We start from the raw sequence: 142,888 nt of genomic DNA, 5'->3' as shown, positions 1-142,888 counted from the left end.
CAAGTGCCCTGTTTTCTTTTTCTTTCTCTCTGAAGTTCTTTCCCACATAATGTTATTAAAAGTTTCCCATCTCCTAAAATATTCTTTTATGAAGAGGTGTATTTAACACATTACCTCATTCGATTCTTAATTTATTTACCTTTCCTTACTATTCAAATAATACTTGTGGCTTGTAAAATAACCGCGTTATCACTGAGAGATGGCAATCTTGTTTTAAATTTAATCTGATTTGAACCCTTTGTAATTACCGCAGACTTCTGGACGACAACAACCTGACGCAGTTGAACGAGAGTGTGTTTCACAACTTGAAGAAATTAAAGTACTTGTAAGTACATTATTAAAAAAGATCAGTGCCGAGAACAAGAAAATTCCGGTTCGGTTTCATCTGTTGTTTGCTGCCTGTTATGGATAAACCTAAATTTGTTACAAGAACAATTATTTTACGCACAGGCCAATGAAGATGCCAAAGACACAAAATCTCACAAAATCACACGTAAAAGGTCACAAAAATTAACACTGCTGTTTCTATGTGCAATGATACTTAAGTTCTTAGAACTGCGGAAAATAGCTCTCTTCCAGTTATTTTTTGTTTAGTTTGTGATTATCAAGTTCAATCTTGAGACTTAATTTTATTATTAACTTTAATTTATTTATTACAACTTATGATTACTAATCCAAACTAATGATTTTATTGAGTAAATTAAAGACATTCTAGGCCATTAAGAAATGTCTGGTACTGTTTAATTCCAAGGCACACATGAAATTATACAGTACCAAAGACTTTGATTGGTATTAGGAAGGTATAGTGTCCTGACTCTGTATACCCATCAGTGCACGTGATTGCATTTCTTCCATCCATGTCGCTAACCGCATTCACATTTTTAGGTATCTACAATACAACCAGTTACAAGACCTGCCCAAAAATGTCTTCACCAAGAACACACAACTAATACGGCTGTAAGTAGAAATCTTCTCGTCTTTAAATTCTCACAACTGACAATGGTAGAGGATGGCTGATATACAAGTAAACCTTTAGCAATGAACAACGCTAGATTGTATCTAAAAACTAATTTTTAAAAGTGGAGGAAACTTTGTTTACCTTTGTGACACCATTATGCACTTTACAGTTCTTAATGTAAAAGTGGCGCTGTGAAGCATAAGGAATCTTCTTTGGAACAAACAGCTGTTTCCACAAAGGTGGTCCAAAAAAAGCGTAAAAGCGTTCGCGATAATGCCGAAAGGTAGCCTGGGAAATACCCAATAGATTGCAACGAAAACTCAGAATCCATACTGCCCACCATCTTAAGGCTTTGCTGTACGGTCGAGGCATTATGGATTCTGAGCTTTCGTTGCAATCTATTGGGTACTTCCCAGACTACCTTTCGGCTTTATCGCGTACGCTTTTACGCTTTTTTAGACAACCTTTGTCGAAACAGCTATTGTCATAGTGTGTTGCCAATTAGTCAATAAATAACAATTACGTCCCATAGCGTTTCTTTTGCTATATTTTTGTCGTCGGTACAGGCGCTTGAACAACAACAATTTAACGGTGTTGAATGACAGTCTGTTTCGTGGATTACAGGATTTAGATGAACTGTGAGTGGATGGCCTGTACTTTATTATAGTATAACCGCTGCCCACATAGCATACTAGGCAATGGACACGTATTTCTAAACTCAACATCTGATACTCATTAATATTGATTGCAGTTACTAGCTATGTGACTAAATAGTGTCTGTTTATCAGTAGTCGAAGACTCATTTCAGGGAAATGGGACGAGCTGGTCGTTATTTTAAAATAGTTTGATTTAAGATCAGCGCAGTAACGGACGCCTCAACGTCTATCGAAAAACAAAAGGAGAAGTAACTGAAGACAAAGCTGCATACATGTGTCTCTTGGGAGTAAACAATGTGCAAGCCACGCCGAAGTTGGTGTGATCGCTGATATAGGGTTACTCTAGGTTTTTTGAACTTATTTGGCGACATTTTATTTTTGTCTGTTTGTTTAACTTAGGTGGTTATATGAAAACAATATCATGGCATTAGACGAAAAACTGTTCAAAGATCTGAGAAAACTGGATGAACTGTAAGTAGCATAATATGTTTTTTTTTTTGTATAGGAGAAACATTTAATTTTAAAAACATCAGTTCAGAACCATATGGTGTTACGTTTTGAAGAAATGTGTCACTCAAAACTTGGAATTAAGAAAATTGTCCAGCCTGTTTGTAAGAAAGAATCAATATGGAACAGAGATATTGCTTCATTAGGACCACAATTTTTCCTTAGTGCAAAAAAAATAAATAAATAATAAAAAATAAATAGATAAATAAAACATTCTCCCTGAAGGTTAACTATTTCTGTACATGTGTTATATAGAAGTTTTACGGTTTTACTTTAAGGGCGACTGAGTATATATGGTCTCGAACGTTTGGCGTTGTGAAAATGTTTGTGAAGCGATGAAAAATGTTAGATTTTATTTGTGGGCAAATTTGATAGATAGCATATAACCTCCGTTGTTGGACAATACAGGAGTATTGTTCGCGAATTCATATCAGTTAGGATGACATCTCAGCTTGTGTTTGCAAGGGGAAAGTATTTTATTTTTTAGCTCTTGTACACTGTTCATTGACAAATTAGTAGTAGTCACACGTGGTGATAAGACAACAACATAAGCAGTTGGTAACTTAAATTAAAGAACATTTCCTGTTTCTCTGGCAAACACCGCTTACGCTGGTCATCTGTTTATCAATGTTGTAGTCTCATAAGTTTGATTTTACACCGTTTGGGTCAACAGAGATTTGTCTTCCAACAACGTGAAGACTCTGCCACCAGGTGTTTTTGACAGCTTCAGTAACCTAACCTATCTGTAAGTGACAATTGGTGTTGCGATTATTGAAGACCCATAACTACTTTAAGTAATGTAACGTGGTTACTTTAAATCGCTTTGTTATCTTATATCATTTCATTCTGTGATTGCATAAGAAAAAAAAAAATAACATCAATAAAGCGTGGATCATTTCAGTTACTGATATATATGACCTTTTTGAAACAGTTAAAGCTGTTTCAAAAGACTTTATCCGTTAGGTGTGCAGGTTGTAAAACTGGTCACAGCTGAAAAGAAAGGCCATGAAGAATTATCTTCGACAGTTAATCCTGAATGTAGTTATCATGGAAAATCATTAAGTTAATTAAATTTCATTTGAGGATCTTTCATTCATAAATTTTTCATTAGTTGTTCATATATGTCTACTTATATTATCATTGTATACATTCACTGTGCAGAATGTTCATACTGTTGGATGTTTAATACACAGTACTTAAAGGTTGGAAAATTCCAGTAGGGATGCAAGGATGTGTTTGTACTGCACTAGTTAATCACAACATAAGCGTGGCCACAATCCGTCAATCACAATTACAACCCATGCTAATGCTAATTTGAATATGCTTAAGCTTATGTAACAAGTTAAGGCAGCCAGTTATATATCTTTTCTTTCTTATATCACATTGCATTCATTCGCCTTTTTGCAGGTTTCTGGCACGTAACAAACTAGATGACATCCCTCCTGACGTCTTTCGTAACTTGACCAAGCTGAAAATACTGTAAGTAAATTTTGAGTTTAGCTTACTTCTTACAATTTGAATTGGAATCGCCAAACACTGCACCAATTTAACAAACGCACATAGAAAATTTTCAATCATAGGCGCAAAATTAAAGTATTAGGTACGAACTATCACAAGTCATAATTCCTCTCAATTTGCATTGCAACTCTCTATAAGGCCTGGCTTTACACTGATCGGTATACTTAGTTGTAATTAACTGAACTTGGTTTAAATAAGACGCTCGTTATACAATGTTTTCAATTTTTACCAACTCCAAAATGAGGCAAGCGCAAGAGAAGAGGAGGACTCACGCAAAAATGTGCGTGGACATATGTGAGGGAGAAGAAAACTGTTTTTCCTAAAGCGCATACATTATTCAGGAAAAAATGCACATTAATGTAATAAAATATCTGTAGAACTATTTTACACAGGAAGCGGCGTAGGGCGCTCAGTCCTTTATCGAGAGATATAATGATGCCCTTGTCAGTTACAAAACCAAAATGTAACCACTCACGTAAGTGAGAGTGAGAATGAAGATAGATATTCTTAGTGCCGTGTCAAAGTGGAGTAATCATCTATTTTTTCATCCTTTATTTACTAATACTAAGGTAAATAATTATTTTAGTGATGTGCCAAAGCGCCGTATAGCCATCCCGAGAATTTCGCCATGTTACTGACAAATCGGCGAAAAAACGTTTGCGTAATACTACGATCAACGAGACTAGGAGGTGCATAGCAAATATTATCTTGAGTTTAAGTAGTTATCCAAAGTGAGCGAAAAAGAGAAGCCACTAGTTTTATGTGCTGTACTTAGCAGGGAAAATATATACAAAAAAAAAACTATTTGGTCAGTGTGAAGTTTGGCTCAATTTAGTATAAGGTAACTAGTTTGATACTGGACAAATAAGATTAGTGAAGGGTTTATTTGCGCCTCAACCCTTTGGGCGAGTTTTAATTTGAAATGTTGATCTACATGGCCTTCTTCAAATATGTTTACTTTTTTTATGATCTGCCAGGAAATTGGAGAAGAACAAGATAACGAATCTCCATCGCGATCAATTTAAAGGCTTAACGGATTTATACGATCTGTAAGTAGATCTAAGAAAGCTTAAATTTGGATTAAGCCTTTGGAGAGTTAACTGACATTCTAGACTAGGCTATCGGGCTACTTTAACTCCTATGGGTTGAATTTTGTGCTAGTGGGGAGTGGGTGGGGCTGGGAGCTAGGGGCCATTCTTCTTATCCCGGCATAATCTCTGGAAAAAGAAAGACATTACAATGAAACTTGTCTCTAAGGTGCAAAAAGAGAACTGTTGACTTCATCTAACGTGATAGTTTGGTTTTGATTTTCAATCAAATCTTCAATTTTCAAATGTCTTATTTTCCACTACTAAAAGTATCCAAAAAGGAATTAAAATCCATAGAACTGCATTAAGAGTGTATGGAAATATTACCGTTACCATAGGAAGCGAAAATTAAAGTTAATAGCCGACGTTTTGGCGTCATCGTGACACCATTCTCAAGGCAAAGAGGATAATTTAATGCGAAGATTTGATTTCTATACTCTACAGTCTCTACAAATTAGCATAATAACAATGGATCACAAGTTCTTCAAGTGAATACCTTTGCGCACATCGAGTCTGTTTGCACGTTTAGGGATGGTTTAAGTTTCCTTATGAAAAGTATCTCCTTAATCAGGCAATCAAATTTGCTCGAACATTTAGGTAGCACGTGAAATTGTTCTGAAAGACAAGGAGGCACTTTCGAGTTATGTTCGCTCAAGTAGTGTTTACAAATAGGAGGTGAACGCGGGTGTAACCAACATGGTGGCACGATGACGCCGAAACGTCGGCTATTAACTTTAATTGACCATAGGACATGTAGGAAGGGTAATATTTTTTAGGATATCAAGGAGAATTACACAATTACTGCGAAGCCCGACTATCAAATCACTCAAGGCACATTATCCTTCACCCCCCTCCCACACCTTCACCTGGGAAGGATTGATTTATAGATTAATAGATTAATAAATTAATTGATGTGAAAAGGTGTCAACAACATGCATATTTAAAACTTTCAAAATCCAGGCCATATCGGTTTGAAAAGCGTTAATATTTAGTTGTGAGATTAGTTTTGTCTGCAAACAAATATTATTCGAAATCATTAATCTATACCCAGTTTTCCATAAGCAGCCGGGAAAAATGGGAGGAGTAAGGTTGAAGGGAATCGTGTTCGCAACAAAAAAAATATTGCTTTTGCTGACTACTTATCATAAGAGATTAGAAAAGAAAGGGGGTTTCTTGGTTGTATTACGATCTCTAAAACATACATAAAAAATATAATCATTTCACCCTCCCGTAATATCACGAGTAGGTTATTATATGTTTGTTATATAGGCTGCCCTACTAAGCGATTGTTTGACCTGAAGGAAAATTCAAGGCGATGACAAGTTGTTAGTTATCTAGGCTAAACTTAAACCAAAACGTTGAAAGACATATAAAATAAAATGGTCGCCTTTAGTGATGTTGGTCGATTCATTAAAACTTTTTTGTGTATGATTGTGGAAGGTATCTGTTGGAAAATGAAATTGACGAACTACCCGAAGGAATTTTTGATGGCCTAACAAACCTGCTTTCTTTGTAAGTACAAAAAACTGTTAAAATATCAATAAACATCGTAACTGCGTTAATAACGAAAACAGAACCCGAAAGTTGTACGCAGTAAAGATTATCTTTTATCCATTAGTTCTCTCAACCACACTTCAATTACACTGATTTTCACTCATTTTACTGCCCCAATAACCTTCAAAAACAAATAAATTTAATTAATTGATTAATTAAGTTTTGAGGTTTTCTTATTTCTCTTCTTTACTATAGCCTAAGAAGTCCAACAGGTTTCTGGCGTACTAACTTATACTCTTGTAAATTTTCACTTCAAAAATATTGTATGTGGCGGTGGCAGTAAACACTGAGCATACTGAAAAGTATCGTCCATAAGATGTGTCACCTTCCAGCTGTACTTGAACAATAGACAATCAGACTACAATGTTTTTTTTTCTTTACAGTGACGTATCAGGCAATAATATACGAAACGTCACCAAGGCAACCTTCAAAGATACAACCAGACTGCGATTTTTGTAAGTTCATGATCCACACCCAGAAATATTAATCATTTATAAAATGATCGTGTCTCAAAAGGACTAGAAACGATCAAATTCAAGAACTTGATTGGCTAAAATCGATATTGACGGCGGTCTAGATTTTCCCGTCTAGACCGGCATCTAGACCGACCTTATTGTAACATTTGTCCTCAAAAAGTAACAAACAAAATAAGAAAAAAATGGCTCTTTCCTGTTAATAATACTAAATGGAAGAACCAGTAACCATGAACGCGGAGGCAGGTAAAGCAAATGAGGAAACGTTGAGTGCCAACCGAGGAAGCTAGGAGCAAAGATAAAGTCGAAATTGAGAAGATTTTGAAAGCGCAGAAATCCGAAATCATTCAATAAAAGACTAAGAGCGACTAAACGCATGTGAGTCACTAAAAGAGTCCGGAGCAATTGAAAACATACCTACCAATGAGCTCGACCTTCTTTTGTCCAAATTTTTATCTCCGTTCGTAAACAAGATGGCACCGAGTACGAAACGTTTACATTAAGCGGCTTCCAGCGAAGTTTTCAACGCCACTTGCATGAAAAAGGAAGTCTGATCAACATTCTTAAGGATAACGAGTCTTCCAAGTCCAGAGAGGTTCTTGCTGCCAAACGAATAGACTGCAAGCAGTCCCTTTCTGGATAGTCGAGAGGTCGCGCGAAATAGCCGAGCGCAAAAAAAAGTCTCGCTGCGCTATGAGCACACCATCACGACTGACCAGAAATTAAGGGACTGCTTGCAGTCTACCAAACGAAAGAACCTGGTTCGCCAAAGAAAAGAAAGCCGTCCAAATGCTACAAGAGAGCTAACTGAAGCTGAAGAAGATGCAATCTTTGAAAATGGCCGGTAGTTCGGTGTTTAGGATCCTAAATCATTAAGTTTCATGGCGTTTCCGCAAATTTGAGAAATTAAGGTATCCAGGTTCAAAGTTTCCGTGGGAATGATCCCCCCCCCCCCCCCACCCCTTCCTTCAAGGGTGTAGACATGGTTAAAAGATGCGTTTGTTGAATCCCTATAGTTCTGTCTTACGCATTGCGACACTGATCGACACTGAGCTGGGTTCCTCACGTACGCATCAAACTCGAAATATTCTGTCAAAATACTAGCCTGTGACTGGTCAAACTGACTATGACTGGCGTCGCTATATTCAAATGGCTCTCCAAACTCTCAGAAAAAAATTGATTTAATAGGCCTTATCACGGTTTTCGACGCCATTTTGACGAGTAGGCAAACACGCTTGAAATAACAGTGTTTGTTTGGAAATCCGATGTCAAATAATTTTCATAAAACATTGCTTCTAAAAAATTCATGAATTGGAAACTTTTGGCATTAAGAAAAGGATTTTGAGAAAAAAAAATTGGAGGGATGTAGCTGTGCCAGAACGGGTCCAGTTGTGTTTTGAACTTTCCATGCATTTCCCTGTCTTTTTTCCCGCAAACTATTTTTAGTAGCAGTTCACGGCTGGTTCGCTATACAGACAAATGTATGAAAAGTTCAAAACACGACTGAACGCTTTCTGGCACAGCTACATCCCTCCAATTTTTTGCCCTAAAATCCTTTTCCCATTAACAGAGGCAATGCCACTTTAACTTTGTCATGAAATGGAAAGTCACTTACCATTTGGTTAAATAATGTTAATCTGGCAACAGTTCAAAGTAAAACAGTTGAAAAGATTGGAGAACAGCTACCGGCGCTCGGCGCTAGTCGTGTTTTCAGTTGTGGCCGTACTGTTGTAGACAGCTGTAGAGCACCTTCCCGGTTCAAACATTTCCTTTTGTGTTTTTCTAGAAAGAAGTACTTCAGTAGGTCGGAAGCGTTTGTTTTGTTGATGCTTGTGAACTCCTGTCTCTCGCCATATCGATCGTTGTACTACGCTTGAAGGCGAAGAACAGCACTCTCAGTTCCTTTGACAGTGTTCTTCGCGACCTACTTTATCTGGAGCTCTTCAATCTCCCCGTCGTCTAAGATTACAATACTACTTGCTTTTTTCCTAGGTTCAGTTTGGGCTCAGTTGCGTTAGTTTTCGGCTCGCTATCTTTATTCAGCGACTCTCCTGTTTCGGTTTCAGCATCGATGTTCTAACAACTCCTTGAAAAATAGTACCGCAGATATGAAAATATGCTATTTCGCCCAATTCACCACCACAGAAAACGATATGTGACCATATGGAAAATCCACGTTTTTTTCTGTTTCAATTTATTGATTTTTGACACGAAAAATTACGAAATTGCCGCCAAATCTCAAATATCGCGGAACAAAATTGTTGAGCATGAAAAATGTTACCATGGATACGTTCGCAGGTGGCAAGAATATACATTTTGACCTACCGCGAAATGATTTCTTTTCAGTTTTATTTGTCCCTAATAGTGGATGAATCGCGATACAAAACTAATTGCAATTTTGAGACGGCGTGCAATACCGCATTACATTGACGGCCCTGGGAGAAAACATATTCCGTATTGGGCGGAGTCGCATATTTTCTCCTAACCAGCCTTCAATGTATACATCCTATTCGATGGTTTTACATATAATACACGCGGATATTTTGCTAGTTGTGGAAAATTTTACCGAGCCCCGAATTAAGGGACGAGGAAGAATACGAGCAATGAGCAAAATATCTGCGCGTACGAAAAGATTTTGTTATATCTGGTTTCTCTTTTCTGATCTGGTAAGAGTGTTGAAATGCACCCAGAATTATCTGTCCATCTATCTGTCTATTAGTATATGGTGTATGCGAATATATAAACAACACAGAGAGCCAGTGAAATGTCGTTGCCCGTTTTTGCTCTGTTGTAACCCGGTCAAACCAGGTCACTACAGTCTACTGTGTATTACGGTCTTGTATTTTGCGCGTTCTCTTTACCTTATGGTGAAATGACATAAAAAAAATGCGGTATTGCCGTTTCAAAATCGAAATTAGTTTACATTAAAGAAAACATGGAACATAATGTTTTCAGTTTGAGTATTTCAACACATCGCTTTTTCCCACTCCAATTGCAGGTACATGCATTTCAACTTGATGTACGTTCTCCCTGAGGGTTTTTTCGCTGAGATGAAAAACATAACAAGGATGTAAGAAAATGTTTTTACTCTTGAGTATTATAGTAAGATATCTGAGGGGAAGGGACAAGGAGTTGTGATACCACGTATATGCGAGAAGTAAAAGTAAGCGTTATTTAAAACAATTCCCTGGAAGTATTTTGGAAAGAACGATAACCGATAGTTTATGAAGCGGTTATAAAAATGGCAAACATATTGTAAAACCCAAATTCGTTGATAAATGTCCTCGTTTGTCAACGTTTGAATCAAACATTTTTCAAAGACATCGAAAATACTTGGCTTAACGTCACGTGTTTGTAAAAAAAACTCATGGGGGTACCCCCACGTCTTACATCATTACGGGGTCAGCAAAATGTTTTATTAATATTATTAATCTTGTGTCAATTGTGCGAGTTTGTAATAATCAACACGTTCCAGATGATGGATCCAAAATAATGTAATCCCTATATCTTCAGAAAATGCTGTTGCATCGAAAGAAACAGCTCAAAGCATTGCTGTGTACTAATTTTAAATTATACACGGCTTCGACAATGTGGGAGTCATAGACGGATGGAATCCGCCTTTCCCAGACGGAGGTTTAAAAAAAGCGCTTGGTCTGACCACGCTTACCGTTGGGGACGAAGCTCAAAAATTGGTATGCGACGCCCCAAGTCTCTTCTTCTTGTTTTCGCAGAAAACAGTATCCTTCTTACACCCTCTGAATGCCATTATTTACAACATCGAGTATACATTGAAAGCTTTATGTTTTGATTTACACTTTAATTTGTGTTTTTGTCTTTCCGGCTACCAAACAATATCGAGATGAAAACTTATACACGAAGTACATAGTTACCTTTCTCAGCTGAATTCTGTACAGGAAGGACCAACGTTACAATACTCCTGAGCCTGATTGTCTCGGACGAGCCAACCTATCCTGATGAATTTCATATGCTCACCAGTATTGTGAACCACAAAGAGAGTTGAAAGCACAAAAATTGCCCGTATTGTGGTTCTAGGAAAGCAATAAATAGAGGCCGTCTTCCATTTCAATAGTAAAACGTGCTTCTTGTGTACCGTGTATATAATTAAAATGTGGATTTTATAGAAGCTGTATGATATTTTTATCACGCTGGAGTGATCAGGTCAACAGTGTTAGCTTTAAGGCTTGACTTACAGACATAAATAAAAAATAACTCAATTTATTTTATCATCATCATATGCATCATTATTATATTATTATTTTTCTCACTTCTATTATTATCACTGTTATTATCTGCTCTTTAGAACTATGGATTCCAACATCATGTGCTGCCATGTAGAATTCAAGGAAGACGCTGCTTGCGACTATGTACACAACGACAACTTCGCCAACTGTGACAGCATGTTTCGAAACCCTGGTCCCAAAAAGTGCATTTGGATTCTTGGAATTGTATCCACAATTGGTGCTTTCCTCGTCATCGTTTGGCGAACACGCGTTAAGGATAAGAACGTCGTTCAATCAATCATGCTGATGCACGTGGCGGCGGCTGATGGTCTGATGGGCATTTACCTTTTAACCATTGGGATAATGGATGCGGTTTGGTCCGGTGACTACTATTTGCATGATTTCGAGTGGCGAACTGGTTTGCCTTGCCAAATAGTAGGAGGAATTTCGGTGTTGTCTAGTGAGGTTTCCATCATGATTCTGTCACTCCTTTCACTGGACAGGGTAAAACACATTGTATATCCACGCAGATTTAAGGTGCTGACTCGAAAGAAGACCCATGGATTTTGCTTTCTGATCTGGGCTGTTGGTGCTGTGATTGCTTTCCTTCCTGCATGCGGCATCCGATATTTCTATGATCCAGAGTCCGGCATTTATTTTTACGGTAAATCGGTAGTTTGTTTGCCAATTCAGCTCACCCCTGAATTCATATCGGGTTGGGAATATTCAGCTGGCATATTTGTAGGTCTAAACCTGGTTTTTGTGGTCTTTATTATCATTGCATACGCCATGATATTTTTTAAGACCTGGTCCTCCAAATGGCGCCTCACCCATCAAGGGACAAGAAGAGAGAGAGCACATAGAGCACAGACCGCCGATACTCAGAGGGAGACATCACTGGCCAAACGGATTGTGTTTATTGTCATGACAGACGTTGCCTGCTGGGCGCCCATTATAGCACTTGGAATGAGATCAGCGATAGATGACTCGTTCAGTCCAATAGGGGATATCGCTGTTTGGATTGCTGTTTTCGCGCTCCCTATCAACTCGGCAATAAATCCATACCTCTACACCTTCTCAACTCCAAAGGTATATAATAATAATAATAATAATAATAATAATAATAATAATAATAATAATAAAAATAATAATAATAATAATAATAATAATAACAATAATAATAATAATAATAACAATAACAATAACAATAACAATATCAATAACAATAACAATAACAATAATAATAATAATAATAATAATAATAATAATAATAATAGTAGTAGTAGTAGTAGTACTAGTTCTTGATCTTTTAGTATATTAGATAGTTTAGAAATATTGCACCTTACTCAGATTTCGTCGTATATTACAATATCTATGTAAAATTTCTCTTGTGGGCAATAAGGTTTCCACGATATAGCAACACAAATTTTAATAACAAATTCAAATCATATTTGCGCTCATGATGTAGTGGGTTTTGGCCGAGTCGTATATCCCCGTTGTTCTCCTTGATTGTCTCCTGCACAGGTCTTCTTGTTTCGATGATGTAGACTTTTCTGCATTCGAGAGGGATATACGACTCGATCGTTAATTTCATCATGCGGTTATTCCCGGAAATAATATACATGCAAAAAAATCAGTACACTTATTGACTGAGAACACCTCAATTAATCCCAATCAGTACAGAAAGTTTAAATTAAATTGATTGACAGGAAAGTCACCAAAGCGCAACAAAACAAAATGGCGGACAGGTTAAGAGAAAGTGGCAACGTTTTAATTCAGAGCTTAAACGAGAATGCTAAGAACAAAAACACACAACAAAGCACAGATAACCAGCTCAAAGTTTGGAAGTATTGGGCTTCTCAAAATGGCTATCATGAAAGTATTGAAAAGTACGAACCAGAGGCCCTGAACAAAATTCTGGAGGAGTTTTACGCAACAGTTGGTGAGAAATACGGACAAAATAACGAGCGTGATAACCTTCGTGTAATGGTTACTGCTACTGACCAATATGTAACAGAGAAATTAAAGAGTACAAATACTCTCTTCGCGCGAGAGAGTTTAAAAGCTCTAGGCAAGTTCTTGAGGGAAAAGCCTGCTTACTGCGCCAACAAGACAAAGGCAAGCGGCTGAACAAGGCGAGAAGTCTGACAACAAGCGAGGAAAAAGAGCTGTGGGAAAAAAAGAAGCTAGGAAAGGGAACTCTCTAAGTCCTTGTCCACACAGTTTGATAGCTTCTGACCCAATATCTCGGTCTCCGAGGTCGACAGGAACACCGCAGTATGACGGTTAAAGGTTTATCCTTATGAAAACAATACAGAGAACGTCAAATTCATCAAGAACCCGAAAAAAACACACCAGTCCGGACTTTTCTCAAAGGCCAGAAGCTTCCTTTCAAAAATGTTTGCAACTGGAGATGACGGATGCCTCGTTGCAACTTTCAGAGTCTCTGTGGCGTCGTCTTCCCGAAATAAGGACAACCAGTCCAGTTTTCTGTCTTGTGTGCTAAATCCGTCCTCGGAAGCCGAACGGAGTGAACACGATCGACGACATGATGAGGTCCGTCATAGAAGGAATGACCCTGGAAGGTTCTTGGAGGACCTTTTCCACCCACAGAGCCAGGAAACAGCAGGCCTGGAGCGAGGTAGCGGTAACGGACCACAGAAACTAGAAGTCACTGGATGACTATGAAGAAGGAGTTGAAAGAGAACAGCGACAGCTCTCGCTCACCATCAGCTTAAAACATCAACAGCCAGTTAGCTCGAAGAAACAACTTCACTTCGGTTAATAGTAGCACCAGCAGCTCCGGCAATATTTTTAATCTGACCAGGCCAGACCCTCCATGTGGAAGCAGCTTTATCGCGTTTAAATGTCTGGCCAGAATGATTAGCGTCAGTGTTTCATAAAAAAAAATCATTTCCACCAATGTCAAGTCACACATGGGAAACACAGCAGCTCCTGAAAGCCACGACCAGCCTCACCGCTTCTCGAGGACAGTATTTCTAGCAGATTCGTATTTCGAAAATCTTCACTTTTTGAAAATATTGATCGATTTCGCCCCAATTAGAATCGACAACAAACATTTAACGAGTTGACTTATTTAATTAAACTTGTTTTGACGGCTTGTCACACCACTTTCCTCTTCTTTTTGGTCTGTGTGTCTCCACAAGTGCTAGCATGTCAATCAAGGTTGTCATTTTTCAACCAATAACGTTGATGTAGGCTGGACCAGTAAGCCATGATATGATATAAACTCGATAAGAGGAAAACAGAGTCAAATTTTTGCATGTATATTATTAACAATTAATCACACGATTTGTCTCGTGTAATTTGGGATAAATCATCACTCGTAAAAGACTACAAATTGCACTCGGCCTACGGGCACGCGCAATTTGGTAAGCCTTTGAAAAATTTACTCGTGCTGGTTTATCCCAAGTTGCACTTGAATTCATGTGATTACCTATACGAAGTGACTTACCTTTAATGGAGCGGAAAAATTCAAAGGCAATTTATTCTATTAGCCATTAAGTGGCAATTGAAACAAATATGAAAGAATAAATAGTTATAAAACGTTCATCGTCGATTGTTGTTGTTGTTGATCATCTGTGTTTTGATGTACATCCATCCATTCAGTTTTTGTTAATATTCAAAATATCGATGTACCGATTTTATGTAAAACAAATTTTAATAGTTTGTCTATTTTAATTTGATAGAATGCAGTATGAAAATAAAAGATTATGTCTATCTATCTATCCACCCATCCATCCCTCCATCCATATGCATCCATCCATCCATCCATCCATCCATCCATCTATCCATCCATCTGTCTCTAGGATGGTGAACATTTTACCTACCTTAAGACAGTAGCATTATTATGGTCTTTATCTGATGCAAAACAAATGAAGTTTACAAAGAAAGACATTTGAAACAAATTGATTTCTACCCCAGGCACAAAGAACCATTGAAAACAAATTGCGAAAGCTTTGGAACTATGTCCGAGGAATATCCACCTGCTGTGATGAGGAAGGTATAAAGTTTTCGTTTAACTTGTATTGAGAGTTAGTGGAAATAGAGCAAATAATGACAAACTGTTTTGATTGTAAGTTCCACACACTATAGTGTTGTCCTTTAAAAAGTGCGATAAAGATTGTCAATTCTTGGCTTAACTGAAATTGAACTATAATTTGCATCTTTGTCGTGCTTAGTTTTCTATTCGCTCTCTAAGCCACAAACTTCTCCCCCGTATAAGGTGTGCCTTAAGTTAAAATTACGTTTGTTTGTTGCTTGCAATAGAAGAAGAAGACGACGAAGAAGAAGAAGAGGGTAGTGAGGAAGACGACGGTGATGAAGGTGACATTTTTTTTTTTTTGGCATTACTTTGCAAAAGTATACTACTTTTGATGATACTTACAATTGATGCCTGGCTAAAAATTGATCAGTTATACCTCCCTTGGTCAATTTTGGCTAGGTTAACATTCCTATTTGTAGGTTTTTTTTTATTTATTTTTATCGTTTTTAGTCAACCAGTTTCACTCCTATTACTGCTTGTACATATTTCAATAGATGAAGAAGATCAGGAAATGATAGAGATGCATGTTTTGGCTCATCCACCTGCCGAGCAAGGTACATTACATTTAATTTGTTTTGTTTCTTTCCTTTTTGTAACACTTCCTGTATTCCAATTAAACCCAAATCATAGAAAAGCAAGCGAACTTTGATCAAAAGATTTTTTGTGGTCAGAAAGTTGTTTACATTGAGCAATAATGATGATGAAGGCGCTGATGTGATGCATGTTACCTTTGCGTTACCAAGCATTACAGTCAAACATATATCGTCTCTTCAAGGCTATTTTTTGTACACTGCTTTTGTGCACTGTTTACGATCGCCAAGCAATTACCACGTAGATCGAACACTGGGAAGAAACCAAATTGTCCCTTAAAACGTAACAGAATATTTTCCAGTGATGTCCATTTTAAAAAAAATTAAAAACTGTAAACATTTAAACGTTTTGCTAAAAAACTGTACTATTTTGTTGATTGCAGATCAAGAGATAGCTGATGCATCATCAGATTCAGGTAAATATAAAATGATCTCCCTTCTCTCTTATGAGGATTATTTAACATCCTCCTGATTCAAAAACAATGAAAGTGTGACGTACGGTACATGAATGTACAATAACATGTAGGTATGAAGCCAAATCGACTGATCAGTAATAAGCAGAATAAATTATAAAAATCAACGTCTGTGAATTGGTAGCTGAACTGATATTATTGGAAGAACCAATCATTTAACAATCAGCAGTCACTATGCTCCTGTACTTGTTTAGTCGGTGAAATTAAGATCAACAGTCACCTTGTATTTGATAACAGTAGTAAATGATCATTGATAATCTTTTCCTTATGCAGATTATGAGATGGAGGAGCCAGTGGTGTCAATCGTACAGGGTACGCAAATAACTTTATCTCACATATTACGTTAACATTACCGTTATTCTAAAGAGACGGTCCATTGAGAGAGTAGATCTAAAACCTTACAAATTACACGACAATTGTGGTTTCTCTAGTGTAAACTAACTTGATGTAGCATTGTTTTATTTTTTTTTTCTAACAAAACGATTTTCCAAGAAAAAGTGGTGTGGAGACTGATGGGGAGCAATTATTGAAAATGCAAAATTTAAAAATTATTACTCAGCCAAAAATCACTGAATAAAAGGCCACTCTGCTGTGGATATGCCACTGAAATTCTCATTTATTTCTTTTTGTTCATTTTTGTCATTCCTGTTTAAGGCAAGTACTATACTCTTAGTTTACGTGCACAACGCAAGAACAACATTCCGGAGTTAACGACTGCCTACTTTACCATAATGATGTGCATGGATAAAATAATTTAACTTTCTTCTTATCAAGCTACCGCCCATCCGTATCTCAAACGACTTGCCAAGGGCGAGAGTGGGGCTCAGCTAGGAAAGCATGGCACAAAAAAACGTACTTTTACTGTAGATAGCTAGAGCACCTTCCTACTGCACGTGTTGACATCTGGGAATGTTTTAATTGATGGAGGTCCACTATATCAATTATAAGCTCAATTATACCTTTAGGACACTTTGGCAATTTCTTCTGTATCATGGAATGCTGAATGTGCCCCACAAGACGTTTTATAAATTGGGATACGATGTAAAGTATATGAAATAATTCATATATGAACTGCGGATATAGATGAAAGTGAGAAGTGATCATCGCAGTGAATTTTCCAATTTATGCAATTGGAAATTGGAAGCCTGAAAAAAAATTCACTGCGATGATCACTTCTCACTTTCAAATTGGGATACGTCGTTTTTATCTTGCTCGGAGAATGGGCCCTGAGGACGTAACAAACATATGCTAAAGATTGGCATTGACCTTTGTTTAGTATGCATTACTTTATTACTGTGGCAGTTGTTTAAAAAAAACTTTAACTTATTACAGTGTATAAAGTTGCTTGTGATGAGGAGACAGCAGAACCTAAACTTGCACCACTAGCAGAAGAAGAAGAAGTGGAATTGGAGGAAATCACAATTGTAACGACGCATGGTAAGGTAGCAGAGGGAGCAGCTGCAGTAAATAAAGTTGCCTGGGATGAGGAAACACCAGAACCTAAACTTGCACCACTGGCAGAAGAAGAAAAAGTGGATTTGGAGGAAACCACAATGGTCACGACTCATGATAAGGTGACAGAGGCAGCAGTTGCAGTGAATAAAGTTGCTTGTGATGAGGAGACACCAGAAGCTAAATTTGCACCACTAGCAGAAGAAGAAGAAGTGGATTTGGAGGAAACCACAATGGTCACGACTCATGATAAGGTGACAGAGGCAGCAGTTGCAGTGAATAAAGTTGCTTGTGATGAGGAGACACCAGAAACTAAACTTGCACCACTGGCAGAAGAAGAAGAAGTGGATTTGGAGGAAACCACAATGGTCACGACTCGTGATAAGGTGACAGAGGCAGCAGTTGCAGTGAATAAAGTTGCTTGTGATGAGGAAACACCAGAACCTAAACTTGCACCACTGGCAGAAGAAGAAGAAGAAGAAGAAGTGGATTTGGAGGAAACCACAATGGTCACGACTCATGATAAGGTGACAGAGGCAGCAGTTGCAGTGAATAAAGTTGCTTGTGATGAGGAGACACCAGAAACTAAACTTGCACCACTGGCAGAAGAAGAAGAAGTGGATTTGGGGGAAACCACAATGGTCACGACTCATGATAAGGTGACAGAGGCAGCAGTTGCAGTGAATAAAGTTGCTTGTGATGAGGAAACACCAGAAACTAAACTTGAACCACTGGCAGAAGAAGAAGAAGTGGATTTGGAGGAAACCACAATGGTCACGACTCATGATAAGGTGACAGAGGCAGCAGTTGCAGTGAATAAAGTTGCTTGTGATGAGGAAACACCAGAAACTAAACTTGCACCACTGGCAGAAGAAGAAGAAGTGGATTTGGGGGAAACCACAATGGTCACGACTCATGATAAGGTGACAGAGGCAGCAGTTGCGGTGAATAAAGTTGCTTGTGATGAGGAGACACCAGAAGCTAAACTTGCACCACTGGCAGAAGAAGAAGAAGTGGATTTGGAGGAAACCACAATGGTCACGACTCGTGATAAGGTGACAGAGACAGCAGCTGCAGTGAATAAAGTTGCTTGTGATGAGGAGACACCAGAAGCTAGACTTGCACCACTGGCAGAAGAAGAAGAAGGAGAAGAAGAAGAAGAAGAAGAAGAAGAAGAAGAAGAAGAAGAAGAAGAAGAAGAAGAAGAAGAAGAAGAAGAAGAAGAAGAAGAAGAAGTGGATTTGGAGGAAACCACAACGGTCACGACGCATGATAAGGTGACAGAGGCAGCGGCTGCAGTGAATAAAGTTGCTTGTGATGAGGAGACACCAGAAGCTAGACTTGCACCACTGGCAGAAGAGGAACAAGAAGAAGAAGAAGTGGATTTGGAGGAAATCACAACGGTCACGACGTTTGAGAAGGTGACAGAGGCCGCAGCTACAGTGTATAAAGTTGCTTGTGATGAAGACACACCAGAAGTAAAACTTGCATCACTGGCAGAAGAAGAAGTAGTTTTGGAGGAAATCACAACGGTCACGACGTATGAGAAGGTGACAGAGGCAGCAGCTTCAATAAATAAAGTTTCTTGTGATCAGGAGACAACAGAAGCCAAATCTGCACCACTTGCAGAAGAAGAAGAAGAAGAAGAAGTTGATTTGGAGGAAACCACAATGGCCACGACGCATGATAAGGTGACAGAGGCAGCAGCTACAGTGAATAAAGTTTCTTGTGACGAGGAGACAACCGAAGCTAAATTTGCACCACTAGCAGAAGAAGAAGAGGTGGATTTGGAAGAAACCACAGTGGTCACGACGCATGTTAAACTGACAGAGGCAGCAGATACTAACTTGGTGATGGGGGCAGATGCGGAATTGGCAGGTGAAGCGGGTGCCGGAGTGCCAAAAGGAGTGGATGCTCAGGTGATGGGGACACAAGATGCTGATGTATTAGAAGAAGTTGGGGCACGAACGGCGGAGACACCAGAATCTGAAGTGTTTTCATCGGCAGACGAAAAGGTGGCATCCGCTGCACATGCTGAGCTACCAGAAACAACAGGTGCTTTAATGGGGAAAATGGATGAAGCAGTGGGAAGAGAAAAGGCGAAACTTGATGTGGCGAATGCGGTAAAAGGTGAAGTGGTGAAAGAAAAGGAGGCTGAGTTCTCAGAAGCTGTAAAAGTTGAAGTGGAAAGGGCATTGTTTGGTCAACCGGAAGAAAGAGGATACGCTGAAGTGGAGGAAGAAGCAAAATCTGAAATGATGATTGCAGCACATGTGAAATTGGCGAAACCAGCAGATGATAAAGTTGTTGAGGCAGCAGATGCCGTAGTGGTGGAAAAATTACATTCCGACCTCACGAAAGGACTGAAAGAGGTAACAGAAAAAGAATTGGCAGTAGCAGGACACGATCAATTGGCTGAAACAGCAGATGCTGATCTGGGTAAAACAGGGGACGCTAAAGTGACGAGAGCAGAAGACGTTGGAGATGTTGAAAATGTAGATGTTAAGAAAGCTAGAGCAACTGAAACTGATGTGGGACAAGAAGAAGAACCTGGAGGTGCAGAAGCAGCATTTAAAGGTGTTATGGAGGCAGGAGATCACGAATTGTCAAAAGCATCAGGAACGGAAGAACCAGGTACTACGAAGTCTGAGGCAACAGATGATGAATTGGTGGAGGACCTTGAAGATGAGCTGTTAGTGCCTGCAGAATACGAGGTGACAGAGGCATCGCAAGCAGAATTTGGAAAGGTAAGAGATGCTGAAGGTGGAGCGGAAGCTAGAGCTGATTTGGTGCAGGAAGCAGAAGCTGAGAAGGCTGACGTCGTAGGGACAAAGGAAGCAGATAAAGAAGTAACGGAGAGAGTTGGCGATGAAGCTACAGGACCAGTAACTGCTGACGAGCTGATAACAACAGATTTTAAAAATACAGAAGCAGTGGATGCTGAAATTATAAAAGTAGCCAAAGCTAAGGAGTTTGTAGCCTTCGAAGCAGAAACCAAGAAAGGAGCGGCAACTGAAATGTTTGAAGCAGCAGATGCTGAAACAACAGAGGCAATGAAAACTAATATGGTGGAAGCATCTTATAAAAAAGTGTCTGAGGCGGAAACTATTGAGTTAGTGGCGAGAGAAGATGGTGCTAATACGACGGAAGCGCTGGAAGCTGAGATGGTGAAAGCAGCAAGAACTGACCAGACGGAGGAAAAAGATGAAGAAACACCGAAATATCAAATGCTGGAGTCAGTGGACCAAGCAGAAGATACTGACGTTGTAGAAGCGTCAGACGCTGAAGTGGTTGAGAGAGCAGTTTTTGAAGTGGGGAACGAAACCGATGTTGAAATAGCGAAAGCACCTAATGCTGTAAGAGCCGAAGCGCTGGAAGATGAACTGGCGAAAGTAGCAGAGGCAAAAGCAGAAGGTGAAGAAGCAGCAGATGCTGAGGAAACGGAAGAGGTGGAATCATCAGATTCTGGAGTAGCTGAGGCAGCAGGTATTGAGACCGAAAACGAAACAGATGCTGAAGTAGAGAACGCAACACGTACTGAAGCGTCGAAAGCACTACAAGCTGAAGGATTAAAACCAGGCAATGCCGAAGTGAAAGATGCAGATAACGAAGCGCCAGAAGCTGCCCAACCTGAGGTGGGGAAAACAGGAGATGCTAAAGGTGGAATCAGCATCAATTAACTACTAAGCTAATCAAAAAATCTCTCTCTAAGATTTAACTACTATAATAACATATCTTAGGCTTTTGCTTTTTTTCTAAAAAGGGTTATATAATCACGACCGATTGTTATAATAAATATTTTGTAAAAGACAAAGATATATTGAATGCAATCAGTAGTATGTGATATAGCACGTGGTTTCATATAAGGCAACGCTGTTAATCTTCAAATTAATTATAGGCAATAACATAAACGGAAAAAAATTGGGCTATTTCATTAGTGACGTAATGGATTCTGATCGCTTACCAAACACTGTCTCTCTCTTCTTATAATTAACTAGTAAAATAGATTTCGCATTTGCTTTTTCGTAAAAGAGATTAATATATAATCACTAACTTTGACAGTGTTTATTTGACAGTCGTAAGGTGGCAGGTATAATAACTCTTATATCGACTGTAACACACTGATTGTGATTATAAGCTTTTGTAGGGGACCAATATGTATTACGTGCAATTACTACAAGATAAGATAGTCAATGGTTTCATATAAGGCAACGCAGTTATTTAATCCACATATTAATGATAGGTAATAACATAAAATGAGAGACAAACGCAGTTTTTGGAATAGAAGACGTGTTGATCCTAATAGCACAGCACGAAACTCTCTCTCTCTCTCTCTCTCTCTCTTAGAATTAACTAGTTACATATATTTTGCATTTGCTTTTTTCGTAAAAGGATTTTTTAATTTCTCACTTTGACGGTGCTTATATGAGAGTCATAAGATGGCAGGTATAGACTCTTATATGGACTGTGATACACCGCGATTGAGCTCAAAGAATCTTTTGTAGAAGACCAAGATGTATTCCATGCAATCCCTAAGACTAAACATAGCACTTGGTTTCATAAAAGGCAACGCTGTTAATAGTCATATTAATTATAGGTAATAAAATAAACGAGAGAGAAAAGAAGTATCTTATAGGTGACATAATGAATTCTGATTCCTTACCGCCAAAAACTGTCTCTCTCTTTCTAGAACTAACTAAAAACAATATTCGCATTTGCTTTTTTCGTAAAAGGGATTATATTATCACTAACTTTGACAGTGTTTATTTGACAGTCGCAAGGTGGCAGGTATAATAACTCTTATATCGACTGTAACACAGTGATGGTGATTATAATCTTTTGTAGGTGACCGATATGTATTACGTGCAATTACTACGAGATAAGATAGTTAATGGTATCATATAAGGCAACGCTGTTAATCTACAAATTAATGATAAGTAATAAAATAAATGAGACACAAACGCAGTTTTTAGAATAGAAGACGTGTTGATCCTTAAGATAAATGAGAGACAAACGCAGTTTTTGGAAGAGAAGACGTGTTGATTCTTATAGCTCAGCAACTCTCTCTCTCTCTCTGTCTAAGAATTAACTAGATACATATATTTTGCATTTGCTCTTTTCGTAAAAGGATTTTATAATCTCTTACCTTTACGGTTGGTTATATGAGAGTCGTAAGATGGCAGGTAAAGACTCTTATATGGACTATGATACACTGATTGAGATTATAAATCTTTTGTAGAAGACCAAGATGTATTGCATGCAATCAAATGAGATATAATATAGCACTTAGTTTCATAAAACGCAACGCTGTTAATCATCAAATTAATTATAGGTAATAAAGTAAACGAGAGAGAAACGGAGTATTTAATCAATGACGTAATGAATTCTGATTGCTTACCAATAACTGTCTCTCTCTGCTAAGAATTAACTAGAAAAATTTAATTTGCATTGGCTTTTTTCGTAAAAGAGATTATATAATCACTAACTTTGGCAGTGTTTATTTGACAGTAATAACTCTTATGTGGACTGTAATACTACACTGATTGTGATTATAATCTTTTGTAGGGGACCAATATGTCAGTACATGTAATCACTACAAAATAAAATAGTTTATGGTTTCATATAAGGCAACGCTGTTTATTCACAAATTAATTATAGGTAATAAAATTAATGAGAGGGAAACACAGTTTTTGGAATAGATGACGTGTTGAATCCTGATAGTTCGGCAGAAAATCTCTTTCTTAGAATTAATTAGTTACATATATTTTGCATTTGCTTTTTTCGTAAAAGGATCTTATAATCTCTTACCTTTACGGTTGGTTATATGAGAGTCATAAGATGGCAGGTATAGACTCTTATATGGACTGTTATATACCGATTGAGATTATTAATCTTTTGTAGAAGACCAAGATGTATTGCATGCATTCACTAAGATATAATATAGCACTTGGTTTCATATAAGGCAACGCTGTTAATCATCAAATTAATATATAGACAATAAGTTAAATGAGAGAGAAAAGACTATTGCATCGGCGACGTGTTTAATTTTAATTTATTATCAAAAACTGTTCCAATCTTAGAATTAACTAGGAAAGTATATTTCGCATTTGCTTTTTTCGTAAACGAGATTATTTTATCACTAACTTTGACAGTGTCTATTTGACAGTCGCAAGGTGGCAGGTGTAATAACTATTATATGGACTGTAATACACTGATTGTGATTATAATCTTTTGTAGGAGACCAAGGTTCCTTGCATTCAGTAAACTATAAAATAATGAATGATTTCATGTAACGCTACGCTGTTTAAAATAAAATAAACGAGAGAGAACCAGAATTTGTCTGCTTGGTATCATATTATATTTAAGAAATAGTAGGGACAAAAACGGTCCGTTTGTGTATTTTCTTTTCATTTCCGGGAAATTCAAAGCCGCACGAAACAGAAAAAGTAAAAACAAATGCGTTTTGAAAAGTTACTTTTCCTGTATAAGATTGAGTTTCACTGATCATGACAACATTGAAAACGACGAAGAATTCGAACACTCGCCAAGTGAGTTTTATTTTCCTGGAAAAGACTTCGATGAGACGAGCAAGACAAGCCGTATAAGCGAGAGCAGGGAAGAAATTGAAGTTTTTATTAAACAACCAGAAAAGTGCCAACACTACAAAGAAGACTCCGAGTGACATGAACACTAGTTTCTCCGCTACATGAAAACAATTGGCATGAGTGAAAATACCGAAAGCTTACCTGCGTCCGAACTTGACCACCTCTTGGGCAAGTTTTTCATGAATATCTGCAAGAAAAACGGAGAAGAATACGAACCAGATACCATGTATGGTTTTCAACGCAGGTCGCTTTTTCATGAACGCGGTAAAGGTAACAAACCGCAAGCTGCCACGGCACTCGTAGACGATGAAGAAGATGCTCTCTTTAAAACAGGAGAATTTGGTGATTCAAATCCAGTTTCGCTAAAGCGAACATTTTGGTGGCTCTTGTCTCTTCACTTCGGTGACCACGTATGGAAAATCTCTTAAAAACCATACCTATTGTTGTCGAATTTGATCCCCTGCCGTTGATATGTAAAAGTATTCGGAATCCGTCCATTTCGACACCAGAGTCTGAGTGGAATGTTGTATGACGTCATGAAGTTCCTTTGAAACAATTCCTATAGTTTTCGAATTTGATCTTTTACGCTTGATGTGGAAAAGTATCCGAAATCCTTTCATTTCTTCAGAATAGTCTGACTGGAATGTCATATGACTGCAGGGTCTCCAGATCTGTAAATTTGATTTAAAACAATACCTATAACTGTCGAATTTGGTCCGCTGTCCTTGATATGGAACAGTTTCTTTATAAGAGTCTGAGTGGAATGTCATGAGTGTAAAGTCTTCAGTCACTTCAACCTTCTTCGCAGTCTTCTTACAGCAGTTCTTTCCAAACGACAGCTTTGTATCGTTAAAGTAATCTTCAAGTGGTCATACCTGCAAGGAGACATATCTGTGCTTTGTTTGAGGAATCACATCCTCACAGGTTTGTTTGTTGATTTTTATGGCTTCCTAGAAATGTTGCAGTGTTTTTAGCTTGAAACTCAGTTAATCGTTTAGTCGTATTTTTTCCACTTAATTAAGTCCCCACTGCTTTGAAACAAAAGTTCGGGAAAGGAAAGTACTAAGGAGAATAATCAGCTCAAGTAGGGTTAGATCTAACTGAGGAATCAGGTAAAAAAAGAAAATGATTTGCAAGACAAAGCAAATGCAGAGAAAAAAATCAGATTTTAAGCTTTGGAAAAACGTGGAGAAACCAAGAAGCGCAAAGAAGCTACTGGGGAGACAGCTTTAGGGCAGAAGAAGAAGAAAGCAAGACCTAGTGGGTCAGACACCCTTGACTTTATGGTATATCTTTGCTAATTTGAAATTAACAAAAGAAGAATTATCATTAGCCAATATTTATGCACCAACGGATTACCGCCTGCAAATTCCATTTCTGCAAAAAATTACCCACCTTTTGGTAACTAAAACCTGTGTTTCTAGAGTCATTATGGTAGGAGATTGGAATACAACGCTTAGCCACCTAGACAAAAGTGGTGGCCTTCCATGGAAAGAAACAGTTTATAGGAATGGTTTAGTGAGTTTGATGGCGGAACTTAACTTGGTTGATGTTTACAGAACACTTCACCCAAACACAAAAACATATACTTATGAAACCAAGAGTCAAAAATTAAAGTCTAGAATAGATTACTTCATAATTGCAAAACAATTAATCAACCAGGTAAAGAAAACAGAAACACGATCCTCAATTGCTCCCGATCATAAAGCTGTCTTTCTTAGCCTTGAAATCGATCAAACATTTAAACGTGGACCGGGTACATGGAAATTTAACACTACACTACTGAAAGACGACGAATATATAAATTTAATTAAAAACAATTACTCTTCTATTCAAGAGAAATACAAAGAAATTGAAAGCCGTCAACTGTATTGGAAATTAGTAGAAATGGAAATAAGTAGTATGACAATTGTCTTCTCCAAGAAGAAAAGGTTCAATTTGAGAAACCGTGAAACAGCTGTCCAGCGTAAGTTAGAAGAGCTAGATAAGGAAATTTGTAATAATCAAAATCTAGACGATATTCTAACGGAGTACGAGATCCTTAAAAAGGACCTGTCCGAAATTTATCATACAAAGGGAAAGGAGGCGATGTTTAGATCAAAAATAAGATGGATTGAGAATGGTGAAAAACCAACGAAATACTTTTTTAACTTGGAAAAACGGAATTATGAGAAAAAGATTATAACCCAGTTTAAAACAATAGACGGAGAAATAATCACAAATTTAAGCATGATAAATGAAGAAATAGAAAACTCTTACAAAAACTTCCTGACTGCTAGAATCCCACAAGACGAGAACAATAATTTCGACGACAACTTTGCCCGCTTCTCCTCGGATTTACAAAATCCAAAACTAGCTCAAGACGAAGTAAGCGAACTTGAGCAAGAACTGACAAAAGATGAACTACTGAATGCCTTAAAAGGTTTCCAACCTGACAAAACTCCAGGTGATGACGGTTTCACGAAAGAATTTTATGAAACCTTCTTCGAATTGCTATGGAGGAACCTCCTCGACTCTTTCAGCGAAGCCTTTCAAACAGGCAAACTGACTATATCTCAGAGAAGAGGAATTATTTCGCTAATACCAAAAGATGAATACAATCTTATGGTTCTAAGCAACTGACGTCCAATAACATTGCTTAATGTCGACTATAAAATATTGGCTAGAGCTATTGCAAAAAGAATAGAGTTGAAGATGCCCAAATTGATTCATTCGGACGAAACAGGGCTCGTAAAAGGACGATACATCGGTCAAAATGTGAGGCTTTTAAATGACCTTATGGAATTTACCGAATTAAACAAAGTCCCAGGAATACTACTCTTTATAGACTTCGAAAAAGCTTTTGATACATTAGAATGGCCTTTTATCCATCACACCTTAAGATTCTTCAATTTTGGCCCGAACATTCAAAAATGGATTTCAGTACTCTATAACGATGTTGGAAGCGGAGCTATAAACGGCGGATACATGACTAATTGTTTTCGAGTATCAAGGGGCGTAAGGCAAGGATGCCCACTGAGCCCTCTATTATTCGTCCTATGTGTAGAACTTCTTGCACAAAAAATACGACAAAATCCGGAAATAACAGGTATTGAACTACCTAATTCCATTGAAGCTAAGCTAAGCCAGTTCGCTGACGACACTACATTAATATGTAAGGACACGATTTCATTATGTGAAAGTATGTCAGTTTTGGGGAGCTTTGGTGAAATTTTAGGTGAAAAGCTAAACAGCCAAAAGACAAAGGCTATGTGGATAGGCTCTTTGAAAAACAACAAAACGAAACCCTTAGAGATAGATGTTCCAACGGACCCAATTAAGACTTTAGGAACCTATCTTTCAAACGATAGAGACAAAAATAACAATTTGAATTTTTTTCTAAAAATTCCAAAGCTGGAAACTAAATTAAATATCTGGTTGTCTCGCGACCTTACACTTATGGGAAGAACCCTGCTTGCTAAAACTCTAGGAGTCTCTAAATTGGTGTATGCAGCCTCAATGTTAACTGTTCCTCAAGAAGTTATTAAAAGAGTCCAAACCAAGCTCTTTAACTTTTTATGGAAAAACAAAAAAGATAAAATAAAAAGGGAAGTTCTTTTTCAAGAAACAAGTAAAGGTGGCCTGAACTTCCCAAATTTTGCAACGCCAGTTAAAGCACTCCGCTTGAGTTGGATTGGTAGACTGCTTAACAGTCCAACTACCGATGTATGGGCAGCTATTCCAAATGCCTTTTTTGAAAAATATGGAGGTCTTAACTTCTTGCTCAAGTGACATTATCAGATAAAGAAACTAGACAAAAATGTACCGTCTTTCTACTTAGAAATGCTAGAGTACTTTAAGGAATTACGTCTAAATCCGGCGCCAAGATAAATACAAAAGTGACCTTGTTTTATGGAACAATCAAGACATAACTATTGAAGGTAAATCGCTGTTCTGGAAAAGTTGGACCGAAAATGGAATTTACTGCATTGAAGACATTCTGAATGAAAATGGAAAATTCTTAACTTATGAAGAATTTAATCGCAAGTACAAAATAGAAATTAATTTTCTAAACTATTTTCAAATCCTTGCATCAATTCCAGCAAACCTCAAATCAAAGGCAGCTTCTTCACCCAGACCTATGAACTTTATTCTTGATGATTGTGATATATTTGACTTATCTAAGGACAAATCGATTCAACTTTCAAAAATGAAATGTAAAGACTATTATCATCTCTTTCAAGAAAAAGCAGAAGTTACACCAACAGCCATTAAATCTTGGGCCAGACAATACCCCGACATAGAATGTAAATGGCAAAAATTATTTAAAAATATACCTTGCCTCTCTACTAACAACAAAATGAGACAATTCTCCTTTAAAATGATACACCGTGTTTTAGTGACCAAAAAAGAGCTCAAACGATTTAAAATAGCAGATAATGAGGAGCGGTTTTTTCTGTAATTCAGCCGATTCCTTGGAACATGCATTTCTGGAGTGCCAGGCAGGCCAAAAACTCTTTCAAGAAGCCTTAACATGGTTTAATAATAGGCACAAAGTAAATTTTACTCCATCTAAACTACAGTACCTATTTAAAGACTATGATCCACCCCCGAATACTAACTCAAAATTAATGCGAAAATTCCTGATGCTTACTGTACAAACTCAGAAATATTACTACTCATGTAAAATGTTAGAAAAACCTCCAAATATTCTAGAATTGAAGTCAGCGCTAATCTTACAATGGAAAGTTGAAAAATGGGAAATTTAAAATTAATTTAAATTAGCGAAAACGCACATTTTTTTTAATTATTTTTTTTTTTCAGTGACAAAATTCATCTTTTCTTACTGCTTTCCTGTTTTTAGTAGCGCGTAACCCGTAGTTTGTAAGTAATCTAGTTACTGTTATGTTTAAGGCAGTATGTATTGAATTGTAAGAAGAGTCCTGTTTTGTTCAGTATAGCGTAAGTAACCAGTAAGCATTGTATTGTAGGTAGAATACTGTATTGTCTAGTAATATATTTAGCCCGTACTGTAAGTAATGTAAGTAATGTAATGTGATTTTGCAAACAATAAATAAAAGAAAAATAAAAAATAGGGTGCAATTTCAGTCACCTCCTGCAAAAAGCGTGGAAATTTCTGATTTATCAATAGGCCATTTAACAGTTGTGTGCGAAGTGACCTGGTCTTGGATTCTCAGCGAGGCTGGGGGTGACCTTGTTATGATACAAACCACACTGCTTTTCATACGTAGATCATACTGTTCTTATGCTAACTATTTTCATTTACATATGAAAAGCAGTGAGGTCTGTATCGAAACAAGGGCAACCCTAGCCTCGCTTCCAATTCAAGACCATGTCACTAAACACACAACTGTAAAATGACCTATTAGGCAGTTGTTTAAGTTTTGTAAGAATTCTAATTGATCATTTTGGAGATTCATATTCTGGCTATATTCATCAGTGATATGTTTAGGGAATTCAGAACACAAGTAATTAGCACAATTCTTCCAGCTTTGTCACTGAATGAGTAATTGATCCTATTTTGTACCGTAGGGTGTAAACTATTGCTAACACCTTTACTATGCCTGGTTCCGTGAGATAATAATATTTCACCTCCCAACTCCTTTTTCCAAATAATTTAATCAGTTCTGGTTGAGAGTAAGTATCTTGTAAGAAATAAATTTTTGATTTTTCATCTTTGAGATATAGAAAAATGCTCCTCCGTTCCCCTTACGTTTAGAGAGTAAATCGTATTTTTATGCAAATTAAAAAATAAAACAAAAGCAAACAAAAGTAAAATTATGCAAAAAAGTAAATTAAAGCAATTTATGAGTGTTTCCCTTCTTCTTCTTCTTCTTCTTCTTCTTCTTCTTCTTCTTCTTCTTCTTCTTCTTCTTCTTCTTCTTCTTCTTCTTCTTCTTCTTCGAGCTTTGCATTTTTTGTTCCTGTCCCAAATGTAAGTTTTAGTTTTTGTCCTCCTTGCCCAGACAATTGGACTTTTAAAGCTCATTAATTCTGACCGGCTTACCCAAGTCTTGAAATATATTGATCCATCCATTGACCAGACACTCAATAATTCGTCATCTCTCCGAATCTTGTTTGCCAGATTCACGAAGTTTTCCTATACGAGTGAAGGTTCTCGTTTAAGAAGATCTTGTCGGCTTGTACGAGAGTTGACGACGAGCAATGAGCAATGTTTACAAACATTCAATTTTTAAAGGAAGAAATTCAGATACACTGTATATGGTGGAAAAATATTCTCAGAACTAAAATAGCTGATGATGTGAGACATTTGTTTTGGAACAAGGTGCACAGGCTTCTAAAACATGATAAAAGATCGATTCATTTATTTTTCGCTTTAATACGTTCCCTGCGATTTTTCAAGTCATTCTCTTTCTATTTTCTTTAAGTCTGGAAACATTGATAAACATCCAATTATTGAAGGGGGAAATTCAATTTCACTGTATTTGGTGAAAAAATGTTCTCAGTACGAAAATGGCTGATGATGTGAAGCATTTGTTTTGGAGCATGGTGCACAGGCTTCTAAAAGACGATGAAAGATCAATTCATTGATTTCATTTATTTACAAATGATGAGACGAAAGCCACATACATTTTTGTAACAGTTGAATAAATGTTTTAACTTTGGTGTAAGTCTTAAAAATAATAGACTGAAGAAATGATGTCTTACATTTGGCACTTTTCACAGCAGCTTCCGAGTTCAAAATTGGCGTTTGTGGTGCCGACAAACATCTGATGTTACCATGACAACAATGAAGTAGGGACGTTGGGGTCAAAAATTTTCACTTCCCACTTTGTTTGATTTTTACAAAGAAGTCTTCTTAAATAGCTGATGATGTAAGACACGTGTTTTGGAGCAAGGTGCACAGGCTTCTTAAACATCTGAAAGATCAATTCATTCATCCTTCGCTTTAATATTTTTCCTGCCATTGTTCAAGCCATTAATAATAATAATAATAATAATAATAATAATAATAATAATAATAATAATAATAATAATAATTTATTACTTATAGAGCGCTATTTACAAACACAGATCAATAGCGCTTTACAATCAAAAATACTGATAACAACATCTCTAATTCTAATTACGGATATTAAAATGTCAACCAATACAAATATAATGATTTACAATACAATTCTGATTGGTTATATAAAATTGAGCCACTACTGAATTGATTTCTTAAAAAGAAAAGTCTTATAGGAATCCTTAAAAGTTTCTTTAGATCTAATAGTTCGTAATTGTAATGGGAACTCTCGTTCCACAGATGCGGCTGCACGCTCACCCAAGGTTGCCAGCATCTTACCCCTACTAGGTGGCTCTAATAAAATGCCTGGGTTGGATCTAAGATTATACGAGGACTTGCATTTGATAACTAGAAGATTGCTAATGTGTGCAGGTGCGAGGCCATGAATGGCTTTGAAAGCTAATAATAGAATCTTAAAATGTATGCGCGCTAGTACTGGTAGCCAGTGTAATTCGTAGAGTGATGTGCGAATACTTCTCGATATCCATAATTAATCTGGCAGCAGCATTTTGCACGCGTTGTAACTTAGCTATTTGCTCTTTGGGAAGGCAATACAGCCATACTCTCGCATTTAAAAATGTTTATCTAAATAACAATTTTCATATGTAGTAAAATTTAATTTAATCCACCAAGGCTTCAGGACAACAGTTCTGCCGAAAACACAAACTTCTATATTAGAAATATAACCAAATTGCGGAGTATCATGACCTAATTTCAAAATGAGAATTTTTTTAATGAATTACCAACAGGGCAAACGAGGTTTTATTATCTTAATAATTATTATTTTTTAACAAGCCACCTACTGCACACGTTCCCATTCAGTGCCGGTAGCCTTTGATCAAAGTGGCCTCCTGCCATTGTTCAAGCCATTCTCTCGCCTTTAAAGGTGCTTATTAAAATAACAATTTTCATACGTAGTATAGTTAAATTTAATCCACCAATGCTTCAGAACAACAGTTCTGCCGAAAACACAAACTTCTCTATGAGAAATATAACCAATTATTTGCGCAGTATCAGGACCTAATTTCAAGGTGAGAAGTTTTGTTATTGAATTATTAAAAGCGCAAACGAGGTTTTATTATCTAAATTATTATCTTATCAAGAACCACCTACTGCACACGTACTCATTCAGACCGGTAGCCTTTGATCAAAGTGGCCTTCTCACGAATTCATACACCATTTCACTTGTGTGCCGAAACGAGTTGATTAATAAGGTTTGTAGCGGAGAGGAATCAGTTTGCTTGGTCAGTTTTTGCTTGTTATGTCACCCAGGTTTTCAAACAGAGGAAATTCATACATGTTATTTTCTTTAATAGCTGCCTATCTTTCAGGACAGGCAACAGCTTTACCGAAAACACAAACTTCTAAAATGAAAAAAAATATAATCAATTATTTGCGGAGCAACAGGACCTAATTTCAAGGTGAGAAATTCTTCTTAATGAATTATCAAGAGGCAAACGAGGTTTCATTATTTTATCGAGTACAATGTATTGCACACATTCTCATTCGCCTTTGATCAAAGTGGCCTCCTCATTCATACGCATTTCATTTATTTGCCGAAGCGAGTTTATTATTAAAGTTTGTAACGGAGATGAGCGTGAATCAGTTTGTTTGGTCACTTTTCGTTTGTTACGCAAAGCATGTTTAAGCTCCACAGTGTCTGTAGTAATTATAATTTGTGACATCTGAGTGATGGAAGGGGCCCCATCTTGACTCCGTTTCACTTATTTACCAAAGGAAAAGTGAAGCGCTACTCACTCTACCCACTATTTACAACAGAAATGTAAAGCGCTATATCAGTTGATCTGTGTTTGTAAACAGCGCTCTATAAGTGATAAATTGTTATTATTATTATTATTATTATTATTATTATTATTATTATTATTATTGTTATTATTATTATTATTATTATTAATATTATTATTATCATTATTATTATTATTATTATTATTATTATTATTATTATTATTATTATGTGAGGGAAAACGTTAGACGCCAATTAGGCGTGTCACGGTATTGCCTGAGCTTTCATAGCATTAGCCATCCTTTTTCAACTGAAAATGCTGTCCACGTCGGTATTGAAATTCGCCCAGAAAGTTATTCACAACTGCTGGATTCCAGAATGCAGTACTGTATATTAAAAAAATAAGGTCTTTTAATTTCCATTATTCATGGGCTGACTGAACCACAGGCGAATCATTGTGGTTGAATCATAGTCATGTAATCTCATGGGAATCCGCGATCTGCACACTAGTACTCTAAACGACTCTCGTTTTGCAAAAGATTTCATCCGCCCAAATCCACCCATATTTAAGAAAAGTAAAAGTCTTCGGCATGCCAAGGAGAGTAATAAGCCCAAAAACTACCGCCAAAAAAAATGAAATCAGCATAGCGGTATTATTTGTTATCAAAAGATGAGCTATGGTTTGGTACGACTTTGGCGATTGTTATAAAAACCACTTCTTGTTCTACATTTTAAAAGCACCAGTGCGCGTTTTACCAAAAAAATGTAATTTAAAATAATGTATAATTTACATGGCCCCAGTATCCTCAAGCTTTACAATTGTTCGTCAATAGCCAATCATTGATAAATGAGGTAATCAGCAGCCAATGGCAGATCGACATGTTAACCTGTCATTTCAAAAAGACCCCACCCTATATAATCATCACCAACCAATAGCAAAGCGACATGTCAGCATTTTCCACACCCTGATCTTTTAAACCCTTGTGTTTCTTTCCTTCAAGGACATTGTCTTTGGGGAGATCGGAGGATCAACATAATTTAACGTAAGTTGTGAAGTAGGTTCTAAATTTAAACTGCGCCGAAGCTCAGAATGATGATATCTTACCTTTCGCAAAATTTGTAGCTGTCAATTGATACCCAAGTGGTCAACAGTGCCACAATTATTCTGTGTGCTGGGTTGTTGTATTCAGAAGTGGCTAATGATTAGTTAGGAAGGCTAAAATTATGTTGTCTTTGATTCAGCATTTCAGTTGTGTTAGAGAGCTGCAGTATCGTATAAAGTTGCAGTTGCAATATGTTATATGTTTTATCTTTTTCATCCAAAAAAATCTCCAACTCTTCTTAATTCGTGGTCGTGCGCGTACCTTGTTCTCTCCGTGATCGAAGCCGGTCCATCTCTGGGATTGCGCGTGCGTTGCTCGTTTACTCGCCTGCGGACTCTTGCGTGTAAGTCACTGAGGCTCGTGTGAGCTTCGTTTTCTCACTCAATAGTTGGAGTGATCCCAAACCAGAGAAAATTTTGAGCTAGCAAAACTTAAAACAATTACTTATTTGGCGTTTTTTTCCACCTTTTAGATTAGATTAGATTAGCTTGTTCTATTTTTTCCCCTTAATCTTGTTTGGTTGATCTCCGTATTCTGCCTCGTCTGAGTAAAAACTATTAAGATAACTCGTGTACTTCCATTGTCCAGTGTTCCCAAATTAAATAGCGAATTTAAGGTCTTCTAAATGCTGGAGCTCTATTGTTCCTTTTTTTTCTTTTTCAGCTCTTTTTGTTCCTGCATCACATAAATTATCCAATTCGTAATGAATGTTCTTTCGGAGCAGAAAATATAATTTTAATGGATTTTCCTCTTGTTCTTGGTAGTTGCTTTTTCGCTTTAAGGCATCAAAGAATCTTAAGTTGTTGACATAAACTAGCTCTATATAAGGGACTGGTCATAAAGTACAGGGGGGGGTGGGCTGGAAAAAAAGGGGGGGTGGGTCACTGTTTTCATGCATGTAAAAAGGGGTGGGCTAGCAAAAACCATGCATCATTAAAGGGGTGGGGCACATAATATTTTTGCACATGTTTTGCATCAAATGGTGCCTTTTGCCAGTAAAACTGTGAAATGTATTAACAGTAAAAGCACAAATTATAATTGTGTAGTTTCAGAAAATATCCATCCCCCATCACAGAGGGAATTTATAAAAGGACGCCCTACCGCCAGGAACTTCCAAGTTTCTTTCATACAATCTCTGTAATTTTGTTCTTTCTCTTACCACCATCCCCTCCAGAATCTTGAATTCCCTCCATGGGTGGGGTAAGGATATTTTCTGGAACTACACATTCTATCAAGAAAAGGGCAAGTTCACTCGCATCCATTAAAATGAACAACTATGATTCCATGTGGTTATTAATGATACATATTAGATGCACATTATCTTCTCAAAATCATTTCAGGTATTTCAACAAAAATAGATCTCATGCAATGATAAACTTCAAAAACAAGACTTTGTACAATGGAGACTCCGACTGACTGTTACTCAAACTGAGGTGCGTTGTACATTATATCATTGCCAATGCCTTATGTTATCACCTTATAAAATACCATAGTGACTAATAAGTGCATGTGTGCTCCTTCCTCTATCATACTTGTCCTCTAATTTGTCTAGTTTTATGTATAGTCTTACCTTTATTTACTAGGGGTGGGTCATTTCATTTTTTACCTGAAAAATATGGGTGGGCCATGCATTATTCTGCAAAAATATGAGGGTGGGTCACACAAAACTAGCCTTCGTAAAAATGAATTTTTCCAGCCCACCCCCCCCCCCCCCCGGTACTTTATGACCAGTCCCTAAAAGAAAAAAACTCAAAATCAAGGTCAGCAATGAGAAATAATCGAGCGAGAAAAAAAAAAGAAAACTAAAATGAAGCAGTCTTAAGTGTTAATGTATCCAAGAAGAAAATACTTACAGAGTGCCATGTAAAGGGCGGAACGTCATAACTATTTAGAACAAAAATATATATTTTCTAATAATTTTTATCTTGAGAAAGTTGTGTTCATGCATCTGATTACAACTGCACAATTTTACAAATGAGAAATATTGTATTATGAAAACAACAATTTGTAACTACATTGAATATTCATAATTTTTTTTAAATAGAAAACCAAACACCATCAAATTTTGTGACTTTTCTTTATTAATTATTCATTAAATTTATGACCAATCAATAGGTAGTATTTGAGTCACATGTACACCTCTGTAAACTCCAATACAAATCAACTGTCTGAAAGCACGGGGAGGGATTGAATAGGTAGCAGGGAAAGGCTGGGTTTGATGAATTATTAAACAGTTGAATGCACTTTTGATACAAACTCCTGCTCAACTAATTAGTATTCAATAACTTTTGATACAGATCTCTACTGATTAAAACGCAAAACGAAAAAATATATTACTTTAAACGATGTCGTTTTACCTCCTATCACTTTTGTCCAGTATATTGAAAGCCATTTTCCCCTGTACATTTTCCAAATGGAGGTAAATGCCGCAAACAAGTAGTTAGAGCGTCTTAGGAGGGTACCGTTCCACAGCCAGAAGTTTAAACCCTTTGCGGACATGTGCTCGAGTGGGGCTGACAAGTCCTCGACATCAGTTCTCTCAAGTCTTTTCCCTTCAACTATTTCCAACTGCGCCTTTTTATTCATTCTTGTGTTCTGCCTGGCAGTAAAAACATTTGCCGCCCATATTGTATTTCGTATTTTTAGGTACTACAGTATTTCAGACGGTAAGGCAATTTCTTCAGCTTAAGTTTTTGGAGAACGAAACGACCTACTGCCATACTCACGGTTTACCAGTAACTGAAATTTATAAATTATAAATTGTTCTACTATTGTCCTGTGCTGTCTCTCATGTGAAACCAATGATATTTTGACATGCATGTCCAATTGAATACTTTGCATTCAATTTGTTGTTTCTTTTCACAAGCACGATAAAATATTCGCGTACGATCTGTTTGGGCTTTACAATGGCTCGCCTTCGGCTCGCTATTGTAAACGCCCATACAGATCTCCCCCCCATATTCTATCTGGTACTTAAAGTTATTTGTTTTTTTATAGTAACAATTTGGTACAGTATAATAATTGATGGCGCATGTGAATTGACGTTCCTATGACAACAAGATTTTGAAGCATTTCGATTGGAACAAATGACAAAGTTTAAGTTTGTTACTCTTGTCTATTGGTTTTGAGAAATTTGGAACAACTTGGGTCGACTTCCGTGATTAAGGACTTATAAAGAAATCAACGATGGCGGCTGTGAACAACAAATGACGTGATTTTCACTGCACCCCGTTCGCCATTTCCCGCTCCACGTTTAGGGATGTAAGAAAAGCCTAGGTTGAACTGAATAGGGTTAAATCCCCCGAAACATGAATTTTTGGAGATTACAAAATATTAAAGCTTTTAAAAACTTTTGTTACAACAGTTATTCCAAAACCTTTTCACTGACCTTAAATTGTTTCCTCCCTTGGCACATGGCAAAATATTGAAAAGAGGAGAATATTTAGCTTATGTAGGGAAGCTTTTCTCTGTCGCCAATTAAATATTTGAAATATAGACTTTCTGAAGTGCTATTTTGGCAATTATATGTGGCTTTTGATCAGCACTTTAATTTAAACCCTCTTGAGATGTGAATAAAAAAGTAACCGGGTTTTAAAATAAAATTGATTTGCTTAACATTTGTCATCCAGCTCAGATTTACTCCTTGAGTGTCTAATAAATTACCTAACAGCTAGGGTTGAACAAACTCGTGTTGAAAATAGTTTGCTTTCTTGGTTCATGTTGCTCGATGATTTGGCAAATTTGGCTTCAATTTTTGTCGCGACATCTTACCAAATTGAGAAGGTCGATATATCTGATCAATCTTTGCCCTATTTTAGAAATAGAAAACAGCCCAAATGAAATAATGAATTGTAAATACCTTATCGATGCCACGAACAGAGTCGCCGGAGAAATTGCGTCTTGGCTTTGACCAGTTATTCTGGCAAAAGTAAACTCTTATTTGAAAGATGGCAATTTGACTATTATTGCCTACTCAGCTGAATTTCGAATTTCGTTGACAGTGACTTCGTGAACTGTGGATTATAGCGGATTATAGATGAATAAGCAAAGTTCAGCGTAAAAGACAGCGACTGCGACGAATCGAATACCAACCGTAAAGACAGGGTATTAAGAAGTTTCAATCGTCTCGGTGCACCTTGCGGAAGAGGAGATAGTGGTTTTTTTTTCTTGAGCAAGCGGTTTCTTGAAAATCCTACAATTAACCTGACTAGGTCCGGCAACGCGCAGAATTTTCCTACCTCTTACCACGGTCACAGTAACAACACGGTAACCAGAATGCGCGGGAAATCTTGAAGTGAAATCATTTTATTCCGATCCGGCGCGACTTATTGTTGGATTTTTCCTCTCGAAGTGAAATTTTTTGCTCACTAAACGCTGTAAAACGAACGAAAAACTCAGCAATGGAATAAAAGGAATTTTTTTTCTCCAAAAAGGCGGGTATTTGTATAATATCGTTGACAAATCGTTGCCGGTTTGCTGTTTATTAGTTCTTATGGCAGTACTGACACGTCATTTAACTTAAGATTAATAATATTGCTAGCTGGAAAACAGTTTTTAAGCTCTGTTTTACGGTCCATGTTCATTATTTCCCTTGGAGTTTTATTTTCTAATCAACTCCCATTTTACTTCATTTAAAAAAAATGATTTTTAGCTAAAATAGTCAAACAAACGCCGCGCAACTCTGACAAGTTCTTCTTGCACACATTTATCTAAGTTGAGCATTGGTTTGTGACAATCTTGACAGAGTACAAACACAAATACTTAAAATAATAAGATATAAAGGTAGAGGGTGTGACTATTTTTCACTGAAATTCTTTTTCAACAACTTTCGTTGAAAGCGAGTGTAAAATTTGTGAAGTGTGCTTTCATTTTCATCAAAACAAGCCTTACGCAGAACACTTATTCGCTTGATTTTGCGAGTTTTTCAAAGATAGTTGTTTAGTTTATTTCTTTACTTCTTGCTAGAAATATCACAGTTTTTTTTCCCATTTATTACTCCGGGGTATGTTTGAAATGAACAGGTAAAATTCTCTTCTCCGAAGTTATATATCAAGGTTACTTTTAGTGAAGAAAACCTGCCAAGAAATCTTACGTCACGAATGCTATTATTCCAGTCATTTCAAACTGCTCCACCAATCTTAGATGGTTTTTGTATCAAAGTTATCAGACAACTTCAGATTTTTAAATCTTTTACAATTGTAAAACTTCCAGCGAGAAAAACTCTCTTCTAATTGTAGTTTGATCTGCTTTCCTTTACTGATTACTCGAATTTAAATTGGTAAAAAAAGAAGCAAATCACCCGTTTTGTTTTTCTTTTGTGCTGATAAATGATTCATAGGCTCTCAGCAGGACATCATCATGAGACTTGTGATTGGTGTTATCTTGATGCTAGTGGCGTTAAGTCTGGCACAAGGTGAGTTTGTATGGTTGCTCGATATGTCTTGAGCGCCCTTTGTCCTAAAGGCCGACCCAACACAATTCATTTAATTGTAAATGTTGCTTCATTGAGATGGCTGAACGAGTTAAACTCTTCATTTCCTGTGGAATAGCCACACTTTAAAAGATCATGCTTATAGACTCAAAAGCTAGAAGCACCAGTAGAACATCATAAAAGGCATCAATAAAAGATAATGTGGGAGAGTTTTGAATCATGTAGACTGTTGATTTAATCAATTGCTTAATAACCAGCACCCTTAAGAGCTATCAATAGAACTATCATTCGTCAGTGTGGACTTATTTTAACATATTCAAGGCATGCTGTTGAGAGAACATAATGACGCAATAATATTATAATTTATTATTGCTTTTAGAATGTGTTGATAAAAACAGGAAATGCCGCAAATGGGCCAAAAAGGGAAAATGCGATTCAAAGAAGGTGGCAAAACTTTGCCCCAAAAGTTGTGGAAAGTGCGATGAGTTGGGTGAGTATGGCCTTTAGAAGACTATGCCATTTTAAGGCTTTATGAGTGATAATAAATAAAAATAACATCAGGGAATTCACTGAGTTTACTGGGAAAAATACTTTACCTTAAAGGTAGTTAGGAATTACATTAATAAGCGTGACATTAATAAGATAGGCTATCCACATTTTTGAAGTTATTGATACACATCCTAGCTTAGGGCCATTTTGGACCATACGGTTTTCTTGATCACAATGCTAGATTACTTTATGTAAATAAATGTAAAACCTGCTTTTTTTATTTGTTGCTGACGTGTCGTCAATCTTGTTGCTTCTGACATAAAGTGACATGCTTATGACATTACTTGGGTCTGTTGAAAAGAAAGGTACAATCTGCGTACGATTTTCACGCACGCATTTTTGTCTCGCATCTTTTTCTGACACAAATTATTGAAGAGAATGTGAACAATTGAGCATTACCTCAACAACAACAAAAGTCAACTGAAAACAAGGAAGACAAACATTGAAAACGAAAATATTATCATGTTGAGGAAGCTCCCACGGTTACAATATCAATGAGACCTACAGTTAAGAAATTAATCGCAACGAACAGGAAATAATTTTACAACTAGTTGTGTTCATAATTTTGCTCGACAGAATTGGAAGGAAATGTTCAAACAGCTTCAACATGGTCAAACAATTCTGGAACAAAGGAAATGTTGAAAGGAGTGTTGAATGAAAAGTCTCAAGTGATCACATTTGTTTTAACAATTTTCAAAAAGTCTTTTTAAAGGTTTTTCCATATTTACAAACAGTGGAAACGTTTCATTCAAAATTATTGTTTAAGTGTTGAACCAAAAGTTTAATGCGTTCAGACATGCAATGGTCTGGAAACTCAAGTTAAAAATGGCAGGAGTGCGAACTGTGTTGAGGATGACGAACACAGGGCACCCTTCAAAACTTCCAGGTATAAATGGGTTTACTAACGGCTAAGCAGTTTTGTTTTTCGCAACGAATATTAAACCGTTACGATACTATCGCTGGCTTATTTTTACTTTTCTACTCTAATATTTTCAAGCATGCAAAGACAAAATGCCAAAATGCCCAAAACTGGTTAAAAGAGGAATATGTGACACGGAGCCTAAAAAGTGCCCCAAGAGCTGTGGAAAGTGTGGAGGTAAGAGGACAAGGGATAAGGGTTTGAAAATTTTCTCTAGTTGCTTTAAAGTTCTGATGGGGATGCAGGTTTCGAATATGTTGGTGTAGTATAAGGTCATGTTAATATTTAAAACTAAAAGCATAGGCCATGTCTATTCAGTAGGTGACATTTTATGAATGAAAACAAAAGGGATTACAATTTCTTTTCATCAAATAATTGCTCAAAAGGGTGTCTTGGCCCTTTAAGAGTGAAAGCAAATGGTAGATTACACTAGGGAGGGGTCGAGGGATAGAAAGATTCGGCCCTGACTTCAACTTTTCGTAACGTTTCCCCAAAAATTACCAATAATTTTGGTGTGACCAGTTAAAGTTCGTGGCACTTAATGCTTTAATTCTTCACAATCACCTCTTAATGTGATATTCTTGAGAGTGTTGATATTTTGTCTCTTTTTCCCATTTTTTAAACATAGTCTCATTGCTTAAAGGTTTTCAGAATTCTAGGGTTAATTCTGAGGGGTTTTGCAGGCTTTGGTGAAATCAAAGGTGACGAATCCGGCTGTCTAGAAATAATGATACGATTTCATTGTCAAGAATCGTCGTGATCTGATTTCAAAAGAAACCTTTTTTATAATGTATTATTTTTGCCAAGTTTCTTTGTCCTTTTTCAAAATCCTTGAGGGTAAGGCAACTGGACGCAGCCTAACAATTGTATAAGTAAGAGAGAACGAATACACGAGTTTTTAATTGTAGAAGTAGAGAGAGAAAGAAGTGGAAAGTATGCTTGTACACTAATTTCCTTACTCAAGTGAAAACCGCCCTATTAAACTAAAAGGTAGTTATATTAAAATGATTTGCCACAAAAAAGGGCAATTCATTTAAGAACGGTAACACCTAGAGGTGGTATGAGGATCTGCATGAGGTTAACTGATATCCAAAATTTTAATTGTGAACTAAGAAATGGTAGTTCTTTTAGCTTATAGCTATGAAACATTTAAAAGAGGACTGGTAACTGAGATGGATAAACTTTGTCAGTGAATAGTGTGAATTTTGCCAGCAAATAGCTTCCCAATGACTGATTGAATTAATGCCTTAAGACTAAGGTGTTAATGAAGATGGCTTGGAGCTCCACAAAAGTTATTTCGAGAAGTCTTGAGGTCGTAAGAAGATGAAAAGCAGTGTTCGTAAAGTATCGCAAGAGATTGTATTCACTCATAAGATCTTCAGATGTTACTCAACACTGTCAGCGTTGATACGAAACACGTGAGAAGTAAAAGATCCGCCATAGTTAACTAATAGCTTGAATGGCAGAACTTTTTGCTGATAACGGAGAAATGGCTAGACTTTTAAAGTGAATCTAGCACCCACCCCCTTCCTGCTGACCATCAAGAATTGGTGATTCGCTCGTCTTCTTTGCTTCGAACCAAGGCGTATCCTTGCTCCCTCGTATTTTTAAAATCATTTCCATCAAAACTGAAATAAGATGCTTGTATTTTACCAGATATAGATGAGTGCAAAATGGGTACTGATAAATGTCACCCCTTTGCTGATTGTAAGAACACTGACGGTTCCTACACTTGCACCTGCAAAGAAGGTTACACTGGGGATGGTAAATACTGCCAAAAGAGTGGTGAGTTCACTAACATATCCTAAATTGTATAAATTCATAGTATAACTTCTTTGAAAGGGACTGGCCGTTGGGCCACATAAATGTACGTGGCAACTCGGAAATTGGAATTTAATATTTAAAATTTCATTTTTCGCTTGTCGCTTGGTCCATAGCTAAGTATCTGATTTCAAAAGGTGTATGGCAGTTACAACATAAGAATCCTAAAATCACGGACGACTTTAATTGCCGAACTTCGGGCTGTTTTTGGGCTTTGATCAATTGATTCACCTGCGCTGTAAAGCTTCCTACTACCACTAGCAATTAACGAACACACGTCGATAAAAATAGAAGTCAGCTATGGACTGTGGCTCTAAATAAAGAACTTGTAGAGTGATTTCTTCAACTGATTTTGACCTGCTCCTTCCTCTTAAAAATGCACGCTTTTGTTGGAAGAAGCTTCAACGGGGTGAAGGCGCTTGGTCTCCATGAATGATTCCAAGTTTTCAAACAAATGCACAGGGCGTATGGGTGTGACAAAATTCAAAACCCTCGTTTTTATCGGGCAAAAATGAAACCCCTAAAATGTAGAATTGGCGTGCTCAGCCAAACAGGTAACGTCACTAATTCCGTCCTCGCGTCATAGGAAAATTGATATAAAATTACCCCTGTCTCCACCAATCCGAATTCAGAAATATTACCCCTAAATAACAAAAAGGCAACCAACTTGAAGATGTCTTGAAGTGTTATAAAATCTGCCGCCTAATCTCACCTTTTATCCTTTAGACCAAATCAGGCCCATTTGGTGATTTAAGACGAAAATGTTTTCTGGATAGCATAAACAGATATACAAACCACATAGAATGCTTTTTAATTTAATTTTCTTTTTACTAATTATTACAGGTGGATTTACTGGCTCTGGCGAATCCAGTATTCTTGGAGGTGTCGAACAGAAGTACACAGATCAGCTGATGGCTTTTCTAAAACCGGTGCTGAAGCCCAACAGTAAATTAGTCAGATGTTGGCGTGCGGATGAATCTCCGGAGAACTGGCGTGCAAAAAAGTTCCACGAGGGCTGCGATGGCAAGGGACCTACTGTAACAATCGTCAAAGTCGGTGACAACATTTTCGGTGGTTTCACAGACATTCCCTGGGAAAGTAAGTTCTTAAGGGGGCAATCTCATGAAGATTTCGTACCCGAACTCCTCAGGCTCTTGACCAGCGTGATATTAAAGACCAATTTTAAATAACCCCATTTCAATTAATTTTACTTTTTTAGCCTCTTACCAAGCAAAACGGGGTCCATGAAATTTTAAACTCTAGGTAGGACTTGAATGAATTGCACCACCCACTATAAGGAGTTGAAAGTTTGATAACCTTTTTCACAATGCAAAGGTCAGTGAAACATGGGTCGTCTGAAAAAAACCCTAAGTATAAAATCAACAGGCAACTAGTGGTGAATATTGGATATGTTTCTGTTGAAATGGCTGATTTCTTCTTTATAGCTAGACCTAATACTTTAGGTCTGTAATCTATCAGCTGCAAAATGATAAGAAGTTAATTATGTAAAGAAAAACTATTCAAGAGCCAAACCTCTCGTAGAAACAGGCTTTGGTGGCCAGGTTAAAGTTTGTTCACAACGTTCAACACCAAGTCAATGTTGTGCTGTTGTTGCTGTTTTTCTTTGTAGCATTCCCACATTTTTGCTCGCTAGTTTAAAAACTATAACGCATATCCACTGGATTCCCAAAGGGATTTGTCTGACGTCTTACTCAATTTATCTCTTCCTGACGCCTTTCTTTATCCCAGGCCCGTCGCCTTGCAAGTATGCCTATGACCGGAGGGCCTTCATCTTTTCGCTGTATAATCTCAACGGATACAATCCTTTCAAGTTGGAGTTAAAGCCAGGAAAAGAGAAGTATGCCGTGTACCACTGTGGAACGTATGGACCAACGTTTGGTGATGGAAACGACCTTCACATACACGACAATGCCTATATTATCAAACAATCGTATACCAACTGTGGTTACGGTTATGAATATCCACCAGGGTATGGCACAGGGATGGTTTGTAATATCCTAGCTGGTCTTGACCAGGGTTACCATCAGTTCATTCCAGATGATGTAGAAGTATTCTACGAAGTGTAAACCGCCCAATACAAAATATGGCGAAAATTAGATTGTTATCTTCTCAAATAGTAGCCAAAAATCTAGTTTCTTGGATATATTTAATAGGCATATGATCAATGTAGCAAGGTGTAACAAGGCAATAAAGGTTGTTGGGAAAACGCAATTTTGACTCCACCTTATGATTATTTATTATTATTATTATTATTATTATTATTATTATTATTATTATTATTATTATTATTATTATTATTATTATTATTATTTCATATTAACGTCTGATTAAACAGTAATACAAGCCAGAGACATAAGTGAGCTGGTATGCATCAATGAAAGAACCTTGATTAATTTTTTGTCCAGGGCAAGTAATTTGGCCTCATTAAAGTACTGGTTCGTTTATTTAAATTTTGTATTAGAAAACTGGTCCACCAATTATGGAACGTGGAACGCATTACCAGAAGCAGTGAGGCATGAAACTAAATTCAGTAGCTTTAAAAGACGCTTGCAACAGATTGACGTAACACAGTTGTAACAAAACAATAAGTATAATAAGTTGCGATCGCAAGTTACTAAGATGCGATCGCAAGTTAGTAAGTTGCGATCGCAAGTTAGTAAGTTGATCGCGAGTTATAAGTTGCGATCGCAAGTTATTAAGTTGCGACGAAAAAAATCGATGTGTCCCTTATGAGCCACCGTAGAGAACTGACCAGTTAGCCCGTTAAAGGGGAAGTATCATGGGGTTTTTGATATCTCTTGTTAAAAATGATGAAATAAGACCTTCAATTACCTGCCAAATAATTCTAGAATGACGAGAGGAACTAAATCAACTCAATTCTTGAAAGAAACAACTTGTGATCTGTTCTAGCGCATTTTGCATGGAAACAAATATGCGACAACTTGAAAAACATTGGCCTAATATTTTTCAAGTTTCAATCCAAACCGGCCTACTCTGTCTCTGGCCAGAGGCACTAATCCACAGTTTTGTTGCACAGGGGTGATAATTTTTAACAAACTTGACAATCATTTCGTTGTTTCTGCTGACAGTCAAACATTTTTGGGTTTTTGAAATGACAGCAAATTTTCGTGATACTTCCCCTTTAATGGGTAAGCCAAACCGAAGAATTTCATCAGGTTATATCTTATATTCAAAGTCGCAATAGGAGCAAAATAATATGTACGTAGGTCTGTGACCGACATTTTCAGGACAAAAACGACGTTTTACAAGCTGTGTTTTATTCTTGGTTTTCATGTGGGGTCACAAAATTCTAGAATTCAAAGCCGGGAGACCTAAAAATTTTTTACCTTCATTCAAGGAGAGATTACCTTAAAATTTGTCTTTTCACAATTTCTTAGCTCGATATCATACTTTCTTTGAAAATAGAACAGTTTCAATTTCCGAGTTTTCATCGTGCGTGACATCAGGAGGACGGCCGTGACAGAGCTGTTCCGTATCTTAAAAGTGACTCTTTGGGTAATTTTCAACATTCTGAACAATTTAAGTTTGAGGAGAAATATTTATTTAAACATTCGAAAATTTACAAGGGAAAACAAACCTCTTTTCTGACAAAGGTTAACTCCGGATGTTTTTTCCTATTTCCGACAACCATGTTGGTTTCTCTAAGAGGGACACTAACAAGGCGTCTCAACACTAAGCTCTATAAATTTGTGTGGAACATTTTGTCAAATAACTCGAGTACAGAATAACGAACAGATCTGACACCACTTGGGCAGACCTCTTATTTCATTATCATCTATAACATGTCAATTTCTTGACTTCATTCATGGTTTTTTTTTCAATGGCGCGACAATGAAAACTAGTAATATTATATGATGTGGTTCATGGGTAACTAATTTCATTAACTAAACAACAGAATTTAGTTTATTTGCTTCATCAGAATGTTAATGTTGTTCTCGTATGAAATTCGAATAAATATGAATTCTTCCCGCTTTTGAGACGTCTAAAAGCGTCCAATTTCACTTCCGGTTAGGTACAATACCGCGCAAGATGGAAGACTAGGGATAGCAGGGCTGTGACGCCAATTTAGGAACACTTAGAGTGCTTTCCATTTGCCGGTCTGTAAATCGAATACATCATTCCGAAGGATTGTTCCTACAACATCTTGAAAAACAATCAGTCTGAAAATGGTACCTGCTATTTTGAAGAAATTCGAAAGTCTGGCTGGAGAGCTCACTTGGTCTCTCTACCGTGTTAGTTTCTCTATTCCTTTGTGTTTCATTCCGGGTATTCAACAATGCAATTCATATTTTTGTCCACACAGTTTTCTTCCTCTACAAACGTAAAACAACTGAGGAATGGAGAAATCACGTGACTAGCGTTCCTGTATTTACGTGACAGCCTACTATCCCAAGTTCCTCGTCTTGCGCGATATCGAACTCAACCAAAAGTAAAATTTGACACTTGTATTCGCCTCAAACGCGATTTTTATACCAGAATATCAAGAAAATAGTAATAATGATAATGATAATAATAATAATTATAATAATTAAGTGATACCAAATGGTTGATCTGTTTGTCCCTTACTGTTTGCATCTGAAAGTCTCTTAAATGCAATTGATGTAAAACCAGAAATTTCATGTTATATTCAAATCTTAACACAGCGCTGGGAACTCCGTAGGGGAGGTTTGCTTTTTGTTATTATATTTTCCACAGTATGAGCTTCATCTTTGAGCAGAATTTTTTAACTGACTTCAAAATACTGCAAAATTACTTGCTATGAATTACTTTCAGGGATATGAATGTACGTGGTGGAGTAGAGATTAGAGCAAATGTAAGACCGGGAACAGTGACAAGGCTTTCAACGTACTACTAAGAGAAAATAAACAAAATATTGAAGAAAGCAGGAAGCCAGTAGCTGTCAAACATTTTAGAACCACCTAAATTCCGTTATGGAATCACCAAAACTTACCACAGGGTGTCACTATTTGATACAGCTCATTCCGTGTTATTGTCGAGATCTAACTGCTGCCGTTTTGGTTTGTAATTACGAGCAAAATCTGGAGATCATCCTGACGCAGGCCATAGTTACGCTGTTCGAACAAAGCATACGATCTCGGCAATCTTACGAGGAAATACGGAGCTGTAAACAGTCTAGCCAGTGTCGAATCACACCTACAAGTAGGCGGGGGCCCCGCTACCAGACGCTCGACTTGATTCTCGTGGGGAAGCGAAGTATCCGGGCGCCAGGGCATTGCGGACCACGGTTCTGGTCTAACAATAGGGGGGAAAGGGGTGGGGGTGGGAGGAGTGAGTCCCTCCACTGATTTTCCATTGCTAGCGATTGCAATTTGAAACATCAAAAACTCAAACTCAAACTCGTCCCCTGAGCTGCTGGCCAAAAGGAACGCGGCTCTGAGGACGAGAATGCTTAACACTGCACTGTACAAAACAAGAAGACATTTATTGCAATCCCAAAGGGACTTTTCATTTTATTAAACAATCAATAGATAAAATGCGGGAAGCGACGCAAAGGTGGAAGTGTGCGTTCTTTTGGTGATTTTACGCAATGGCCAATCGACAAAACATCGAGACTCAAAAGAGACTGTTGCAAGGTTTTTTCGAAGGATTAAAATGGCACAAGTTCGCCATAATTAGAAAGGCCGGAACTGCGGCTCCCGTAGTCACTGAACAACAAACCGAACAAGCGTCCAACTTTCCTTCCAAGAACCACCGTAAATTTTGCTCCTCGCGTCGTGTAGCTTGCTACACGTGAAGGATTTCCGTTAACTAGCGCCTGACCGAAATCGGAAGGGTCATCTAATTTTGCTAAAGTTTGTATAACTAGAAACGATTTAAGCGTTGCGGTACTCTGTGGTTGTCGCTATGCGTTTGCATTTTCAGTGTTTAATTTACTTTCCGTGAATCGATCTTATCGCAAACATTCGACCTCGAATGAAATTTATTACGAAGTTTTAGTTCCTTGTTCATCCTTTTACTCACGGCGCTGTGTTGGATCTTTAAGTCTTTAAAGTTAATTGAACGTTTACATTTTTCGGAAAGAGATAAAATTTCGTGATGCGTTGCGTCAGTGTATGGAAATTGACGTTTGGCACCGAATGATTAGAGTCGCAATGTGAAATTTCTTATTTTACCTTTATTCTTTCACTCACGGCATTTCCTCGGATTTTTAGGGTTACTTTTTAAAATTTTTCATGTTTGTGTTTCCTGTTTACTGAAAGAAGCAGAATCAAAGGAGGAGAGAAACTGAAGCGAGCCGTAAGGGTACGCTATATTTTCTGAAAGTTAATTTACAGATCAACGATTGACCGTTGGAACGAGTTGAATGACACCAATTTCCGTAATTTCATTCCGCATGCGCGCATTCACGATCGCGAGTTAAAAAGGAAAAAAAACACCAGACTGCAACTAGAGGGGGCTGAAACTGATTAGCCGACTCCTAACAGTGAGTCTTGGTCGGTCTATACCCTCTGAAGAACGTAAATTTGGGTTCTTTGCTAACTGTCGCTCAAATCAAAAGAGGAATAAATATGTGCTTCAAAAAACCGCTTATACCATTATTTTTATGAATATCTTGCCTTAAGCTTTCTGGAGATCGTAGCTTTAAAGCTTTTATTTTTAAATATTGTTACCCTACCCTGGGTTCGCTAACGCAGAACGCGGAGAACACTTAGTTTTTCAGTTTTTAATATCGTCCGTGAGCAACACACTCTTACAATCTGCTCTGCTTACACGACCACATGTCACACAACAGTCCGTTACACTGCCCCCCTCCTAGATAATTATTCGTCTCGGATAAGGAAACATATAACAACAACTAAGAAAAAAAAAAGAGTTCAAAGTTCTTAACGAATTTCCCAACAACACTATGCCATGTTCCTAAGCATTTCATCTCGCCACAAAGTCACTACATCGGAGGGGCCTTCTCCGACTCCTGTCTGAACGCCTGAGGGTGTCCTGGCCTCTCTGCAGTGGTAGGGTTTCATCACTGGCAACGGAAACATTTCGTCTGAATCGGGGGGGTTTACGCCCTCTCCTCTGCGTACGACGGGATGCTGCGTTGCTCCTAGTGATGTCTTCTCGCGCCTCCTGACAGTTAGTTGCTCCTTCAAGTAAATTCGCACCCTGTCCTTTATGTGGTTCATTGAACCAATCCGCACAAGCATCTCCGCGGTACTGCCAAAGCCTATCGCTGTGCACAACCTTAGGCTTTGCCCGAGGGCCACGCTGAATCCTGTACACAACATCATTTAGGCGTTCTACGACAACATACGGCCCTTCCCATGGCCGGCTCAGCTTTGGAGATTTGCCTTTCTTGCGTTGAGGGTTGTACAACCACACAAGTCCACCCTTACTAAAATTAAAAGCTTCACTGCGGATGTCGTATCGTCTCTTCATTCGTTGGCTACCAGCCTGCTGGTGGTCTCGTGCAAAGTCATGAACAGTCCCTATCGATGCTTGCAATCTCTCTGCATACTCGAGATAACTTTGTTCCTCAATATCAGCTTGCGGTCGCCCCAAAAGCAGATCCAAGGGGACACACAATTCCCGCCCGAACACGAGCATTGCAGGCGTAAGCTTTGTCGTCTCGTGCACGGCTGAACGGTATGACATCAGAATAGGCGGTAGATGAAAGTCCCAGTCTTTCTGATGATCCTGAACAAATGTGGCCAGTTGATTCTCTAGAGTTCTGTTGTAACGTTCAACCATGCCATCCGACTGAGGATACAGGGCGGTTGTCCGTGTCTTATGGATCCCAAGCAAGGTGCAGACCTCCTGAAAGACATGAGACTCAAAATTTCGTCCTTGATCAGCATGGAGCTCGGCCGGCACCCCAAACCTACCGAAGAATTGAGACACTAGGACATTGGCAACAGTGACCGCTTCCTGATTTGGGAGTGCGTACGCCTCAGGCCATTTACTGAAGTACTCCATAGCAATCAAGATGTACTTGTTTCCGCTTTTTGTTTCCGGCAAGGGTCCTAAGACATCTATAGCCACACGTTCCATGGGCTCTCCAACATTGTATAGCTGAAGCGGCGATCTCGTTTTCACCCTGGGACCCTTCCTAGACCCACACAGGTCACATTTGTGGCACCATTCTTCAACGTCACGACGACAATGGATCCAGTAGAACCTTTCACAGACTTTGCCTAGGGTCTTTGACACTCCTAGGTGACCACCTACTGGACTATCATGCAGAAGGTTCAGCACACCGGTACGAAGTGCTGTAGGGAGCACCAGCTGCCACGTCTCTTCTCCACGCTCAGGCGATTCCCATCGGTGGTACAGCACATCCTCTTTGAGAGCTAGGGAGTCCCACTGGGCCCAGTAGGCCTTGGTAATCGAGTCAAGGTGGGCAATAGCAGGCCATTCGGGGAGGTTGCCAGCATCCTTCCACTTCACGATGTGGGGAATTGATCTGTCTGCCATCTGAGAGGTACGCAATTGTGATGGTGTCCACTGTTGGCTTCCTAACAGTTCCTCGTCCCTCAATTCTTCTTGCCCAGTGATGGCAGACTTCGAGTGCAGCTCTCTGACAACTGGGAAGGTGTCAGCTGGCCGACTTCCTTTACCGTCTCCAGGTAACTCTTTCTCCTCTTGACGCCGACAATGCGTGCAATTTGTTTCAAAGCAAGGACGCCGTGACAACACATCTGCATTCTGATGACCTTTGCCCGCCCGATATTCGATGCGAAAGTCATAGGTCTGTAGTTTCTCTAACCACCGGGCCATCTTTCCTTCTGGGTTCTTGAAAGTGAGCAGCCATTGTAGCGAAGCGTGGTCCGTTCTGACAGTAAACTGCCTTCCGTAGAGGTAGGGGTGAAAATTCTCAATTGCTCTGACAACTGCCAGAAGTTCACGCCTAGTGGTGCAATAGTTGCGTTCAGATCTGCTGAGTGCATGGCTGTAGTAGGCTATGACTCTTTCCTCGCCATCATGGACTTGAGAGAGAACTGCCCCTACACCGACATTACTGGCATCCGTATCTAGTAGAAAGGGTTCCGTGCTGCCAGGGTACGTTAGAACTGGGGCAGACACAAGAGCATCCTTGAGCTGCTGAAATGACTCTTCACAAGCCTTTGTCCACTCGAATGATTGGCCTTTCTCAGCAAGGGCCTAGCAACATAACACTACCGTACGAATCGTCGGTAGTAGGTGCACAATCCAAAAAATGTCCTAACCTCCTTGGCATTTCGTGGCACAGGCCAGGTTTTAACTGCCTCTACTTTGTCGGGGTCTGTGGCTACTCCCTCTGCACAGACTACATGGCCAAGGAACTTAACCTTATGTCGAAACAGTTCGCACTTCTTAGGATTCAACTTCAGGTTGGCTGCTCTTAAACGGAAAAACACAAGTCTCAAGCGTTCTAACTCTCGCTCGAAGGTCGAGGCATGAACAATTACATCATCAACGTAAATTAAGCACCTAAAGTCCCCGAATACGTTCTTCATAAGGCGCTCGAATGTGGCTGGCGCATTGCAAAGACCGAACGCCATGACATTGTACTGCCAGAGCCCATTTCCTACTGAGAAGGCTGTCTTCTATCTGTCTTTCTCTGCCACCTCTACTTGCCAATAACCACTCTTGAGGTCAAGGGTCGAAAACCAAGTTGAGCCAGTGAGTTCATCAAGGGTGCTGTCTATCCTGGGCAGCGGATAGGAGTCCTTTTTCGTGAGGTCATTCAGTTTGCAGTAGTTACGCAAAACCTTGTCGAGCCATCTTTTTTTTACCAACACGACAGGCGAGGCCCAGGGACTGACTGAGGGTTCAATTATGCCTTGTTTCTGCATGTCCTCGACCTATTTAAAGGCTTTCTCACGGTGTGCCAAAGGTAGTCTCCTTGGGTGCTGACGAACAGGGACAGCATCGCCGGTGTTGATCTCATGTTTTGCTAGGTCAGTCTGGCCCAGATCTTGGGGCCCCTTTGAGAAGATGTCTTGAAATTCAAGCAGGAGCTCGTGCAGCTGACGCTGTTGACCAGCATTTAACCCCTCCGTGCTTCGGGCAAAGAGGTCCTTTAAATGTTCTGGCAAGTCATCCCCTATGACTTGAGAATCAGGAGTGAGGTCATGCTGTTGGTGAATGACGCTTTCTACGGGTTCACAGCTTGCTACCTCAGTACCTTGACAAATTGTTCTTGGTTGACCAGAGAGATTTACCACTCTCACAGGAACATAATCTTGTTGGGCATCTACCAAAGTCTTACCAACCATAACATCAGGTGGAAGCTTAGCAGTAAACGATGGGCCTACTGTTCCCCACGGTTCGCAAAGTGAATCATCCATGATCCTCGCCGCTACGAGGGTTTCACTGTAAGGAGAAATCAGTGTGTCTTCCACAGCTGTTAAACGATAACAGCGAACTAGTTGTCTAGCTGAGGGCTTATGAAGAGGGACTTCCTGTACTCCAATACGCAGGCTTCCTCCTCCAGCATCAACTGTACAACCATGGGCCATCAAGAAGTCCAGGCCGAGTATGAACTTGTCAGAAATATCTGCAACTAGTGTTTCATGGGAGACTTCTGTGCCTCCAATCTTTATCCCGAGCCATAGTTTACCAGCAACATTCGCTGTGCCCCCTGTCGCAGTTTTAAGTACACTCATGGCACCCTGTAAGCGAGAAAGTGTACTCTTGCTCAGTACATCTGGTCGGACTACTGTGACATTAGCTCCTGTGTCAACGACCATAGGACAGATCACACCATCAATGTTTCCATTTACTGTGAGGCTGCCCCCTTGTGAGACAACTGTCCAGTCATCATCATAACTTGTGGGGTTGAATTGACTGTTTGCTGGGCCGACCTTTCCCCCTCAAGGCCGGCCTGTCTTAGTTTAAAGGAGTTTAGAGTTGCCCTGCGTCTGCACATCTCTTGACCAGTTCCCACCAATGTTCCGACAGTTTCGTTTAATATGTCCCCTCTTTCTGCAACCCCAACACCGCGGCCTGCTATCCGGATCCCCTTGATAAAGCTGGCCGCGACCCTGGGAGGAGACCACTTCAGCAAGCAGCCCTTTGGCTTGTGCCAGTAAATCATCCTGCCGGCATTCCCCATGACCAGGCGTCTCAGTTGAAGTTCCTTCTGCTGTGTCACAGATCACTCCACGAGCCTGAAAGTCCCTTTGGCGAGATGCTAGCCGGTAAGATTCTAACTCCATAGCAAGGTGAGAGCTGCTCGAAGGGACTGGGGACGACTTTGCTTCAATCGTAGTCTAGTATCTCCATCCAGGATAGCATCAATAAGTTGCCCCTTGGCCAGCAGATCCTTCATTTCTTCTGGCGCAAGAGGGTAAGCCAGCCTAGCCAAGCGCTCTAAATCCTCGGCTAGCTCTTGTAGTGATTTGTCACGCCGTCTCAATCTACCTTTAAACTTGGAACGATGCAGTTCTTGCTGGTGCGCCGAACCAAATCTGCTCTCGAGAGCTGCAACCAACTCCTTATAGTCTTGACGGGTATCTGATGGACGATTTCCCAATAGACTCAAGGCAGAACCTTTCAGGCTCGTCGCAAGGTAGTTACCCTTCTGCTCGTCGTTCCATTGATTCATTCCAGCGACGATTTCGAACTGTGCGATGTACGGTTCCCACTGTGATTTGCCGTCAAACGAAGGTGGTTTTTGAACCGGCCGTTTTTGTTCAGGGTCTCCACTGGAAACTGAGAGAGGCGTTGAAAACTTGGAGACTTCGGGTGGAAGGCTTGCTTTCAAAGGCGTGAAACTTTCTACTTTAACATGCGTATGATGTTCCGCTGTATCTAGCGCTTTGCTCAGTTTATCACTGACAGTCTTCAGCTGCGAGTCGAACTTCTCTTGTGTCCCTTTGAGCCTTTCATTAACATATTCTTCGAAGGAACGTTGTTTCGAGTCAAGGGATTCCATCTTATTTACGAAATCTTCCTCCAAAGCATTTATTTTCACAGCCAATTTATCTCCGTGTAACTTGAGCTCAGTATCTAGTTGCGATGCTTGATTATTCACACGAGTACCTAGTTCTGTGAAGCGTTGCGACAGTTCTTCTACTCAGTGAAGTTCAGTTTTTAGCCCTTGTTGTTCCAGCCTGTTTTCTATCCCTTGGTTTTGTTCCGGTATGGACTGAAGTACTTTCATAATAGCGTCCAAGTCCGCCGCAGTAGAGATCAGCGGCGAGACATTTTCATCCACGACACTCGCATCCTCCGTTTTGAAAACAATTTCCCCGCTTTCGTCGCTAATATCCGCGTCTGCCATCCCACGTCTGACACCAATGTTACCCTACCCTGGGTTCGCTAACGCAGAACGCGGAGAACACTTAGTTTTTCAGTTTTTAATATCGTCCGCGAGCAACACACTCTTACAATCTGCTCTGCTTACACGACCACATGGCATGCTTAAAAGAGGGAAGAGGAACGGTTTAGGGAGGAGGGAGAGACGGCCAAAAAAGTTAGGGAGGAGGGAGAAACGAAGCAAAAAAATAGGGAGACGGGAGAACAAGCATAAAAAGGGAGGACGGAGAATCTTCTTTAAATAAACGTGGCATGAATGTTTAAGGCCTTAGTAGCTCTTAATTCAAGGACCTTATTGACTCATTTATTGCAAGTTAAAATGTATTTAAAAGTTCTCGCATGTAGTCTCAACAATTTCTTGCCCTTCCCTTGTGAGTCTTGTAAGGTCATCATTTGTTCACCGTACCCAGTCTTGGCCGAGCGGTGACGACAGCACTGATCTGTCTGATTTCCGGGCTTTTGTGACTTCTTTTCTTTGGTGTCGGTTTTAGCGAATTTGAAGTTTTCGGAGTTTTTGAGTATCAAGGTGAGTGAATGTTATTTTTATGTGAAAGCCGTCTACGATGTTACTGAAGATTGTTTTAAAATTGAATCACAAAAGTCTCCTTAAACGGCTGCACACCTCACTTTCTACTGAATGAGGCCATCCTTCACAATCATTCCTCAAAACCTTTACACAGTAGCAACTGATGAGATTCACTGACAGAATCGAAACTGCAATCTTGCTTGATAGATACTATGGAGAAAAATATTATGAATGACTACTCACTGCATCCACATCAGTGCTTCCAAGAGACATTACCGCAATCAAACTTCGCAGAATTTAACGACTTGAATCGCGGAAAAGCACTGATGTAAAACAAACTACGAGTAAGGCACTCTATGCGGTCCATGAACCGAAACTAAACGAACACGTGGAAAGAATTTCAAACATCCAAAATCACTTTCCTTTACACATGTGTACACAAGGGCGAAAGATTTAAAAAAAAAAAAAAAGAATCCATTTTTTACGTGCGCACGCACTTCAAACCGACAGAAGCTTTCCAGTACAGGCTTTGTGAAAGGCGGAGCCTTAAGACTTCTCAGAAAAAGCACTTCAAAAAGAACATTTGAAGAAAATATTACTCTATTTAACCAGAGATTACGCTACAGAGGTTACCCCGATAACCTTGCAGATAAAACTCTCTCAGAAGTCATTTTCACCGAAAGAATGTCGGCCCTACAAAACAAACAAAAAAGGCGCAAAAACATTTTGCCGTTTTTTACAGAATATCGCCCTTCTGTGCCTAATCTAAAAACCATTCAGATGAGTAAATGACACTTGATAGAAAGTCAACCTCTTCTTAGAGCGATCTACAAAGACCCTTCCCTACTTTCTGACAGAAAACGGAGATCTTTGAAAGACGTACTCGTAGGAGCAAATTAGCTTTGAAGGTCATATTCTTCCTATCTCGACCAATAGGAGCCGCGTTTGGCCTGTAATCATCATTTTATCATCTTTACATGATAGTTAAATGTTGTAAACATGAAAGCTTCAAGCTTACGTGACAAAACCGAAAGGTACTATGGGAAGAACAAGATATAACGACATGACAAACGTGTTTCGTATGTTTTCCTTCTTTTTAACGTGTGGAAACGAGGCACTGCGGTGAAGTAGCAAATAAAATAAGCCTCTTAAAAGACCTATCAGGGAGAAAGATGAAAAATCAGGGAGGAGGGAGAAACGGCCGTAAAAATTAGGGAGGAGGGAGAAAAAGAGGGAAAAAAATAGGGAGAAAAGAAATTTAACTGCCCGTTCCTCTCCCCTCTTAAAATATGGAGCTACCATATTTGGGCACTATGTCACACAACAGTCCGTTACAATATTTTTTTGTCTCCATTGCGACGTAAATTTCTACATTCGAACCTATTTAGTACGGACACCAAAGGGACAGAAATAAGTGTCCGTATTATAGAGGTGTCGCTTTTAGAGAAGTAGGCTTTATATGGATTTCGCTCTCTCAGGGACCAAGTGAACCGTCCATAGAGGGGTGGCCTTATTATAGAGGTGTCCGTAGGGAGAGGTTCCACTGCGTAAGCTAGTCAGTTCCTCAGTGTAATAAACGGATATCGAATTCTTGTTCTTAGGAACCATTAGGTGAATCGGTTTTGCGGATGTCACGCAAACAAATGGCTAGACAGCGTACAGCGCTTATCAGTCCCCACTTCAAAAAGACGTGAAACGTTGGTAACTTTCTCATTTAGCTTCTTCAAAACAATGGATGAACTCCGCGTTAGGTCATTGGTTTTGCTTGGCATCATGCCATCTGTGGGTGATGCAACTGAAAAATGTTACTCTCATTACAGGCAAGGCCCTAGTGAAAGAACAACAACAACAACAACAACAACAATTTATTTACAGATTCAGATTATATAAAGGGCTTGTCCTGCAAATAGCCTCAAAGCTAGTCGAGGCGGGACAAGACAAAAAAAATTACAGTAAATTATAAACATGCTGGAAAACGGAAAACTTAACTTTACATAATAACGCAGATTTAGATAAAGCTATAAATCAAAATTAAAGTAAATTATATGTAATTTTTTATTATCATTAATATTACAATAAAAAAAGAAAAGGAAAAAAGGCGAATCAGATTATACTGGCAAAGAGAAGAACATGGATGATCAGTTTTTCATTCGGTCAATTGTCGTTTCCACTTCAATATAGGAGTCTACAGTTTCAAGTGTATCATTCATAAGTGTATAACTTTCCTTTTAGGGATTCTTTAAAAGATTTTTTGTACTTGTTTTTAGAGTTGCAGGTATCCCGTTCCAAATCTTGACCCCAACACGCGAGAATGCATTTCGTGTGGCATTAATGCGAGATTCCTTTGTATAAAAATGATCAGAGGTAGAGGAACGCGTTTTATAAGGATGGACACTAGAAATTCGAGAAAACGGATTCAAAATATTTCTTGGGGCAGTGTTTTCGTTTATATCAAACATGAGGTTGCAAACAGATTCATAATACAAGAATTGTACTGGTAATATTTTGCTTTAACAAAAAAAGGTATGGCATGGTCGTTTGTTTCAGCAAAATATATTAGCCGCAATGCGCGCTTTTGAAGAACAAGAATTTGATCAAGGAAGGTTTTACATGCATTGCCCCAAGAAATGAGACCATAAGTTACGTAAGGTACGATTAGAGACTGATAAATATTCAAAAGAGTGCAAGTAGGAACAATATGCCGTAACCTTGTGATTAGCCCAATTATCCTCCAGGATAAATTTTCATCAATTAACAATCCAAGATATTTAATGAAGTTTTTACGTTCAAGAGAAACCTTTTTGTTGTTTTCATTGTCAAAAATATAGATCTGGGGTTGATAATTGAGCTTTTTCTGGTGAGGGCGAAAAATAACATAGTTTGATTTTTTTAATATTCAAAGTAAGGTTGTTAGAAGTCAGCTAGGTATATAGGTTGTGTAATTCTTCATTTAGTATAAGTTCTAGTGACTTTAAGTCTTTATGAGCAAAAAGAACATTAGTGTCATTTGCAAAAAGAAAGAATTGGAGTTTATTCGAGCATTTTTGAATGTCATTTATATAGAGCAGGAAGAGAAGTGGTCCCAGAACGGAGCCTTGGGATACACCACAATTTATATTTAGTCTGCTAGATATACAACTGTTGATTTCAGTAGTTTGTGTACGATTTGATAAATTTGAAAGAGCATGCGGGCAGTATAGCTATCATTCTCTTGGGTAATCCCACGGGGTAATCTGCTTAGACCATACATCTTCAGATTTATTCTGAAAACCATGTCAGACAACCCTCTAAAGGAGAAATACCTCTCTCCAAGCGAGGAAAATGCCCTTCTTGAAGATACAACAATGGTATCCCCACCAAGGACACCAACATACCGTCGTGAACACGAGGTAGACGATGATGATCTCAACCATTTTCCAGCTGATCCGTTCTCAGATACAGAAGAGGCGAGCCCTCCATCATCGCAACTTGAAGAAAGACACAAAATTACAGAACGAGCTAACCAAAGGCGAACAGAGCCTCCTAAATACAAGAGAAGCCCTTTTAAACCTCCCCTCGATCCACCACAATCGAGAAAAAGAAACTACAAAAATATGAGCAGCGGAAACCAGACACTGGATTACAAGATCAGCAAGACTCAAGAATCTGTCCAGAAACTGGATAAACACTTGAAACTAAAGACTTGCCCTAGGTCACTGCACTACACCGCGCGGGCGAACATCGCGCCCGACGAAATTTATCAAACAAAGGGCTGAACAAGATCATGTCAGCGCTCTTAAGCGCTTTCACCAGCGTAGACTAGACAGTCACGCCACAAAACTTAAAAAGGCAAAGGCCACAAAAGCTCGTTCCAACAATATTGTATTTTCTCAGAAAGAGCCCAATTCGCCTTCGGCGGCCAGTGAAAACATTGTAAACAACAACGGATCAATGCTGCCATCTGGGGATCGTTAACAAGAACCAGTATATCCTACACGTTCTTAACAACGTACACGATCGCATAAAATGAAGAGTAACGAGCACGTTCTCAACAACGTGCTCCTTTACTGATCCTTCGTCTAGATCGTTTTATCGTATAAGAGAACCTTTACTTAAAATTGTGCATATCGTATGCAACTCATGATCGTGAGCATGTCTGATATTAGATAGTGTACATAATTTGTATGCAAGATTGTGCTCATTTGAGTCCGTACCAAGATTGTATCGTGTGCATACCTGTTTGTATTCAAGATCGTCCCTTTTAATATCGTATACCAGTATACATCGTGTACAAAATGTACAGTTTGATCGTATACATCGTGTACAAGAACATGTACAAGATAATGTACAGTTGACTTCGTTTCTTGTATATTTGATACCGTACGTAAAATATACCAGATCGTATCACGACAAGATAATGTGTATACAAGATGGTATACAAGATCGTGTTTAAGGTCATATACGAGATCGTATACAAGATACAATACACAAGATCTTATACAATATCGTGTACAAGATCGTATACAGAACAGTATACAATCGTACACAGAGATCGTATACAAGATTGCGTCCAAGATCATATTTAAGACCGTGGACCAGATCGTATGCTAAATTGTTTACACGATCGTCAACAAGATCGTTAACAAGATCGTATACAAGAGCATATACACGAACGTATACAAGATCGTCTAGTTACATACTCGTCTAGAAGATCGTGGGATGATCGTTGACATTAGATATACGATATAGTATACAAGATCGTGTGCATGTCAGATCGTATGCAAGATGGTCTACATATCAATAGTATGTAACAGGTGTACACGTATCTGGTCGTATTAAAGATCGTGCACATATCGTATATTTCCTACAAATTAGATTTACGACTCATTAACGCCAAGTCAACATCCTTGGAATCCAGAATCTTTGCGACATCATGTTTAGAAGTTACATGATATCATGTGATATCGTAGACAAACACACGATGTCACGTGGTATCGTATACATTCAGTTACACGAAGTCACGTGATATCGTATACATCCAGTACACGATGTCGCGTGAGATCGTGTACATCGTCGATGCAATAGGTCGTTCCCATTTTTGTTTACGCTTATTTATATCAATAAAAAAATTAATAAATAAATAAACAATAAGACCTGAAGCTTTACCGAACATACAGTGCACCTTTGCATAAGCATTTCTGCAGTTCTAAAATAGGATACAATCCCTTTCGATGCCCTAATGGTTTTATTTCTTTTTGAAGGGATTTATATTAGAGAGTGACGTTTAGTATAGGTGGAAGCGTTTTTTTTTTTAAATTTCTAAAATTTTGTTCAACAAAAGTGATGGATCTTGTGACTATCTGTAATGCTGAGTCTGTAAATAGTTGAGAGGGGTAGGGGGGTTAAGGACAGACGGTTGTTTATTTTCTAGCTCCTTCTGAATGATCCTCAATAATCATTACTAATCTTTTCATTTTCGCGCTCTTCTCCGCTACTATTGTCATTTCTCCGGTAATGGGTTCTAACGCAATTAAATTTTCCTTTTTATAACCGTACGAACCTCCTTTTCTAATTAGGAGGTAAAAGTTTTTTACAATAGCACTCCCTGACAAACTGAGAGTGATTAATTTTTTTTTTGCAACACTTCACAGCATGTGCCGAAACACTGTGTAGACTATCGCTGTGCTGTGTTTACCATGATGTTCGTTGTTTACATCTGGTAGACAGGAATTTGCGGCTGTACCTTAGTTACTAAAACAGGAAAATGCTCAATGCTCCTTGTCGTTAACAGTTTAATCCAGAACCGCCTCGTATTTTAATGTTACGCGTTTCATTTCAAACACGTAAAATGCGTTTACTCTCTGGAACGCCCCCTGTGGCTGTCGTGTCTTGAAAGCGCAATTTTAAAATAAGGTAACAGGATCAGTCCACCCCCACGTGAAAGTGGCGCAATCCATCATGATCTATTCGTGATTTTTTAATGAATCATGTCTATTTTGCAAGATGGTTTCTTTCGAAATTACCTTTTGACGTAATTTCCGTTTTAATATTTTCCATAAATTGTTTTCTCAAACCGATTTCTGATCGTTGAATTTAATTTCGTGGACTGTTTGCATTTATCTCGCGCAATTTTAACCGATATGAATCTATTGCAAATTTCTACATTGGCGGAAGGTGAAATGATGGACTTGATACTTTGGTTACAAGGAAGAAGGCTTCTTGCGAATCCACTCCACTGTGGAACTTGTAATAGGGATATGGTCCTCGCCACGCGGGACGGCAACCACATAGATGGCTTTCAGTGGTAAGTGGATAAGTACCTGTCATTATCGCTTTAATTTTTATTCCGCTTCTGAAGTACAAACTCCTGTAAAAACTCTAGTGTTGCTGCTGTGCTGCACGCCCCTTAATCATTTTAGGACAAAAGTGTTTAATTTTGACCAAAACATTTCACATGTTTTGATCTAAGTGACGTAGAAATTAATAGCCACTTTTGAGATCAAAGTGAATAAAAACACACAATGTACTCACTAGGCCACTACATATATATAGCTGGGTTTTTTTTTTCTTTTTCTTTTTCCCGAATTGTTGTTAAGGTTTCTCCATCATTATTTGTATGAATTGTTTAAAACTCCTTTTGATTAAATACCTAGTTTTATCAGAAAGGGTGTTTAAGGTGGTAGAAGGGACTCGGTTAGAAAGATCATCGTCCTTTATTAGCTCATTATCAGAGGTGCCATATTACTGACCGCAATTGTTTTATTGTACTCTATGGACTGTTTAAATGATATCTCAATTCCTCTTTTCTACAGGCGCTGTGTCCAATGCAGAAAAAGGAGGAACTTACGGACAAACAGTCTGTTTGCCGAGTTCCCTAGGCTGCCCATAGGCAAAATTTTAGTTTCTCTATTCCTTTGGAGCAACGAGGAAAAGCAGGCGTCAGCAGCCCGTATGCTTGAAGTTAATCCAAGCGCAATTTCTCGGATCTTTCAACTTTTCCGTGACATTTGCACTTGGGACCTTCAGCAGCGGCCAGTAATCCCATTTGGAGCGCCCTTTGTGGCTAAAGTGGATGAAAGCAAGTTCAATCACAAAGCCAAGGTAAACAAAACTGATTAGGACATCATGTTTGAAGTCGGCCATAATAACGCAATAATGTAATATATGATGCTCATTTGACATAGCCTTGAACTTAATTGAGCCCTTCTTAGTCTGATCGGAAGTTGTTTATTTTATTTATTTATTTATTTATTTTTTTATTTTTTTTTTTTTTACACTGTCATTCAATCTGCCCCTTTCTCGTAGATATGAAAGCGCGCGAATTAGCGTTGCGCGCAAAACTTGCTTCCGGTGAGCAGACTCTACGGTGATTCGCTCTTTACAATCCCTTAGAAAATACGGTACCATAGTCTATTTTCATAACTGAATAGAAATAACGAAGGTACCTAATTTATGCTTTTCCTGTGTATACATTAACACCAGTAATAATAAATCACCTTCACCTTTTTCTTAGGCAAACAGAGGAAGACGCGCCAGGAATGACAATTGGGTTTTTGGCGTGATTACGACTGCTTTTACTCCTGCTCGGGGATATTTTCAAGTTGTGAGGCGTCGAGATAGGGCAACCCTTATACCTATCTTACAGAGGGTATTGCTGCCAGGCACAGAAGTTCATAGTGACGACTGGGGTGCATATACCAACTTGCCAATGCACGCTCCGAATGTCCAAACCCATCAGGTCGTGGTCCATGCCGCCAATTTTGTCGATCCTGTCACCGGTGTCCACACTCAGGAAGTAGAATCAGCTTGGAACCGATTAAAATACAAAGTTAAAATGCAAAAAGGTGTAAGGAACTACAACCTCCAAGCGTTTTTGAATGAACATATGTGGAGAGACTGGAGAGGTGCTGATGACGTGTTTGGAACTTTTATTCCAGTTCTTCCAAGATATTTTACTAACAATCCCGTGTAAATGGAATAAGCTTTCATTTCTTTTGTTTTCGTGTTTGCTGGTCCAACCAGTTTTTCGTTGCGTTTTTCTGAGAGGGTAATAATAATGATGGTGACGATGATAAAATGATGAATAATATTACTAAAAATGATAATAATAATGATAACAATATTAATGATAAATATTTTAAGTAAAGTAGGAAGTAAGATCTCTTTTCAATTGATTTCACTAAAAAAAAAGTTTTGAAATTGGAAATCCCATTTTCCAACATCGCGCATCGTCAACATTTACTTGTTTTGACATCGAAATTCTGTTGCCGGTTATTAATGTTCTTTACCATGATGTAAAATTAATCATTGTCATTAAACTTTTTAATCAGTAAAAAGGCTCGTCTTTGTTCCATTGTTTCTTTATCATAGCACGCAATACCATTATCTAGACCATCACTTTTCCGCAGAAGTACATATGCGTACTACAAAAATGGAATTGGTTTTAATATGCGCTCGCCTTGAGATTGGTTTGTCATTGTCTCTTAAAAACCTTTATATTGAAATGTCGTACGGTGACTTGTTTCGTTCGAAGGATTCAGTTTGAAGGCATTATTACTCCTGATAAAAAAGTTGCTCGTATGGCTTTCAGTTCCTGTGTACGGCAGCGACAGAAAAGTGCTCGACTGTTCCGTAAATCTCAACAATGCCCAGTAGGCTCATATACCCTCGAATAAAAGCTGTTAGTGAGTTTTTCTTAATAGTTTGAATTGTAATTCATTAGTAGCTGTTTTTTATAGGTATTTCAACGAGAGAGGGAAAATGATCTGCAACGAGTACAATAATCTTTAGGCTTTGTTTCTGGATTCCTTCGAGTTCCAACTATAGATAACTTAGTAGGCCGCCCCACACGGAACATCAATATTCCTGCATAAGCCTTGTCTTAGATCTATAAGAAGTCGTGCTAGCCTTCTTTTGTGAAAAAGGAGCATCTGCATTTAATTTCGTAGACCACATATTTCCTTCAGTGAAGGCATTGTGAATCGTTTCTTGTACATGAATATTACATGTAATATTTTCGATGTATTTTCGGCGGCTTATCCGAATACATCTAACAGTTGGCATGTGAGAAACTCCTTAGTGCTTGCCTGGTGTGCTCGATCACACTCAGAAGAAATCACGCTCAAAAAAGTATTCTATTGCCTGTCTCACAGACAATTATATATCTTAATTTTAGGACAGTATCTTCTTTTGCTACTTCGCTTATGTTCAGCTCAACTCGGGATGGTCTGCGAAACTCGGATGAGGTGCCTTCTTAACCAGGCGATATTTTTTACGAGATTCTAACTACCGTGTGTAGCATGAAAATTTTGCGGGTTCTAACTTTTGCAGATTTTGCGGATTGACCTCGATCCGCAAAAATTAGTTCCCGCAGAAAAAAACACCTGCAAAATAAACGCCGCAAAGCTTAACTCCCGTCAGTCCAATTTAAAACTCCGCTTTTAATGCCACTGGAGCGATATACATTGGACTTAGACTAGAACATTAACATGATTTTTCATTGGAAAATGCAACTAGAGCTGTCGAGTAAGGCAATTCAGTACATTCAGTATTGAGAAGAATTGGTCATCTGAAGGAACGCACAGACTTGAATCGTGCAGCAGACCAACAATGTTCTAGTGGCGTTCCTACGACGGCCTGTACAGAAGTTCAACTGAACAAGAGTGTTATTATTGTCGACTGAATCTGTCTCATTGCGTTACAATAAGGCAGAGTTTTGCATTTAGCAGGTCGCTCCCAGTTAGGTCTCAAAGTTGTATACTACATGCTGGAGTACATCTTTCACTCGATAGCCCCTCTGTATGCCTAGAAAGGTTTCAGCTACGGTAATTCAAAAATTCATACTGCTAAAATAATATATACTGGTTCTTGTTAACGATCCCCAGATGGCAGCATTGATCCGGTTTGTGTGCATATTTTCTGTAAGATCTGATATGTGCACATCTTGTAAGGCTTTGCATACGACACGATCTTGTATGTACATGATCTCTGTACACGATCTTGTATGTACACGATCTCTGTACACGATCTTGTACGTACACGATCCTGTACACGATCTGGTATGTATACGATCTTGTGTGTACAAGATCTTGAATGTACACGATCTTGTGTGTACACGATCTTGTATGTACATCTCTGTACACGATCTTGTATGTACACGATCTCTGTACACGATCGTGTGTGTACACGATCTTGTATGTACACGATCTTGTACGTACACGATCTGGTATGTACACGATCTTGTGTGTACATTGAATGTACACGATCTTTGTACACGATCCAATTCTCTGTACACGATCTTGTGTGTACACGATCTTGTATGTACATCTCTGTACACGATCTTGTATGTACACGATCTCTGTACACGATCTTGTGTGTACACGATCTCTGTACACGATCTTGTGTGTACACGATCTTGTATGTACTCTATACACGATCTTGTATGTGCATGATCTCAAATGTACATTATCTTCTATGTACACGATCTTGAATGTACATCTTGCATGCAATGTATGTGCAAGATGTATATACACGATCTTGAAGACGATCTTGTATGTACACGATATGTACTACGATTGATATGTACACGACCTGGTATACTATCAGTCATGTAGACGATATTTAGACGAAGGATCAGTAAAGGAGCACGTTGTTGAGAACGTGCTCGATACTCTTCATTTTATGCGATCGTGTACGTTGTTAAGAACGTGTAGGATATACTGGTTCTTGTTAACGATCCCCAGATGGCAGCATTGATCCACAACAACAATGTAAAGATAGAGCACCTTCAAAAAGAAATCGCAGATCTAAAGGATCTGCTTTGTACACACTTGCTGAAAGACAATAAAAATGTTGAAAGCTATTACAGTGTGTTTACTGAAAAACCAGCCCCAATATTCATCCCTATAAAACGGCAAAGGCTCAACAAAAATATCAGGCGCAAACAACGCAGAAATAGCATGACACAAAGGCGAATAGCCAAACAAAGGGAATCAAATGAGAAATATATCAAAAACCTCTCAGACGCAACTTTAACTGACAATCAAGTTAGCGTCATTTCTAAAGGGCTCAAATTCATACCAACACCCGTGACGAATGAAAACAACATCAGGCGTCAACTCTTGCGCGACTTTGAACACTTTGCAAGACGTATGCGCCTCCAGTTTATATTCCACGGTCAAGATAAGGAACCACATCCGTTCCATGTAAAATCGAACTGGATACCCCCGGTTCAATCATCCGTTGCCCTTGATAGCTACTTAGAAAATGTCAAGTTAGCACTTGCAGAGGTCAAAATAACTAAGCCAAAATACAATCTGTCATACCATGAACACAAAGCAGTTCAAGAACTAAAAAACAATACTGCTATTAACATTAAACGAGCGGATAAAGGCAGTACGACAGTACTTCTCAATCGTTCTGAAAAAATACAAGAGGCTCAGGTCCAACTAAATATCCGAGACCATTATAAACCTCTTGCTAAGCCCATGGTTGAGGACACTCTTCTCAGGGTCAATGAGATCGTAACTCAACTACACCAAGGCAAACACATTGATGACATGACGAAAAAATGGCTTTCTCAAACCCCACACCCACCAAGAATACCGATATTCTACACTCTCACAAAAATCCACAAACCGAAACCGGTCGGGAGACCTATAATAAGCGGTTGCAGTGGTCCAACAGAGAGAATCTCATCCTTCGTTGATCGTTTGCTACAGCCTATTGCCATTAAACAGAAATCGTATCTCAAAGATACAACTGATTTCATAAACTTCATAGAAAAAACTAAAGTATCGCACGATACAATTTTAGTATCTATGGATGTCACAAGCTTGTACACTAATATACCACAAGAGGAGGGTATCAATACAGTATGCAAAGCATACAACCGCCGTTCTACAATGATAGCCCTCCCATTCCATCACACTATCTCAAAGAAATGCTTGGCCTTATTCTGAAAGAAAACTCGTTCCAGTTTAACGGAGTTCCAGTTTAACTATCTCCAAATTCATGGAACAGCCATGGGAACTTAAATGGCAGTTTCATTTGCCAACATTTTCATGGCGGAAATTGAATCAGAGTTACTAGGCCAGAGCAGAATTAAACCGTTGTCATGGAAACGTTTCATTGATGACATATTCTCTCTATGGGACACCAATAAACAAGAGATATTTGTTTATATAGAACAAGCCAACAACTTCCATCCCACGATCAAATTCACGGCTGATATTTCAGATAAGGAAATCACATTCCTAGACATAGTGGTGCACAAGGGTGAAAGATTCTCCACAGAATCTATCCTTGATATCAAAACACATTACAAGCCGACTGAAACCTTTCAATATACCCATTTTACCTCTTGTCACCCACCAGGTGTTAAAAGAGGTTTCATCAAAGGTGAAGCTATCAGACTTCTCCGAACTAACTCCTCAGAAACAGCTTTCAAGGAGTCTCTCTCTAAATTCAAAACACGTCTTACAGCACGTGGATACCCTAAACATCTGATAGAGAGCACACTATCTGAAATCACCTTCGCCGGAAGGCAGTCGGCACTACAACAAAAGCTTAAGGCTCGTGAGAAAATCCTACCGTTCGTAACTACATACCACCCAGCAGTTACCGAACTTAAAAAGATACTGATGCACGAATAGAGTTTTATTCAAAATCAGCCTTTGCTGAAAACTATATATAAAACGCCTCCTATCATATCCTACAAAAGGGGGAAATCTAGTCAAAGCGAAACTCTGAAGGCTCTAAACATGCGTCGCAGCCACAAAACCACAAAAGGGGAGTCAGTGCAGGCCTGTCACATCATTTTAACCGGGGACAGTGTTTTCACTCTTGTCCCCCCAAAACCAGTTAAAACATAATGACATTCCCCCCTCCCCACCCCACCCCTACCCCAAACATAATCATTGGGTCCCCCCTCCTCCGCTAAACAATCACCGGTATAATTCTGTCATTTGGCAGTGAAATCGAAGTCACCTGGAAATCCTTGGAGACAAATGATCGATTTTTAATATCAGCAAACTTTTATCCACTTGTAGACTGGGTACTAATTTAACCGATGAGAGTCTGGGTCTGGGTACAAAAATGAAACCAACATGGCGGAAGAAATTGTACGAAAAGCGCTTCAGAAAGCTCGTGTTGTTGGTGATAGAATCTGGAACCGTGTTCTCTTTACCGAGGAGAATTGTACCCAGATACATGTAGCAGATACAGTACTTCCTAGTGCACTTGGTGGAATAACATTTCCTCTTTGTTTAGGAGTCCTACAGAAAGGATTGTTTCGTCCGCTTCGTATTACTTCAAACCTTCGGATTGTTGGCTCCGTTTGTGGCGGTATGTCAGTAATAATCGCTGGTACTACAGCTTCTCTAGTTTTTCTTTCTAGTGTTTTGCTGTTGAAGGAAATCAAGCTCGGCTCAATAAAAACATTGACTGAAAAACTGCATTCCTTGATGCCAAATAAAACAATTACTATATCAGTTTCTTCCAAAGATATTCCGATCTGTGGAGTTGTGAGTTTAGTGGTGTTTAAGTTATTGGGCGGTAGATTCAGATCAGTGTTGCCAAGCAGCTTGATACATCCAGGAGCGTTTGCTAGGAGATCTATCCCTGCTAAAGGGAAGAAGTATGCTACTGACGGAGTGAAGAACAGACTGGCTCTGTTGGGTGAGTCCTTGACTTTTATATCATTATTTTATATATTGATATGTCTGTATTTTATTCATTTGCTAATTTTATTTATTTTTACGGTTGGTGTGATATCTAATGATTTTACCGACCAAATAACATGTAATTGTAAATGTAAATAAATGAAAATTATTGTTGGAAAGATTTTATCACTATCTATCTACTACATGTATCAACTATCTATCCACTCTAAGGTAAAATTCATCTTGGTGAGCTTAAGGTTCAGCCTTTAGATAAAGCCTGGTTCTCATAATTATGCTGCTGCATTGCCTGCGAGATGAGATAATTGCTGGAAATGTTGTGTGGTTCAGGAAAATATCCATACCCCCCCCCCCCCTCCGTTTCAGAGGGTTTATGATGACCCCCCCCCCACCCCTCCCGAATTTCCCGGTTTTTAAAACCCTCCTCCTTGAAGCCCTCGGAAGTCAAAAATCCAATAAGACTAAGAAAATTGACTACTCACACTATTACGATCAATTTTTTTATTATTGAAGCAACGTCGACAACTCTAGTTCAGCTATTTTACTTGTTTATCCTTTTGCTTGAATTATATCCGGAAAAAATTGGATAAAACTCTAAAATGGTCGATTTTTTTTCGTTTAAAAACACGGCTGAATTCTTTGTTGTTGCGTAGTTTACGTTTATAACTTTCTTGAGCGTTTAAGAAATTATCTCTATCACGTTACAACTTTTCTTTTTCACCTAAAATTACGACGGCCTTGCAAATTCCATTTTCGTAATGACCTCTGCAGAAAAACGTTTGCTAATTTACCACGAAGAAACCGCCATGAATATAAGTTGCACATTGAATATACGATGCTGGGTTTTTATTTATCTAGTAGAATTTGAAGAACTTTGAAAACCCAGTCGAAAACTGGCTGCATGCACAAGAATTATAAGCCGCCTTTGAGAACGAAGGGTGGGTACATTTCGCTGACCCCCAGTCCATGGACTATCCCGATGGACTACCGAAATGGACTACCTAAATGGACTGCTAAATGGACTACCAAAATGGACTACCCTATTTTTTATTAAATTTGTTAAATAAATTTTATTTTTTTTTTAATTTTTTAGATAAAACTTGTGAGCAGCACGTCTGCGAACTCTTACAGTTGTAAAACGATTTATTTTCTCCTACGCGTTTCGTGTGACTAACGCACACTTCATCAGGGAGTTTAACAATACAACATAAGTGACCTGTATATATACCTACGTAAAAGACTAAAATAAATTTTACATTATGTAAAACCGTACCTACACTAGCGGATTTACATGTAGGAAATAGGTGAAAAGGTGTGCAAGGCGTTACATATTTGTGCTTGACATAATTTTGGGGCCCACAGTTTTAGCTAAAACTGTGGGCCTATTAGTATTTTTGTTGATGAGCTTATAAAGCCTAAAATACATATGCCGCAACTTCAGAGAAAAATACCTGTCACGCCGCCGTTACTTTCGCTTATCAGAAGGATTAACCAGGCAACACTTCTACCAAAATGATTTTTTCCAGAATGATTCATCATTTTCGCTGCTTTTGTTTCAAAACAACGTACATAAGTATGTTTTTGTGCTTCAGATCGATCATATGTTGCTTTCAATGTTTTGTACATGGTTCGTGACCCTTAGGAAAACTAGTTCCCTACGAAACCCCCCAACCCCTCGAAATTTACTGCCCTTAACCCCCCCCCCCCCGGAATTTCCAATGGTCTTCCGTGGGGGGGGGGGGGGGGGGAGGGTATGGATATTTTCTGGAACCACACATTCAATGTCAGTGAGACTTTGAGTCCCAGTGCAGTCCCAGCTAAAAATTCTCTACAAAAATCCTGGTGATTGAAAAAGATTGTTTCACACCTTTGTACAAGTGCTCCATGATCTCCATAGCTTTAGAATGTAATGAATTCTGGCATTGATTTTGCCATTAAGGTTCTGTGGAATAATGTTCTCATATTTGAATATTTGAATTATGGCATGCCAGCAGAATCGCCTACACCCATGTACCTGCAAGTTGAGCTCAAGCCAACTTCACAGGCATGCTGACAATTAACCATTTAACCCCTTACATAAAAAAAAAACAATTCTCCTATCCTGTCCAGATACTTTCTTATAAAAGTATTGGGGAGAAGTTATTAAAATTCACCTTGGATGAAAACATCCTTAATTTTTTTGTTCTCAGGGTTTGAATGATATTACAAGGAGAAATGTGATACTGGTGACTGTTAAGAAAGTCCAGTCCCTCAAAAGCTATGGTATCAAATGGCCGGGCACAGATTCCCAAGGCCCTTCCTTTGATTAAAATGTCCAAAATAATATTAAGGTAATAAGTAACAATAATAATAATTATTTATTATTCTAAAAGGCTTTAAAATGACTTTTATAACAATGTATGGGATTTTTTTTCCAAATTGAAGTTTGATTATCTCTGAGACTGATGCCTGATCACCCCAATGTTCATTTTGAATATTAATAACCTTGCTAAGATATCCTTTTTCCACATAGCCATAAACTGTGCAAAAATACCGTTGAATTGAATTACAGTGTAGTAAAATACTAAACGCTGTTTTAAAGAAATCAGGGTTTCTCGGATTGTCCTACGACGTGGAGAATTTATGCACAGTGGCAAAAAATAGGTACCATCTTAAATTATTTGCTGATTTCTAGTGGTTTGTTTTCTTCATTTAGGAAGAATGTATGGTTGTCACTCCTGTGGAAAAAGAGGGAGGACATCTTTTGTAGGAGATCACATTCCACCGAACATGCTTGTAAGGGAAGGACAAAAGCAGAGCTTTTACCCGCAGTGCAGAAGCTGCTCTTACCAACAAGGTTAGGGTGGCCTGACCCAAGTTCATGAATTTTCAAGACGTAGAAAAAGTGCCTGACTGAAACTTAGGGGTTTGCAGGGCGGTTATCCAAACCCTGACCATATTTTAAGCCTAAATATGTAATTTTCTGGTGCCCTTTTTCAGACCAGGCATACGTTCCTCAAAGCTCCCCAAGAGCTAAACCGGGTCTGAAAGGTATTTTTCTTATCCCTTTTCAACATATTGTCAGTAATTTTTTTTTTTCGTACAAACTAACTCAGTGCGTTTCTTTATCTGGAGTCAGGAAACTTAAAAATTAATGCTTTAATTTTGCTTCAATTTTTTTTGGTCATAAATTTTGCATGTGAAATACATGTAGATCTTCAAGTCCGAAATCTTTTCAGGAGTTTGAGGAACGGATGTCTTGGCTCTAGAATGCATACCGCCCCATTTCTGTAAAACCCATCCCTGTCTGCAGACTTGCAGACCAAAATGGTTTAAATCTATAACCTATTTTAGACCAAAACAGCTCAAACACAATACCCACACCACTAACTATCTAATGATATGGGAGTACCCCTGGGCTATGAAATTACAGCTACGCTTTACTTTGAGCTTTTGAAGGGTTAACTTCTAACACTCTTTTTCATTGTCTTTTTCACTTTATGGTGTCCTTTCTGAATCCTGTCCTGGAGCTTTGACCATAAAATTATGACCAGAGTGTGATTTTATTCCTTCCTGGAAAGGGACACAAATAACTGATTAAAATAATTGGGGTTGTAACCCCATTTTTGCCAATAGTTTTGACTGCAACACAGACTCTGCTAGCATTTAGTGATGAAAATTGAAAACTATCTTTCCACGTTGTGTTGTGTGCTTTCATTGAAAATATTTGTTAATGTTTTGTATGTTAACAGATTTGCTTCATGTACCTACAGTCTGTATAATTGGCTACAGGTTAATACATGTAATGCATTTTTTGTCTAATGACTTTTTTTAGGTGGGGCACTATCTTCTTCATCAAAACAGCTGCTGATTAAGACACACGGCACATCCTTAAGGCGCTATCACTTGTGGCTACCTTTGCCGATTCCATTGGCACTGCTGCGGAGCTATGTGGGAGATCACACAGGGATGCAGAAATCAAACATGGCGTCTGATACCAAGGGCCAAGAACCAGACAAATTATTAAGCACACTTGTGAAGAATGTGCTGACCTTTCTTAAGATAAGGGGCAAAGATGATGGCCAAGACAATGATTAGTATTTACCCTTTTACTCCATCTTTCAATAACATGCAGACTCTGAAGTTCAAGATTCAACCAACCATTACGCTTTTTAACGCTGCAGTGGATCTCTAAGAAAAGAAACATTTGGTTCAACGGGGTCAAAACATCATATTTGTACACTGCGATCGGCAGATTTCAATCCACTTTGTCAGTTCTGTAGTTTTTGCAGTCGGCCAGTGAGTTGTCTGCATAATTATGATTGACAGCAGAAAAACACACTCAAAATGTTAGTTGGGGTTGGAATTCAGAGTCTGTATGTTATTGAGAGGTACAGTAAGCCCCAATAGAGGTTAGAGCATCTGACCACTAAGTGTGCAAGGCAACACATGGGTTTGACTACAGTCAGGGACTCTGACATTTTTCAGTCCTAAACTGTATACTTTTAAGAAAAAAAGAACAATTAAAAAAATAAACTACACATTAAACGGCAAGGAAAGGAGTGGGCTGCCATTTGCTTTCTCCTTCTTTTCTTTTTTTTTTTAATTATTTATGTTGTTGTTTCTTAAACAATTGGCCACAGAGGCTGGAACAAGTCTAGACTGCTACCAGTCACTTGAGTGCTAACATGAAAGACAGCAAGCAGAATCTCTCTCTTCAGATAATAACGTACAGTACGCAATACCCATTTCTGCAAGAAACTAGACTCCTAGCAGTCTTGGCAAGAGTGAAATGAGCAAGGCAAAAGAAGAGACTTGTGTTCTGCTTGTTTCAGTATCACTGAACTCATTCCACTCTGTTTAGCTCTCTAAAGACTGCTAGCAAAAAGGAACTCTTCAGCAGTCTAGCGAGAAAACCAGGGATTGGAAGAGAAGAAGCATCAATTCCATTCTCTTTCCTTTTCCCAATTTCTCCTTGTTTTAACCATCATAATTTTCGCTAGCTAGCGTGTAGGACCTAGGGTGCGGAAAAGATGACTGACGACTTCCTGCAGTCTTGACCAAGCCAAACAACAAACACCTCTCCCGTCTCATTTTTAGCCTGAGAAAACAGGACAACATTTTCACAAAGCCATCACTGGTTTCATGGTGAAATGAAAACTGCAGAAACACTGCATTTCTATGATCTACCCAGATCTGGGTTGAAAATTATTCTGATTGATTGAAACAAAATATTTCTCTTATGGCATACATGCTTGATGGGCATACATTGTTTCCAAGAATGAAGAATGGAAAATCTGCTATTGAGAGCTTTCTCTTGTGCCTCATCAAAGATGTTTTGAATTAGACAACTGCTAGAAGAACATATAACTATCTATACTCCAGAAGCTGGAAAAAATTAACACCCTCTGATAGACCACCATTCATCTGAATCTCGAAAGGCAAAATAATGATACTGTAAGCAGGTAAATCATGTCTGAAAAACTGCAGACATACACTGTATTGAAAGCAATCATTCAGTGGACTCATTTTATGGGCAAATTTCCCTTTTTACATTGAGCTTGTTTCATATCTACTTTGTGTCAGAATTAAGATAAAAATATTTGAAATTTTTCCAGACTTCAAAAACTATATTCTATGTGCACAAGTGCCTACCATCATTGCAATAGTTGCATGTACAAAGATTTGACAATGCAATTAACTTTTATGTTGGGACCAAAGGTTTTGTAAAGCAATTTCTCAAACTTATTAACAATTTATGAAGAGAAACCAAAGAGGATGACTCCTGTGAAGGAGGTCTTACTTATTATAAAATTGGTGAACTTCTCCTTTGAATTTCTCTGAGAAATATTAATGGTTTGAGAAGTTATATATCATGCACTCAAAAGAGTGTTTCATCCAATTTCCAAACACCTCGTAATTGGTTAAAAAAACTTAGCTGCACCTTATTTTTCCAACCCACTTCTCTGTGTTTAGAAATTGGATGAAATGCTCTTCCTCGTGTTTGGTATGGTTTTAATTATTCATGAAGAGAAAACAAAAGAAAACACTGCAGTGAAGGAGGTCTTAATTGTCATAAAATTTGGTGAGCTTCTGTTTGAATTTCTCCAAGAATCATAAAATGGTAAATGAGGAGCTAGGACCAGGAGTATACATTGTAACGCATTATCTTTTATAAATGGGGTTCACAGTCCACTTCCATGACATATTCCTTACAGAGGTTAGCTGTCTCGATTATAAAGAGTTCTACAATTATCCTACAAGCAAATTTCCCTTGTTGGATAACTGTAGAAATACCAGGCTTTCATCCAGGAATTAAAAACTTGATGCCCTAAAGGCATGTGTATAGCCAAGTGCCTGGACACCCTGCTGCCTAAAACCTTAGGAAAGATCCAATTCACTTGAAAGCTTGAAGGTGACTCAGCTAATAGACCATAGCAGTTTACATTATAACTGAATCCTTTTTCCTCATATCTGCTGCCTTTCCAGACTGAACATAGCTCTTTTGAAAATCTTCTCTTTTCTTTAGGTATTCCTCCTTGCACTCTTCAAAAAATTCTTTGTCTTGGTAACTAAAGGTAAGGTACATTAATCAAAGCAAAAAGTTAGTATTGTATGTTTTTACTACGTCATGGAGGTTCTAAAATTCCAGGGTACTTTCCATTATACAAAAACTTTCAGACATTTTGCATGGATATCAAATGGAACGGTTCAGTCTGACCAAAAATTTCCGGGAAAAAAGAACCACCTTTAAAGGAGGTCAACTTTGACTGATCAGACCGCAGTCCGTCCAAAATTTGTCCCAAAATTTTTATTTCAATGAGAACATTTTAAAATAGCTTTTTCTGCACAAATGTTGATACAAAACAAGTAAATTGGTCTGGAACATAAATACATGTATACTTTAGAGCCTAGGTGTTTCCTTACCATATTTATTTAAGGCAAAAATTAGTTTCTTCAGTTCTACATTTAGCTCTGTCAATTAACTTACTAGCTTGTCAAGCAATCCTTCATCGCTTGATTCTCTTTGCGACAAGCCCAAACAACAGAAACAGTTCTTCTTTTTGCACACTGTGTAAAAGCTGACAAAACAAAAAGAAACAGAATGTAACATACTTTTGGAGTATGGATGGTTCCTTGAAGAATCCAGACTCACATATTTAATTCATATTTTAAGCAATCCAGGCTGCATTTTATGTACGTTATGCCAAAGATCTTTGGCATGGGTTTCCAAATTGCTCAGCGCACTGGCACACAATCATGGTCTTTGGCAACGTGATGCAAGATGTAAGTAGTACCTGGCATAAGATGACCTAGGATTTTGTAAACTTCAACCATTCAAATAAACTGTTGTTATCCAAAAATATCTAGGATTTCTTTCCGGGTGCAGGATTTAGAGTCCACTAGGCATGCGGCGGCTGCTTGGCATAGATATTCTAAACTCTCAGCCTATCTTTGGCATGGGACATACACTGAATGCATGCACCCTGGCAAGCAATGTGTAGTACATAGGGTTTCAAAATCTCTTTATCTGAGCTTGACTGCTAAATTTACATAGCCTGCATGCAGCTGTCTGCTGTTTTCTTCGCTTCATGTCGAAAAAAGAATCAGTGTTAATTCTAACAATGCCTGCTCGATCTCACGTAAGTAGATAAAGTACATGCACCACATACCAGAGAAATTAACAGCAGGAATTTACTGGAACAAGCAAGATTTAACAACAGCATCAATTTTATACGCAGACGAATCACAGGAGCTTTTGCATGAAACAAAGGAACACTGAGAGGAAATAGAAGACGTCTGTGCGTACAGTAGGCTAAAATTATTATTTTATAGTGCTCGATCAGTATGATCTGAGCTAATATTCACAGACAGCACAATAATTAGCCTGTGGTTTACAAAGTCTTAAGCTTAAAATCCAGGTCTCAGTAAGTTTTGGTTTTGCCATTCAACACTCTTAACACTAATTTTAAGCTCATAAATCTTTTCAATTTTTTTTTTGTATGGTTTGAATGAAGGAACCTAGCCTAATACTCTAGGCAGTCACTCCATCACTAAGCTTATATCCGCGCGAACTAACTTAAGAGATCTTAAAACTTAATACCTTTAACGAGGTCGTCGCACTTAACTTTTGCTCTTTCTCTGACAATTTTAGGTATAAGGACTTCTTTTTCAACATATCGCAAATGATTTCCACTCGCCCAAGGAGCGATTTTATCCCTTGCAGACTCTACTGTTTCAGTAGAACTCGACTGGGTAGCCATCTTGGAAATCCCCGACTAGGCTTTGCGGTCGTGTAATGTGTCAACGGTATTGTTTGGCAGCGGTCAAACTAACCAATGAAAAGGAAAGAATTGGGGGATGGGAGGGCTGGGGGGATTAAGGGGTAGTAGAGAGGTGAGAGTAAGCATTAGGTAACTTGTCGCCAATACTGGAGTCCTTTCCAGCAATGATTTGGATAAGCGTGACACTAGATAATTTTTATTTCTTTTATTTCATTCGGAGAAAACTGACAACGTTTAGAGTTACGAGACATGTTACGATCAACCACCTCATCATCAGTTGCAAGTGTTTGTCACAAATTATCTGAATTTGAATTATATTAAATATAATTCAAATTCACATTATTGTAACAAACAAGTTACAAGTTTGAAATACATAAATGCTACAATTATGTCAAGAGAATAAATTTGATTGTTACAGTTCGAATACTAGGTAAGCATGCACGCACGTGCAACATAAACAAACACGAATAAGTATAAACACAAAACCAAGTAACATAAAACTAAGGAATTAAGAAAAAATACAAAAAGAAATTACAGTGCGGACACTTGGACCGTGAATGGCTAAGGCTCCCCCTGCTTTTTGGACTTTTTATCTCTCTGCATTATAAACAAACTAAAGAAAGTTTATCACTCGCTAAGAACTTTACATCTTTTTTCTGATTCAATGTTGTTAAAAACGGTCGGATTCATTGTTTTCAAGGGAGTTTCTGATTGGACAGCATTTGAAAAAACAGGGCTAAGAAAAGCCTTGACTGTTCACGGTTCGAGTGTCCGCACTGCAAAAAAATTCAAACTAAAACATTAGTGTTAGTTCAGCGTGTTTCAACTGCTTATAATTTAGACTAGGATTTTTCCAGCTGATATGAGCAGCTTCCTTTAATAACAGCTGATACTGATTGGGTGCCGTATCCAACACTGAAAAGCAAGTGACATGCAGAACAATGTCTCGGACATTCCTCAGATTGGGTCAAATTCTGGAAGACACATGAGGTCCTATGGCTCTCCAAATGCTCACGCAATAAGATGTCGGGATGTTTCCCCGCTCAGTAACAGGCATTACAACCTCTATATGTAAATTTATACACAACACAAGAACGGAGCTCAGAAGGAATAGGATCCTTTTATTTCATTCTAAACATTTCACATCATGAACAATAATAATTTTTTATCAGGGGAAAAAAGTTGACCTAAGAACAGGTTACATTATTAGAGTCAGTTACAAAGTTTGGGCAATGATCAACATAAACCAAGGAATTTGAGAAGATAGCTACAAAAATTCAAACATTGAGTATAAATGAAGGAGGGCTTGGGGCATGCATATCTAACCTATATAGCCCTTTAGGTCTCATTTTGCTGTTTTCAGTACTGCAGATTTGCCGGCCAGGATCTTTCACATGTGGCCTTCCATTCCTTTAGTAAACACTGTCTCATGTTTTATCTGCTACTTTGCGCTTCCTGATGTGATAAATAATGGTAATTGAACTGAGTGGAGGGCGATTTGGTCTGAAATCATACGTGTGATTTCAAAATCGAACGAGCGTGCAACGCGAGTTCAATTTGAAATTACGGGTATGATTTCAGACCAAAATTGCACAACACGAAGTTCAATTATCACTTTATTACACCCATTTTGAAATCTCACAGTTTTTTGTCAATATTAATATTTATTTATCCACTTCAGGAAACCCGGCTCATTTTCATTTGATGGGCTAAAAAAAGATGTGATTTAGAGCAAAAAATAGTGTGATTTTTTAATAAATTGCGCTGTTGAGAGCCAATCAGATTGCAAGGATCACCAGTGATTTCAAAATGCCCACCGGTGTAATAAAAACGAAAATCTTGCCCATAATCATGGATTTTACTTCCAACAAACTGCAAAAAAGCAAAAAGACCTCAAGCAACATTTCCTGTAAAAAAAGAATTGAGGACCATGTGTAAAAAATCCAGCAAATCTCAGCCAAGACAATAGAAAGTGATCAAAAAACACTATATATGGTTATAACCCGAGCTCTTCAAACAGAGGCTTTGTGAGACTGTAAGACCCTTGTTTAAAAGACCCAGACCAAGACTGAATACACAACAGGATAAGGGAGTTAGTTTCTAAAGAAACTGTGGTGCTGCATAGCTGGGGAGTCAAAGCGGATGCTTCCTCTTCTAAATTGACACTCACAGTCAAGAATCAACAAACACTTTTCATTCAACTAATTTATTCTTGTTTTCCACATTAACATTACCATGCTTGGTAAAAGGTACAATGTAGCTTGGTCCACCAATAGCATAGCTCCACTTTTCACTATATGAACCACATAGAGTCCACAATTCCTCAATTCTCTCTGATGATATGGGTTAACGCTCAAAACATCTGCACTCAAATCTCTTTAAGTTTACAGTGGCGAAATTACTTTGCCAACTCTGTTGATAATTTATAAACCAAACATTTGTATCATCGTGGCTTGGCTTCGCGAACGAAGATTTATGAAAACAATTTTGTCCCCAGTTTCGTCCCCAGGGCTTCCTAAAAATGGCAGATGATCGGACAGGTGGCGTGCGTGACGTCTGTTCGAGGTTGCTAAGCCAATCCATCAACGGTTTTTGTGTGGTTATCGATTGGTAATCGATTGGCCGGTACCAATCGATACCAATTAACTAATTTTATCGATTGATATCGATTGATCAATTGAATTTCCGATCATTGGTTACCATTGATTGGATACTCCGGGGTGTCTGCAGGGAAAAGTAATGTCTGGTGTGGTGGTGGAGGCGGCGTGGGCCTTCCTCCTCTGTCTCTTGTCAAAAGACAAGAAACATTTGTATACACCACAACTTAATACATTCACTGTAAATATAGCCAACGAAGGTCTTAAAACAGAATTTCATGAACCAATTCCAAAATCCAAGATTCCTAAATTTTTTGAGACTCTTGCTGTTTCAAGAGACCATTACCCACCACTAAGAGACAAGGCAAACAGCAGTTGTTCATCTTGAATAAAAACTAAATCTCATCCTTTTAAGCCTGAGTATTCTCTTCAGTTCCCCCTGGGGGGGGGGGTACTTCCTTATAAGAGGCTAATGCGGATGTGCCACTAGATGGGGTTGCATTTTCATGACTGGATTGACTAGAATGAGGATGCATTTTCAATAGAGTTACTTGAATGGGGTCGCACATTTTCGGATTTTTGGGGTAACAAAATTCTATTAAGTAGGGATTCAAAATGGTCTCGGTTAAAAAGTTCAGAAAGTTGTTTATTAAATGTAAAAATGACCTCGCAGTACATTCCATTCTTGAAACCACAACTTCAATATTAACCAGTTACACAAAAGCACAAAACCATTGTTCCAGAACTAAGTCCATTCAGTTCAGGATGCATAAATAGGAAGTGACTTAGTTGGGATTGCGAATATTACATTTTTCTAAAAGTGACTAGGATGGAGTCTATAACTGGCCACAAAATAGACTATAATGGGGCAGGGGCTCTGAGAGGCCAGCGGCACATACCCAGCAAAACTGAACCCAAGTACCCCCCTCCCCCCCCCCCCCCTGGGTCAGATCCATGATGGTCAGGTCATCTCACGGGGGTCTCAAGCTTCCCTATTGGCCTCCTTCTTGACATCACTGCATCATAACTGATAAGTTGCATGTACATTCCTGATTCAACTGTTCCATAATTCATGGTCAGGCTTTGCATGAATAGAATTGACCCTTTTCAAGTAATCCTCCTTCCATAACTTAAAGTTTGCCCTTCTGAAGCTGCAATTAAAAGAAAACTGAGTGTAATATTGCATGCACTTAATTTCAATAGTAACTACTGGGCCCATAGTAATTCATTGCTACCCAAAGGTTTCATGAAGCCGGTGTTTGTATGGAGAACATGGGCCAATGGGGAGGATGTTGTATTACTACAGGAAGTTTGCATTTATTTTACAAAAGGAGTCTTGCCCATAATAATTTTGCCTTCTGAGACTTGAGACCTTTGGGAAGGCCTTTTGTATTAGATTCCCTAATCTCCATGTACAGTCATATGCACAGAGAGGGTAATGGCTGAGAAGGGAGGGGGAGGGGTGGGGGGCAGTAGGAATGTCAAAGCTATGAATTGAATAGTGAATTATATGCATAATATTTGCATATAATTTAAATGTCATCAAGGAACTACTGTACATGTGCAGATCACCTTTACAGGGTCCGAAATTAACTTTTTTAGGCAGGCACCAAGTGGCGAGCCATATGGAAAAATGTGGTCGCCAAAAAGCAGAAAAAAAAATTGTCAATAAAATTTTTCCTTTGCAGCGAAACACAAACCAAAATTTTTGGTTGCCAGATGGAAAATTCTGGTTGCCAATTTTTCTTTTAAGAATCAGAACGAAGAGAACGCGTTTGCGTTTGGGGCCCCAATGGCGATTTATACACCTACCACTGAAAAACCACGACGAATGAATCGAATGCCGGCTATATACGCAGTTTCATAAGAATGCTAAATGTTTTAAGTCAACTTTGAACCTTCTCTTGTCTCTACCTTTTGGAGAAGAAATGTACCCGATTGAAAAACTGCCGGTTGGTTCTTTGCTGAATGTTCCAAATTGTAAACAATCTTTCCTTTCGCGTTCTGTCAAGACGATTGACGGATCGCCATGTTGGTCGCACCAGGCCACAACCGTGCAGCATTTCTCGTTCAAAAAACATGGCGGCAAAGCTTCACACTGCTCGAGCTGTGAAGCGTTGTGATAGATTTATAATAACAGGAAAATCGGTTTTATACTTCAAAAGCAGTGGAAAGGTAAAAAGTAAGTGACCAATTGGCGGCATGAAATAGTTAATCGCCCGCTGGCGACTAGTTGTGAAATTCTGGTCGCCAGTGCAAAATTTTTAGTCGCATTGGCGACCAGGAAAGCGCAATTTCGGACCCTGCTTTATGGTAGTCATCATGTACATGTACTATGGACAAATTGTGCAATTCCAGAATAAATCCATACCCACCCCATGGAAGGTCATTGGAAATTCCTAAGGGGAGGGGGTCTTAAAAGTCAAATTTTTGAAGCTAGTATGAAGCTAAACTGGAATTTCTTGGGGGGAGGGGGTGCAGAAACAAAAAACCTTCTGTGGGAGGAGTATGGGTATTTTCTTGAACTGCACATTTGGGAACTTTACACTCAGTAAGTCGTTATTTGAAAATGATTTAAAAGGGGAAGGGGGTGTTGGATCTAACACCCGATTGTTATAGTGGCCTCAATTAGTATTCCCCTAGGCCTGATTTTGCGCGGGAATTTAGGTTAATAATTTGCATTTTGCAAGTGACACTTTGCTGAAATGACATTTTCTGTTCATTATACGTTGAACTTTCAACGAGACGCGCTTCGCGTAGTTATCCGCAGTTACTGCAGTCTGCTAGCAATTTCCTCTGGAAGTTTCGTCTAAACGCGCCACAACAATGTAAGTGTGCTGTATTTTCGATCGGTTTTATTGGTTTGTTTACCTTATAGTTTGTACATTTTGTAAGTTGACTTTGTTTGTATGTTTCAGTTTAAACCTTCTTCGCCTCGTCAGTAACACTGTTAAGCTACAATGTTCAGCCCTCCCGGGCAGCCAACAAAGTGAAAAGAGTTTAGAATAAATTGCGTGAATAGAAGTGTTTGCCTCCGGCGGTTACAGGGGGAATGGTGCCAAAGTCTTCCCAATGAGATAGCAACAGGACAATAATTATATATTTTACCTGTTATTTGCTTTACTTCAAGTCTTGAATATCATTTCATAACCTTTTTAACTGCTGGCTGTTTTGTTGAAATCCTCATTGTCAATATACACGTACATCACCGGTACCCCACAAGCATGAATATCAGACGATTTAACTTTTAATTTTAAAGTATTGATTAATTGACAGATTTGATTTCAATGATTTTTACATTCACTGTCAGTTATACTCACTATGTATCTATGCATTCCTTCATTGCATGGTGTTCTTTGCGGCAGGCCCATGCCAAAGAGAAAGTTCGGTGGTGTGCACATTTTTGAAAAGCTATGTAAAAGGACAAATTAAAATAATCTGCAAATTAAATAATGTTGGCAGGAGTAATTACAATTCAAAAAGAAAAATGGTCTTGCAGAACCAGATCTAAATGAGAACTTAATAATGGATGTATTGACTCTGCGTCTGACACATGTGTCTTTAATCATATTTTCAGGGACTGAGGGAAAACAAGCCTATTGCATTTTTTTTTTTTAATCTGGCATTTTCACCCTACAAATTAAGATCCACGAAGCCGGAGGGAAGGGGTCAATTTTCGGGGATGGGGTGAGTCGATCGATTTGGACCAACTTTAGGCGGGAGAGGTAGGTTGACCACAGGCGGACCACCCTCTGTTTGTGTGGTGTAATGACTGTTTGCAACTTGAGACTTTATATTCACATGACACGATTGGTTGAAATTTTTACTGAGTAGAGATATCTAAAATCGCCTTTTAACCACCACACCACGCGTGACTCAATCAACATTTCCTTGGAACTTTATTTCAACATAAAGGTTAAAAGGCGACTTTAAAATATCTCTACTCAGTAGAAATTTAAACCGATCGTGTCGCGTGCGTGAATATAAAGTCTCAAGTTGCAAACAGTCATTACACCACACAAACAGAGGGTGGTTTGCCTGTGGGTTGACTTGGAACATAAAAAATTTATCAAGGAGAAGAGGAGTTGGTCGATGGCGAGAAAGGGTGTCGGAAGAGAGTGGAGGTTCAAAGCACAACAGAAAAATCTTGAGCTTTCTGATTCCCAGGGGTTGGCCACAGGCGGACCACCCTCTGTTTGTGTGGTGTAATGACTGTTTGCAACTTGAGACTTTATATTCTCGCGACACGATCGGTTGAAATTTTTACTGAGTAGCAATATTTAAAGTCGTCTTTTAACCGTTATGTTGAAATAAAGTTTCAAGGAAATGTTGATTGAGTCATGCGTGGTGTTTTTTTGCCATTCCGAGCCGTAGAAACCCTCCTTTGACGCGTTTAATGTTTACAGTGTTGCCAGCCGAAGGCCGGTATAGAGAAAGGAAGTAAAGACAGGCAAGAAACCACCGGCGACCGCTATGCGTTGTTACATCAAACCGGAATTGTCACAAAATTTGAAAAATTCTTGCAGTTTTTCAATGGCATCCGATTAAATACATATTTAGCCATGTCGTGGCTGAGTTTGGGCTTCATTCGTCAAATTTCCTCCGAGAAAAGCGGAGTTAAAGTCCTCCAGGTCGGTTTCAAACTATGATCTGTAGCAAAGTCATGGACAAAAGGAAATTATTCTATGGATGCAGTCTATTTTAAATCAGCCAATCAACGCTTCGTGTCCGGAAGGGTTGGGTATTTGAAGCGCAACGGTCGCGAAGCATTGATTGGCTGATTTAAAATAAACTGCATGCTTAGAATTCCTTTTGTCCATGACTTTGCTACAGATCATAGTTTGAAACCGACCTGAAGGACTTTAGCTCCGCTTTTCTCGGAGGAAATTTGACGAATGAAGCCCAAACTCAGCCACGACATGGCTAAATATGTATTTAATCGGATGCCGTTGAAAAAACTGCAAGAATTTTTCCAATTTTGCGACAATTCCGGTTTGAAGTAACGACGCATAGCGGTCGCCGGCGGTTTCTTGCCTGCCTTAACTCCCTTTCTCTAATACCGGCCTTTGGCCGGCAACAATATAAAACTTTAAACGCACCAAAGGAGGGTTTCTACAGCTCGGAATGGCAAAAAAACACCACGCATGACTCAATCAACATTTCCTTGAAACTTTATTTCAACATAAAGGTTAAAAGGCAACTTTAAATATCGCTACTCAGTAAAAATTTCAACCGATCGTGTCGCGAGAATATAAAGTCTCAAGTTGCAAACCGTCATTACACCACACAAACAGAGGGTGGTCCGCCTGTGGGTTGGCATCTCTGCACCTCCCTTAAAGCTAATCAACTTGTCTTGTTTTTGTGTAGCTGTAACAGTTCTCCATGGTAAGCACTTTGGAAAAGATATCACTTACCTTTCACCAGAGGGTCACAGGTACTTTTAGCCTCCTCTTTCATCAAATCAGAAATTATGGCATCTCTCTCAGCTTCACTCAAACCTGGATCGTCTACATTTACAGCGGCCATATTGGATGTTACCCATCATACAACAGTGACCTACCAACCGAGCAGACCTTGTAACTAATTTGGTGGCCATTTTGATTTTCGAAGCCTGCCGGTTCGGGTTACGTTCTGTGGAACTATGGATCAAAATGGCCATATAAATCATTTCAACAATAACTGTACTAAAGAAAAGAAGAAGCTGCAAGATCCACCGCTTTTTCGATTGGAATCGTGTCCTTCTTGGCTGCAGTTTAACAAATATATTCTTGGTGGATATCGTTGTCATCTTTCCACAGGCCAGTGTATCGACAGCTTGTTCTACATACATAACGAAACCTTCAATATTTATTCCCATGGTAAGTAAGAAAATAGTTAGCTTTGCTCTGAATTAAGGTTCTTTATTTTAACCTATAAACTGCGAATCGTAGGCGTTTAGATCACAAATATGTGATTCTTGCATAATGTTGAAAGTTGTTTGCCGACTCCTTAAATTACGTAAAATATTTAACAATTAGACGGCGAGCTGGAGGTTTCTATCGGCTGAGCCAACTATCAAAGGCGATAGAAACCGAGAGCGAGCCGTCTAATTGTTTTAGCATACTGTACCACCTGGAACTATTGACCCATCGGGACTAGGGCATACCTCGTCTTTAATACCGCGGGTAGTGGCCGCGTGTCCACCTAGGTGAAAACACGGTCGTTCTGCGGTGAAGTCGAGGTACAGTGTGCCGCGGTAAATTTGCTGCGGGCGAAAAGACGAGGCGTGCCGTGGGAAAGAACAATGTGGACTGGTTGCATTTCTAAAATAAGTGTTAGCGTGAGTGAAGACATTTATACTGCAAGTGTTTGAGGTGCGAAGAATCGGTGCTTAATCGAAGGAGTAATTTGAAGTCAAAATGGCGTTAGGTATAGTTCGCGTAATAATTCAAATATTGAAATCCTGAATCTTTGCCTCGGCAAATGTTTGTATTCGGTCTTTTCAGAGATAATAAAAGATACGCAGTGAAATACGTGTACGTTGATTTACCTGCTTTTCAAAACACTTAGTGTAAGTTTACGAAAGAGAGTTCGCTGAATTGTCATAAAAAATCCTTTTTTTAAAAGTCAGTTTTCTTAATTTGTTCATTTCGATACAAGTGACGGAGGGCAAACGTCTGGTAACATTTAACCGTAATTTGCATAGGAGCAAGTTTGATGTTTGTTTTGCACCGTGGGAACCGCTGCTTCTGATTCGTCAGCTTTTTTTGTACGTGTCCGACCAAACAGCTGCTAAAAATATCTCCTGAATTTTAGAGCAAGCTTGTGTTCTAAAAAAATCGGATATTGAGAGGGAATATTATTCTTGTTGCAGTGCCAAGTTCATTTTGAAAGAAAGAGGTTTTTAAAAAATAGACTGTAGACACAAGCGACAAAATTTGCGAAGTTGACACAAGGGTTTCAAGTTACAATAACATCGTCACGTGCGAACATATGTTTTATAATCCATAAATTTCGTGGGTCAATTATTTTTCTTTTGCTTCTCCCAACTTAAAATTGAAATAACTTGGCATCAAACAGCTTGTCACATCAGGAGTCCAAGTGACAATGACCGACAATGTGTTGGAATTGCAATTATTATTCAGGCGCTGAGCGACACAAAACATGCCGAAATATTATTTGTTTTCAATTTATAAATGATTTTAAAAGGTCCGGCAAACAGAACTCCACAGACTGTGTCAAAAATTCAAGTTTGCTCGTTTTTTCTTGGGCAAATATGCACGCTTCGAAGCTTCGATAGTGAATATGCACATTGTCCACAAGAAGTCTTCAAATATGTTGGGTATACTGGGTTTTGAGATATTAAATCAGAATCTTCCTCAAAGGATTTTTTAAATGTGGTCGGATACTCAAAAATGGATTCTCATTTTCTTCAAATGGTTCAAGCCTTCAAGGGCCAAAAATGGTATGTGTATCGCACATGATCGTCATCCCTAGGTAATGTTCTTTGGTGCGATTTTGCCATTAGAAGCTGAGGAACCAAAACACAAAGAGACAAAAGCGCATTTAAACTCTACCGCGTCTTTTCTTTACCGAGGTTTTACCTAGGTGAACTTTCCCGCGGCAACTTTGGAGCCATACCGCAACCAAACCGAGGAAAAAAAAGTCTTACTGCGGGAATACGGAGGGAAACCCGCGAGTAGGTTCCGCGGCAATGACGCAGCAAATGGGTCTATAGCTCTAGGCGGTGCTGTACCTCAGTGATCGATCTATGAAGCAAAAAAATCTTTTTACATGTATTTCATAAATTTTGATATATTTGTACAATGATGCATGCTAAATCGAGCGCGCTCTGACAAACTGCCGTCTATGGATTGATAGACGGCCTGGTATAGCCAATCAGATTGCGCGTTACGCGATAGTCGGTGACTGAGGTATATGGAACGCCAACACTGTCATATGTCTTTCGATGTGTTTTATGTGCAGACGTCACGTCATTATGTGCAGTTCTTTTGCGTTTATATCGAGGCATTCTCCCTTTATGTGTGGTTTATACACAAATATATTACCTGCAAACTTCGTTATATGCACTCTACTTCCCATTATATCATGTGCTTTCGTTGATATATACAGTGCAAGTGTCAGTATGTGCAGTCAAAGCTTCGTTATATCTGGTGCATTTTCTTGTTATTTGACCTTTAACGCAGTATTGATTACCGATAGAAAGATTATGAGCTGTGGATGTTCGCTATGGAGCAGACACAGACATCACGTCATTATGCGCAGTTCTTTTGCGTTTATATCGAGGCATTCTCCTTTTATGTGTGGTGTATACACAAATATATTACGTGCAAACTTCGTTATACGCATTCTACTTCCCATTATATCCTGTGTTTTCTTTGATATATACAGTGCAAGTGTCAGTATGTGCAGTCAAAACTTCGTTATACGCACTCTACTTCCCATTATATCCTGTGCTTTCTTTGATATATACAGTGCAAGTGTCAGTATGTGCAGTCAAAACTTCGTTATATGGTGTATGTTCGCTGTGCAGCAAACTTTATGATGATATACCCACAATGCGTCGCGAGAATCGTAGAACCCAAGCCTCCTCGTTACGCGTCGCCATTTTGATTCTGTGTTCTCGTGAAGAAGCCAGGTTTCCACCATGGCCAGTTCTATGTCATCCGTGTTGAAGAAAGTGAATCTTGGAGATTTGGCAGAGAAATTTTGGCGGGAAAAAATAACACCCGATCTTGTTTGTAAGCTGTCAGTACAAGAGCTGGAAAGCCTGGGAGTAACCTCTCGAAGGGATATCATGGCTCTACGAATCGAGTGTGCAACGTTTGGAGGAGAGGCACTGAGAAAGGGCCAAGCAAATTGTGGAGCACCATCATTCTCCATTCCTAAGTGTGTGCTTGAGGATCTGTTAGGGGAAGGTTTCTATGGCGCGTTTTTAGTGTCAAAATTCAAACTATAAATTCAAACATTCGATCCTTCAATTCAAACATTCAATCCCTCAATTCAAACATTCGATCCTGCAATTCAAATGTGCAATTGTTCGGTTCAAACTTTTAATCCTTCAATACAAACATTCGATCCTTCAATGCAAATATGGAATGGGTCGATTGAAACATTCCATCATTCAATCCAAATATGGAATTGTTTGTTTCAAACATTCGATTCTACAATCCAAGCACCCTTTTCTTCAATCCAGAAATGCCATTCTTCTCGTTTCTGAACCAAATCAGTCTGAGTTTGCAGTGGAACTCCGTACATTAGTACGACACACCATCCGGCAAAACAACACGTTCACATTTATGAACATTTACAGGATAATCTGATTAACAGGTAAAGTACTGTACGAGCTCTGTTAGGCATTATAGATTGGAAATCGTGGTTATTGTTCGAACAGACAGATCGATACAAGTTATTAAAAAATTATTTTAAGATGTCCAAAGATTTCCCTGCGTCAGATTTGCGAACGTGTCAGAGCAATTGGATAAAGCCTTATACGCCTGGTTTATTCAGCAGCGGAAAGCCAATTTCAGGTCCGCTTCTTCAGGAGAAAAGCGAAACATTTCTCAGCGCAGTTGGACGCGGAGTCGACCGATCGCGAAAGCTTCAAAGCATCAACCGGTTGGTTAGACAACGTTAAAAATCTAATCACAATTAAATTGTTTTCTTTATTTTATTCCTTTACATTCCTGTCTCATTAATATTCATACTTTCGATTATCCGGACTCCGATTATCCGGACATTTTATTCAAGTCCCAACGAATCCGGATAATCGAGGTTCGACTGTACCAAGTTCACGGAGAAGACGACCTCTGGCCTGACTGGGGACTGAAGGCCGCCGCCGAGGCAACCGGAGGAAAACCAGAAACTGACCGAAAAAAACATGTTTTTCTGTCAGGTAAAAAAATCTGAATGTTCAAAAAAGAGAAAAACCCGTCAAAATCCGCAATGAATATCAAAACCGAAAAGACGCAAAACCCGATCAAACAAAGTCCCCATATTGCAAGGAAAACTTCACTTGTGTACAAATGTAAAGACAAGAAAATGACACGTTCAAAAATCCTACACAGTGAAATCTTTGGACATCTTAAAATAATTTTTTAATAAATTGTATCGATCTGTCTGTTCAAACAATAACCATGACTTCCAATCTATAATGCCTAACAAGAGCTCATACAGTACTTTACCCGTTAATCAGAACGTGTTGTTTTGCCGGATGGTGTGTCGTATTAATGTACGGAGTTCCACTGCAAACTCAGACTCATTTGGTTGAAAAACGAGAAGAAACATTCTGTAGCGTTTTCGCTGTTTGACTGACAATAAGATAAAAAATTCAAATTAAAAAAAAGATAAAAAAAAATAGCCAAAGCTAGCATTTCCTAGAAGGTGACAATTAACCAATAAATTTAACCATATCAACATCCTTTTTTCTTCTTCTTCTTCTTGTTCTTCTTTTTTTTTAAAAAAAAAAAAAAAAAGCCCCATCCACCGTCCGCCATCCGCCCGCCTGTCCGTATCCTCGTTTTACAGAGTCCCCTCGGTTCCAGACTACTGGAGAGGAACTGAAAGTTTGGACTGCTGAATTGAATGTTTGAATCGCCGAAGTGAATGTTTGAATCGAGCCACTGCACAACTACATTGTGAGACTATGTTTGAATTTATAATCTGGATTTCATATCTTAAAATATAATTAAAGTGCAGAATGTTTCAACAGCAGGATTTTAGCATTTTCTATCGAAATTAAACGCGGAATTTATGGTGTAGTGTTTGAGTTTCAGGATTTGATTGAAGAAATGCACGTTTGGATTGAATGATCAAATGTTTGAATTGAAAAATGGCATGTTTGAATTGACGAAATGCATGCTTGAACTGAATGATAGGCCAGGCAATACAAGGAATGCATGTTTAACTTGAAGAATTGCATTTCTGGATTGAAGAAAAGGGTGCTTGGATTGAAGAATCGAATGTTTGAAACCAACAATTCCATATTTGGATAGAATGATGGAATGTTTGAATCGACCCATTCCATATTTGCATTGAAGGATTGAATGTTTGTATTGAAGGATCGAAAGTTTGAACCAAACAATTGCACATTTGAATTGAAGGATGGAATGTTTGAATTGCAGGATCGAATGTTTGAATTGAGGGATTGAATGTTTGAATTGAAGGATCGAAAGTTTGAATTTATAGTTTGAATTTTGACTCTAAAAACGCGCCATAGAAACCTTCCCCTAACAGATCCTCAAGCACACACTTAGGAATGGAGAATGATGGTGCTCCACAATTTGCTTGGCCCTTTCTCAGTGCCTCTCCTCCAAACGTTGCACACTCGATTCGTAGAGCCATGATATCCCTTCGAGAGGTTACTCCCAGGCTTTCCAGCTCTTGTACTGACAGCTTACAAACAAGATCGGGTGTTATTTTTTCCCGCCAAAATTTCTCTGCCAAATCTCCAAGATTCACTTTCTTCAACACGGATGACATAGAACTGGCCATGGTGGAAACCTGGCTTCTTCACGAGAACACAGAATCAAAATGGCGACGCGTAACGAGGAGGCTTGGGTTCTACGATTCTCGCGACGCATTGTGGGTATATCATCATAAAGTTTGCTGCACAGCGAACATACACCATATAACGAAGTTTTGACTGCACATACTGACACTTGCACTGTATATATCAAAGAAAGCACAGGATATAATGGGAAGTAGAGTGCGTATAACGAAGTTTTGACTGCACATACTGACACTTGCACTGTATATATCAAAGAAAACACAGGATATAATGGGAAGTAGAATGCGTATAACGAAGTTTGCACGTAATATATTTGTGTATACACCACACATAAAAGGAGAATGCCTCGATATAAACGCAAAAGAACTGCGCATAATGACGTGACGTCTGCTCCATAGCGAACATCCACAGCTCATAATCTTTCTATCGGTAATCAATACTGCGTTAAAGGTCAAATAACAAGAAAATGCACCAGATATAACGAAGCTTTGACTGCACATACTGACACTTGCACTGTATATATCAACGAAAGCACATGATATAATGGGAAGTAGAGTGCATATAACGAAGTTTGCAGGTAATATATTTGTGTATAAACCACACATAAAGGGAGAATGCCTCGATATAAACGCAAAAGAACTGCACATAATGACGTGACGTCTGCACATAAAACACATCGAAAGACATATGACAGTGTTGGCGTTCCATAGAGGTATGCTAAACATGTATATTATTCAACACATTGTAATAATGCCCAAATATGGTCATGGTGTACTTAATATTTGTCATCCATACAAAACAGATATCCTGTGATATATGTAATTTCATGTTTTAGGGATAAAAATGGCAGCTTTCTGCAATAAACTGTGCTTTGTTATCAATGTGTTACCCAATTATTAATTGAACTTTATTGGCTAAGCATTAAACATAGAATTTATTTTGAAATAATAATCACATATAAAGCTCTCCATGGCACCGCCCCAAAATATATACGTGACTTAACTACATTGAAGCAGAATTCCAGCTATGGTTCGAGATCTAAGGATAACTATATGCTCAAACCTCTGGCAGTTAAAACGCTGCGTACCCTCGGGACACCGAGCCTTCACCTCTGCAGCTCCTTGATTGTGGAAAGGACTACCTCTGAAACTCGGGAAGGAACACAGTATTGACATTTTCAAACGGAAACTTAAGACTCTCCTTTTTAACAGAACATATCTCGAGTAGTTTTTTAGAATAACTTTTATACGATTTTTAGTTTTTAACAGAATTAGTTAGCATAATGTTAATGATCTAATTTTTATGTTTTATAGTTTACTTTTTGACACTATATATTAATAGTTCGATGAATTTAATCACCAGCGAAAAATATGGGCAGTCTAGGTCATTTTTTTTATGATGACCTTGTCAATTTCACACTCCAATCCTGTTTAGGACTGCCATAGATAATTAATTGTAGCAATAAGATTTGTAGGCTTTTAAGGATGGTGCCTACTAATACCAAAGTATTTTTGCGCTGTTTACGACTATGCGAGAAAAGCAGATCTTAGCATGGACTAATGAAATCCAAAAAGAAATTTTTTTTAGAGATAATTAAGCAACAATAATTCTAAAAATTGTCAAAATACAAAACAATGTATGGCAATTTTTCCTAAATTGAAGCTTAATTATCTCTGAAAAATGCATGGTTACCCCTCATTTTCTTTTACGGATTCCAATCACCCTTGCCAAGATCCGCTTTTCCCGCATACTTATAAACCATGCAAAAGTACCTCTCTTTTAGCAAGCACCACTGATAGAGGCCCAACTTTTTTGGACCATGTCAGATGTGCAGAATGTAATGGATTGCGCAGTAGCAAAAGGAGCCAGCCATCATACATGTAGTTAAACATTTTCTTGTTCTTTTCAGGCATTCCGTGTGCATTTATCTTGATTCTTGTTCCACTGACTGCAAGTTCTGCTTGCTTAGCAAGTCCAGTGTGGTTTTTCCTTCATTACTTTGCCTGCTTCGCTCCGTTTTTTGCAAGTCCAATCTATCATTTATTTATGTGCCATCGAAGTGGACAGGATACATATCACAAGCTCCTAACCTTCGATGTCTGTGGCGTCTGGGTGATAAATGCTTTTGGTGGACTCTGTGGAATTAGATCAGCGTTGTATTGCCTTCCATTTTGGAGTACCTTATCTCTGACACTCTACACAGCTATTTCATTGTTATCAATATACCTTATTTTGATAGCAACCAGTGCCAAAGGGAGATTTAAGCCCTTGCTAGTGTTTGGTATAATGAGATATTTCTTTGTTGCCGTGAGATTGTCCCTTTTTGCCTTAGGCTGGAACTGCACCCTTAATGCCGTGCCATTTTACATCTCCATGGATCTACTGGCTTTCATTGGTGGTGCACTCAATGTTGCTAGGATACCAGAGAGATGGTTTCCCGGGAAATGCGATATCATTGGGAACAGTCACCAGATTATGCATGTCCTCACAGTTCTGAGTGTTGCTTGCTTACATGTCGGTTCAGTTGCAGATTTCAATTGGATGCAACAAACTGTTTGCCACTAATTTTGCTATTATTTGTTGCTTTTCTTTAAATCAGGGACTGGAGGCTGCCCTGGACCCAAAGGTTGTCTTTCTCTTAACTTTCTCCTCTAAAAAAACTGGGCCAAGAAATTGTCACAGCAAAGAAAAAAACTTTTCTCACCTTTTTCCAGCTTGTTGTCCTTGCCTCACAGCTCAATTTTTTGTGAGAAGAAATAGAAAGACAACCTGTTTTACCACCAGGGTTCTGGGAGAACCAAGAATATAAGGTTAAGGGTTATTTTACAATAACTGTCAAAATTCTCCCATGCTGATAAGCCTCTCATGCAGACGTTCTTAGGGGTTCGTCACGCATTCCCCCCCTCCCCGCCCCCCACTCTGTTGGTGCGGCAGGAACGTGTGATGAATCCCTAAGAATGTCTGCGTTGGAGGCTAATGCAGATCGGTTCATAGCTATTGTCTTAGTAAGAGAAAAGACAATAAAAATGATGTCAGATGTAACGTGTGCTTTCTCAACAAAAAATAAAGCCAGTTGCACTTGTACTTTTTCCATGTTATTGTAAAAAACAAATTGACGGCAGTTTTCTATAATCTATATTCTTATAGACCCTAAAATGGCAATATAAAAAAAATTTCAAAACTTGGCAGTCAAAGCACTCACCATTCCACTTGAGTTTGAACATTTTATGACATTATTTTATGGTCTATAATAGTATACATGTAGACCATAGTAAACTACCTTTGATCTGTTACCTGCAAGATGTCAATAAACTTGTGATGAAGGCACTTGCATCGTATCCTACTACCAAAGAAGTGATGGCACAATGGAAAAAGTACTTGTAAACCAAATTTGAACCCTGCAGCATTGTTGCCCCAAGCAAAATGTGAAATACTTGCCTAATTGGAGAAGAAAATGTCACTTTTCCTTTGTGAAGCAAAATAGTTGGTTCCTTGACTGCAATTTGCTAGAATACTGAGCAGATGGGTAGGACTCTGGAGTCAGTAGGTTGATAGATTGGTCATGCTTTGCTGTATGTGCCATCCTTCTTTGAATAATCAGGCTGTGTGGTTTGTAAAGTGTTCGATTAAGTTTTAGCTTTTGTGGTGTTACTTGCATTGCACTTTCAATCTCACTCCTTGAGAGGTTGTATTTTTTTAACACCAAGGTGTACCATGAAATTCAAGGTGATGAAGGGGATAATTTTCTAATATACATTTTTTAATTGTATTCAGAGAATGGTGCATAGATCTCAATATTACTTAATGAAAATTAAATTTTGCACTTCTTTCTTTTAACTATTTTATCTTATCGGGCTTGTTATTTATTATACTGATAGAATGGTACTATCAGAAATCTCAAATAAGAAATAAAATGAAATTGTGATGACCAATTTACAGTGTGAATTTGTTAAAGGCATCCTGCCTGTGAAATCTACACGGGTGGCAAATTTCTGCCCGAGTTTAATGGCAATTTTTGTGGCGATTATCATTTTAAGTTCTATAATAGTAATAATCAAAGGTTAGGGAGTGCGTTTGATGTCACCAAGCTCTCTCACCTTTACCAAGTTGGTGATGATTTCATCCGCCCCTGCAAAATCTGCGGGGGATGCCAGTTACGCATCCCAACTGAGATAAAAGATAAAGAGATAAATCGTTTATTGAAAAGAACACCTCGCAGTCCGAAGACTGAATTACGTGTATAATGTACAAGAAACAAAATCTATAAATTAATTACAAAGGTCTATGATAAAAAATGCACAATCTAATAGAATCATATCACTCAGAATGACCTTGTGTTAAGAAAATATACATACATAAAACATATTTATTTACATTCTTAGGCTATGGCTAACAATAAAAGATTTTTTAAGGCGCTCCGCTTTGCACACTGGCACGTTGAACTTCCTATTGCTGCGCAGCTGGCCATAGCACATAGCTTTAGGTGGGAGCAGACCTGCGAGCTTGTGATTAATGTCAAGAACAATGTCATTAAAAAGATCAAACAATAATGACGCTCGTCTGTCGTAAAGAGAGGGAATGTCTGCCTCTTTGAGCGCGCTGTTGTAGCTTGCACAAGGAAAAATAATACGCAAGGCGCACTTCTGAATACGTTCCAGCTCCCCAGATAAATAGGACGGAAGGCTGACATGCGTACAAGATCCATTCATTCGTTGATCGCCTGTCTCATGCAATCTCGAATCCAATCTGTATTAGTAGTGCGTTCTTACTACGTCGAACGCAATCAGATTACCCACGTTCTGTGATTTTGTAGCGATGAGAGCAAAGTGTATATACAATATCTAATAAAGGGAACCTCCTCGAATTTCTTGTAGATGCGCGGTCAGTGGTGTAGTTGTTAGAGCGTTGGACTTGCAATTGGTCGGGGTGGAGGGTTGTTGTTTCGAGGCTAGGTTGGTCACTTCAATGCCGTATGTTGTTTCCAAGAAACTTTGCTCCACATTGTCTCTCTCCACCCTATACTGAAATGTGTACCAGCAATATGCTGGCGGTAACCGTAAGATCAAGCTTTGTTTTTCGCGATAATTTGAATTCTTATCATTTAAGGAATACTGAAAACACGCTAACTCTTCCACAACCGCGCACTGATTATTTAAAGAAAAGCTTCTCATACAGTGGAGCTCAGTTGTGGAACAGTTTGCCAATAGAGTTACGGCAAGCAACTTCCTTGAATGATTTTAAGACTAAATTGATATAAGTAAGATTTTTAAACACGGCCTCCAAGAAAAGCAGCATTTATTGTTTAGCTTTGTTTTATTATTTTTAACTTTTTCTAATCCTAGTTAGGTAGATAGATAGATAGTTAGTTGATAATGATAACTAAGTAGCTGATGGAAAAACTGTGAATAAATAAAGTTATCCTATCCTATCCTATCGTATCCTATCCTATCCTATCCTATCCTATCCTATCCTATCCTATCCTCTCCTATCCTATCCTATCCTATCCTATCCTATCCTATCCTATCCTATCCTATCCTACGAACGACTAGCATCCCATGAGGGGGGGGGGGGGGGTAGATAGCGATACTCCTACTGAGTGCGTCATGCTACAGAAACTGGGTTAAGCTCTGACCGTCTGGGTCTGGCGCCTTTAGGCTCGAGTGCCGCAGTTACCTACCGAGGGTCACCGAGTGCATGGCATAAGACACGCAAAAGTTCTCCTGAGTCAGGAGAACTTTTGCGTGTCTTATGCCATGCACTCGGCTCTAATCCGGCACCTTGGGGAGACCTTTATCGCGGAAATTTATATTTCCTATAATAATAATAATTCCTATAATAATTTCCTATAATAGCCTATATTGTGAGTCAAGTACACTACTCTATTTTTGTTGTTTTACAAGAACCTTTTAAGAACGTTGAGGCTGAGATTAAATAAAATTTATGAACATTACCCAGGCTGAGACTAGCGAAGAACATTTTGACCAAATGCTTTTAAAATGAATAGTATAATTTAGGGATAACTGATAATACATGTAAAACTTCAGTTTTACATTTTTGCATTTTCGCCGAAAACTCTGGTAACTTAATGTCACGTTGCAAACCTCTTTGGATAATACTTTTCGGCGTAAAGCCAAATTACCGAGAGTTGGCTGCCGCGACATGTTGTTCCCAGCACTAGAGTACATGTAAGCCGCGCAACCGAGAGTGTGTCACAAGAACTTGACTCCACATTGAGGCACATATTGCTCTCTGATAAGTGTCTTGTTCACGTCCACATAGATTTATTGAAATACTCTAACAGAAATCTTAAGAACATCTTACGAACTTTTTTTTCAGGCTCAAAATCAATGCTAAAAACAAAAAAGGAAGAAGAACGTTCAACCTCAAAATTAGACGTCCTTATACAGTGAAAAAAAAATGTAAAGAAAAATAGTTGATCCTGCTGGAAAGAGCACCTTATAATCAGTAAAAAGGCCAAGTTAATTTGGGAGTCATGTCCTTTTAAAACAACGAAAACTGCCAGTTCCGTAAATTGGGAATGAATATAGACCTATTGGCTGTGTCAAGTTAGTGTCCGTGTTAAGAGGATCGCCATCATCAATCCTGCTCTCGGTTGGTCAGTCATGATGGAAATGGTTTGTTTCAGCTGTGTAATATAATGTTATCACTTAAAGTAATCAAAATATTTCTATGACATTTAATTGCGCTGAAGTTTGGGAGATCCCTGAGTTCAGTACCTTCAAGGATGTGTTCCCTAATATTTTCTGCACCCCGGCTTCATAACTTTGGGACAGCTGATGAGCGCTTTCATCTCCTTCAATTTCGATATGACGGACTGCAGCACCAGTTGCTCCATTTATATCAGTTTTCACCCCAAGGGGGTACTGCTAGGATGTAATAATAATAATAATAATAATAATAATAATGATGATGATGATGATGATGATGATGATGATAATAATAATAATACATTTATATAGCGTCTTTTCCCAGTGGTCTAAAAACGCTTCACAGAAGAGAAATTATAATTACAAATTGCCTAACTATAACTATGTCTATTCTTGGTTTTCACATGACGTCATAAAAAACTGAAATTCATAACTAAACACAAATTTGGGTTTTTATCTTCATCACATGTAAGAAAATCTAAATTTCCATCGGCTTGCTTGTTTTCAGCAGGATAGCATTCTTTGTTTTGAAAATAGAGCAGTTTGAATTTTAGATTTTTGCGCAGTGCGTGACAGAAGAAAGTGCTGCTCTAAACATGTCACGTACATAAAAACATCGATTCGCCTCGTGTTTCTTTTAGGTCTGATCAGCTAACATGTAATAGAAGCGTTAATGTCAATGTGTGAAAGTTCAGCAGAGGGAAGAAAGGCTTTGAAATAGCCAAGGTAAACTCCAGATGTTTTTGCTGGTTTCCGGCCGCCATGTTGGTGCCCATCAGACGGGGCACCAACATGGCGTCCCATACTAAACTCTGTAATTTTCCGTGGTACATTTTCTCGAATAACTCGATTAGGGGATATCGCACAGCCCTGTGGCTTTCACGCGTTGTTTATGTATCACTCTTCTACAACATATCAATTTCTTGACTTTATCTATTGAATGGTTGAGGACTTTATTTTTTCACTTGCGTGACGATGTGTGAGGTGAAAACCACCTATTAAAAATAAGATGTAATTCGTAAATGGTACAACAACAAAGTAAATTCAATGTTTCATGTAAGCTCGCAAAAATAAATGTTCCTTAAGTTTCGGTTTAAAAGTTTCGACTGATTGCAAGTCTCTCAATGACTGTGGAAGCCAGGGCAAACGACCGACCACCATAAGACTTGAGATTGTACATGGGTATCTTTAAGAGATTTTTGGAAGATGAACGAAGTGATCTTGAAGGCGTATAGGATATATAAAGATGATCTGTTAAATAAGTTGAGGTTTAAATCTGTTAAATATGTAAGAGTCCGGAACCCAGCTTTTCAGACCTGGCCCCGGTTGTTCAAAGAGCGGATAACAGTTTAATATCCGCTGGATATGTCACTGATGCGGCAGATAAAATATGTGCCAGAATTTTCCTATAGCCCAATAATCGGCGGAGAGAATCTCGACAGCCGGAAATACGGCTGCGTTCGCAGGCTAAATAATTTGTGTATAAGTAGAAGCATCTGTCTAATTTAAGTATGAGATTGTGTGAAAAACTTGCTAAAAGCTTTTGTTGGAGTAAATTTTATCTGCTGGATAGCAACAATCCACTGGATAAAGTTGTCCGCTCTTTTAATAACTGGGGCCTGGCCCAGGGCTCCCTGGGCCTGGCCTATAAACTCATACCATTTTCAGACCTGTTTTCTAGAATTCATTACCCGTTTCTGTAAAATCCATACGTACCAGACTTTCAGACCAAAATGGTTAAAATTTAAATATGAATTCCGCGGAGTGCCTCACGCCCCCCCCCCCCCCCCTCCCGTCCCTCCCTCCGCCGAGGTATACAGTATGACTCGCCCAAAGGCTAGCCTCCCAGTATGTGAAGAGGAGGTAATACGAGTCCCCTAAAACCGACTGCGTGGAAGCCCAAAAGGTAGGTTGGAAAAGCCGGAATGACGGAATTCGGAACCCGGAATTCGGAATACGGAATATTCGGAATACTCGGAATAAATAAATAAATAAATAAATAAATAAATGAATGAATGAATGAATGAATGAAAGAATGAATAGACTAAAAAGTCGCATCATTTCTCACCGAGCGGTAGGTATGTCAATTTCTGTCTTCCCCTGCCCCCCCGGTCTCCTTTAAAATACTGCTTTACAGTCAAACAACAATGCAAAATACATTTCCCTTATCGCTTCGCCTGTCTGACAGTGTCATCAGCCGCATCTAACCGCAACACGAAATCAAGGTCCTTTTTTCAAGCTTAATACGGTATGTCATTTGAAGTCCGGAGTTTGAATGCTATTACTAAAAAAAAAAATGAACTGAAAGGTTTCGTCCTTTCTCATTGCGCAGTAGGTAAATTAATTTGTTCGCTAGTATACGTGTCACATTAAAGCGTGTGTTTTGTTGCCGTTAGCAAGTCGGAGCTAGAGGGGGACGGGGCGAGGGGGGGGGGGGGGGGGTTGTAACTAAAAACCACAGTCCAATGACGATCATGTCTCATTTTATTTCCTAAGACACAAAGGGACACCCGGCCAACGAGCCAAATCAACCATGAAGCTGTAGAAAGGTATTTTAAGTACCTTATTAGCTAGACGAATGTAACCTGTTCGCGTTACTTAGCTGAAATTTTAATTAACCGAAAATGTTCGGAACAAAATCTTCCTTTGAGATATTGCTAGCTGAATCGAACTGCCACGAACTTTCCAGAAACTAATTGGCTAATCGCCAGAGCAAACTATATGACCCTTCGCAAAAACGTCAGGGGTTTGAATCTTTCAGATCTTTTAAGCTACGTTTCAGCAGTGCGAAAATCAGAGAGCACTCTTTGATCGACATCGAAAATCTCCGGCGAACTAGCCCTCCACCGAACAGATATTTACCGAAACTCGTCGTTGGGTATCCCTTTAAACATATGTCAAAGGTTTTCTGACCCTGATCGGGTAACTTCTTGACAAAAAATGTAAATCTCAAGTAACGCAATCCTAATTGAAGAGGAATGTGTCTCGTAAACATGATTTTAAAATATTACAGCTGGTTTCTTTCTTTCTGCCATCGCGATGCCGTGCACGAAAGACTTAACGGAATATTGAATCTCCAAACCGCTCCCATAGCTCCCGTGTCATCTCGTTGGAGACCAGAAGACCTCCTTCTATCCTGTGTAACAAAGATGTCAAGTCTGAAACTTTAAAGTTGGGATTTCTGGACTTGAGACAAGACAGCTTCGGGTGGTGATAGTGGTTTTGGGATCTCCCCATCCGCCAGCACTTAGAACTATCTGAAAAAACAAAAGGGAACCAATCTCTCTCCTTTCGGCCAATCACGTCCACAGCATCAATGTTGTTTTCTAATGTGTCCCGCACCCGTTACAACGCGAAATGTTTCCTTTAAGTTTGGCTAGAAAGTACAAGTTTGGGCTGTAGGGCAGTGGGGGCTTTAGTGGTAATGGAAAGCCTGGTGGAACTGCAACATGTGGATTTATGGACGACGTCTGTGGAGGTGGTGGTTGCAAATACAGATTTATATTATTTATATTAATTTAGTTAGTTAGCTCGTTAGTTAGTTAGTTAATTAGTAATTCATTTATTTATTTATTATTTATTTATTTATTTATTCCGAGTATTCCGAATATTCCGAATTCCGAATTCCGAATTCCGTCATTCCGGCTTTTCCAACCTACCGCCCAAAGGCGAGAAACGCACGGAAAAATACCAAGACTCGGGTTACCATATCATGTATCATGTTTATTAATCTTCCCATTTCACTACTCGAGAAAACATATAGGCGGTTTGTACAAAGCATCATGGCTAAACCGTACATTTACATTGTTAGCGCTACGTTACACAACCCTAATAACATGACTCGATCTTTGACCCGTGACTCTCAAGGCATTTTGAAGTACAGTACAAAAAGATAGCTATCATGCAAACATTACATACATTTATCAAGCTTTTCGTATATTAAATTTTTCTTTATATGTTAGATTTTAATTACCGATTGTTCCCTTTTCTGAACTAAATTACATTTGCCTCGGTTTTAAAAAAGTCCTTTATACGCGCGTATAGAGAAGGTTATGACTCCTTTGATCCTCGAAATTAATGGTGCCCTTTGTTTATCGACGTACTGACATCATACGCTATCACACCCATATATTTTTTCCTTTCGATCGTATTTGGGCGATTTTCATAAACAAAACAAGATTAACTTTGACGTCTCGATGGAAGCCATCGAGGGCATGTTAACTGTCTTACAGAAAGTAGCATCGTTGAAAGACCTTTGTTTCACAAGAACGGTGTGTTGTTTGTTTCCATTATCCTCCATAAACTTGGTGCTCTCCATTTTCTTCTTCAAAGTTGATTCCCAATGCTTTACGTAAGCTGCGCTAACTGGTATCGCTGACATTTTTATTACTGTGTGACAAGAAAGAATCAAGCATTAGACTGAACAGTGAATCCAAGATTGAGTTATACAACAGGGTCGTAACGAGGTGTATTTTTTCCCGATTGATCCCACAGCACTACTGATGATCACTGATCCCGATCCCACGACTTGTGATCCCAGATCCCGAGCCTGTGATCTCTAATCCTACCCCACTTTTTTTTTGCCTTTGATCCCTGATCCCATATATCTCGTTACGACCCTGATACAGCGCAGTTGTGCTGTGTTGGCAAAACAAAGCCTCCTGTTCACCTTGTTTGTTTCTTTCGCGTCAACTCTGGCACAATGTTTTCCTCTAAAATCGTTGATCCTCAACTCGAAGCGCTATATTACATTTACAGCATAAAAAGAGAGTTGGAAATAACGGCGAATTTCAACCAATCTGTGGAAACGGGTTCCATAAAAGATCGCTCTTGAAACAAAGTCGCCACCATTACTTGCAACAAAAGGCGAGTATCAGAAAGATGTTTGTGTACAAATACAATCACAGGAAATTATTAACAGCCAATCAGAGTACACTCCATGAAGTATTCTCTCCAGGGGCTCCGCAAAAAATAGCCTTAGAAATCTGATTACGTAACCCCAGCATGCCGCGTACACGTGCACCTGCACATGGCTCTACATAACGTCTATCACGTACAAGGCCGTTCATTCAGTCATTTCGGTGTTACGACTGCCTCTCTTCGAGTCCTCCCCCCCCCCACCCTCCTTCCTGCAACGATGAACCACCGCTTTACTAGGAGCTCCCCGCTCCTGACCGCCTTGTGCTAAGTCTCCCATATCATATTTAGTCTAAGGCATTGTTTGCGGATGGTCCCAGTGAGAACATATTACTATTTTTCCATGGCACGCTTAGCTAGACGGCGGGTGTACCAGCACGTCATCTTTATCTTTGAGCAATTTTTCCGCTTGTGTCCCGAGATACGCCAAATGAAACTCGGGCTTGATCGAAATAAAGCAATTTCTCTTGCACACCAGTCAAGTTTGTTTTGAACAAAATTTTTTAGTCATTTATTTATTTTGCCACACCACAAATACAATGTAAACAAAAAAAATTCGTGTAAGGACAAAGTTTGTGTGACCCTCGTACCTACTTTTGTAGTTTGCACCAATCAGAACGAAAAGGAGCGGACGTGACGTCATATTTCGTCATCGTACCAATTTTAGTCCCCTCCCCCTTTTTTTCTCAAAACCAAATAGTAATCTCATTTATTTCTTTATTTATCATGATTTATTTATTTATTTATTTATTTATTTATTTATTTATTTATTTAGTTAATTAGTTAGTTGGTTAGTTAGTTAGTTAGTTAGTTAGTTAGTTAGTTAGTTAGTTAGTTAGTTAGTTAGTTAGTTAGTTAGTTAGTTAGTTAGTTATTTATACAGTCGATTCCCGATGATTCGAACCTTCAAGGGAAATTGAAAAAGGTTCGATATATCGGGAGTTCGAATTATCGAGGGTAAAATTATATAGAAAATGACTGAAAGGAAAGGAAAATTGGTTCGAGTTAGCGAGGGCTCGATCGAGTTATGGGGAGTCGACTGTAGTATGCAAACTCATCATACCACCTTTCATTTTCATTTATTCCGCGCGGACATTCAAGGTCATTGCATTCCTATAAGTCAGGCTACCACGTCTCGTCTCTCAACACGTTCTCAAGCATTCTTTTCAAATTGACATCTGAATACTCAGTCTACATATAAATCTACCAAACGGAGGACACGTCCTTTGTCCTAGGTTTACTGAACAGCAGAGGGACGGTAGATAGAACCGAAAGATGTCCTAACATATTGAGGTCACGGGGTCCTAATTCATTGGGATTTAATTTATGCCCGATCAACTTGAAACTGAAACAACACTCGGAGTGCAATAAGTTATGAAAATATCAAGACTCGGGCTACAATATGTGGTTGCATCCTTTTTATTTTATATTTTCATCAGTTCACTCTATTTAACTACTCAAGAAGACATGAAAGCCGCTTGTACAAGCTACATGTAAACTTACGTAACAAATTCAGTGACACTCTGATTATGTATAACTTGACATTACTCTGTACTACCCAAACACACTTTGAATAAATTAAAAGACATTAATCAGGCAAACATTTCCAAGACATTTATCACTCTGTTTTTATATAATTTTTGCTATTTGTCTGAGAATCTTCTTTGTTAATTTTGTTATGGTTAAGCTAGTACCTTGCTTTGGTTGTACACTGAGTATGTGAGAAACGATCCTCGATCTGTTTTAGTCGAGTTAACTTTGAGTTGACTCTGCCCTACGCTAAACAGCGGGGTCGCCCTTGGGTTCATTTCCGTGAATGTTTGGAAGGCCTTAAAAGCCTCACAAATTCGGGATAGTTTTACAGAAAATCTAAAGTTTTCTTCGGCAAAATGTCAGCTCAAGATTTCATAACACTGGAAAACTAATTCCTTTTCGGTTTTCAGAGGCGTAAATATCTCGCCAAAATACGAAAGGTCATCTCCGTTTTCGTAAGCCCAACGACAGCTCGCGCCATGAATAAGGGAAATAAGATCATCCGTTTCCTAAAACATTCTGCGACTTAAATTCGCGACTGAAGCATCTGAACAGAACAAACTGTATTAGCTTATACAAACATGTCTTTAAAAGGGCAGAAAACGACCTGAGAACAAAGGAGACAATATTTTAAGTTTTTACTTAAATTTTCTCGTCTCGTTGGATGCTCCTGTGCGGACTTCCTTGTTTTACTGATGGTCGCACACTAAACGTAATATTTCAAACTCAGTATTTACAAATGAAATTAATACATGTATTCTGTCGTCGTATGAAGAAGCCTCCCCGATACTAAAGTACATGAGTGCCCCGGTATCGACGTAAACATCATCGAAAACGAGAACTCACTTCTTTACTTTCGCGACACGCAAAAGTTTCTTTCGCGGATCGTCTCTCGTATTCCGCCAATGAAAGATTTTCATGGAGCAAACAAGATTAACTTCGCCTTCTCGATGAAAGCCTTCGAATTCGTGTCCGTTGCTTTACAGAAGGCACCGTCGTTGAAAGGTCTTTGTTGCATAAGAACGGCATGTTCTTTGTTTTTACTCTCCGCCTTGGTGAGGTTGATACTCTCCATTTTCTTCTTCAAAGTTGATTCCCAATGCTTTACGTAAGTTGTGCTTATTGGCACCGATGACATTTTTATTACTGTGTGACAAGAAAGAACCAAGCATAAGATAGTACGACTTGTGTTGTTTTGACAAAATGAAGCCTTCCGCGGCCTTTGTCACCTTGTTAACCTTTGTTAATTCCTTCTCGTTTCCACTGATTTCTTTAAAACTGTTTTCCTCTGAACAATTGCAGTTCTCAACCTGAAGCGCTATATTAAATTCACAGCATAAAAAGAGAGTTGGAAATAACGGCGAATTTCAACCAATCTGTGCTGACGGGCTCCATAAAAGATTCCTGGAACAAATTCGCCATCATTGCTTTGCTGAGGCGGCAAGCTCTGTGAACAAAATGGTGCTTTTACGAGGTAAACACAGACCGGCTATTGTCCAATAACAAAGGCTTGTCAACAGCCAATCAGAGTGCACTCTATGAAGTAATTTCTATTTCGCGCGTGACACCGCGAAAGTTTCTTGTTAAAACGTGATCTTCTTTGTTAAATCTTTCAGAAGCACCTCCTCTGAACTTGCTCGACTCGTGAATAAGGTAAAATTTCCCAATTTTTACTCCTGACAAGTTAAGTCTCTTTTAATCAATTTAGTGTGAGGACAAAGTTTGAGACACGAAACTTGATAATAGGCCACTAAACTAATTCTGCTTTTGTAGTTTGCACCATACAATCCCAAAAGAAGTCGTGACGTCATATGTTCGTTACGCCCCCCCCAAACATTCCCTTTGAATAACTTTCTGGCCTCTTAAGCCAATTTTAATCCCTCTTTTCACAACTAACAAATCTCCCAGACAAAAAGCAAACAAAATCTTTGCCGACGCCCCTGAGTGCCTTTTGTCGGGAACGTTTACAACTGTCGAGCTGAAGTTTCTGCTTATCAAATAAATCCTTTGGAAATTTTAAGCCCTTTGTTTGAAACTTCACTAAAAAAAAAGGACCTTCTCGTTTATCATGGAAACTTGTTTTTATTCTAAACTCGATAAATCAAGTTGATTCTAGAAGATCTCTAAAACAGCCCAGAAACCAGCGGAGGCTTGTTAAATGTACACAACACCGCAATGGTCTTTGAGAGCATTCGCATTTTTTTGCGGAGGAGGGGGGGGGGGGGGGGTGGGTGGAACATGAGCAGTGATCAAATTTTGTCTTGCGAGTAACTAATACTTTAGAAAATAGAACTGGCGAAGAGCGAGCACTTGGTAAATGTTTTGCTACCAACAAAGCTTCAGACGTTGTTTTTATTAGAATGTGTCTAGTAGTCTGAGTAACGCCTCCACAATAAGCAACACTTTTACTTCTTATCGCGATCCTGATTATGTTATATATAATTGCGTTAGTTTATGTTATTGTTGTGTGCTTTGAGATTCGTTGTGATCAGTACCACGCAGAGATACATTTATTTCTTTACCAAAAAACCTACAAATTAAGCAAGATTTTGTGCAAACTAGCAAACTTTAACGAGAGTCTGAGCATGCGAGCAGTTGCGAAAATTTTGCGAGCACGAGCCGAAGTGAGCACTCGTTTAAATTTTACGAGCAAGTCGAGCAAAGGCCAAATTTTGCCGAGCACTAGAAAATTTGAAGGGAACATTCGATACCCCTAACACATGGCCTATATAAAGGTACATGGCTGTAACACAACTGGATCTATACACGTGCATGACTCTGTTCACGGACCAACCCCTCAATAGAAGCGAGCGTAGTGCACGAGTTCCATGTTTTTCTCAAGTTTGGGAAATAACCAGACGCTCATCTTAACGCTTTGCGAATAAATCTATTGCCTTGATTTCGGCCGCCGCGGGACTCAGGATTTCCTGATAAGTGGGTACCACACCCGGATACTGAATGCAGCGATTTTTACAGCACTTTCGAAACGTTTCGGAATACGGTCCCTTATAATTACCAGTCCGAGGCCGAACAAAGTCTTGCATGTAAAGTCGTATACATATGAAAATATGAAGGTTTGGAATGATGAGTGTTACATTGGATTGGATAACTTTATTTAAACACGGTCACTTCATCAATGCAAATAAAATTAGCAAAATCTATTATAATAGATGTATAAAAATATACTAGGAGATGTTTTGCTTGGCGCAAATGTTTTGTTTGTAAGAATGCAATCTCCTCGGAAAAGGGGGCAAGAGTACAGGCCACACTCGCCTTGCGGACACCTCGCTTTTACGGGCACCCAGATAACACGGACTGCAGCTAAATCCCCAGCAAAATAAAACACAGACGTTTGACAGAAATAAATTTGCTATTACGGACGCTTCCTTTTAAGAACACTAACTCGTGGTCCCGAAGTGTACGCATGCAATAGAGGGAGTTGACTGTCGGTGGTTACAGAAATCACTTAGTGATTCTGTGTTTGCCGCAAATCGAAGGGTAAGCTGTTGCAAAGGACTGCCGGCCAAAGATTGAAATGTATCGGGATCGATCGATGTTAATTGATAAACACATGTATCGAGATCAGTTGGGGGTATAAACAAGAATCGTTGAGCCAGTTGTTGATGGTAAGCATCAAACTTTAGCGAGGCCCAAAAACCAGAAACTGGATTAAGAACTACATTTTGTCAATACTCGAACTTCAATATATTGCATCCTTTTGATCTAAAATTTATTATTTATTTTTTAATGTTTTGATCGGTTCATACTATATTTCACTTTTCAAAATGACTGCCCAGGTAGGCTTGTACAAAGCTTCACGGAAATTTACACTAAGCACTCCGTAGTTGTTACACTAATAACAAATGCACCACTCAGTCTCACACCAAACCTACTGAAGTACAAAGATTGCGTCATGCAAACTTTTTCAATCCATCCGATCAATCTTTGCTTACAATATTGTTACATCTCGCTGTAATACTGATCTGAAAATTAAGTCCTCGCTTTGATTTTACACTGCCAACTCTCGCCTTGCAGACACCTCGCTATTACGAACACACCGATAATGTGGACAACAGCTCAAATCCCTGGCAAAAATAAATTACAGACGTTTGACTGAAATAAATTCAGTCCTGCTATTACGGCACGGTCCGGACGGGTGTCCACTCAAAAACAGTTATAGCTTGCATACATGTTTTGCCGTTGTACTGGCAAAACAGAAATGAGTCTCTTTTGGCTCTCAAAGTTTATACAATCCTTTCATCGACGTAAACAATACAGGCGTAAAATTTCTCCAGTGTTTACACTCATGCCCGTAAAACTTTATTTCGATCGTATGCATCGATAAACGATTTTCATACAGCAAACAAGATTAACTTCGCCATCTCGATCGAAGCCTTGGAGATCATGTCTGGTGCCTTACAGAAGGCCGCGGTATTGTTAAAAGGCCTTTGCTGCACTACAACCTGGGTGCGTTGTTTACGTTCGTTCTCCTCTGTAAGGTTTATACGGCTCTCCATTTTCTTCTCAGTCATTAGCTTCCAATGCTTTACGTAAGCTGTGCTGATTGGTATCGATGACATTTTTATTCCTGTATGATAAGAAAGAACCAAGCATTAGGAAAAAACATTTATCCGAGATTGTACAACTTCGATGCGATCTCGTCGAAACGAAGGCTTTCGCCAGCTCACCTTGTTTCTTAATTCCTTTGTCAGACTCGATTCGTATAAAACTGTTTTCAATGTCTTCTGAAATCGTAGTTCTCAACCTGAAGCGCTATATTAAATTTACAGCATAAAAAGAGAGTTGGAAATAACAGCGAATTTCAACCAATCTGTACTGACAGGCTCCATGAAAGGTTGCTGAAACAAATTCGCCATCATTGCTTTGGTCAGGCGGCAAGGCCCTCTGTCACAAAGTTTTGCTGTCGGGCCGGTTAAAACGCTTGTGTACACGGTTGGCTATTGTGTAATAACAAACAATTATCACCAGCCAATCAGAATGCACTCCATGAAGTACTTTTTCATTTTCCACGTGAACTCACGATTGTTTTTTGTTCGTGCAACGTGATCTTCTCTGTTAAATCTTTGAGACTGATTGGCACGAAATTGTTCGAAATAAAGTACTATTTCCTTCTTACACCGGTAAAGTTTCTTTTGATCGATTTCGTGCGAGGAAAACGTTTGTGAGAGATGAAAACCTTACTTTGTTTCGCATTTGGCACCAATCAAAACGAACTATGAAACGCGTGACGTCATTTGTCGGTCAGCGTGCAAATCCTTTCCTATTGACTTGTAAACCCCAGTTAATCCCTCTTTAAGCAACACTGAAAAAAAAAAAAAAGATTGTTTTTCGCCGATCGTGGGTACCTTTTGTCTAAATATGTGCAACAGTCCAGCCGCCTGATTTAAAAAAAAAAATTCCCTTGAAAATTTGATGTGCTTTGTTGCTGTAGCCAAACGTATTCTAAACTTGGTTAAAAATAAAAGTTGATTGGATAAGATCACTAAGCCAGCTCTGAAATCAGCGGGGGCTAATTACATTTCATAACACACAAACACAGTACAGTACGCTTGACTGTTCACGGAAAACCTTGCGGGGGGAGGTGGGGGGTGGGGGTGGGGGTACTCGATTATATACGCTATATATGAGAGTCTCAGTGGAGTTAACCGCCAGTCATCCAACAGCCAAAATCTTCCCATCAACCGTCACAAAAGGCAATTTTTACCGTCAACCGTCAGAAAAAGCAGTTATTATTAGCCGTCAAACGGTTTGAAGCTATTTCAGCTGCTCATCCTAAACTCAGTCTGGCTCTCATGCAAAGAATCGTTTTAACTGGTAAACCAATTTCCACGTTCCCAAAAATACTCAGTATAATATCCTCACTGCATACTCATTACCTCATCGCTTAAGGTTAAGTTATGGGAAGAGTTCGCGACTGTTGAGGCAATAGGCATGCAACGAGGATAATACGTGGAATGCTGTCAACCGCCACCAGGGGAGGTGGGTGGGTCGCGAAATTGGAGTACGGTTAAAAAGACCACGTTTCAAGCGGGGTGGCGAAATATATACTCTAAGGCCGCAAAGCATCACCATCGCAGCAGGCGTGCGCGGAAACGGGGGAATTCAAACACATTATGAAAAACTCTGCTATGAGCTAATTAATTATGCAGTGAGAATAGTTTATGGTCTTTTCCACTTAATTTGTCTAAACTAAGTAGCATCACAACTAACTTCCGTCTGGAAATACCTCTAGTTTAAAAGTATTAATGACGTACTACATTGATAACGTGTTTCTGACCAAAAAGCAACCAGCTCCAAAACACTGTGAAGGGTTTGTTTTTCTGAGCAGTCTACTCTTGGATAGGGTATAGATAAAAGAGACTTTTGGTCTAGAATACGGTATCATTTAGCAAAATTTCGTCTAGGACAGGACCTCGAGAATCACGTGACTAAAGTCTAGGATAGGGTAAGGATTTTTGGAATCTACTATAAAATAACGGTTTGTTTATGCATAGACAAGCAAAAACGAACGACACTAGTGCCACCTTGACGCTATTCTGTCAAGGTAACTTGCGGACAAAATGTGAATTGTGACAAGTATTATATTTTAAAAGAAGTGTTGGCGTTAAAATGACAATGGCATCATGATGACACCGAAACGTCGGTTTTTATCGCATGTTTTTGCTTTTCTACTCTCTCTAGAATACGGTGGCAGAATGCAGCAGAATGTGGCCAAGGTATTGGTTAAGCGTTCCAGAGTCCCAGTGCACACCCCTTCCCAAAAGGCTACTTCTTTTTCTTTTGGGAAATAACTGTGATGAGAGGATTTATAGATATTTAGTTTATTTTGCTTTCGCTGATAAAAATATAAAAACAAATGTAGAAAATATTAAGTTCCTTAGCTTCATGATCAAGTTCAATAAACCGTAAACATAACCTTTTGTATTCATTTAGGCGTAAACGGTTCCTATAAGATCATAACTGTAATTGAGCGTTGCAGTGTTATTGTAACCTGCGCTAGCCTTTTGTTAAACTCTTATCCACCTGAGTTACTTTTGAAAGTAAATTAATGTTTCAGGATAAGCATAGGTTTCGTCCAGTAGACTTTCAGAAATGATTGTTGTATTCTGTAATCTGACTTATTGCAAAACGATGTAATTCGCGACGCTTCCGAATAGCTTAGACTTAAACAGTGTTTTTGTAAGATTTTCCTTGGTTACATCCTTGGTTACATCTCGCTTATGTTTTTACTGTACTCGAGGTTATAGTTTTGGTATTAAACCCTACGATGGAGCCAAGTCCGTGGGGTTTTACTGTCCCAGCCATTCGCTTGCCGTAGGAGATTTCGGTCCTTGGCGCAGCCAACGGGTGTGCCCCTGGAAGCCGAAAGCCTTTACCCAAGTGATTTTGAAGAGTTTCCCCGTCCGTCCGTATTCCGTTTGTGAAGGCAAAAACCTGTTTTCACACTGGTGAAAGAAAACTGTTTTCACATAATTAAGGATCTATGCAAGAAACTCAGTCTTCTAAGTCGAACCAGCCATCCTCTGCATCAATAATTTTGAAACTAGCAAAATCGACCGAACAGAATCGATAAAGCGGAGTACTTGTAAAGGGAGATAACAACAGGCTTCTTTACGCCCATCAATCTCGCTCGAAATAAATCTATTGCCTCGATTTAGGCTAGGGTCCCATGCGACTCTGAGCACAGGGTCTCACTTCCACCCCTTTCCCGTACTAGGGGGTACTCATCGGAATTTTTTTTTTGGTGGGGAGGGGGTACTGCGACTCGGTTCTCCAAACCCTGACTCTTATTCAGACAAAAAAAAAGTCATTTTTTGGTATTTTTTTTTAGAAATCAGACAGCAAGGAGTACCATCTAAGTGAATGAGCCGTTTTCACATAGGATCACTGCAATAATCTCATGCTATATGAAAGTCAGTATGTAAAATATCATTGCAGTGATTCTAGTATGAATATCCTTGCTGTCGGATCTGCTTAAGTTACACAATGGGTGCGTTTTTTTGGGAGAATCCAAAAACGGATTTGTGATCTCATATTATTCGGATCATGGTACATCAAAGGAACCGACGAATCCACTCTGAGAATCCGTTTTTGGATTTTCCTAAAAAAAACCGCACCCAATGATTCGAATATTCAGATTGCTTTTAGACGATCCTAAATGATATCAGACTGTGTGCCTACTTTTGTTACTGCGCATACGTTCTGCGCATCTCGAGATACTCGGGTTTCCTATGGGTGGTGCCTACTAATACAAAGATAATTTTGCGCGGTTTAAAACTATGCGGGGAAAGCAGAACTTAGCAAGTGCTCTTGGTATCCAAAAAGAAAATTTGGGGTAGCAATGCATTTTTCAGAGATAAGAAAGCTTCAATTTGGAGAAAAAACCCCATACATTGCTTTGTATTTTACTACTTTTAGAATAATTGTTGCTTAATTATCTCTGAAAAATGCTTGGTTACGGCCCCCAATTTTCTTTATGGATTTCAATAGCCCTTACTAAGATCTACTTTTCCCGTATAGTCATAGACTGCTTAAAAATACCCCTTGTTCCCAGTCCTCGCCGGCAAACCATATTTTCGCACTGAGTACGTTATATCTTACGTTAGCTCGTAAGAGTTTTTCATTGTTGTAGTGTGAACTGATGAAAGATTACAAAAAATTGCATCTGGTCATGTGGCTGGACAAACTATTTATATCTTTGTTACTCAGTTGTTGGGCAATACTGAAGGTAGTTCTGACGTCACTGCAGTTACCATGGCAACAAGTCAGCTTTACAAAAAGGACCTCTAACTTTCAGTTTTTGTAGATAACCGGCTCAAAAACTGAGTCGGTGACCTACCGTTTTTATAAAATTGCTTTGTTGGAAAGCACCCTAAATTCTTTAACTCCTTTAGAAATAGGACAAAAAAGTTATCTAGTGGATGGTTCTGTTACAGAAACAACAAAAACGCAATTTTATACAGCATTTGAGAATTTAGTGTACTGTTTATGTTCTAAAGCGCTCACAAAATTACTCACTTAGTGAAAAAACTGCAGTGATAAAATGGTATGGCAAAACCGGAGAACATGGTATAGAAACGGACCAATCAAACATTTGCGCCAAGATCCCACACAATCAGTATTGTCGTTCGTCAGAAATCAGTTGCCCGATTCTATTCTTGACCGTATTTGGATGGTTTCCCAGTTTTACAAAGATTAAGTAAACCACCCAACGGCCTAAAACAGGCATAAGAAAATGGGACACAGCTCGTTGGGACTTACAGTAAAGGGGGGCCGCGACCATTCAATAGCAAGTGACCGTTTAACAGAGGTCAACATTACAGTTATTAAGGGACGTTATTTTCGTGATCTTGACAACTGACCGACCGCTTAACCCTTGAAACTTTCTTTTTATTTGCATGTTTTTGAGTTCTCCTTCATTTCTGCATTGATTTTGTAACATCATAACGATAGGAACTGTCTACAACCAGACATCGTTTTTAAGAACAGCGAAACACCCTTCTCTTTATTTCTGTCATTATATTTATAGGTGCCCCCCTCCCCCCGTTGAATTATAAGGTCAACTATGCATTCTACTTTATTGGTCCTTAAACTAGGAGAGACTGAGAGACTGCATTATATTGCTAGGCTGTAGCTTGAGAATTTAAGCTGCGATCCTCATATGTTGCGCTCCACATTGATGGCACGATATTTCACTATCCGGTGACCATCTTAAATCTCAAAAAAAAAAAAAAAAAAAATGAAAATTAGGGTAAGGGTCAGGAGCCCATGAGTTACTTATCGGCTCCTGTAAGGGTAGACTGTATCAACCCATGGCTTATTATTAACTGAAACTCAATATGAAAGTTCGTATACACCTTTACTGCGATCGAGGTGTTGGTGTAATGTTTGTGGTAACGTATTTTTCGAACTTATTGATTGGCACCTCGTTCCCAGGGTCTCTCCTCTCTCGCTCGCTGGGACGTGAAGAGGGGAGACCCTGGGAACGAGGTTGATTGATTGGCAAAGCACATGCAGAGCGAAATATTAAACCCCCAACATATAAGGCCATTTTCCAGACGCTATGTTGTTTCTCGCGCGGGGATCGTTTCGATCACGTTTGCCCTCGCGCGAATAATAAACCGCAATCTAAATGCCAAATAACGCTTGATCTTGCACAATCAATTGCAGAATTTAAATTTCTGTTCGAATTTAAAGAAATTTATTGCCAAATCGAAAATATACAGCCGCTATTAAGAAACCGAAATCAAATCACGACAAATATCAAAGCTCCATGACCTAAAAACGCAACACGAACGTGCCGATCCAGCATTAATTAAAAGATTTCACTCAGTTCCTTCAATGAGGGGCGTTCCGCTCATAGTTCGATCACTACAAGCTCTTGTTGCCTCTTTGATGGTTTGTGCAGTTTGAACGTGGTAACTGAGAATGTACGAAAGCCGAGGAGGGACTTCCGACTTCTGACTTCCGACTCAATTCCGACTTCCGACTTTCGACTTCGGACTTCGGACTTCGGACTTCGGACTTCGGACTTCGGACTTCGGACTTCGGACTTCGGACTTCGGACTTCGGACTTCAGACTTCGGACTTCCGACTTCCGACTTCCGACTTCCGACTTCCGACTTCCGTTTTTCGACTTCCGACTTCCGACTTCCGACTTCCGATTTCCGACTTCGGACTTCGGACTTCGGACTTCTGACTTCCGACTTCCGACTTCTGACTTTTTTATATATTTTTTTTAAATTTTAAATTTTTTATTTATTATTATTATTATTTTTTTTTTTAAATAAAGTCTTGTGAGCAGCACACAGCAACAGATCTTGTCAACTTCTTTATTATCTCCTACCGGTTTCATCTGATAACACAGACTTCGTCAGGGAGTTAGAACAAGGTAGAGAGGGAACATATTTTATACCTAATCATTGTAGTAAAATGATGGTAAAATAATGGAGACAGGCCAAATACGACTCCTATTGGTCGAGATAAGAAGTACATGACCTTCAAAGCTTTGCTCTTACGAGTACGTCTTTCAAAGATCTCCCTTTTCCGTACGAAAGTAGGGGAGGATCTTTGTAGATCTCTCTTAGCAGAGGCTGGTTTTCTATCAAATGCCATTTACTCATCAGAATGGTTTTAGCTATAGGTTAGGCACGGATGGGCGATATTCCGTAACAAACGGCAAAATGTTTTAGCGCGTTTTTTGTTTGTTTTGTAGTGCCGACATTCTTTCGCTGAAATTGACTTCTGAGAGAGTTTTATCTATAAGGTTATCGGGATAACCTCTGTTGCATAGTCTCTGTTTGAATAGAGTGATCTTTTCTTCAAATTTTGTTTTTGAAGAGTTTGTTCTGAGAAGTCTTAAGACTTCGCCTTTGATAAAGCATTTCCTGACGCCTTGAAGGTGACAGGAAGAAAAATGCGTGCACTGGAACGTTTCTGTCGGTTTGAAGTGCGTGCGCACGTCAAGTTTTGATTCTTTATTGAATCTTTCGCCCTTGTATACACATGTGTCAAGGAAAGTGATTTCAATATCTAAAATTTCAGCCGTGAATTTTATGGTCCCATCATAGTTGTTGGCTAGCTCTCTAAAAGTTTGGATTTCATTTTTGCTTACGTTCCATAGAGAGAAGACATCATCGATGTATCTCTTCCATGTAAGCGGTTTTGTAGCACTACGGCTAATTATTTCTGTTTCGATCTCTGCCATGAAAATATTGGCAAAGGATACTGCCATCTTTTTACCCATTGCGGTCCCGTGTCTTTGGAGGTAGTTTTTTCCATTGAAGATTTAACGTTAAGATTTAACGTTAAATCCGTTAGCCCCAAAATTAAACATTGTGCATTTTCAGCGTCACGCAGGATTTCCGTCATATCCTGCACGTAATGCTTTTTGGGTGTTTTTTCGCTGTTCACACCCTTGTTGGAACGTGACTTGTACTACAATGATTAGGTATAGTACGAAATATGTTCTCTCACTGTCTTGTTCTAACTCCCTGACGAAGTCTGTGTCATCAGACGAAACCGGTAGGAGATAATAAAGAAGTTGACAAGATCTGTTGCTGTGTGCTGCTCATTAGAGTTTATTTCAAAAAAAAAAAAAAAAAAGGAAAAATTAAAAATTAAAAAAAAAGATTAAAAAAAAGTCGGACGTCAGAAGTCGGAAGTCGGAAGTCGGAAGTGGGAAGTCGGAAGTCCCTCCTCGGCTTCCGTAGAGAATGAGACCTGAACTTCTTTCAACTTCAATTTATTTTAACTATAATTTAAAACTACTGCTGCTCCCCTTGGGCCATCTCAATAACATGTTTCATTTCCCTTCGCCCGACCGACCCATTTTTTTCGAAAAGTAAAAAAAAAAATCCAGATTCCGGCTAGTCAAAGAAGCAAATACTTTAATTTACAAGCACACGATCTCAGTTTTGCTAACAACAATTGGTATGATGTGATGTCCTTGTCTTTAATTAACATCGATACTACGAATAACGAACGAAAAGACCACGTTTTCGAGTTGACTTTTTAACCAGGCTTTCTTACTTAGCAGCCCGGCCTTTTCTGGAACCCAGACTTCTTCAAGTTTTCATTCGTTTTTTCTTTTCTTTTTTTTTTGTTTTTTTTTTTGCCTGACCGACCGACTGACCCACCATCACAAGAGACGAGGCGATATCCTATGCATATTCTACGTCGTTCATTAAACGGAATACACTGATACGTTCATAAACTTCATATTGAGAATCCTGGGCTGAGTTGCTCGAAGCATGGTTAGCGCTAACCATTGGTTAAGAGGTATTAAACCCTATAGGTTGTCATGGTATTTAACCCGGGTTAGCGCTAACCATGCTTCGAGCAACTGGGCCCTGATTAAGATTACTGACGCATACATGAAGCACAAGCGTAAGATTAACGAACATTTAAAATCACGGACGGAACAAAAATAAAGCTGTTCCGAGAAAATCGTATGTAGCACCTGCAATAATAGATGGGGATTTGCATGGATGATTACATGATGCTTGCGTAGTTGCGAAGCTTAATCATGCAAAACTCGTTCTTCAACTTACCTTATGATGTCGCTAGCTTGTTGTAATCCACACCTGCGAAACTAGGCGCCTTTCCAGAAGTTCGCGTCTTCTGCATCAAATGTCTTTCGACCAAGGGGTTTCCTTGTCTGTTGTGGGATAAGGGGTTTTTCCCTCGGTCGCAAAGTACGTCAGTCACCCAAACAAAAATAAATGTGCTTCGCAAAGCAGCTTTCAGTTGACATCCAAACAAACCCTCATTTAGAAGGAGCCTTAACCTTCCCCGTAACTTTTTGCACTTCTATCATAGCTGATATTAATTGGGGAAAATGTAACTTATATTTCGAAAATTAACAGCAATAAATACCAGCAAATCTATACTATTAAAATCCCGTTCGCTGTTGTTATGTTTTCAGCTGGCGTAAGAAAATCGATCATATGACATTCCTCAATGACTCTGGACACTTCAGTGCAATTGGTCATTGGCAATGAATTCACAACTTGAATTAGACACGCGTTGCCTCCAAAGAGTTTCTTTGTCTAGTTAAGAAAAGGGGTTTTTCCTTCCTTTGCCTTTCGGTTTCAACGGAAAAGGCCAATGGAAACGATGCCACCTCACAAGGTTCGGCGGAAAAAACCCAGAAACCAATCCAAATGTTTCAACTCGGTGTCGGGTCACAGTCAAATGCATCCTCCACTATTTATATCTCGGCATCAGTAATAGGCTTTGTTTGTAGCCAAGAAACCGGCTGCGGTTTTACGAATGTGACAAGGCATTATTTTTCACCGAATTTTTTTTCAGTCCTGGTTGGACTGAAGTCCATCCAAGTAAGCGGTTGTTGTTTTGCTTCTTCCTTTGCGTGGCAATACAACTTCTTCGGTTGCGTTTAGCTCAACCGACAGGTAGCAAAGTTTTGAGATTCCGTGTAAAGCAGATCGAAGGGGTTTAGTCAAGATACGTCGTACTTCAAAATAAGGTAAAAAATATCTTTTCATTTTAGCTTTATATTTGTTTTCACTCCAGGACATGCATGAAAACTTGTCGTTTGTCTGCTAGTAGTCTTGTTTCACCTCTTCAGTTCTTAGGTTCTGCCGGAGGCATTTTAGGAATTATTAGCTTATTTTGATGGATGTTAAAACTGCTAGTTTGATGTTAAGAAAATTTATCCTGCGAACTTGAAAAAAAAAAAAAAGAGGAAGTTTCAAAACAGATAAGAACGTGTTTACAGCTTTCTGGTCCCTTGGGTGACCATTGAAATCAACAACTAATAAACGAATGAACATTAAACTCAAGAAAGCAGTTAGCCAACAGCCGTCATAAGAAGCAGTAAGCTTTTCGGGAAAAAGAAGTAATCAAGAAATTCACTTCTGACCGATGGTAAAAAATTTGGCACTGATCTGTGAAAGAAATCTGCTCAATTCGACAGCTTTTAGCTTGACTATGTAATTTTTGCCAATAAACTTAATTCTTTTTAACCTTTCGCTCGGTCCCTAACTCGATTTAACCATTACCTGTTTCACAGACACTCGGCACTAAAAGTTTTTTTATGCTAAACTTTGGCCAGCTCACTACACTCGTAAAATGACTGTTTACAAAATTTGGTGGAAGCGCCGAATATTCATGCCATTGAGCGCGTAGAAAACGTTTTAGACCATGGCCTTAACTCGTCTCCTCAAGGATTTACCACCAATTTGAAAATTTATATATATCAGCATCACGGAGAATATTTTATATTTGTACTGCAAGGTTTAATGTTTTCTACTCAGCCAGGAGAATTTCCTGGAGTTGTCCCCAATGCTTTGTTTACAGCTGTACTTTAGTAAGGTTAGAGGGAGGAACTTAAACATGTACAGGGTAATGAAATGTTATTTTAACATTCAAAGTATTAAAAATTTATGTATTTTTGTCGAACCGAACTGGACTTTCTCTTCCATTAGCCCCACGCAAATTTGCGTGTATCCGCGCGGGTTTATGACGTGAAGGTTGCGCAATTTTTTCTAAAAATAGATTTTTTGGTACAACACATGGGGACACGTGGACCCTAACCTAAGGGGAGGGAGGTGGAGAGTCCCTCCCCCTCTCCCCCGAAAAGCCTGATACCCAGCCTCAGTCCCTCCCCCCACCCCTCCCGAAAAGCCTGATACTCAGGCTACGTGGGCCCCACGCTTACGGTCTCCATCCCTGACTATGGCTCCTGGTTGCAGTCAATAATAAGCCATGGGTAGATACATCTGGGTTGTATGCAACTGAATGATTTGTTTCACAGGCAGATATGACAGTGGATATGGACATGTCGCTTTTTTAACCAATTTTTTCGTACATTGAGATCACAAAGTTTACCAGAAAACGTTGTATCTGGCATTTTACAATAACTGTCCAAATTCCCGCGCGCTGATTGGCTCGTAGCTATTGTCTAATAAGAGTACAGACAATAAAAATGACGCCAGATGTAACGCGCGCGCTTTCTGAACGAAAAAAAAAAAATTGCCAATTCCGCTCGTACTTTTTCCATGTTATTGTAAAAAACAAATCGACGGCCGTTTTCTATGGTCCTGATACTCTTATAGACCATAAAATGACTTTGTAAAATGTCCAAAACTTGGCAGTGAAACCACTCGCCTGCGGCTCTTGAGTATGGAACATTTTTTGAGGTCATTTTATGGTCTATAAAAGTATAGACCATAGAAAACTGCCGTCGATTTGTTAATTGTTTGATTTCTATCGTCTTCTTGTACATCGCGAGGAAGTAAAATTATCCTTCGCGTCCTTCGCCGGCGAACGATAAATTAAAGCCAAAAATGTTAATGATTAATAGAGGGTGACCGCTTTTCAGGTACTTCAAAAAGGCCCGTTTACACGACAGAAAAAAATAGAACGGTTCGAACAAAAAGTGGAACGGCACGTATAGTTTCTTTCGTGTAAACTATCGACTTTTACCGAGCCGTTTTTATCCGTGCCGTTCCACGACGGGACCATAGGCGCCTATGGTCTCGTCGCGGAACGGCACGGATAAAAATTGGTTCTGTACCCATCTTTTATGGTCTTGAGCATCGTGGAAATATATACGTACCCGTTCCACTTGATTTGTTGCGAGCCAGCACTATTTTGTTCCCAGTCATTTGCCCTTGTGTGCATGGGTATTCGGCTTTACTTCCTTACGACAATGGCCGAAAATCAAGAAAACGGGGAGAAGACGAAATCGAGAATAAAAGCAACCCAAAAGGACGTTTGGGCTGATTAAGATATTGACATGTTGTTCAATATATTTAGTTCGGAAACCATCCAAAGCTCATTAGAGGCTGCGAGGTCGCCAAGAGACAAAAACGCCATTTATCAGGAGGTGAATTTTTAAGAAAGCCGGCTTCAACTTCACGAATGCAAATAGAAACAAATGCCCTGGAAACCCCAAATAGATTGGCTAGAGACCGATATCCATCAGTTGAGGCTATAAAATACATAAAAAAGGCAATCTTTTTTCTCACTTCAACGGCCTTCCGCGTTACATTATCTTGACGTATTATGTCCATTCGCAGTTCATCAACAAGGAAGTGGAACGTGTTCCTGGAGATACGGAAGTTTCTATACCATTCATCGTCAGAGTAAGGGTCGCATGTCAGGTAGAACCAAGCACTTGTAAGTTGCTTCTGCCAAATTGTTCTTTCCACAGTGGAGTGCCCGATTACTAATGCTAGAAGAACTAAAATGAACTTAAATTTTCGTTTCGGAAGAAATCTTTCTTCCAGGCATATTTTGGTTTCACATTGCTTCAAAAGAGATCGACTTGATTTCCTTCTGGACAGCAAACGCGACAGATAAAGTGACAATCCATCGTCCTTCGCCATATTGCTTCACGAGCACGTGCTTTTTAAACGAAATACACTGATCTACTGATTCATGCGGGGTCAATCATGTCCGGTCCCTAAAATTTTGTCGTGTAAACACTGTGTAAACAGCCCTTACCGTTCCACCAACATTTGGGGACCGGTGCCTCTTTTTATCGGAGCCGTTCCCTGATATTTCTCGTATAAACTGTCAAAAATTATTGGACCGGTTCTTGTTTCTATCCGAGCCGTTCCTCCTTTTCTGTCGTGTAAACGCGCCTAAAAAAGTTTCAAATTGTGGCATCATGAGAGCGACACGTGAATAATGACAGGTTCTTCAAAATCCGCTGTTTTGATTGGCTATCAAGAAATCGGAGCGAGGGGTGAATGCGGGGGAGTGTGGAGGGGTTGATTCGATTCTGATGAGTTGTTCTTTACAGCCAAGATGGTGTTTGTTGTTCTCTCCTTTTTCCTTGAGCGCGTTTCTACCGATTGGCTGAAATTTGCTGTCATTTCCAATTCACTTTGCGTTTTGTAATTGGCGAAATCGTGTATTTTTGTACCAAAAGAAAAGTTAAAGGTAAGTGGTACTTTTTGTATCGCGCGAACATACGGTGAAACGGTTGCCTGAGTTTGAAAGCTAAAATGATTGCCTTAGTTTTAATGGTTTCACCTTTGTGTTTATATCTTAGATGTCTTCAGTACCCATAAGCAAAGCTTACATCTCAAAGCTGTCGAAATCGGGCACAAACAGCTCAAAGTCGACCCTGATGCAGATGGTTCGTCTCCAAACAGTAGAAATAGAAGACGTAAACAAACATGGTGGACAATCGACCGCCGAGAAAAGAAGAAACGCAGATTTAAAGAACGACTGCAAGGTTTCCGTGAGGTGGGACATCGACAGCATACATGTTCACGTCGAACGAAAAGCATGATAAAAGTAAGCATACGTGTGTAATCGCGTCAGCTGTGCTAGGCAAGATCTCGCAAAGCCGTAGGGGAAGCCATTTTTTCTTGTTTGGCTTTGCTTTTGTAAAGACGTAAAAGCTGCCCTTGTGTGTTTTTCACGGCTATCTGGTTCAACTTATCTTCCATTGTTTAAATTCTCTACGTATGTGTCTGAGGTACGGTATGGGTATGAAGGAATTTTCCTCGGGCGCTTTTTGGGATGCGGAAAATATCGCTGGATCAGTCAGTGCCAACCACTTCAGTCGATATCGACTGATCAAGGGCCGATACCGATACCTAAAACTCGATATCATCGATACTCAGGTTTCCTCGTAAAATGTCAATACTTATGGGAAATATTGGCCATTTCGATCCCGTTTGATTCACGTGACCACTCACTTGAATATTTGAGGGCTTTTTTAGTGCCAAAAACCAATATTATAATAATTTCATCGGGCATTGCGGCATATTTTGCGGGCTAAAATGAAGAATTCAGCGGGCTAAATAGCCCGCTGCTCTGAGCCAATATGAAAGAAGAAAATAACATAGCCAACCAATCAGAACTGGAAGCCATTCAACTGTTCTCGCTGTTTTTTTGTTTGTTTGACTAGAAACGCAAAGAGATTGTTTTGAGCTACAAAATCGATGGAAAACCGGCCTAACGAAGGAGCAAATTCTCAGTCGTCTGGGCTAGATTAAGAGGACTTTAATACAGAAACTCGTGTGCGATGGTGGAAATAATGCCTGTAGTAGCTCCACGGCCGGAGGCGAGGTGAATGTAACTTGTCTTCTTTGAGCAAAACCAGCTCAGTTAAGCAATTACACAATTAATTTTAACAGTCGTAAGAGACTATTTCTTCGCTGTTTACAAAATTCTGCTATTTTCCTTTTGAAACCTTAGAAGCAAAGATTCTTTTGACAAAATTTTGCGGTGTTCTGCTAAAGTTTTAAGTTTTTTGACAACGAGTGCTTTTGGGAATAAAATAAACGCCGACGCGTTAAAACACTGCAAAAGTTATCTCCCTTCAATCAAATTAAAAACTCCACTTTTAATAGACTTGTGCCACTGGAGCGATATACACTGGACTTAAACGAGAACATGAACATGATTTTCTATTGGAAAAAGCAACCAGAGCTTAGATCAGATACATACAATAGTATGTATCTAGTCCATATTATTAAACCATATTAATGAAATTGTGTTTTGTTGTGCATAGTAGGAGTAGGCTTTTTGTTTTGTTTTGTTGTTGTTCAGAGCCTTGGCACAGTAAGGTATTACTAACAGTGATATGTCTCTAATTTGTAAGTAGAGTGGACTGTGACTAAACATACCGTACAATAAAAGTTGAAAATATTAAGGTTTCTTCCATGTAAATTTTCTGCTGCTTGAACAGAGAATCACAAAAATTATTTCCCAGCAGAAATTTCGGTCATCTTGAACCGCAAAAATTTGTTCCCATAAACCACCAAAAATCGCCAATCTGCAAAATAAAACTCCCACAAACTTTCGTGCTATGCGTTAACTGTAGGGATTTTACAGCAAATTCATACTCATTTTGCTCATTTTTCAAATAGTACTTATAACTGGAGTTTGATAATAAATGCAATGTATACTATACTAAGTTAGAATCTGCAATAAATTACATGTATCTGTATTTAATAATGCACAACGTACTTATAAATCCGTACCCCTGATGGAAGGGTCTTTTTCCTTCCCCGGAATTTCCAGTTCCTTCTGTAGGGGGTGGCCCGGTACAAATTCTTTTCGGAACCAAACCGTTTAAACTAATTTAATGATGTATAGGGTTCTTCAGCACTCAGATGACTAGCCCTCTACGCATACATCCTTTGGGCTCATCACGCATTCCTCTTTGACAGAGTTCATGTTGGAGGATTGTGTGACAAGCTCAAAGAGCGTCTTGCAGGAGGTCATCAGATGGCAACATTTAATTTTCACTAAACACTATTTTATTTTTATTTTTTTAGGATTAAATGACCTTTTTCCAGACAAATATGTTTAATGATACTTGAAACTACACTTCGAGGCTCAAGACAAACTCTTGTTATCCTGACCACAGTCACAGTTGTGGCTTATGACTGTTAACTTTTTGTACGTATTGTGATGCCATCAGTCACTGACAATTGAGTGTCATCTGAAGAAATCATTCTGAATATGGAAAGGCTGCAAACAGGATCATAATATTTTTACTGAGGTATTTTACCAGTATGCTGTTTGGTTTTCTTGAAAGCTCACGACCTGTGCAGTTCTGCAATATATACTATGGTAGATGAAAGAAAACAAAATCTCCACCAAGAAACAGCTGATGGATGTTGCTGTAATGTGCACCTTCAATCCTTATGATAATGATGATGACAAAGAAGACGACGACGATGATGATGATGAAACTTTATTGAATGCACCCTAATTTATTGAGTAGTTGGATGTTAAGTATCTCTGTTAATTGGGTGCACTGTTAACTATATTTAACATTATTAAAGATTTCAATATTTATGCATAAAATTTAATGTAGTAGTCAGGTGAAGCCCGTAATCGTAAAGTTTTAAAAATCCTGAATCATTAAGTCTTTATTTAGTGCAGTGAAGATTTAAAAATAAAATCCTTTAATATAATCCAGAAAGAAATCCTACAAGAATTGTTCTGAAATTAAGCCTCCCAAACTTTGCGGTTTGCAAATTAAAACTTCAATGACATGCAACAGTTTGACCATTAGGGCAGGTTTCAACTGAGTGCCGTAAAACCGATTAAACCAAAGTAATTACTCTGACTAATCACAATTATAATTATTTACATAAACAACACAAATATGAATTCAAAGCTGCAAATACATGTACAGCTGTAACCTGCCCCAAGCGTGGGAAAACACATGCCACCAGCACACAGTTGGTTTTGGTTTGGCTTCCCATTGGTTGGTTGAGAAGAAAGTGGCATGTGTTTTGTTAACCAATCAGAGCATAGTAATGCAAAGCCGAAGGAAATGCAAATCACTTTTGACACTCAGCCTGAAAACTAGTGGTAAAATTGTGTGATGTTGAGGCTGATACATGTATACTACCAGCCTTTTTAAGCAGTGATCTTTTCTGCCAGGATGGGAGAATTGTAAGATGTTTCATATGTAGGTTTTACTCACAAAATTTGATAAATTCAAGGCTACTGCCTAAACAGGAGCCTGGTGGCCTGGGACACCCAAGAAAATGGGTCGGCCTAAATTTTTTGCAGCAGCACCTAACACTTCACATGTTGGGCTCCTAACTTCTCGGCTTTTGGCCTTGTGGGCTCCTTAAAATTTTCTTAGGCAACAGCCTTGAAATTGATCTAGTGCTAGTCACTTTTTTGTTAATGTCAATTTCAATCAATTTGGCAAGGAAGACCATAGTGGGTATATATAAGAATATCGTAAATTATTGTTTTACAGTGTGTTTTCTTTTATTGTTTACAAAATTTGTTTTTGGTGTAAAAATTCAAAAAAAACAATATTTGAAACCACAATATTTCCCCTCAGAGGATGCAAACTACTGTTTAAATATTAAATATTATAATAGTATTTAAAATGTCAAATTAGTTTAATTATTTACCAAAAATTATCCACAAAGTAAATTCTAAAGGTGACAGGTAAGAAAATGTATTTCTATTTATCCGTTAAGGACCCCCAAACAAAAATTTGTGCCATGAAGAACTACCCAAGAAGCATCATGAAGCAGGACCGCCTGAACAACTGCCCACTGATGCATTGTCACAAATCGATTACGGACACACTAGACACTGTAAAGATTGCAAAGAGGTTAGCTTGTGCCAACGAACAACACAAAGGGCATTTTGGAAAATTTGAGCAGGGGTATGCACATGGCTGAGTGAAAGAGATTACTATGCTCTGTTGCTTAAACTTTGAAGATTGCAGCACTGTTACTGACAATTCCTTTTGAGATAATGAACGCAAAACTTGCTCTTCCTCGTCCCAGCACCAATTTATAATGGTGCAGTTTAGTGAAATAGCTTACCAAATGAGTTGCAACTGATGGAACTTTCTGATCTTTCCTTTCTGGCTGAAGAACTTACAGTATTTCTAAGTTACATGAAACAGCCAGCAGGGAATGTTCTCACTGAGTGAATCAGCCATATTTTCAACTAGGATCACTGTAATGACTTAATTTACATCAAAGGAACAAAGTATATTTTACACTTATAACTTATTTCTAAGAATTTTATTTTATTGTTATACTTTTACATATACTTTAAAAGTTATTTGGATAATATAGACTAATATAGACTGATGTACTGATGAAAATCCATGTTTAAATAAAGTTAACAGAAAATTATGTGTTCCCATTCTTTACAGGGTCTAGGTCTAGGGTGTGTGTGTGTATTTTTTTTTTGGGGGGGGGGGGGTGGGGGCATGACGTTCTAGACGCAAAATTTTCACTCAGATCCAGCCACATGACACAAAAAATGGGATCTCCCACTACTAAATAACCATAAAATTCTAAATCAAATATAATATCTTTTAAAAACCAGTAATCTCAGATCTCAGATGATGTTGGCTTATGCCAACTGAAATCACCCCTCCCTGGTTCCGGTGATGGTTAGGGGATTTGGCATATACCCTAGAGAAAAGCCGTCAGTTGAATGTCATGTTCCTAGGTTTTCGTCTATACCCTGTGACAGGAATCTAGTTTAAAGAACCCTACTCCCCAGACAGTATAAAATTACATTGGAACAATTTATAAAACCAGAAGAACAAAAATGCCCCCTTTCAGTGTTTCGCACTTTGGTTGTCTTCGTACGGCCAATGAAATACTTTCAGCGGGACTTTAGAATGTCGTGGACCTTGCGCAAGAAAGTGCAAAGCTAGGAACAGAGCGCGGAAAGTGCTTGCCCAGCATGCAGAGAAGGGACCAGGTGACAATGGAATAAACCGCGGCATTTTATCGGATCGCCTTAACGAGACAGGGATACTCAGATGGATACTCGTATAACTAGGTGTCACCATGAAACTGTGTGAAGAAGCACAAAACTGTACCTCCCGATTACAATGGATGAAGTGCAGCTTGGTAGATCAGTATCATAACTACAGACCGGTATTTCGACAAGACGAACGAGTCTTCCACAAGACATGAGTATAAGTACAGGAGCTTTAGTGACTACACTCTTTTTTTTTCTGCTTTTTTGTAACAACGTCCAATTTTTGAGGCTGACTCTGAACGTTCTTATTTTTTTGCAATTGGAGCCTGAAAACCGGCGTTTTTAAGATGTTCTTAACGGTTACCTGTTATAGTATTTCTATCTGTAGAGTGTATTGTTAGCACGTGTCAAGTTCGAGCCCGAGTCAAGTTCGAGCCCGAGTCAAGTTCGAGTCAGGATCCAACTTTTATCTTTCTTTCTTTTTACTTTTGTTTCGTTTTTGTCTTGATATCTTTGTTTGTGATGCAGATTCTTGACTGCATAATGATGTGCCAACTGCTGCAGCTGCTGTGCGAGGCATTTTAAAAACATGAACGAGACTTTAAATAATGTGTTAAGTCAACAGACCAGCACCAGCACGCCGGGGCGCGATGGGCAACCTTTGCCAGTATGAATGTAGATGTCGATGTAGATGTAGACCAGGACGCAGAAAAGAATCCCATTATTTTCTGCGCTCTGATTTAGACTGTAGAGATATTTTCCTTGTGTATGCACTGTTTTTGCAGGGGAATTCGCAGATGCATGATTTCACAAGTTAACACGTAACACGTAGCCTGAGTATCAGGCTCCCCCCTCCCCTTAAGAAGGCCTGATACTCAGGTTATAAGGGATGCTGTATCAGTCTTTCTATAGTGGCAGCGAATCACAGCGGTAATGGCTCCAACAATCGATAACGAAAAATGTTGCAAATCTGAAAGTTAATTTTTCCATTTATCACTAGCACATCATTAAATATAGAAGGGAATAACAACCAGAAGACATAAAAGGAAGAAAAAAAAAAAGAGAGAAAAATAAAAGTTGGATCCTGACTCGAACTTGGCTCGTGACTCGAACGTGAATCGGGCTCGAACTTGGCTCGTGCTATGAGTAAACTCCCATCTGTTCGGACGTGACCAAGACAGGTATCAAACAGCAATATGTGCCCTAACTAGTGGTACTGTTGTTTATAACATGGAGTATATGATAAGTGCCCGGGGGGGGGGGGGGGAGGGTGAGGCTCCCACGTAAAAATGACGGGGATGATCTTCAGAAATTTTGAAAAGAACCACTAAAAGGTACCAGAATTCTGTTTTGTGAGCGTGGCCCGAACAATTTTTTACTACCAAAATCAGTTGACTTACTTCCAATCACATGTTTCGGCTTAATACCCTAAAAGGTACCACCCTACCTCTGACGGAAGTCATTTTATAATTCTATCTAGCAACTTAAGGGGTACCAAACCACGAAATTTAACACGTAAAAGGTACGACGATCACCTCCGTCACTTATATATGGGAGTCCCCCCAGGGATAAGTGAATGACGTGGTGTTATGTGAAAGTGCGATAACACACATACAGGTTCCAAATACATCTTGTATTGCTGAGGTTTGAAAACAGATCGGCTCACTAGATCGATCATGCCAGTAAAGAAGCCAATATAAGAACAGAAGGTTGTGTAGTTATTTTCTCCGTCTCCTCTCTCTTCTTTCTCGTTTCTTCTCCCTTTTCAGGCCCGTAGCAGGGGGAGGGGCAGAGGGGGCTTAAGCCCCCCCCCCCAGAATTTTTGGAAGTTACAAAACAATTTGCCAAAAAATAAATAATTAAACCAAATTAATGTGCAGCAATCAGTCTTGAACTCTGACGCTGCAAATACCTTTTCACAACCCTTCAAAAATGTGTTTACTACCTGTCAGTTTCCTTCACTAACAGTTTGTTTTTATATACAACGTATATAAGGTTATCCTACCTTGTAAATCGGAAATAAGAATCAAAATGGATCGAAATCAACAAATCTTAAGCCCTAAAAGCTGTTGAGATAAACTACTTGTTTTCTAAGACATCCGCTCATTTATAGCATACAAACGTCCTTAGACCTCCTTAGTGTATAACAATTTAGTGTTCGCGCGTTGTCGAAAGAAACACAAATCTGTCCTCTTAAGAGCCAGAGAAAAAATTCTCCCACAGTCGGATTCTTACTTCCCGGTTCAAGCCAAATTTTAAAAGAGAAAGAAAAATTTGTCGTCGTTTGTTTACGTCCTCCTTCAAACGTGAAACTGGTAGTGCACGTAAAAGAAACGGCAAAATAATGTACCAAAAAGTGAGATGCAGGTGCAAAGTTATTGTTTTACTTACTAAATCTACTGGGTTTTTTTTTGATAATCTCGTTGCATCTTAAACTCCCTAATCAGTCTGTTTTTTGGGGGTGACGCGGGGGGTGGGGGTAGTTTTGTATAACCATTTTGCTAAGCCCCCTCAGTTGTTTTAGCCTTGCTACGGGCCTGCTTTTGCACAATTCTAGAACTCTAGTAACCTTCTTGGTTCTCTTAGGCAGTACAGAGGCAGAAACAAAGGTAGGTACTCACGTGCCTGATTGTTGGGATGCCTGTGATTTAACGAGCAGACGATTCTAATGGTCAGTGGTAAGCCACATATGAACTAAGGCCGCAATGACATCATGGTCAATAATATTTGTGTGAATGCTGTACATTGCGGAGTTTGATCACGAATTTTGGACAAACTTTCTGCGTAGTTTTATGATACAAGCAATTACTCCAGTTCTATAATGCCGCTATTTTCTAGTTCTTCGCCCTTTGATCAAGATGTCGGTAAGTTATGTCGTAGTTTCGTCGCTTCGTTTCTCAACAACAGCATAGATGACCAGTTGGGTCGTTTCATCCACAGAAAAAGCGACGAGTGAACTTAATACAACAGAGGACTGGCAGCTTATTATGGAAATTTGCGATCAAATTCCACGGACACCATCTGGGTTTGTAGATAAATGTTTATTTTAGCACAGTACCGAATCTCTTTGCGTGTTAATTACGTAGAACTTCTCCGCTTATTTGTAACGTCATATGCGGCTCGTAAGCTTATGGATGCATCTTGGACGTGACTAGTCATTTCCGTGAAGGTTCGCTCTTAAATAACGTTACAGATATATTTCTTGCATCCCTATTCTGTGCTATGAAATAGCAGAGGTTATAAAAATAAATTTCTAGCGTTATTTCTGTCGAAGACAATTAATGAGAACCCATTTCTTTGATCGATGAAGTTAAACAGATTGGACTTCTAGTGTTTATACACATTAATAATCAATCAATTTATATTATCGATTGTTTGTTTTGATGAGATCTACAAAACTCGTTATATACAACCCAGTCTCTCTAAATTTCTATGGCAGCTTTTTTTTTATAGTCATGTCCTTATTTGTGCTGGTCACATTAAGGGGATGTTACACGTAGATCCGAAAATTAACTCTGCAGTGTACAGTGTATGTTTAAGTTTATGTTTATGCTGAAGTGAAGCCATGAATTTTCTACTGAGTGAGAGTTTATCCTAGCAAGGAAAATGGGACACTGTACAAGGCATTTAGAAAACAATCTTTGATGTCGGCATGAATCAAAGCAACGACCCCCAGAATTGATCAATTGGGCATGTTGCTCTGCTGACAGAGCTAGAGGCATTTTTCGGTAACCTTGGCAGGAGTTGAACCTGTGACCTCCAGATTTGATAGTCTGTTGGCCTTTACCTGCTGAACTATGAGGCCAGATGGAAGCAAGTTATGGCTGATTAATGGCGGCACGGCAAAGCTTTCAAATTGTACCCTTCACACTTGTGGGGGCATTGCTGTGACCATTATGTCATCTTCACTGATCTCGTAGTTTTAAGTTTATCATTTAGTTTGAAGTGTTATAGCCACTTACGTCATGCCCAATCCTTTGTTTGTAATTACTTTATTTCTCTGTGTTTAGACCCAAAGATGCGCTACGATCAATAATGAAAAGAGTTAACCACAGAGTTCCTCATGTTGCTATACAGGCTTTAACTGTGAGTACACTTAAGGATGGTGCCTACTAATACCCCCAGGGGGGTACTCCCTTATATGGGCTATATAGGTATGTGCGGCGCCAAAGGGTATGGTTTTTCGGCTGTTTTGGTCATAAATAGGGTATCGCTTTTAGCCATTTTGCCGCCATTTTGGTAATAAGTAAGGTATAGATTTTTGCACTCTAGTCCTGGGTTCGATTTTTTTTCAGAAGAAGCTACTTCAGGTCATAAATAGGGTAGGGATTTTGGGAAGCGGGCCGCACACCCCTACCCAATTTTTTTTGGAGTACCCCCCCGGGCTAATACCTAAGTATTTTTGCACGGTTTAAGACTATGTGGAAAAAGCAGATCTATAACAAGGGCTATTGAAATCCAAAAAGAAAATTGGGGGTAACATGCATTTTTTTTCCAAATTGAAGCTTTATTATGTCTGAAAAATGCATGGTTATCCTCAGTTTTCATTTTGGATACAAAGAGCACTTGCTGAGTTACATGTATGCTTTCTTCACATAGTTTTAAACTGCGTAAAAATATCCCTGTGTTAGTAGGCACCACCCATAGGGAACCAGAGTATCTCCAGATGCGTAGAATGTATTTGCAGTAACAAAAGTAGGCACCATCCTTAACTGATTCATAATTCTATACATGAAATAGTATGTTGAGGCATGCTGGTCAAGTGGTTCTTAAAGTATCAGACTTCCTCTGCATTTCTTTGTCATCATGTTGTCCAAGGGGGAGGGGGATAAAGTCACACAAGAATCACAGGTGGACAGGACTGGCCAATATGCATGGCTGGAGCTTAACCCAGTTACTGTAGTGCGAAGAAATTATAAGTATTGCTGCTTCCACTACTCTTATCGGAGCCTGGATTGGAATTGTTAGTCTTGTTAGAATTAGTTCTTTAACATCCCACAAAGTAATCATGAACAGGGGTTGTGAGACGGGACCTACTATTTATCGTCCTTATCCGAGAAGACTAGAAAGTCTAACCATTTGCAGATGTCATTGCAAAGGCAGCACTCTTCTCCTCAATTAATTTTAAAGACCCTGAGTGTTGGTCCGGCCGGGGTTTGAACCCGCGACCTCCCGCACGGGAGCCCAGTGCTCTACCAACTGAGCCAACCGGTCGGCAGTTGGAAGGATAAATGAACAATAAACATGGTCACATGGTCATGTCTGCTGTTTCCTGTTTGTCGTGAACATAATTAATACTACATGTAAATCTGTCTATTGAAAATTCCCGGCCTTGCGCACGGTGTTGGTTACCACATGCGTAACATTTTGCGTGACATCAGAAAACTCTCAATTTTGGCGCTTACGAAAATCATAGAAACATAAAAATCGGGGAAAGTGAAGTGGAATAAATGTGCACTCTCTAAATATTCTTATTTTTTAATAGCTCTGAGAAAATTACAGATCCAAGATTAGAGAAAACCGGGTTCAAAATTTTCCCTCCATCTAGTGAAAAACGCTCTCCACTTAATCGATGAAATTGTCTTGTTGAAAAAAAAAATCGATAAAGGTTATAGTAAAACTACGATACACATGAGTTGTGTTTACGTTTGTTATTCAGTCATTTCCTGTTCCCTAAAGGGTTAAGGATAGAAGATCTCTGATATAATGTCACTCTAACTTAACGCCAAAAAAACTCACATTTTCAGTCAATTTTGTGCCTATCGTGCCCGTTTCTATCGTGCCCACGTGTCCAAAATTCGTTCCCTCTATCGTTCCTGGCTATCGCGCTTTTCGTGCCTGTTTCGTTCGTACCTGCGTGCCCTTCGTCAATGGCTATTTATAAATCGCTCTATTTCAACTGATCGTGCCCAATATCCTGCAGGAACGATACTGCAAACGATCAGTAGGACGTGATCAACTCGCGGAAATATTTTGTTTCATGTGTTAACTCGTAGTGCACCGTTGAGTTTTCAGGTTTTGTTATCCGTCAACAAAAATAAAAACTAAATTTTATGTGCATCAACCTTTGTACACGCAAATCTGAATTAAAACTATTTTTTCACGTTGACTTGAAAAAAAAGAAGGAAAATGCAGTCGCACAAAAATGTGTAAATGTACTCTCATATCCACTAGTATTCACTTTGCAGTCCTCGATAATTGAAAGATGACAATTCAGCGCAACATGTTTTTAGTAGTTCTACGGCATGAGGTCGTAGACATGAAAATTTTGGTTTACATGTCGTTTACTTCGTGCGTTTGAAACGTATGAATCAAGTGTTTCAAACGTTTGACTGTTTTGGTGTGTTTTGATCGTTTCATTTGTTTACGTACCTTGCCGCGTTTCCTCTGCATAATTTTACTGGTTATTAAACTGACTTTATTGAAATAAACTGTCAACCAACCGCAGTTATTTCCAATGAGATCCGTATTCCCTTCTGAATCAAGCAAAGAAACAATGAAGCGCAAATAACGAAAAATTTGCAGTTCCCGAGAATGTAAAATTTAATTCTCTTGATCAGATAAATTGGTGGATCCACGTTTGGAACGGTTTGATATTGTAGTAGTCATTTCAAACTTAGTCGATGGTACGTCTTTTTTAAACTGTTGAAAAACTCAAAACTTTGCATCCTGTGCTTTTAAAATGATAGGTTTCATTCATAAAATTTTGCTTTTACGCAAAATAAGTGCTGAAATATCTTGAGTAGGCCACAATTCACCAAGCGGCGCTGATTCTTGTCGGCTTTCGGAGCTGCTGGGCGTGAGAAAAACTGATATTGATCGAGATAAGTCATTTTTTTTGTTGCGTGTTAAGTAGCTTTTATTTTTGCGAATATACAGTTATTGTAGTAATAATTGACATCTACTTGATTTGCCCTTCAATTTTTTGTAGTTACGCACAGATCCGTATTAAAAAGTCGTTATTCCTTCAGTAGGTTTATTTCTGATAACAGGCGAAGGGTTTACCGAAAATATGTTGCCGTGGGATGCGAAAGATAAGCCAAATTGTATTATATCTACACTCTCAAACGCCTGAAACAATCGAAACTAAAAATTGCTTCGAACGATCTAAACGAACGATGTCGGTCTAGTTTTTTTAATATACGAACTATGCGCCTGGAAGGAACGATACGCATGATATTGAATGATAGGACAACACATCATACCTTCATATCTTATAAAGGGCACGATGTGTACGATGCAAATTAGGGCACGACAGGAACGATAAAAGGCACGATCAGGGAACGAAAAGTGGGCACGATCAGGGAACGCAAAATAGGCACGATTAGGGAACGAAAACATAGGCACGATAGGCACGATGTTTGGAGACTGTACCGATAGGCACGATACTCCTTGTTTGTTACGCCGGAAGTGCGGTTTTTCGACTGGTTTTCGAAATTCTTTCCCTTTTTACTTCGTGCTGGTAGGCTATCTGTGCATCTACCTAGCAACATAGTAATTTTTAGTCTTCTATCCACACATTTGAGAGGAACGCAGGAGCTAGTTGGGCTTCTGCTGACGATAAATTACAACCAAACACAAGTCATTAGTAAAATTTTACAGTGGTAACCAACACCGTGCGCAAGGCCTCCCTCAATAGTATCTCTCTTATACAATGTCTACAGCTGTGTGATCATCATGAAAGGAGCGAAAATGGCTCCAAGTTTTGTCTAAGAAAATAGCAGCCAAGGATACAAAACTGTAGCAGATGATTAAGGTCTGGAGCCAGAAGCTTTTGGATTTGTTGGATCTGATGGTGTGCAAGCAATAACCAGGGGTTTCATTGAGGGCTGCACACCGGGCAAATCATCTGTGAACACAACATTGCCTGGCTGCTTTATCCCAACCGTGTCTTTTTTAAATAAAAGAAAATATTTCTCCAAATTCGCTATCCTGCTCAGGTGCGGTAACGTCTTTCCCAGCCGTTCAAAATCTTATGGTAATATTTAGCAATTATGTACATGTACCTACTAAACACAAATGTCTTTCCGTGATCATTTAGCTCCTTTCAGCCTGCGTGAATAATTGTGATAAAGTATTTCACTTGGAAGTGTGTTCCAGAGACTTTGTCAATGAAGCAAAGAGTATCATATCCAGGGTAGGTTTGTAGATACCTGTAAACCCGCAAACTATTTTCCTTTACAGTATCAGAAAACTGAGTGCGAATCAATCAAAGCAAAGCATGAATCTTGCCTGTAAACCCTTTATCCCCTAATATCAAAGAGCAAATTCTCCTATATTATAAATCCCCATACTTTTCTTATAAAAGTACTGGGGAGAAGCTATTAAATGAAAATATCAAGAAAATTCACCTTGGGTGATCATATCCTTAATTCTCATGACCCCAGGGGTTGAACAAGCATTGATATTACAAGGAGAATTTTGATGCTAATCACTGTTAGGGCTTAAAGGGTTAAACCTTGTAGTGATCACCATCCAATTTCTCCCTATGTCATCAGCTTAATCAAACGTACAGGTCATAATCTTAACAAAGGAAGTGTGCATCAGTGATAGAATGTTTATTAACTTAAAGCAAATTCTCCCGTGTGTTAATATTATCAGGGCATTAATTGTTTGAATTTTTTTTATTCTGTTAGGGACATCCCAAAGTTACAGAAAAGCTGAAAGGCCTCATAAAAGAATGGTCTGTTACTTTCAAGGATGATCCTCAGTTAAGGTACAGTACATGTACATGTATGGTATTAAAACTCTAATGTGATATGTATCATCACCACCATAACAAAGGGGAGCGAAGTTGGGGGGTGGGTCACTAGAGGACCCCTGGAGGTACAGTCAACTCCCTTTATTATGGACACCCTCGGGACCACAAGTACGGCAAGTTAGTGTCCTTAATAGCGAGAGTCCGTAGCAGCGGGAATTTATTTGAGTCAGTCATCTGTTGTTTATTTTTGCCAACGATTTAGCTGGTTTCCGTATTATCCGGGTGTCCATAATAGCAAGGTGTCCGCAAGGCGAGAGTTGACTGTACATGGCTCTAAGAAATTACATGTATGTGGTAAGTGGTTGGAGCTCAGTGAAATTACACCAATCCTGAGCCTGGTGCTTGAGCCCATGGCTCAACGATAAGCTACACTGTACTTCAGCCTGGCAGTTGCAAGTGACAGGAGAATTCTGAGGTTGTGTGTAAAGAAATGGTGCTGATCAAAGCAAGCCTTGTGACTTTTTCCCTACATATCCTTATCATTTTTGAAATTGAATTGTCATAATCACCTTTCGATCTACATGTATTTCCAGTACTCAGGAGTTTCATTTAACAAATCAACTGCAGTTTTCTATGGTCTATACTCTTATAGACCATAAAATGATGTCATAAAATGTTCAAAACTCAAGTGGAACGGTGAGTGGTTTTACTGCCAAGTTTTGAACATTTTATCAGCCATAAATTTTATGGCGTAATTTTATGGTCTGTAAGTCTAAGAGGATAAAACTGCCGTCGTTTTATTTTTTACAATAACATGGAAAAGTACAGTACCAGAGGAATTGGCTTTATTTTCCATTGAGAAAGCGCACCCATTACATCTGATGTCATTTTTATTGTCTGTACTCTTATAGACAATAGCTTAGAGGCAATCAGCATGCAAAAGTTTTGATAGTTATTGTAAAATTAGGGCTGGACACTGGACAAATTGACCGTCTTTAGCCACAACTTTGTCCGCCTGCTTTGAACACCTCAACCAACTTTTTCAATAGAAGACCACATCCAAATTACCTAGTATCCTGCCCAGGTGCTTAACCCTCTATTCCAACTGTTTAAAATCTTAATGAAACCCCCGGACCGTACTCTAGTTGCTTCTTATTGATTCAGTTGAGGTACATGAAGATACACTATACACTGTACCTACACTGTAACTTCAAACCACTGATGCTCCAATCTTCCAACTGTCTGACCAAAAGCCCAACTTGCTAACCACTTCACCACTGCATCTCCATAGCTATTAATAGAAGAAAGATCCTCGCAGTTAGTACGCAACTTGAGCAGTTGCGAAATGAAAGCCTGAAAAAAATTCAGGCTTGAAGGGGATTCGAACCCATGACCTCTGCGATGCCAGTGTAGTGCTCTACCAACTGAGCTACATGTATCGAGGCAACTGGGAGCTGGTCATATTGTGAGTTCGTAATATGCTCCTGAAGGTTGAACAAAATTAATGATTATGAATATATGAAACATATATGTTGCATATAATTATTCGTAATCATTTGTCCAAAATTAAATATGAGAAATGTACTCGCTTCAACTTTATGCAACATCATTTGAAGGGTTTTGTATGTGTATTTGTGATTGTGAAATCCCATCATCATTATCATCGGCATCCGTGGATCTCGGGAGCTCATGGATCTGCGCCGAGGTTAGAGCATCATCTGCTGTGGCTGTGCAGACCGATGCGGGACTGGCAGACTCTGCCACAGGTGGTGCAGGTGAAGGGGCTGTTCGATGAAGATGGTGGCTGGTGATTCTTCCGACAAGCGCGTTTCTCCTACACAGTCTGCCGCTGCCTGTCTTCAGACCTGGCCAAGCCAGTGCGGAGCGCATGTCTCCATCTGCCTCTGTAAGCCGCCAAGTCCTCCCATGTGTTGATATCGATGTCCAGCGACTTGAGGTCCCTCTTGCAAACATCACGAAAGCGCAGCTTTGGGCGTCCTTGAGCTCAAGAGCCCGCAGCAAGTTGCCCATACAGCAGGTGTTTGGAGATTCGCCCGTCTGACATGCAGCGGACATGCCCGAGCCAGCGGAGTCTGCCCTGCTGGAGAAGTGTGTACATGCTTGGGAGTCCCATTCTCGCTAGCGCATCAGTGTTCATCACATGGTCGGACCATTTGACGTCAAGGATGCGCCTTAGGTTCCTCATGTGAAATCCACTATCAGCTTATTAATATTTTTTCAACCTTTTTTGTACTACATGTATATTTAACAATTATTCCACGAGCGCGCGTTGAATATGAGATGATACATGTAGATAGCCAACGAGGCTACGCGCCTTGTTGGCTATCTATCATCTCATATCCAACAAGTGCAGGTAGAATAATAAATTATTGTTTTATTAAAAAAATCAAGTAATATTGGTAGGCCTTGCTGATTTGCTTTTCAAGAGCAACCAGAAAACAATTTATGGTTGTTACTTCTCGGGCATGGTATAATGGCTCATATACCATGGCCGCTAAGCCAATCAAAATCCTGGAATTTCATTATACAATGATCCAGTTTTTAATAAAAGGGTATGGACCGCTTCATGGTTTTACGTAGAATCATGCAAGGAATCATCTTTCAGATTAGTAACAACCAAGCAGAGCCAGTGGCCTAAAGTAACTCATGTAGATTATTCTTTAGGTATAATTTAGATATAATACAATACATGTAGTTTTTTATTTCTGTTTCAGTCTAATACCAACACTTTATAAGGAACTCAAGGCAGAAGGAGTAGAATTTCCCAGTGACAGCACCAAGGTTGGTCATATAATTATCAAGATCTGTACTCTCACTGCTAGTAAGAATATTTTTAAAAGGGTCATAATAATTATATGGCTTGACTAATACATATACAAGTAATAAGTCACAGTGAAATATTAATTAATAATTTTGGTGAGGGTAAGTGTCGCTTCTCCAAACCCTTACCCTGTTTCAGACCAAAATGTGCAATTTCCACTACCTTCTTAGACCTACTGCATCCTTTAAAATTTATATACCCATTTTCAGACCTGGGGCCCGTTTCTCGAAAGTCCCGGTATCTTATCGGGCCCGATAATTATATTCTTAAATGTGTTTTGGCCGATTACACAGTGACTACAGTCTTGGTACTTGGACAATGTTTTCATAGAATTATATAAGATTTTAAAAGTTAGTATTCAAAGCTAACGAAAATTGACTTCTGTTAAGAGACATTTATCATCAAAGACACTTACTGGGCCTGGTAAGTTACCGGGACTTTCAAGAAACAGGCCCTTGGTTTCTACAATCCATACCCAGTTTTTAAGCTTCGAAATCTTTCCCCATTTTCAGACCAATCTGGCTCATAAACCATACCCTTTGGGGTCATACTGTACATACATGTACAGGTGCCTACAGCTAATTAAAACAATAGATAGGCAACAGGCCATACAAAATATTTAAGAAACAGTTAAGTACTAGGTGCTTGCTACATGTACATGTATGGATGAATAAAAAGAGGGGTTCATCAGAGGTGGCTGCTTACTCAGTCCCATCCCCTCCAGTATGGGAGCACTCAACAGGGAAGGAGGAGGGGTACTCAACCCATGTTTGGATAGTGGTGTGATGCCTGGGCTGTCAAACCCTAACCCAGTTTATGACAAGTATTTCTCACTTGCCAGCTGCCAGCTGCCCAGCTTGTGGCTGGAATTGAAGAAATCCAAACTTTTCATACCTACATGTATCCTGCTTGCATTCAGGTGCAATATTGTGCAGTTCCAGAAAATATCCATACTCCCCCCCCCCCCCCAACAGAAGGTCTTTTGTTTTGCACCCCCCCCTAGGAAATTCCAGTTTAGTGTCATACTATGCTTCTAAAATTTTGACTTTTAAGACCCCCCCCCCTCCCCCTAGGAATTTCCGATGACCTTCCGTGGGGTGGGTATGGATCTTTTCTGGAACTGTAAAATTCAAGGTTAGAGTGTAATGAAAATGTCAGAGAAGATTGGAAAAATATATACTGACATTGCTCTATTAAGGTGGGGGGTAAACGTAATGGACTCCTGGTGAATGTGAATTTGAATGAAATTTTAAGAGGTTTGAAGAAGAGATAAAAGAAAGAAAATGATCTTTGAAACACCAAGAGACAGTTGATACCCATGCAAGAGCACCCCAGGTTTCTTGTGGACTAACTTGGTATCCGTCTATTAATTATTTTCTACAAATTCTAAAATTTTAAAACTTCACTAAATCTTCAATATTTCTTATTTCTCTTAATGTTGTACCAATCCTTCTAGAAAAACAATCTCCTCCCAAATATACCCAAAATTCACCTAAAAATTCACAAAACACCCCACAACATAGATTCACGGGATAAGCAGAGAGTTTTTGGACTGCTTGAAACGTGAACGAGATATTTCCATTAAACCGATTTTAAGCGGCATGGAAACAGCTTTCAGGTTTACCCCCGCCTTAATAAATTAATGTTAAAATGTGAACATGTGTACAGTCAGTATTGATAAACTGATGTCAATTCATTTGATATTTTAGAATTCAAGTTCAAAGTCATCTAGTTCAGCATCCCGCTCGTCAGCAGAGGCAACATCCAGTCCACAACAAGAAGATGAAGATTTGGCAAGAGGTGCATTTTCTGTAAATTATTAATAATTACCATCATCATCATCATCGTCATCAGATTAGTCATCGATTGAAGGGCTCAGTGCCTAACCAACCCATGTCCCACTTCAGACCGCTTTTTTTGGTTTAATCTCAGATTCACTGGAGTTTTTGCATGTGGCCTTGAAATCCTTCAGGAAACATTGTTCCACTGTTTTATTTTTGTGCTTTGTTTTGTGACAAAAAACATCAATCTAATGCCTATAATCATAGGTCATTATTGCAAATGATTAACTAGTGCAAAGCAGCAAACAAAACATTGGGGCAACATTTCCTGAAGGAATTCAAGGCCACATGCAAAAACTCCGGTGAATCGGAGCTAAATCATCAAAACGTGATCTGAAATGCAACAAAGGTCAGCTCTGCACTGAGCTCTTCAATTCTTAATCATTGATCTGTTATTGTTGTTATTATTAACTTATTAGTGAGGGGAGCAGGGATGGCGCAGTGGTGAGAGCACTTGCCTCCCACCAATGTGGCCTGGGTTCGAATCCCGGACTCGGCGTCATATGTGGGCTGAGTTTGTTGTTAGTTCTCGTCTTTGCTCCGAGAGGTTTTCCTCTGGGTACTCCGGTTTTCCCCTCTCCTCAAAAACCAACACTTCTAAATTCCAATTCGATCTGGAAAGTGTCCCCAATTAGTGCTCAGCGCTAAATACATTGACACTCAGTTAAATAAAGTGATTTATTTATTTTTTTATTTTTTATTAGTCTGATGGACATTTTATTAAGTTGATGGTTGCATGGCCAAATTTCACGTATCTCTCTCAAAGAGCTTCTCTCGACAATCTGCCTAAGATTTTCTTCAAGTTAATTTTTTTTGTGCTCTCCTTACTTTTCCTTTTTTTCTTGAGAATAATCAAATGTTGATATATAATTATTTTATATTTATTTTATATTAAATAATAAGTTGATGTGGATTTTTTTGGGTACTGAAATTGCATGCATACACTCATCTCTTGTCTTTCAGCAATTCAATTATCCCTGCAAGAGGCTGAATCTAGCAAGGTACATCTAAGAGGCGATAAGTTATTAATTAACAGTTTTTTAAAATAAAAGCAGGTGATAGATTCATAATTCAAAAGGTTTGAATCCAAGGATCTCCGTTGTTTGCCTGACAAGACCGTGGGATCCTTCTCTTTTACAGTAGCCTTGACCTACAGTATCGGTTCACCATCTTCTGGTGGACATTGCCAACAGCAGTCCTTCTCAAACCTACTCTCAGTCAGATGCTCACACAAGGCAGAACCAACTGATGTTCCCATTTGGGGTGGTGGGGGGGGGGGATGGCTTCATATACTCCTCTTTAAAGTAATCTATTTGTTAATTATGTAACATCAAGAGAACCCCCAGGGAGGTGGACTCAGAGAAGGGGCCGATTGTGGTGGGAGTGGGTATATTTTTGCTGCCAAGGGTTACTGTTGATTTCACTGCTATGCAAGTGCTTGTTTTAACTACACTGTACAAGCTGAAATCAATAAACTGTATACATGTTGAAACTACATTGTGTTCACTTGAGATCCTGCCTCTAACAACTGGGCCAGGTCTGAGTCATCAGATACTCACAAAGTTGACATGTATTTAGTACTCAACTCAACTTTACAGAGGGTATTAAGACTGGAACTGTGAACGTACAGTACGTGTACATGTATTAAAGTTCAGAGTCTATACGTAATGTACACATTTAAATGGTCTCAGCTGTAAAGAGTATTTCTTTCATAATTAGAGTGGATTTCAGTTGAGGGTCGAAAGTAATTTCACGTTTTCTTTGGTTTTGCTTTTCTTTACTCTGTGATTGGCCAGCAAAACACGTGCCACTTTCACAATCATCCAGCAGCAAAACCAAAACCAATTGTGCCTTGCTCCCACGTGTTTTCCCGCACTGGCATTGGTTACATGTATTTGCTTCGATTTCATTGCACTATTTGTGTCTGTTGTGATTGGCCAGAGTAATTACTTTGGTTTTGGTTTTACAACACTCAAATGAAAAACCATTCTATAGTTCAAGTGGATGTTACATTTGCATTAATTTTCAACCTTAG

General features: G+C 39.0%; 10 protein-coding genes, 3 long non-coding RNA genes and 1 pseudogene across 16 annotated transcripts in view; 10 read left to right on the top strand and 4 right to left on the bottom strand.

The window, feature by feature from the left end:
- The window catches only part of LOC146460537 (uncharacterized), a 222,867-nt gene extending 219,263 nt beyond the window's left edge, over positions 1-3,604 (top strand). Inside the window, exons 22-27 of the mRNA XM_085088145.1 lie at positions 254-325; positions 886-957; positions 1,525-1,596; positions 2,014-2,085; positions 2,795-2,866; positions 3,529-3,604. Coding sequence (XP_084944271.1) covers positions 254-325; positions 886-957; positions 1,525-1,596; positions 2,014-2,085; positions 2,795-2,866; positions 3,529-3,604 — 436 coding nt within the window. The remainder of the gene's footprint in view (positions 1-253; positions 326-885; positions 958-1,524; positions 1,597-2,013; positions 2,086-2,794; positions 2,867-3,528) is intronic.
- A 1,018-nt stretch (positions 3,605-4,622) lies between these two features.
- LOC146460536 (uncharacterized) lies at positions 4,623-23,905 on the top strand. Of its 3 annotated transcripts, none has more exons than XM_085088136.1 (11): positions 4,623-4,688; positions 6,168-6,239; positions 6,665-6,736; positions 9,753-9,824; positions 11,076-12,084; positions 14,941-15,019; positions 15,286-15,342; positions 15,556-15,615; positions 16,035-16,067; positions 16,398-16,436; positions 17,457-23,905. In XM_085088136.1, exons 4-11 carry the CDS (start codon positions 9,757-9,759, stop codon positions 21,254-21,256), a joined length of 5,145 nt encoding a protein of 1,714 aa, XP_084944262.1. In that variant the 5' UTR covers positions 4,623-4,688; positions 6,168-6,239; positions 6,665-6,736; positions 9,753-9,756; the 3' UTR covers positions 21,257-23,905. The 3 variants fall into 3 exon arrangements, with proteins under 3 accessions (XP_084944262.1, XP_084944261.1, XP_084944260.1); XM_085088135.1 differs by lacking the exon at positions 4,623-4,688 and having other exon boundaries at positions 6,191-6,239; positions 17,457-18,955; positions 19,097-23,905; XM_085088134.1 differs by lacking the exon at positions 4,623-4,688 and having other exon boundaries at positions 6,191-6,239; positions 15,289-15,342.
- Positions 23,906-33,953: 10,048 nt separating this feature from the next.
- On the top strand, positions 33,954-44,997 carry LOC146460535 (uncharacterized). Its single transcript, XM_085088125.1, has 7 exons — positions 33,954-33,995; positions 39,394-39,468; positions 39,866-39,976; positions 41,033-41,131; positions 42,611-42,739; positions 43,619-43,873; positions 44,525-44,997. The coding sequence occupies exons 2-7, from the start codon at positions 39,414-39,416 to the stop codon at positions 44,860-44,862; spliced, it is 987 nt and encodes a 328-aa protein (XP_084944251.1). The 5' UTR covers positions 33,954-33,995; positions 39,394-39,413; the 3' UTR covers positions 44,863-44,997.
- A 7,623-nt stretch (positions 44,998-52,620) lies between these two features.
- LOC146460534 (uncharacterized) lies at positions 52,621-53,508 on the bottom strand. The gene has a single exon (XM_085088144.1). The coding sequence runs from the start codon at positions 53,506-53,508 to the stop codon at positions 52,621-52,623; it is 888 nt and encodes a 295-aa protein (XP_084944270.1).
- An 8,215-nt stretch (positions 53,509-61,723) lies between these two features.
- Positions 61,724-64,025, top strand: LOC146460533 (uncharacterized). Its single transcript, XM_085088104.1, has 3 exons — positions 61,724-61,887; positions 62,396-62,684; positions 63,097-64,025. Exons 1-3 carry the CDS (start codon positions 61,724-61,726, stop codon positions 63,553-63,555), a joined length of 912 nt encoding a protein of 303 aa, XP_084944230.1. The 3' UTR covers positions 63,556-64,025.
- Positions 64,026-66,733: 2,708 nt separating this feature from the next.
- Positions 66,734-75,361, top strand: LOC146460531 (uncharacterized; annotated as a pseudogene).
- Positions 68,679-74,236, top strand: LOC146460532 (uncharacterized). Its single transcript, XM_085088102.1, has 3 exons — positions 68,679-69,260; positions 71,958-72,098; positions 73,077-74,236. Exons 1-3 carry the CDS (start codon positions 68,690-68,692, stop codon positions 73,337-73,339), a joined length of 975 nt encoding a protein of 324 aa, XP_084944228.1. The 5' UTR covers positions 68,679-68,689; the 3' UTR covers positions 73,340-74,236.
- Positions 75,362-75,392: 31 nt separating the features above from the next.
- Positions 75,393-77,524, bottom strand: LOC146460530 (COX assembly mitochondrial protein homolog). Its single transcript, XM_085088105.1, has 3 exons — positions 77,346-77,524; positions 76,233-76,323; positions 75,393-75,813 (listed from the first exon to the last, which is right to left on the bottom strand). Exons 1-3 carry the CDS (start codon positions 77,503-77,505, stop codon positions 75,684-75,686), a joined length of 381 nt encoding a protein of 126 aa, XP_084944231.1. The 5' UTR covers positions 77,506-77,524; the 3' UTR covers positions 75,393-75,683.
- Positions 77,525-80,234: 2,710 nt separating this feature from the next.
- On the bottom strand, positions 80,235-85,698 carry LOC146460528 (COX assembly mitochondrial protein homolog). Its single transcript, XM_085088106.1, has 4 exons — positions 85,538-85,698; positions 83,444-83,534; positions 81,074-81,274; positions 80,235-80,556 (listed from the first exon to the last, which is right to left on the bottom strand). Exons 1-3 carry the CDS (start codon positions 85,647-85,649, stop codon positions 81,178-81,180), a joined length of 300 nt encoding a protein of 99 aa, XP_084944232.1. The 5' UTR covers positions 85,650-85,698; the 3' UTR covers positions 80,235-80,556; positions 81,074-81,177.
- On the top strand, positions 82,718-83,147 carry LOC146460529 (uncharacterized). The gene is made up of 2 exons (XR_014857600.1): positions 82,718-82,951; positions 83,042-83,147. It is a non-coding gene; the product is annotated as an uncharacterized LOC146460529 (long non-coding RNA).
- LOC146460527 (progestin and adipoQ receptor family member 4-like) lies at positions 85,688-95,462 on the top strand. The gene is made up of 2 exons (XM_085088103.1): positions 85,688-85,981; positions 93,542-95,462. Exons 1-2 carry the CDS (start codon positions 85,765-85,767, stop codon positions 94,195-94,197), a joined length of 873 nt encoding a protein of 290 aa, XP_084944229.1. The 5' UTR covers positions 85,688-85,764; the 3' UTR covers positions 94,198-95,462.
- Positions 95,463-108,463: 13,001 nt separating this feature from the next.
- Positions 108,464-110,603, bottom strand: LOC146460526 (uncharacterized). Its single transcript, XR_014857613.1, has 2 exons — positions 109,439-110,603; positions 108,464-109,338 (listed from the first exon to the last, which is right to left on the bottom strand). It is a non-coding gene; the product is annotated as an uncharacterized LOC146460526 (long non-coding RNA).
- Positions 110,604-121,995: 11,392 nt separating this feature from the next.
- Positions 121,996-126,886, top strand: LOC146460525 (uncharacterized). Of its 2 annotated transcripts, XR_014857608.1 has the most exons (4): positions 121,996-122,183; positions 122,296-122,543; positions 124,538-126,182; positions 126,269-126,886. It is a non-coding gene; the product is annotated as an uncharacterized LOC146460525 (long non-coding RNA). The 2 variants fall into 2 exon arrangements; XR_014857607.1 differs by lacking the exon at positions 126,269-126,886 and having other exon boundaries at positions 121,997-122,183; positions 122,296-122,492; positions 124,538-125,072.
- A 3,288-nt stretch (positions 126,887-130,174) lies between these two features.
- The window catches only part of LOC146460524 (signal transducing adapter molecule 2-like), a 25,562-nt gene continuing 12,848 nt past the window's right edge, over positions 130,175-142,888 (top strand). The window contains exons 1-8 of the mRNA XM_085088111.1: positions 130,175-130,333; positions 130,410-130,494; positions 131,480-131,555; positions 135,511-135,606; positions 136,106-136,185; positions 138,906-138,972; positions 140,722-140,812; positions 141,817-141,854. Of these exons, the coding sequence (XP_084944237.1) occupies positions 130,291-130,333; positions 130,410-130,494; positions 131,480-131,555; positions 135,511-135,606; positions 136,106-136,185; positions 138,906-138,972; positions 140,722-140,812; positions 141,817-141,854 (576 nt within the window). The 5' untranslated portion in view covers positions 130,175-130,290. The remainder of the gene's footprint in view (positions 130,334-130,409; positions 130,495-131,479; positions 131,556-135,510; positions 135,607-136,105; positions 136,186-138,905; positions 138,973-140,721; positions 140,813-141,816; positions 141,855-142,888) is intronic.

Source organism: Pavona decussata, unplaced genomic scaffold (genome assembly GCF_977016875.1).
Source record: "Pavona decussata unplaced genomic scaffold, jaPavDecu1.1 SCAFFOLD_211, whole genome shotgun sequence".
NCBI classification, from domain to species: domain Eukaryota; kingdom Metazoa; phylum Cnidaria; class Anthozoa; order Scleractinia; family Agariciidae; genus Pavona; species Pavona decussata.
The sequence above is the reverse complement of the archived record's forward strand: the minus strand, read 5'-3'. Positions and strand labels throughout refer to the sequence as shown.

Coding starts and splice junctions, on each gene's coding strand:
- LOC146460536 (XM_085088136.1), top strand. CDS start 9,757: ATGCATTTCAACTTGATGTACGTTCTCCCTGAGGGTTTTTTCGCTGAG. Junction 9,825..11,075: donor ATGAAAAACATAACAAGGAT/GTAAGAAAATGT, acceptor TCTGCTCTTTAG/AACTATGGATTCCAACATCA. Junction 15,616..16,034: donor TCATCCACCTGCCGAGCAAG/GTACATTACATT, acceptor TGTTGATTGCAG/ATCAAGAGATAGCTGATGCA.
- LOC146460535 (XM_085088125.1), top strand. CDS start 39,414: ATGAGACTTGTGATTGGTGTTATCTTGATGCTAGTGGCGTTAAGTCTG. Junction 39,469..39,865: donor GGCGTTAAGTCTGGCACAAG/GTGAGTTTGTAT, acceptor TATTGCTTTTAG/AATGTGTTGATAAAAACAGG. Junction 43,874..44,524: donor CACAGACATTCCCTGGGAAA/GTAAGTTCTTAA, acceptor TCTTTATCCCAG/GCCCGTCGCCTTGCAAGTAT.
- LOC146460534 (XM_085088144.1), bottom strand. CDS start 53,508: ATGGTCGTTGACACAGGAGCTAATGTCACAGTAGTCCGACCAGATGTA.
- LOC146460533 (XM_085088104.1), top strand. CDS start 61,724: ATGAATCTATTGCAAATTTCTACATTGGCGGAAGGTGAAATGATGGAC. Junction 61,888..62,395: donor CACATAGATGGCTTTCAGTG/GTAAGTGGATAA, acceptor TCTTTTCTACAG/GCGCTGTGTCCAATGCAGAA. Junction 62,685..63,096: donor AGTTCAATCACAAAGCCAAG/GTAAACAAAACT, acceptor CCTTTTTCTTAG/GCAAACAGAGGAAGACGCGC.
- LOC146460532 (XM_085088102.1), top strand. CDS start 68,690: ATGGCGGAAGAAATTGTACGAAAAGCGCTTCAGAAAGCTCGTGTTGTT. Junction 69,261..71,957: donor GAACAGACTGGCTCTGTTGG/GTGAGTCCTTGA, acceptor TTCTTCATTTAG/GAAGAATGTATGGTTGTCAC. Junction 72,099..73,076: donor AAGCTGCTCTTACCAACAAG/GTTAGGGTGGCC, acceptor GACTTTTTTTAG/GTGGGGCACTATCTTCTTCA.
- LOC146460530 (XM_085088105.1), bottom strand. CDS start 77,505: ATGGCTACCCAGTCGAGTTCTACTGAAACAGTAGAGTCTGCAAGGGAT. Junction 76,324..77,345: donor GTGCGACGACCTCGTTAAAG/GTATTAAGTTTT, acceptor TTGTTTTGTCAG/CTTTTACACAGTGTGCAAAA. Junction 75,814..76,232: donor AAGGATTGCTTGACAAGCTA/GTAAGTTAATTG, acceptor CCTTACCTTTAG/TTACCAAGACAAAGAATTTT.
- LOC146460528 (XM_085088106.1), bottom strand. CDS start 85,649: ATGGCCGCTGTAAATGTAGACGATCCAGGTTTGAGTGAAGCTGAGAGA. Junction 83,535..85,537: donor CTGTGACCCTCTGGTGAAAG/GTAAGTGATATC, acceptor CCTTTTACATAG/CTTTTCAAAAATGTGCACAC. Junction 81,275..83,443: donor AAGGAATGCATAGATACATA/GTGAGTATAACT, acceptor TTTTAATTGCAG/CTTCAGAAGGGCAAACTTTA.
- LOC146460527 (XM_085088103.1), top strand. CDS start 85,765: ATGGATCAAAATGGCCATATAAATCATTTCAACAATAACTGTACTAAA. Junction 85,982..93,541: donor CTTCAATATTTATTCCCATG/GTAAGTAAGAAA, acceptor TGTTCTTTTCAG/GCATTCCGTGTGCATTTATC.